Source organism: Macaca thibetana, chromosome 5 (assembly GCF_024542745.1).
Source record: "Macaca thibetana thibetana isolate TM-01 chromosome 5, ASM2454274v1, whole genome shotgun sequence".
In the NCBI taxonomy this organism is placed as follows: domain Eukaryota; kingdom Metazoa; phylum Chordata; class Mammalia; order Primates; family Cercopithecidae; genus Macaca; species Macaca thibetana.
The window spans coordinates 81265093-81409271 of NC_065582.1; the positions used below are offsets into that span (position 1 = coordinate 81265093).

The 144179-nt window shown below is 38.8% G+C and overlaps 1 protein-coding gene across 3 annotated transcripts; it reads left to right on the forward strand.

Moving 5' to 3' along the window:
• The first annotated feature begins 5034 nt into the window (after window positions 1-5034).
• Window positions 5035-107745, forward strand: PAPSS1 (3'-phosphoadenosine 5'-phosphosulfate synthase 1). 3 transcript variants are annotated; one of them, XM_050790997.1, is made up of 12 exons: window positions 5035-5324; window positions 24012-24126; window positions 31326-31561; window positions 38151-38289; window positions 42887-43005; window positions 58747-58860; window positions 61819-61930; window positions 63864-64069; window positions 65135-65270; window positions 73786-74054; window positions 90706-90935; window positions 107027-107745. In XM_050790997.1, the coding sequence occupies exons 1-12, from the start codon at window positions 5097-5099 to the stop codon at window positions 107163-107165; spliced, it is 2043 nt and encodes a 680-aa protein (XP_050646954.1). In that variant the 5' UTR covers window positions 5035-5096; the 3' UTR covers window positions 107166-107745. The 3 variants fall into 3 exon arrangements, with proteins under 3 accessions (XP_050646954.1, XP_050646955.1, XP_050646956.1); XM_050790998.1 differs by lacking the exon at window positions 107027-107745 and adding an exon at window positions 104352-106991 and having other exon boundaries at window positions 5079-5324; XM_050790999.1 differs by lacking the exon at window positions 5035-5324 and adding an exon at window positions 5415-5597.
• The last annotated feature ends 36434 nt before the right edge of the window (window positions 107746-144179 follow it).

Genomic DNA, 144179 nt, shown 5'->3' on the forward strand with positions numbered 1-144179 from the left:
AACTGCCTATCATGAACTGTGTGCTTTCTGACTCATCTAGCCATAAAGTGGGTCACGCACAGCAGCATTCCATCATTAAATGGAAGTGGTATATTTGTGATCGGGCTTGAGCAGGTCCCGAAGGCACAAGTAAATTACATGAGGAAGTGACTCAAATGCCAATGGTTCCCACTCCTGCCACCCTGCCTTCTCTCCCCCAGCCTGCACTGGTGGCCTCATGGGGCGTTCCCTATGATCAGCTGATAGAGGAAGAGAAGACCAGGGCCTGGTTCATAGATGGTTCTGCACGATATGCAGGCACCACCTGAAAGTGGACAGCTGCAGCACTACAGCTCCTTTCTAGGACATCGCTGAAGGACAGTGGTGAAGGAAAATACTCCCAGTGGGCGGGACTTCGAGCAGCGCACCTGGCTGTGCACTTTGCATGGAAGGAAAAATGGCCAGATACGTGATTATACACTAATTCACGGGCTGTAGCCAATGGTTTGGCTGGATGGTCAGGGACTTGGAAGAAGCATAATTGGAAACCTGGTGACAAAGAAATTTGGGGAAGAGGTATGTGGATGGACCTCTCTGAGTGGTCAAAAACTGTGAAGATATTTGTATCCCATGTGAGTGCTCACCAGTGGGTGACCTCAGTGCATGAGGATTTTAATAATCAAGTGGATAGGATGACCCATTCTGTAGACACCACTCAGCCTCTTTTTTCAGCCACCCCCGTCATTGCCCAATGAGCCCCAGAACAAAGTGGCTATCATGGCAGGGATGGAGGTTATGCATGGGATCAGCAACATGGACTTCCACTCACGAAGGCTGATCTGGCTACGGCCACCACTGAGTGCCCAATTTGCCAGCAGCAGAGACCAACACTGAGCCCGCGATATGGCACCATTCCTCAGGTGATCAGCCAGCTACCTGGTGGCAGGATGATTACATTGGATCTCTTGCATCATGGAAAGGGCAGAGGTTTGTCCTCACTGGAATAGACACTTCCTATGGATATGGGTTTGCCTATCCTGCACGCAATGCTTCTGCCAAGACTACCATCAGTGGACTCACGGAATGTCTTATCCACCATCATGGTATTCCACACAGCATTGCCTCTGACCAAGGCACTCACTTTACCACTAAAGAAGTGTGGCAGTGGGTTCATGCTCATGGAATTCACCGGTCTTGCCATGTTCCCTATCATCCTGAAGCAGCTGGGTTGACAGAACGGTGGAATGGCCTTTTGAAATTACAACTACAACACCAACTAGGTGACAATAGTTTGCAGGGCTGGGGCAAAGATCTCCAGAAGGCCATGTAGGCTCTGAATCAGCATCCAGTATATAGTACTGTTTCTCCCATAGCCAGGATTCACAGGTCCAGGAATCAAGGGGTGGAAGTGGAAGTGGCACCACTCACCATCACCCTAGTGATCCACTAGTAATATTTCTGCTTCCTGTTCCTATGGCATTACATTCTGCTGGCCTAGAGGTCTTAGTTCCAGAGGGAGGAATGCTGCCACCAGGAGACACAACAATTCCATTAAACTATAAGTTAAGATGGCCACCTGGACACTTTGGGCTCCTCCTACCTTTAAGTTAACAGACTAAGAAGGAAATTAGAATGTTAGCTGGGTGATTGACCCAGACTATCAATATGAAATCAGTCTACTATTCCACAGCAGAGGTAAGGAAGAGTACACATGGAACACAGGAGATCAATTAGGGTGAATCTTAGTATTACCCTGTGATTAAGGTCAATGGGAAACTACAACAGCCCAATCAAGGCAGGACTACAAATGGGCCAGACCCTTCAGGAATGAAGGTTTGGGTCACTCCACCAGGAAAAAAAAAAAAAAAAAAAAAGCCACAACCTGTTCAGGTGCCTGTGTTCAGGTGCTTGCTGAAGGCAAAGGGAATACAGAATGGGTAGTAGAAAAAGGTAGTCATCAGTATCAGCTATGACCACGTGACCAGCTACAGGAACGAGGACTGTAATTGTTATGAGTATTTCCTCCTTCTTTTTTTAAAAACATGTTTGTGCATGTCCTTTTCCTTTATCATGTGACATAAGGTTTATTGACTTCATATCAGCATTTAAGTATTGCTAGCTTTATGTAATAGTATGTGGGTTGGGGACTGCATTTCCAGTTGTACAAAGTATAGTTCAGTTATGTTAGACATAATTATGACCTTATTATTGTCTTATTTGAAGATTATGAATGATCTCAGGAGATGTGTATGGGTTCAAGTTGTCAAGGGGTGGACTTGTGATGGTTAATACTGAGTGTCAACTTGATTGAATTGAAGGATGCAATATTGATCGTGGCAGTGTCTGTCAGGTTGTTGCCCAAGGAGATTAACATTTGAGTCAGTGGGCTGGGGAAGGCAGATCCACCCTTAATCTAGTGGGCACCATCTAATCAGCTAACAGTGAATATAAAGCAGGCAGAAAAACGTGAAGAGGCAAGATAGGCCTAGCCTCCCAGCCTGCATCTTTCTCTCGTGCTGGATTCTTCCTGCCCTTGAACATCGGACTCCAGGTTTTTCAGTTTTGGGACTCGGGCTGGCTCTCCTTGCTCCTCAGCTTGCAGACAGCCTGTTGTAGGACCTTGTGATTGTGTAAGTTAATGCTTAATAAACTCCCAAACTCCCATTCGCATGTATGTATCCTATTAGTTCTGTCCCTCTAAGAGAACCCTAATACAGAGGATCATTGTCTTTATCCATTACTTCAGTAGAAGATGAAAAGTGCTGTTATTAAAATTATATCATTTCTTCATTATTTATTAGTGGTACTTCTGTAAAGAGAAACGTCTCCTTATCAACTTTTTGGGTCCCTGACAGTCCAGGGAAAGCAGAGTTAAATGCTTAATTCATCCCCTTTATTTACCAGTTTTCAAAATAATGAGTTGGTTTCTTAGCATTCTCTAAGAGTGACAAATTTTTTAAAATCATCATCATTGCAAACACCTAGGTTTAAACATATTTGATATGTTTTAATGTTTTGTAGTTCTAGTCCATTTAGTGCTTTAATTCTCCCATCTTTGACATGGAAAAATTTCTTTAAATTGGTTTCTGAGTCCTTTTGACATAATCCAAGTAGCTTTTGATAGTCTTTTGTTATGTTTCCTGTTTGACAAGATGTTTCTGGTTCATTTGCATGACCCATATCTGGAATCACGAATTTGGATGGACAGTATCAATGTAAACTTATGATATATTTTACCTTAAAAAATAGTCTTTTAACTCTTAAGAGAAATAAGGTCAAACTCACAGCAGTGATCACTCCGAGGGCCAGATCGTTATAACTAAATACCATTTCCCTCTAATAAGAACCAGAACTCACAGAAATGGCTAACTTCAGATGTGGCCCTATTTTCTCATATGAAACTCGAGATCTTCCAAGCTCATTCTTGTTATTGGTAGAATTTGGAATTATATTGAAATTCTGTTCTATATATGAACCCCAGATTAAAAATTCCCTAGAAAAAGCTGAAGGGAACCATTCACATTTCAAGTAGTCAAGTAACAAGCTCAGATTTCTGTTTCAGAAATACCACTCTGACAGCAGGCGCAAGAATGGGGTGTGTGGCGGGGGTGTGGAGAGCAGCTGCACAGGTGGGAGGATGTCCAGTGAACGGGCTTAGTGATAACTCAGATTGGATATGCGGCGGTGGGCTAATTTAAGACAGTAGCAGTGGGGTAAATAGATGGGGGGCTGATTTGCTAGTCACTAACAGGCAGCAGCCTCGGGTCTTGGTGATGGTGGTTGATTTGCTAGTCACTAACAGGCAGCAGCAGCAGCCTCAGATCTTGGTGATGGGCGGGGGCGGAGGGCAGCTGTGTCACAGAGGGGCAGAGCTGCAAGCAACTCTCTTGGTACCAGGGGCAAGCTGCGGAAAAGAGAACTCAGAGTTATGGGGGGTGGAGGGAAGACAGCTCCTGGAGGAAACTATCTCATGCGCCCAGCTCATCCTCCTACGAACTAGCCCTGGAATAATTAGGTGAATTTGAAAATGCCCTCCGTAGGCGGGCGTTCTATTCGGGGTTACCTGCGGCCTCCCCGGTCCTGGATTTCAGCCCTCTAGGGATTTCCTGAGTAGCTATTAATAATACAGAATCCCCTTTCCGGCGTAGGTCGGTAAGAAGCACTGCACAGAAATCTGATGCGAAGGGAGGTCTCCAAGTGGAGAGGGAGGTACCTTATAAATAATCACTAATCCCGTTGAGATATTAATTATTGATGTCAAGAAATCGGGCTTTTACATCTTTTTAAAAACTGTATCTTGAGGCCAGGCGCGGTGACTCACGCCTGTAATCCCAGCACTTTGGGAAGCTGAGGCGGGCGGATCACGAGGTCAGGAATTCGAGACCAGCCTGGCCAACATGGTGAAACATCGTCTCTACTAAAAATACAAAAACTAGCCGGGCGTGGTGGCGCACGCCTGTAGTCCCAGCTACTCGGGAGGCTGAGGCAGGAGAATCGCTTGAATCTGGGAGGCAGAGGTTGCAGTGAGCCGAGATCCTACCACTGCCCTCCAGCCTGGGCGACAGTGCAAGACTCCGTTTCAAACAAACAAACAAAAAACGTGTCTTGAGTATAATTTTAAAGTGAAGCGTTAAAATGTGGAGAATGAGCTGTTCAGTAAATCAATTCTTCCCTTTGCAAAGCTGTAAAACATTTAAAACATCTGGCCAGGGTGACAGGGGCACAGAACGGGCGGACAGGAGGCCGTCAGCCAGCCTGTGGAGGGGTAGCCAAAGGGGCAGGAGCCCGCGTCAGCATCCTCCCAACCAGCCTCTGCTGAGTGAGTGCCACGCGTGGCCAGCCGCGCACTCCCCATGCCGCTCTCCTGGCTGCTGGTACTCGCTCTTAGAGATCTGAGCTAGCTCAGAGATAGGTTGGGAGCCGCAGAGGTGCGTGCAGTTTCACGACTGCATCCCAGGCCCCGCCCTTTCATCGCGATCTGGAAGGAGGAGCGCCGTGCGCGCTCGCGCCGGCGCGAGCGCTGAAGCTCCGCCCCCAGCTTCTACCTCCGGTTCTATCCCGGCGCTTCGCCCTTCCCCGCAGACCTCTGCCCCGGACCCATTTCCGAGGCGCGCCGCATGCGCCGCGCAACCCAGGCCACGAGCACGGGAGCGTGCACACGTCAGCGCGCGCCCGCCCCGACGCGAGGAGGCCCCGCCCTCCAGCCCCGCCCCGCTCGCTGGCCTGCCTCCTTCTGCTACCCTCCCGGCACAGAGAACCCCGGCTGTCCAGCGCGCTCCGCGGTCATGGAGATCCCTGGGAGCCTGTGCAAGAAAGTCAAGCTGAGCAATAACGCGCAGAACTGGGTAAGTGGGGGAGGAGGGCGAGACGGCGAGGAGCGGAGAGGCTGTGGGAGCAGCTCATTATGGAGCCGCCGCCTCTCTCTCGCCTCCTCCGCATCCTTCCAGGAGCGCGGAGGTGGGTGCCGGGACCGCGGCGCCTCCGGACTGGGCCCATGAGTGGTTGTGAGGCAGAGGGGCCCGGCGCAGGGTGGGGGTCTCGCCCTGGCTTGGCGCAGCGTGCTGTTCGGGCCACCGTTCTTGGGAAGAACGCCTCCCCTCCCCAGCGCCTGCACTCAGGTAAGACCCCCAGGAAAATCCTTCACACGTGAGCTGGCGGCTGCTGAAATCTCCGGGCGCTGGAACCTGCTCCTGCAGAAAGTGGAGCTTCCTGCATCCCTTGGAGTGGCCTGAAGATCTGCAGAGGAGGCGGAGGCGGGCGCCTTCGACGCGTTCTTGGTTTTTCTTGGCTTTGCCAGTGCGGTTGGCCCAGGTTTGGGTCCATCTCCATGTCTTTCCATTTCTGAGTTTCAGTGTGAAGGGAGAGTACCCAACAATGTGGTCATTCATGGCTTGAGACTGCCCTGAACTGAGGTTCTTTGTGTCTCTGTGTTAAATCGGAATGTTTAACAAGTAGGAGTTTTAAAGACTCCATTCCTGGTGACAGTCAGGTGTGGGACCAGTCCTTTATAACGTTTAGTAACGACTGCCAGTTGACTTTGTAAAGTGCTGTGTCCTCATAACGTTGCTTACTTCCTTAATTTCTCTGTGATGAGAAACAGCCTTATCTTTCTTTGTAAGTGTGGAGCAGGGGAGGACCCATCTTTGGAGTCTGGAAAGGTTTTAGGTTTAGATGGAAATATAATTTCACAGTCCAATGAAATAATGAGGTTTAAATGCAGTGTCTCCCAAAACGTTACTTGCCCTTGATGAATCAAAGAAAAAAAAAAAAAAAAAGCAATTTCAGGCAAATGTTCTTTGGAACATTAATTTACCACATCTGTTGTTATTGTTATCAAGAATTGTCTGCTGGTTCCTCTCTCCTTTTATTTAACTCTATAGATGGTAAGGAGGGGAAGGAGATTTAAAAGATGAATTAGAACCGTGGAAAGAGCACTGGACTCCTGGCCTGGTCTCTCTTCCCAGCTTTGCCATTTACTGACTGTGTGATCTTGAAGAAAGTCACTACTTATTCGAACCTCAGTTGACTTAAGGGTATAATAGTATGTACTTCACGGGATTGTTCTGATGAACAAAGAAGACAGATCATGAATTTGAAAGTGCAGTGAAACCACTGCCTTGAAACTGAGACTCAGTTTCGCTTCTGTTACCTTAAGGTATTTCATGGTTAGGGAAATAAGGTTGACTAACTTGGGGTATTTACAGATAATTTCTGTTACATTGTCCATTTATTTACTCATTTATTTATTAACATTTGCCACATAGTGCGTATTCTATGTAGAGACTTGTGCTAGACATGTGGTGAAAAATGTGGGACTTAAACTGCTTGCCTTCTGGTAGTTCATGGTCTGTGTTGGGGTTGTGACATTTGCCAACTGGTGAATATGTCTTTGTGGTCCACAGTGAGTGGCGTAAGACAGAAGTTTTATTGCAATTTAGAGGAGAGATTAGTTTCGCCTGGGCGTTTTGGGAGGGTTTATGGAGGAGCTCAGATTTCTGAGTCAGAGGGGAACTTCGTGGAGAAGTGTTGGGAATAAAAATTACTATTTTTTTACTCCAGGAACATTGACGAAACTTGTTTGACTGCTCTGGAGAGTTTTTGTTGGGAAGTAGAGGTAAGGTTGAATAGGGAGGCTGGGGCTATGTGATGCTCTTATGTTTGGCTGCAGAGAAGACTTAATTCCATGGGAGATTTTTGATGGGGCTAGAATTTTAAATTTTCTGATCCTTGTAAATTTTTTCTCACCCTCATGAAACACCCGTCGTCTCTCCCTCTCTCATACTTAAATCAGCTTAATAGGCACAAGTGTGAAGAACCCATACACCTTTAAAATTCCTATCACAGGATAAAATTGGTAATCCAGGAAGAATGTTCTGCTGAAGAAATCTAGACCCGGTAGGACCCAGATGGGGAAGCCCTGGAGACCAGACAAGGTTATAGTAAGGTTTAAATGAATTAATAGATTTGAAGCCTGCCTGGCACATGAGCACTATTTATGTTCTTGTTAATTCATCCAGTGTGAGGGGCTGAAGGGCTGGGGTAAGGTGGCAGTGGAACTAGAGGAGTAGCTGCATTAAAAACATTTAAGGAAGAGTAGAGAGGACCGACTAGATATAGGAGATGAAAGAGGGAGAAATGTTAAAAGATGAACCTGAAGTTTTGGTCTGGGAAGTGGGGAGAAAGGTTGTTACCTGTGTGGAAATGGGGAAGTAGGTTGGGCATGGGGGTAAGGGTGATACTAGTTAAACACAAAGGACAGTTTAGTGTGTGCCAGGAACGGTTTGAAATGTTTTACCTATATTAACCCATTGAGTTTTTGTTACATTTCTGAGGGTGAATATCATGAGAGACAGTGATTAAAAGCTGGACCGTGGAGCTGACTGCCTGGGCTGACATCTGGACTCCACTATTTATTAACTATGTAACTTTTGGCTGGTCACTTAATTTCTCTGTGCCTCTGTGTGCTCATCTATAAAATGAAAATGATAGCCTCACAGAGATACTGTGACAATTAGACTTAGCTCTTACTATTATCATCCTCTCTTACAATTAGTATTTCCATTTTATAGATGACAAAACTGAGGCACAGAGATGTCATGGAGCTTGTTAGTGGTGGACCCATTTTAAACCTGTTGCATTTTAGGGACAGCCTTAGTAGAGATAGTTTTAGAGGAAATATGAGCCATGTGTATAATTCAGCATTTACTAGATACCACATTAAAAAGTGTAAAGTAACAGGTGAAATAAATTTCAGTAATATGTTTAATCTACTGTATCCCAAATACTATCATTTCAGTATGCTTTTCAATGTTAGTGTAAGTTCAACACTATCATAATTAATAAAAAGTTATAAAAGTATGGAGTTTCTTTTTTTTTTACAGTTAGTACACATTTCACTTCATACTATCCACATTTCAAATAGTAGGGACATGTGGATAACATAGTTACAGAAATTGAGTTGTGCTGAGGTTGGAAGTAAAGGTTTCATGGTTAAATTTGAGTTAAAGAGTATTAGGAAAATAAATGTGAGACCAAATATTAAGCTTTGAGTAATAGCTCCTATTAAGGATTAGGTAAAGGAAATGTACTCATGGGAGACAATAGGCAAAGAGATGGGAAAATGTAGTCTTTCAGCTCTGGGAAACGGTTAGAATTATAGAAAGTTAAAGTTGTCCATATACCTGTGGGAATAGTGAAGAAAAACTAAGAAATTGACTTACTCTTGGAGCTGCCTCTTACTTCAGTCTGATAAAGCATCAGACATAATGAATATCATTTTCTATCCAATTGAATCTTTCTCCAGTGGGACCAGTTTTCATCTGCCCTTGGGGATGTGTTAGTTGGACTGAGGGAAGTTTGGGACACTCAGTTCAGGCCCAGATGTCATTTACTCATTTTGTAGAATCATATTGGGCTGAGTCCCTTGTTGGATCTGCCTTACAGTGGAGTAGGGTGCTAAGAGAGGTTTTTGAAACCGGGCACGACATTAAGAAGCATATACAGTCTCTCTCTGGTTTGCTTTTCCATTCCCCTCTTACAACTCCCTGAATTTCCATAGCTCCAGCCCAACTTTCCATCCATATCATACATCCTCATGGTTTTACACAAGCCTTTCCTTCTCCCTGGGATGCCTGTTACCCTTTATCAGGGGCTGAAATGTTCAGAGCCTTGGACCATTTTACCTTAACTGTGTGAAATGTGTGGCCCTCATAGATACATATATTCACTTGCTCATGGGCTGAATTGTTTGTGCTCTTCTGCATTATGTTGCGTTCTCTCTGCTAATATGTATCTTGTAATCATATTTCATTATAGATGTTTTGTATCTATACCAAACTTTTCCTGATATAACAGAATTGGGGATAAGGGGCAGGATGCAAAGTAGCTCGGTAGCTCTGATATTGAAATCCTTAGATAATTCATTAGTATCTTAAAAAAGCTTAAGTAAGAGAATAAGCTCCGTATGTGGGAGGATTCAGATTACAGTTTTGTCACTTACCATCTGGGTGATCTTGGGAACATTATTTAACCCCTCCATCTCTCAATATCCTCGTCTGTAATGAGATAATAAAACATACCTCACAGTGAGGCTAATGGTGCATACCATATGGGATTATAGTGAGGTTTAAAGAAGTTAATATATTTATAAAACTATGGTTCCTGGCACATGAGTACTATTCTTGTTCTTATTATTTATTAGTTCATCAAATATTTAACATTTACTTTGTGCCTTTGTTCCAGGTCCTGAGGATGCAGTGGTAAAAAGACAGAGAAGGGTCCTGTTTTATGGATATTACGTTCTACCTGAGAGAGAGTTAATTAAACCAAATAAGTGAATGAAGTAATTCCCCCTTTTACCAATTCTATCTTTCCCAAACTGCTTGTCTCCTTATATGTGGATCTTTTTCATAGAAGGCCAGCAGCCCCTTGTGGATTTAGCTGAACACTCAGGTGATACAAAAATGAAATAAGGACACAGAAGTGGAACACACAGCCAAACAAGAGGCCAATATACTTGTCCTTCAGAGGATTTGCCTGGGTGTGGTCAGGGGCAGGCATTGGTCTTTTATTTCCCCCACCCCCAGGTTTAACAGAGAATTATCTCTCTACCCTGGCAAGATGATACTAAAAAATTGCCTGATGAAAAGGGAAACTTAAACTTCTACCAACAACAGCAACAAGACAAATGATAGTAAGGTCTAGATCTGTGTTGTCCAGTTCACGATCCACTTGTGGCAATTGAAATTTAATGAACATTAAGTAAAAAATTCCGTTTGTTAGTTGCAATAACCACATTTCAAGAGCTGCATATGTGGTTAGTGGCCACAGGAATTGGACAGCGCAGTATAGAACATTTTCATCATCTCAGGAAGCTCTGTTGGACAGTACAGATCTAGATGAAGCTTTGTGATGGCTGCCAGTTTTTTTTCCCTACTTATCTGTGTGTTTATGTATTAGGGTATTTTTACTCTGTTCCCAAGAACGGGTAATTTCTAGAGTCAGTGGCTACTTTGAAATTTTAGTTTTGGGCGGTTTTGCACCTTGGCTTCTGGTAACGTGTCCAGCAGTATTAGCCTCCCCTTAGTGTAGTTGCTTCTTCAGATTTGAAATGTCAATATACTTCCCAGCCTGGGTGTGTTACATTGAACTTTAGTGGTTCTCAATCATGTGAGATTTTACCAGCCCTAGGGGGCATTTGGCAGTTCTGGAGACATTTTTGGCTATTCTACTTGTGTATGGAGGGGGATAATTCTTCTAACATCTATTGGAAAAGATTTCTTAAAAAACCTAAATGTCTAAATTCTTAAATCTGAAATGCAAATGTAAAATCCAATTAAAAAATCCAATTGATGTGGCCTTTTTTCCCCCCATCAGCCTGGAAGTTGCCATTTCTTACTCTGAGGTGGATCGGTTACTCATAGCATACCAATAACAAGACAGGAAAACCCCAATCCTGAATTGTTTTGAAATCAGATTAAGTAATTAGTTCAAATAAAGGGAATGACTTTTCTTTTTGGTATTCATTTAAGTGATAGTAAAGAGAATGTTCTCAGGGAGACTGTTGCAGTGGCTATAGAGACATCTGCAATGGAGTTTTGCTGTAGGGGAGAAAGATTGGGCTCAGTTCCAAACACAATGAGGAAAAGTGGGAATTTATGGTGAGGGAGCGGTATGGGGGTCAGTGGATGGAAAATTACTAAGAGAGGAAACATTAAGAATTAGGGAGTATTCTGAGTAAAACGATTTAACAGGGTTCTTGCTGAAGGCAGGCAGGCCAAGGTGATCAGGCATCATCTGGGGGATGGTGCGGCTTGAGTTCGGTCAGCTATCAAGGATGGGGGATTTCTGCTAAAATTCGACTCTTGAAGACATGCCCAAGGATAGGGGCCCAGTTGAAAAAGGGTTCAGAAGGAGCCTACCTAGTTTGATCAAGGAGAGAAATCTTGCCAGTGATAATCGTTTCTGTGACATATCTTTTCCTAAAGACACAGTTAAATTTTAACTGAATAATGATGGTAGAAATACCAGACATTGTGTAGAGAAATTCAGTGTCTGTCTTTGGATGAATGCAGCCATTGCGCAGGCTGTTTTCTCTTATTGTTCTCTCTAGTTACGTTGATGCTTGCAGACCTTCCCTCTGCTTTTGTCTTTCATATTTTTTTTTTCTTTTTTTCTTTTTGTTTGAGACAGTCTTGCTCTGTTGCCAGACTAGAGTGTGGTGGTGCGACCTTGGCTCACTGTAACCTCCACCTCACTGGTTCAAGTGATTCTCCTGCCTCAGCCTCCCGAGTAGCTGGGACTACAGGTGTGTACCACCATGCCAAACTAGTTTTTGTATTTTTAGTAGAGACGAGATTTTACCATGTTGGTCAGGATGGTCTTGATCTCTTGACCTCGTGATCTGCCCGCCTCAGCCTCTGAAAGTGCTGGGATTATCACTGTGCCCGACCTGTCTTTCATATTTTTAAGTGTACAATTCAGTGGTTTTTAGTATAGCCAGAGTTGTACAGCCATCACCAGAATCTAATTTTAGAATATTTACATATCCCCAAAAAGAAACCTTATACCCATTAGTAGTCGTTCCCCAGGCTCTGTATTTTCTCCTAGCCCCTGACAACCAATAATGTACTTTCTGTCTCTATGGATTATGCTGTTGTGGGCTTTCCTAGAAATGAAATTATGTAATCTATGGCCTTTTGTATCTGGCTTTTGTCACCTCGGATAATGTTTTCGAGCTTCATCCGTGTTACAACATGTATCAACTAGCCTTACCAAGATGGTGAAACCTCGTCTCTACCAAAAATACAAAAAAAATTAGCCATGCATGGTAGCATGCACCTGTAATCCCAGCTACTCGGGAGGCTGAGGCAGGAGAATCACTTGAACTAGGAGGCGAAGGTTGGACTGAGCTAAGATCACGCCATTGCACTCCATCCTGGGCAACAGAGCAAGACTCCTATTTTTTTTTTTAAATAGTTCATTCAATATATGGTTGAAGAAAATCCCGTTGTATGGATAATAATACATCTTTTTTTTTTTCCCGCCCCGAGATGGAGTCTCGCTCTGTCGCCTGGCTGGAGTGCAGTGGCACAATCTCGGCTCACTGCAGCCTTCGCATCCCTGGTTCAAGCTCTTCTCCTGCCTCAGCCTTCCGGGTAGCTGGGATTAAAGGCACGTGCCACCATGCCCGGCTAATTTTTACATTTTGAGTAGAGACAGGGTTTCACAATGTTGGCCAGGATGGTCTCCATCTCCTGACCTCATGATCCACCTGCTTCCGCCTCCCAAAGTGCTGGGATTACAGGCGTGAGCCACCATGCCCGGCCACATCTTCTTTATTCATCAGTTGGTGGACATTTAGGTTGTTCCTACTTTTTGGCTTTCATGAATAAATGCTATGAACATTTGTGTATAAGTTTTTGTGGATACTTTTATGTGGTTTTAATAGTTAATTTCAACCTTTGAGGTGGACATTAGTGTATTTTGGTTCCCCAGTCTCTGAACCTCCCTTGTATGTGTGGTGAATGCCTCACTGTGTTTGTGGTAGGAGACACGGTCTGTTACAGATTAGTGATTTCTTTATTTACCTATGTGTATCTAGTTCCTTTTACAAAATGTTTTTGTTTTTGTTTTTGTTGTGTCCTGAGTGTCTAGAAAGGATCAAAAAACAAATAATGAATGAACAGATAGTCCCAGGCCCATTCTGACTTCTAGGAGTGTCTTAGGGCCAAAATTCCCAGCTGAAGGTAATGGAATGGAAGGCCTTTCCATTAAAGGTACGGATATAAAAACCTATTACATATTTAAAAGTTCTTTAATCTTCAACAGAATAGTTGGAGAGCCGTAATGTGTATGCAGAGTGTATGCATGACAGATGGTAGTGATGAGATAAACATGCTAGTAACTCAGTCCTGATTCAGGAGGTCTGTAGTAGGGCCTGAGATTTGCTTCCTAACAAGCAGCCAGGCCATGCCAGTGTTGCCACACAACATATTTTGTAGTAGCAAAGTTTTAAGAGTAGCCTTTTCAAGTTGTTTTCTCAACATCCTCCAGGGTTGTAGGATCTTCACTTGCTTTTTATCATTGACTTATTAATATTTACAAGATTAATTTCAGTTATCAGTTAATTCTGTGAACTAAAGGTTTTAATTATCAAGAACTCTGTGAACTAAAGATTTATTTTCATTGTATTCTACAGTCTCTTATCCATATTGTTACTATCTCTTCAGTTTTATCCATATTGTGTCTTGGGACATAAAAGAAAGGTACCTGTTGCCATTTCAGGGATTTCTCATTGGAGTAATACACTGTTTAGCAGTTAGTTTAGGGTGGGTGGTAGGATGGATGAAAGATGTTGAAGTCCAGAGTTATGCTTAGTATTTGGTATATGCTTTGTATCTTTATAAATTTCACTTAAAAATGCACAATTCTTTATAAAATCATGAAAAATTCACAAAATCTGAAATTCTCTAAATAGCATCACAGAGAAGTTGATTTTCCTTATAGGCAAGTGGATAAAATAGCAAAATGGCCATGTGGAAATTAGGATGTGTCAAAAAGGGCCACTTGTGTGGTTGACGAGGACAGAAGTTTGTAGTATGTACAGAAAATGCATACTACAAATATCAGAGGCCATGCAATGTTAGCCTAGTGACAGGACTGTTGGTCATTTAGTTCTAAATGTAGAAAGTATTAAATGGTCTTGGAAAGAATTGTTCCATTTCTGCTAGATTTAAGGTTTCCAAGTATCAGTCATCATTTCATTTGCAAGATACACAGAGAAAACAAACCATACTTTAAATGTCTTGTATCTAACATTTATGAGTACTAACTAGAAACAAAGGAGGTTGGGCATTGTGGAAAATATGGATAATTGTAACTCAATGTAAAGAACATGGCTGTGCTTTGGTCAAGGATAGGCCGAGGTAAACATCCAGAATGACTCAGCGAGTCTACAGCGCAGGTGTTTAACTCCACTTGTTATCACAGTCATGTAGCCGTGCCATAATAAGACTCATCATTTGGCTCTAAGCCACTATTGTCTGTAAAAGGTATAAGTGCCCTACTGACATTGTATGGGTGCACTTGCCCCCAGAGAAGGAGAGAGCTGGAGCTGTCCATCTTTGCAGATGGATAGGAGTGAGCCAGGACACAGCTCGGCTCGCTCACACCCAGAGAGAGAGAGAGATTTAAGATGCTGACCCTGAAGGGAGAGCTGGCCGCGTAGCTGTGTGTGGGAGCTGCTGGACTAAGCAGTCGAGACAAGGCAAACAGTGTGAGAGAGCTAATGTGAGTGGGCTGCTGATGAGAGAGCTGCTGAATAAAACTACCTTCCACCTCCCTATGCCCCTGAGTGTTCTGTCAGCTATCTGCTCATCCACTTACTCCCTTTGGACCTCAGCATGAACTGGAACCTGACCCCAAGCAGGACACTCATAGTCCTTGACCTACTTTCCTGAGGGAGTAAAAATATATAGGCACAAGAAGATACCTGAATGTATTAATGGTACATAAATAACAAAAGAATGATATGGGCAGTAAATGTTACAGGGACTTCCTAGGTACACATACTTACACCGAGCCAGATTATATATATATATATATACACACATACACACACACACACACACACATTTGTGTATATGTATATGTATGTATGTGTGTATATATACGTGTGTGTGTATATATATTTCTACAAAGCACCCAGACTATTAAGCAGTAAGCTTGGTTTCTCCTGTGTGTGGAAACTAGGGCACAGAAGACTCAGTATAGAAATACACTTTTTTAAAAAAATTCCAACCCAGAGAGCCAAGAATAGAAATTTAGAGGTGAAGGGAACTCAGTCACTCTCAACCCTTAATGAGTCATTAATGTCATGTTTCCTCAGCAGAATTATAGAAAGGATTTGGCTGAAGTGGATGCAGAAGGAAGGAAAGGGGAAGTAGAAGTAGAAGTGCCATGCAGAGTCTATAAATTCAGTCATAAGTCTACCACTTTGCAATTCTGTAACCACCCAATGTGTTCCTTTTGCCTGCTGCCCACAGGCAAATTTATCAAGACAGGGTAATTTCAGTAGAGAAAGAGTTTAATTCATGCAGAGCCAGCTGAACAGAAGACTTTTATTATTGAACAAATCAGCCTTCCTCAAAATTTGGAGGCCAGGGTTTTTTAAGGATAGTTTGGCTGGCAAGGGAATGGGTGCAGCTAATTCGTTGGGGATGTAATCATAGGGGTGTGGAAAATAGTCCTACTGTGTTAAGTCCGCTTCTGGGTGGGAGCACACAGGTGGTTGGTAGGTCCAGGTGGAGCCATTGGTAGTCAGAAATGCAAAAACCTGAAAAGACATCTCAAAAGGCCAATCTTAGATTCTACAGTAGTGATGTTATCTGCAGGAGTAACTGGGGAAGTTGAAAATCTTGTGACTTCTGAAACAGTGACTGGTAATCATTTATGTTTACACGTTAGGAGAATTCAGGCTCCTCTCATCTCCTAACCTGGTGGTCTTTTATTAGCTTTAAAAGATGGTTTACTTTTGGGGAAGTACTATTATCATTTAAACTAAAAACTAAATTTCTCCCAAAGTTAGCTTGGCCCAAACCCAGCAATACCTAAGGGCAGTTTGGAGGTTCAAGGCAAGATGGGGGTTGGTTAGATCAGGTCTTTTTCACTGTTACAATTTTCTCACAATTTTTCAAAGGCTGTTTCAATTCCGGTAGTTTTATAAAAGTGCTGTTTGATTTACTCTGAAAAACTGGAAGGTAGGACAATGAGGCAATTTTTTAAAGTTTATTTTTTAATATGAAAAATACCGTTAAAAACTTTAGCCAAATTAAATTTAAAAGAGTTTGAGCAAAGAATGATTTGTGAATTAGGCAGCCTCCTGAGTTGGTGCAGCTGCATGGTGGAAGATTTATGGACAGAAGGAGGAAAGTGGTGTACAGAAAATGGAAGTGAGGTCCAGAAACAACTGGATTGGTTATAGCTCAGCATTTGGCTTATTTGAACATGCTTTGAACAATTGGCCACATTTGATTGGCCAAAACTCAGTGATTGGCGCAAGTGTGGCTACAGTCTGTTTATTATCTCCAGCTAGGTTACAGTTTACTACATATGGAGAAACCTTTGGGCTGAACTTAAAATATGTAAAGAGGAAGCGTTAGCTTCACTTGATTTAACTTGATTTAACAATATCAAACATACATAAACAAAAAAATCTCCTTATATCCAGAGTACTACGTTTGCTGCCAGAATCTTTTTAAATGTAGGAGGCAAGAAACTGAGGGAGCATTCTTTTTAGAGATTAAAACAGACGGTCTCTACTTATCCTGTCTGTATTTTTTCTCAACCATATTCTCAGCAGTTATAGTTTGACAGATAATTTTTATACATTCTAGCTTGATTTGATAAGAAAAGCAGAAGATATTTTACAGGACCAAAATCAATTAAAATTCATTAGATACATGTTTCTTCTTGTCTAAAGAGCAAAGTAACTTGGAAAAATCCTCAAACAAAACGACCAAACCAAACAAGTTCTACCAGTATAGGCAGCAAAATGTGTATAGCACCTTCCTCAGTTCCCTTTTAGCAGAGACCTTAGCTCCCTTTTCCTCCTTAGCCAGTATTGATGGGAGCTAAAACTAAAGAGGTGCCACTGCTTCTCAAGATACACAAATGTCTACTTCTGAAGCCCTTTTTTTTAAGTTCTTGGAAGTGTAGAACTGGTAAGTTGTATTTGCTTCATCAGTTTATTGAAAAGAAATGAATCTAGAGACTCATATTACAGTTTTTTGTAAGCGATTATTAAATATGTAAAAGTATTTTATTGGAAATAAAGTATTAATAATTGTATAAATAATTATCGTTAATGAGATGAGTAGATGGAAAGGGGTGCAGCTTTTGTGGCATACCTATTGAAAGAATTGTCAAATTATCCCTTTGGTCCCAGAGGATTTTTTAGGCACTGGTAATGATAATAAGATTCAGATGTGTGGGAGATGGCATTCCTGCTGTACAGGATTGTGAAGGGGAAGATAGGAAAAGAGACCCTTAATCTCATGGAAGTTGAAGATTTGGATAGAAATTTAATTCCTTAAAAATCAAATCTGTGTTTTGGTGGAGGTCAGCAAAATGATAGAATGGGACTTCCCAGTGCTTGTATTCCCAAATAAACATTAATTGAACAACTATTCTTGCACAAAAATACCTTAATAAGAGCTAAGGAAGCAGGTGAGAGATGACAGCACCTGCATGTAGCAGAGAAATCAGAAAAAACACATCGAAGAGAGTAGAAAGAACAGTTTTACATGATCTATATCACTGCCCCCAGCCTGCCACGTCAGGCAGCACAATGTGGAGAAAGACACCCTTTGCTTAGAGGAGGGAGAGGGCAGTGAGCATAAGATTTTGTCTCGGAACCCAATACCAGGCCCACCCCAGTGAAACCCAGTGCCAGGCAGGTCCCCACAACCCCAGACTCCAGGCATCTACCCATGGATTGAGCCTCCAAGCCTAGGCTGGTACTAAGCAGGATTCTGCAGCCCCAGGTTCCAGCTCCTCCGACCCCCACCACCAGGCCAGACCCAATGGACTCAAGTTTTAGACTTGTCTTAGGGCCAGGCTGGCCCCAGTGTCCCTGGGCTCAGAGCTCCCTTTAGTACCAGGTTGGCTCCCGCAGGTAGGCACCTGTGGATACAGGCTCCAAGCTGTCCCAGCTTCAGGCCTTCTCCAGGTTTCAGACCAGCTGAGAGCCAGGTTGGCCCACACAGCCCTGGGTGTCAGGTCTGCCCCAATACAAGGCCATTCCCCGTGGCCCCACCCTCCAGGCTGGCTACTGCAACCCCATACTTGAGAGACCCAGGGTTTCAGTACCATCCCAGTACATCTCAGCACTGGACCAGCCCCCATGGACCCAGGCTGTAGGATCATTTCTGTGGACCCAGGTTCCAGGCCAGCACCCACATGCCGAGCATCTAGGCCAGCCCCCTTGGCTTCAGAGCAGGTCCTATGATTCTAGGTAGGCTTCAGACCAACCCCTGTAGACCTAGGCCTCCACATCTGCTCCAGCACCAGCCGAGCTCTGCCTACCTGCTGACCCAGATACCAGGCCAGCCTCCCAGAGGACTCCAGCAGCAAGCCTGCTTGTGCACCATGCCAGATGGCCTCCCCAAATTCTCTGGACAGGCTGACTGGTGAAGTGCTTCCCAGATGAAGCCAGCCTACAAAGACTGGAATAAGTTCCTCTCTCTTCATTGTACAGATATTGGTATAAGACAACAAGAAATGTGAAAAAACAAGGAGACTTAATACTACCAAAAGTATCACTGACCTTTCAGTGGCTGACTCAAAAGAAATGGAGATACATGAACTGCCTGAAAAAGAATTAAAAAATAATTGTTTAAGGAAGCTAGCAAACCTCAATAAAATAGAAATAATTCAATGTACTCTGGAAAACAGTAGATGAGCAACATGAGAAATTTAACAGATTGAAATTATTTAAAAAATAAAAAATTATAAAGCTGAAAAATGTAATGAATAAAATGAAAAATACAATAGAGAGCATCCATAGAAGAACTGATCAAGCAAAGTAATCTGTACTTGAAGACAGATTTCTTACATAGAGGAGGAGAAAGAAGAATGAAAAGTAATGGAGAAAGCTTACAGGATTTATAGGACAGTATCAAAAGTACAAAAAGTCGAGGTATAGGAGTTCAAGGAGAAGAGAAAACCAAAGGGTTACAAAGCTTATTTAAACAAATAACAACAGAAAACTTTCCAAATCTGGGGAAAGGTATAAATAAGTACAGGAAGATCAAAAGTTCTAATCAGATTCAATCCAAACAAGACTATATCAGGACATATAGTTAAACTGTCAAAAATAAAAGAGGACTCTGAAAGCAGCTAGAGGAAAGAAGCAAATCACATATAAGGGAGTTCCAAAAATGCTAGCAGCAGACTTTTCAGCAGAAACTTTATCGTCCAGGAGAGAGTGGGGTGACATGTTCAAAGTGTTGAAGGAAAAAAACCCGGTCATCCAAGAATACTGTATTCAACAATGCTGTAATTCACAAAGAGAAACATAAAGACTTGCCCAGACAACGCTAAGGGAGTTCATCACTACCAGACATGTCTCAAAAGAAACATTAAAGGGAGTTCTCCAAGCTGAAATAAAAGGATGCTAATTAGTAACAAGAAAGTATAAAACTCACTGTTAAAAAGAAAATCCACAGTCAAGTTCGGAATTAATACTGTAATTGTCGTGTCAATAATTTATCTCTCTAGTGTGAACATTAAAAGACTATTAACAATAGTGACAATAATTTGTTAAGGGATGTCTTCACTGTCGAGTTCTATCAAACGTTTAAAGAAGGATTAATGCCAGTCTGTGTTAGTCTGTTTTCACACTGCTATAAAGAACTCCCTGAGACTGGGTAAATTATAAAGAAAACAGGTTTAATTGACTCACAGTTCTGCATGGCTGGGGAGGCCCCAGGAAACTTACAAACATGGCAGAAGGTGAAGAGGAAGCAGGGCACATCTTACATGGTGGCAGGAGAGAGAGAACAAGGGCGGAAGTGCCACACTTTTGAACTATCAAATCTTGTGAGAACTCACTATCATGAGAGCAGCATGGGAGGAAGCGCCCCCATGATCCAATCACCACCTACAATGTTGCTCCCTCCACACATGGAGATTACAGTTTGAGATGAGATTTGTGTGGGGACACATAGCCAAACCATATCACCATTTTTTCTTAAACTCTTCCAAAAAACTGAAGAGGAAATACTTCCAAATTTATTTTATGAGGCCAACATTACCCTGATATCAAAGCCACAAAAGGACATTAGAAGAAAAGAAAATCACAGGCCAGCATCCCTGATGAACATAGATGCAGAAATCCTGAACACATAGTAGCACACTGAATTATATGGCACATTAAAGGATCGTTCCTTGTTACCAAGTGGGATTTATTTCAGGGATGCAAGGATGGTTCAACATAGGCAATTTTTTTTTTTTTTTTTTTTTTTTTTGAGATGGAGTTTTGCTTTTGTCACCCAGGCTGGAGTGCAATGGCATGATCTTGGCTCGCTACAACCTCCACCTCCTGGGTTCAAGCAATTCTCCTGCCTCAGCCTTCTGAGTAGCTGGGACTACAGGTGCATGCCACCATGCGCTAACCATGCCTGGCTAATTTTTGTATTTTTAGTAGAGATGGGGTTTCTCCACATTGACCTGGCTGGTCTCAAACTCCTGACCTCAGATGATCCACCTGCCTCAGCCTCCAAAGTGCTGGGATTAGTGGTGTGAGCCACCATGCCTGGCTAACATATGCAGATTAATAAAGGTGATGCACCACACTAACAATGTAGAGTGACAAACCTATGATCATCTCAATAGATGCAGAAAAATTATTTGAAAGAATTCATTAACCTCTTATGATAAAAACTCAACAAATTAGGAAAAGAAGGAATGTACTTCAGTGCAGTAAGGACTATATATTTCAAGCCCACAACTGACATCATACTCAATGGAAAAACAGAAAAAGTTGAAAGCTTTCCCTCTAAGATCAGGAACACAGCAAGGGTGCCCACTCTTACCACTTCTGTTCAGCATAGTACTGGAGGTCCTAGACAGAGCACTTAGACAAGAGAAATAAATCAAAGGCATCCAAATGGAAAAGTAGAAGTTAAATTGTTCCTGTTTGCAAATGACATGGTTTTAAATATGTGGAAAACCCTAAAGATTTCACCAAAAGACTGTTAGGATAAATAAATTCAGTGAAGACACAGAATACAAAGTCAACATTAGAAAACCAGTAATGTTTTTATATACTAACAATGAAGTACCTATAAAAGAAAGAAAACAAACTCATTTATAGTAGCTACCAGAAAAATAAAATACTTGGGAATACATTTAACCAAGGAAGTAAGATACCTGTATACTGAAAACTGTAAAACATTGATGAAAAAAATTGAAGACAGAAATAAATGGAAACATTATATGTGTTCATGGATTGAAAGAATTAATATTGTTAAAATGTCCATACTACTTAAAGGGATCTACAGATTCAATGCAATCCCCATAAAAAGTCCAAGGATTCTTCACAGAAATAGAAAAAGCAATTCTAAAATTTATATGGAAAGCAATTGTAAAAATCTGTATGGAACAAAAGATCCCAGATAACCAAAGCAATTGAGCAAACATAACAAAGTGGGAGGCATTATTACATTACTTGACTTTAAAACATACTCTGAAGCGGTAGTAATCAAAACAGCATGATACAGTCATAAAAACAGACATATAAACCATAGAACAGAGCAGAAAGCCCAGATACAAATATATGGATTTATATTTAATTGATTTTTGGCAAAGGTGCCAAGGATACATGATGGGGAGAGGACAGTCTCCAATAAATGGTGTTGGGAAAACTGGATATCTGCATGAAGAAGAATGAAGTTAGACCCTTATCTCACCTCATATTTAAAAAAAAAAAACTCAAAGTGAATTAAAGATTTACATGTAAGACCAGAAACTCTGAAATTGCTAGCGAAAAGTAGGGAAAAAGTTTTATGACACTAATTTAGGCAGTGATTTTTTTTTTTTTTTTTTTTTTTTTGGATATGACTCCAAAAGTACAGGCAACAAACATGAAAATAGACAGATGGGAGTACATCAAACTAAAAATCAGCTGTACAGCAAAGGAAGCAATCAACAGAGTGAAGAGACAACCTACAGAATGGGAGAATATATTTCCAAACCATACATCTGATGAGGGGTTAATATCCAGAATAGGAAGCCAAACAACTCAATGGCAAGAAAACAATGCAATTAAAAAATGGGCAAAGGATCTGAATAGACATTCCTAAAAAGAAGATAGACAAATAGCCAACATGTATATGAAAAAAGGCTCACCTTCTCTAATCATCGGCTCAACTTCTCTAATCATCAGGGAAGTGCAATTAAAACCACAATGAACTACCACCTCACACCTGTTAGAATGGCTATTATAAAAAAGACAAAAGTGTTGGTGAGGATGTGAGAAAAGAAAATCCTAGTATGCTGTTGCAGGAATATTAGTATAGCCATTATGGAAATCAATATGGAGGTTCCTAAAAAAATTAGAAGTAGAACTACCATATGATCCAGCAATCCCAGTACTAGGTATATAATGAAAGGATGTGAAATCAGTATGTGGAGTAGATATTTGCATTCTCATGTTAATTGCAAATTGCAGCACTATTTGCCATAGTCAAGATATGAAATCAGCCTAAGTGCTCATCAGTTGGTAAATGGATAAAAAAAGTGGTATATTTACACAGTGGGATACTATTCAGTCTTGATAAAAATCCTTTTTTTTATCACCACATGGATGACAAAATATTAAGTGAAATAAGCCAGGCACAGAAAGAGAAATACCATATGATCTCACTTACATGTGGAATCTGAAAAAGTTGAACCTGTAGAAGTAGAGAGTGAATGGTGTTTATCAGGGACTGTGAGGTTTGGGGTGGAGTGGGGGTCGAGGAGGATGGTTGGAGGAGATGTTGATTAGAGGGTACAAAATTTTATTTAGATACAAGGAATAAATTTGAAAGATCTATTGTATAACATGGTAATGATAATAACAATGTATTTCTGAAAATGCTGCTATGGACATGTATATACAAGTTTTATGTGGTCATATGTTTTCATTTCTTATGAGTATAATGTAGGCGTGGGATTGTTTGGTCATATGATAACTCTATATTGAGCATTTTGAGGGGCTGTCATTTTCTAAAATGACTGTACTGTTTTATATTCCCAACAACTAATGTATGAGGATTCCAATATTTCCATATCCTCACCAGTACTTGTTATTATCTGTCTTTATTACAGTTATCCTAGTGGGTGTGAAGTGGTATCTTATTGTGGTTTTGGTTTGCATTTCCCTGGTGGCTAATGATGTTGAATATTATTTAAATAATGTGGCTTATTGACCATTTGTATATCTTCTTTGGAGGAAAGCCTGTTCAGATACTTTGAGGCCTATGTAATTTTATGCTTTTTTTTTTTTTTTAAGCAGCTTTGGGAGAACATGAAGTTACAACCAGTGCATTCTACTTTATTCATGTCAGAAGTAGCTATCTCATGATACCCATAGGCATCTCTGTTTGCTTTTTTACCCTATTTTATTTTTCTGCACACTTCTTTGGGAGTATTGTTTCGTTGTTCCCCAGTGGGATTTAATTGATAATAGTGGTCTTTGTTTTGCTCTTCATACTGTGTAAACCTGAATTAGTATGTGTGAAAAGAAGAGTACTTATGTCATTGGGTTGCTAGTAGGAGAGTATTAATTGGGTTGCTGTGAGGATTAAATCAGTTGGCATGTGTAAAGCAGTAAACACCATGCCAGTACTCTAAGGAAAAAAAAAACTGTTTTATATTTTTCTTTGCTTTTGGCATGTTGCATGGAGTTTTGTGTGTTTGCAAGGAATATGTGTTTGCCTTTTAAAGGACTCATGTAAACTAGAATTTTTTTTTTCTTTTTTTTCTAGGGAATGCAGAGAGCAACCAACGTCACCTACCAAGCCCATCATGTCAGCAGGAACAAGAGAGGTCAGGTGGTGGGGACCAGAGGTGGCTTTCGTGGTTGCACAGTTTGGCTAACAGGTATGGTCAAGAGAGATGAAGCAATTTATATTAAAAATAGTGCGTATAGGTAACCTTGGACTAGGCATAGGCATATTTAAATTTTGAGCTCTGTTCTTGTATTTGGAGCATCATGACGTATAACTGACATAGTTGCTTAATAACATTTCTTGTAATTTTTTTTGTTCTTTTATAGGATTGCTGTTAAATAAAGGTAAAAACCACAATGCACCTTAAAACTACTTTTTCATAGATACTACATTACATTCTACACACTTCTGAGTGCAAATAAGATCCAGATTCTGCTCTAAGAAGCTAACAGTGAAAACCGTATACGTCTTAGTTTATTTTATGCTGTTATAACAGAATACCAGAGACTGGGTAATTTATATGAATAGAAATTTATTTCTGATAGTTCTGGAGGCTGAGAAGTCCAAGATTGAGGGACTAGCATCTGGCGAGGGCCTTCTTGCTATGTCTGTAATATGGCAGAAGGAGTCACATGGTGAGAAAGAGCAAAAGATTGAATTCACAGCCTCAATCCCTTTTATAGATGGATTATTCCATTAATGAGGGTGGAGCCCTCATGACTTAAACACCTCCATTAGACCGCATCATTCAACACTGTTGCATTGAGGATTAAGTTTCCAACATGTGAACTCTGAGAGACACATTCAAACCATAGCATGGTATAACCAGAAAAAATGAGTGGTAAGAATTTTCACAAAGTGAATTTCTATTATTCAGCTTTTGTTTGGCCTTTGATTGTTTCTATTGTGTTGGTTTCCATAGAGTCTGTCCTTTGGTCTAGTCATAGCAGGCTGGTGAGTGACTGAATTGATACAGATTTTGAAGTAGCTTTAAAAATGATGGATGCTTTCACTTCTATGAATTATATTTAAAATTTTGATACATTTTGCCACATTGCCCACTAAAATTTTATCCCAATTTACTCTCCTACCAGCAGTATGGGAGGGTGTTTATTTCCCAGTGTCTTTGTCAACAGTGGTTGTTACCAGTTCTTAAAAATTTGTGCTGATTGGCAAAAAAGTTACTGTTTTTTAAATCATGTTTCATTTTTAGACAGGTCTGTTTGTTTTTGTATGAAAGCAGATACACTCTCACATTCTTCCCATTTCTTCATTCTTCATTCCAGACAGTTGTTAAATTGTTACATTTTTATTGCCAAGGTTTATAGTACTTAATGGGTCAGTAGTTGGTAGCTCACCATCGGTTCTTTTACTATGACATGTTCACTCACAAGCTCTTTATTTGAATGGTCTTAATTGTCTGTATTTCCTTGTTAAATAATTTTTGCAAGGTGGCCTTCCATTAGGTTCTGAACTCCTGGAGGTTTTATGTTTGAGAAAGTCTGACTATCTTTTATGCCAACTTGGCTGGGTAAAATATATATTTGGTCCATACTTTCTTGGTCTTGGAATTTTAAAAACAGTACTCTGTTGTCTTCTGGCATTAAATGTTTTTGAAGAAGTGTGAGTCTAATAAGCTTTTTCTTTTTAGGAGCTTTCCTTTTTTCATCTGGATGATTAAGGAATTATTTATTTCCCTGTAAAAATACAGGGAAATAGAGGCTTTTGTCTTTCTCAATTAGGTCCTTATCTGCAGTTGATTTTTGTGTATAGTGTGAGGTACAGATTCATTTTCATTTTTTTCCATGTGACTGATCACTTGTCCCAAGAACATAGATTGATGAGGGTATCTTTTTTATCTGATCTGCAGTGTCTGCTCTGTTATCAGGTCTCCACTTACGTGTGGGCCCTCTGCTCTGTCCCACTGATATATTTGTCTGTTCCTCTGTTAATGCCACATTTCTTAGTTACTATATTTTTATAAGTCTTGAAATACAGTGGAGTAAGTCCTCTTACCTTGTTCTTCATCAGCAGTGTTGCCTTTTTTTTTCCATTGTGACTTCCTTTTTTTTTTTTTTTTTCTGGCTGTTAGTGTTGTGTGAATCTTGTAATAGATTTAACCAATTCCCCAGAACTCTGTTGTTATTTAGTTTGGGATTGCATTGTATCTAAGGTAAATTTTTGGGGAAAATTGATCTTTAGAATATTGGGTACTCTTTTTCTTAAACATAGTATTTTCCATTTATTTCATCACTAATGATACTTATAAATAAAGCTTATCTGATTTTTTGGTACTTACTCTATGGTCTACTATGTAATAAGTTTTCAGTCATCACCTTGCCCTGACCCTATGCCTTCCTCAATTGGGACAGGATGGCTACAGTTGGCTGGAGTTGGTATTTCCCTTCCCCCAGGTCAGTTAGGTTCCGGTAAAACCTCAGCAGTTTAGGCTTTGGTTAAATAGTTTCTCCTGAGTTCAGTCCTTGTTAAAAAAAATCTGGTGCTCTGGTATATTTCAGAATGGACACACTTGGGGATTTTTCTTCAGTACTTACTGTGAGAACCTGATTGAGCTCCTGGAGGTGAAACTCTCAGTGTTGTGGGGACCTCCCTGTAACTAGGTTCCTTTGAAATTTTTAACTCTCAGACTTGTCCACACTGAGCCTTAATTCATTCATCAATTATAGTTTAGGTTTTTCTGTGTGACCCTGGTTCCCACAGCACTTTTCCCCACAGTGAGTTTCTCCTCCAGTCAATCGTCACTCCCTGCATTTGCCTGTCTCCCCATTCATGGGGGCAGTGGTTTGCCCCTTGTCCTACCCTCATTGACGGATCCAAGAAGAGTTATTCTGTTCAGGTTTTTACTTGTTCGGATGTAATGGTGACTTTCAAGCTCCTTCCATGTGGACCTGGAAAACTTGTAGTTTTCATAAACGTGTATTTGAAAAGAATGTGTATTCCCCTGTTGTATGCAGTATTCTGTATAATAGATTAAACTTGTCAGTTGTGGTGTCAAATCTTCTGTAGCCTTCATATGTATATGTTTTTTGATAATGATGTTGGACATGGAAGTCAAGATTTGTTTTTTTCTTGCAATTCAGGTGCTTAACCTGGATCTGCCCAAGGTATTGAGTGATTTTTGTATACTGTTTTGCTAGACATGGTTCACTTTTTATCAGATTTTATTTTAGGGAAATTTTGTTGTTTTGTGTTTCTACATTGGTTGGTATGTTAACTTCCCAGGGCTCTCATAACAAATTAACCACAAAATGGGAGGGAGAAATTTATTCTCCCACAGTTCTAGAGGCTAGAAGTTTGAAATTAAGTTTGTGGTGAGGTTGATTCCTCTGGTAAGTGCTAAGGGAGAATCTGTTCTGTTCCCCTCTTAGCTTCTGCTGGTGGCTGGCAGTCCTTGGTGTGTGGACGGATCACTCCAATCTCTACTTTTGTCTTATAGCCTTGTAATAACACCAGCTGTTGGATTTAGGGTCCACCCTAATCCAGTATGACCTTCTCTTAATTTAACTTTGATTGTGTTTGTAAAGACTCTATTTTCAGATAAGGTCACCTTCTGAGGTTCTGGGTGGACATGAATATTTGGGGAACACTATTCAACCCAGTAGAACTGGTTTCTATTCTTCAGGTATACCAGTTATCCGTATCTTAGATTTGGATTGCTTATCTTGTATTACCAATTTCCTCTGACTGCTCTGTTGACTGTAATTATTAACTGAAACTGTTTATGTCAGTAATTCAATTTCAACAGTGCTTATTCTTTGTTTCAAATTAAATATGCACTTAAAACATATAAATAAACATGTATGTATGAACAGACACGTTTATTATAATTTAGGTTGTTTTTGTTGTATAAAAGTTTAGAGTTTCAGATTTTTTTTCCCTGATACTTGGTGCTCAATTGGTGGTTAAAAACAATTCAGAAGAAATCTAGAACAGCCTCTTTCACCCAGCCACCGTCCCTTTGTTCCACTTACTGTTACTGTGTAACAATTTGCCTAAAACCTAGTGTTGTAAAACAATCGGCATTTAACTTTGCTTACCATTTTGAAGGTAAGAGATGTAAGAGGGCTCAGATAGGCAGCTTTGCTTAGGTCTTGCTTGGTTGTTGTCATGCTGGCCTGGGCCACAGCCATCTGAAGTTTCAGCTGGGCTGGATATCCAAGATGACTTACTCAGATGCTGCTGGTTGTCAGCTGGGAGGTTAGTGGGCTGAGACTGGCTGGTATACCTGCTTGGGATCACGTTAGCATAGTGGTCTCGAGGGATTGAGTCACTGGCATCTCCCAAATTAAGTGACCAAAGAAAAGCTGCATAGCATTTTCTGACCTAGCCTTAGTAGTCACACATCGTGTCACTATTTCACTACATTCTTTTGGCTACAGGTAAGCCCTAAAGCCAGCCCACATTTCAGGGCAGGGAATTAGTACCTCTTGATGTGACAGTAGTAAAGTCACATTGTAGACACTTGTAGGATGGGATATTCAGTTGCAGCCATCTTTGGAAAATGCAGCTGGCTACAGTCATTAATATCGGTTTTTAATGTATAAAGCAACTGACACTATATTGATGCTCTCAAAATATCCTCCTCTTCTTTTTTTTTTTTTAATTTTACTTTAAGGTCTGGGATGCATGTGTAGAACGTGCAGGTTTGTTACATGCGTTGGCATGGTGGTTCGCTGCACTTTTTAACCTGTCATCTGGGTTTTAAGCCCCACATGCATAGCTGTGTATCCTGATGCTTTCCCTCCCCTCCCCTTCCCACCCCCCCGCCCTCCCGATGACAAGCCCCAGTGTATGTTGTTCCCCTCCCTGTGTCCATATGTTCAGCTCCCGCTTATGAGGGAGAACATGCGATGTTTGGTTTTCTGTTCCTGTGCTAGTTTGCTGAGGATGATGGCTTCCAGCTCCATCCGTGTCCCTGCAAAGGACATGATCTCATTCCTTTTTATGGCTGGCATAGTATTCCATGGTGTATATGTACGACATTTTCTTTATCCAGTCTATCATTGATGGGCATTTGGGTTGGGTCCATGTTTTTGCTGTTGTAAATAGTGCTGCAATAAACATACATGTGCATGTGTCTTTATAGTAGAATGATTTATATTCCTTTGGGTATATACCCAGTGATGGGATTCCTGGGTCAAATGGTATTTCTGGTACTAGGTCCTTGAGGAATCATCACACTGTCTTCCACAATGGTGGAACTAATTTACATTTCCTACCAACAGTGTAAAAGCGTTCCTGTTTCTCCACAGCCTCTCCAGCATCTGTTGTTTCTTGACATTTTAGTAATAGCCATTCTGACTGGCATGAGATGATATCTCATTGTGGTTTTGATTTGCATTTCTCTATTGATCAGTGATGCTGAGCTTTTTTTCATATGTTTGTTGGCCACATAAATGTCTTCTTTTGAGAAGTGTCTGTTCATATCCTTTGCCCACTTTTTGATGGAGTTGTTTCTTGTGTATTAAGTTCCTTATAGATTCTGGATGTTAGACCTTTGTCAGATGGTAGATTGCAAAAATTTTCTCCACATACGCAAATCAGTAAATGTTATTCCATCACATAAACAGAACCAATGACAGAAACCACATGAATATCTCAATAGACACAGGAAGGGCCTTTGATAAAATTCAACATCTATGTTAAAAACTCTCAATAAACTAGGTATTGATGGAATATATCTCAAAATGATAAGAGCTATTTTTGACAAACGTATAGCCAATATCTTACTGAATGGACAAAAGCCAGAAGCATTCCCTTTGAAAACCAGCAAAAGACAAAGATGCCCTTTCTCATCACTTCTAGTCAACATAGTATTGGAATTTCTGGCCGGGGCAATCAGGCAAGAAAAATGAATAAAGTGTATTCAGATAGGAAGAGAGGAAGTCAAATTGTCTCTGTTTGCAGATGACATGATTCTATATTTAGAAAGCCCCATAGTCTCAGTCCCAAAACTCCTTAAGCTGATAAATAATTTCAGTGAAGTCTCAGGATACAAAATCAATGTGCAAAAATCACAAGCATTCTTATACACCAACAATAGACAAGCAGAGAGCCAAATCATGAATAAACTCCCATTCACAATTGCTACAAAGAGAATAAAATACCTACGAATACAACTTGCAAGGGATGTGAAGGACAAGGAGAACTACAGACCACTGCTGAGGGAAATAATAGAGGACACAAACAAATGGAAAAACATTCCAACCTCATGGATAGGAAGAATCAGTATCGTGAAAATGGCCATACTGCCCAAAGTAATCTATGGACTCAATGCTATTCCCATCAGACTATCATTTGATATTCTTACAGAATTAGAAATAAAGTACTTTAAATTTCATATGGAACCAAAAAAGAGCCCTCTATTTTTTTTTTTTTTATTCCAGTTAGCCTTCTGTACTACCATGAATTCTTTTAAGAGCATTGGTACATTAGACTTCAGTATTTTATATCTTGCTTTAGAAGTATCTTGGTTACAACACTCGCCAAGTTGGCAAATAATTGTGCATAAATGTACTCTTTCCTTCTCCCCCTTGTTTACTGAGTAAACACTGTTAGTATAGGAAGGTGAGTTGAAATGAGGGTGTTCTATTAAGATTAATTATATTATAAATTGGACTCTCAGATAGTTGTATCAAGGTGGTTTGTGAGTGCTGATGATCTAGGAAAATGGAGGTACCTTTGTAACATTTCTTACTTTTGTCCTTTCTTTTTCTTCCCTCACCAGAAATAATTTGGGCATATGACTTTGTTTTAAAATTTGGCATGCTGCTTTAGAAAAGTGGTAACGAGAGGACAAAGTGAATTCCCAACCATGTCTGCTAATAAAGTTAGTTAAGCCTTTCTGAAGTTTATCAGTGATTTCTGATACCTTTGCTCATAGATATTTCATTAAAACAAACTCTTATTATGTTTAAACTGTAGGTGTTTTCCTAGGTAAGAGGTAAATCTTAAATAGAAATATTAGATAAGAACATTACTGAGAGATTGCTGTGCATAATGAATGTATTTAGTCCTGTGATTAAAATTTTTTATATCTCTTGAGACCAGGAGTTTGAGACCAGCTGGAGCAACATATTGAGAATTCTGTCTCTACGAATAATAAAATAAGTTGGATGTGGTGGCATGTGCCTGTTGTCCCAGCTATTCAGAAGGCTGAGGCATGATCTCTTGAGTGCAGGAGTTTGAGGCGGCAGTGAGCTATGCAGCCTCTGCACTCCAGCCTGGGTGGCAGAGCGAGACCCTGTTTCTGGAAAAAAAAAAAAGTTTTACTACATAGTTACGCTTCTAACTTTACACATGGAATCTGTTTGGACTGTTTAATTTTAGGCTTGTCTGGAGCAGGAAAGACTACTGTGAGCATGGCTTTGGAGGAGTACCTGGTTTGCCATGGTATTCCATGCTACACTCTGGATGGTGACAATATTCGTCAAGGTCTCAATAAAAATCTTGGCTTTAGTCCTGAAGACAGAGAAGAGAATGTTCGACGCATTGCAGAAGTTGCTAAACTGTTTGCAGATGCTGGCTTAGTGTGCATCACAAGTTTCATATCACCTTATACTCAGGTATGTGGTTTTTGTGCCATTGCCTTTCTGATTACATTTACTAAAAATATGATATCAGGCAAAGCACATACTTTAAACATTGGTGTGTGCTTTGAGGCTAACTGCTTCTCCCCAGCTACCATCTCTTTGTTCCTCAAACATAGGATTAAAATAACCTAAAACATTTCTATGCTGTGACATTCTAAGTAAATCCGGTTTTGATAAAACCTGCTTTTAAAAAAGCCCTGACACAGTGGTTGAATTCAAGCCAATGACCAAATTATTTCAAGCTCGACTTTTCAACTTAATAAACCTATAGTGAATGCTTCACAGATGTCATACTCCGAAGAAAATCTAAGTTTCTTAACATGTGCCCTACCATGGCTTCTTTGCTCAGAATTCGTTGTTCTTAGCTTGCATCATAGTTCCTCTTATTTTAGAGATTGCAGCAACTACAAACCATGTTTGTGTATTTCTCTGAAAAAATTATGTCATTTCTTATATCAGGATTTTTGTTTCCTCCCTGCCTGGAAAGCACTCTTCTCCCTCACATTGTCAGCTGACTTCTAGCCATACATTGAGACTTAGGTTAGGTACCTTAACACTTTATTTTATTTTCTTCAACTTTTATTTTGAGTTCAGGACTATATGTGCAGGTTTGTTAAATCAGTAAACGTGTGCTATGGTGGTTTGCTATGCAGATCATCCCGTCACCTAAGTATTAAGCCCAGCATCCATTAGCTATTCTTCCTGATGTTCTCCATCCCTACCCACAATAGTCACCAGTGTGTGTTGTTCCCCCGATGTGTCCATGTGTTCTCATTATTCAGCTCCCACTTATTAGTGAGAACATATAGTGTTTGATTTTCTGTTTCTGTGTTAGTTTGCTGAGGATAATGGCTTCCACCTCCACCAAGTCCCTGGAAAGGACATGATATCATTCCTTTTTTAGCTACATAGTATTCCATGATGTATATGTACCACATTTTCTTTATCCAGTCTATCATTGATGGGCATTTAGGTTGATTCCATGTCTTTGCTATTGTGAATAGTGCTGCAGTGAACATACTCATGCATGTATCTTTGCAATAGAGTGATTTATATTCCCTTGGGTATATACCCAGTAATGGGATTGCTGGGTCAAATGGTATTTCTGCCTCTAGGTCTTTGAGGATTCACCACACTGTCTTCCACAATGGTTGAACTAGTTTACACTCCCATCTACAATGTAAAAGCATTCCTTTTTCTCCACTAGCTCACCAAGATCTGTTGTTTCTTGACTTTCTAATAACAGCCATTCCAACTAGTGTGAGATGGTATCTCATTGTGGTTTTGATTTGCATTTGTCTAATGATCAGTGATGTTGAGCTTTTTTTCATATTGGTTGGCTGCATGTATGTCTTCTTAAGAGAAGTGTCTGTTCATATATCCTTTGCCCACTTTTTAATGTTTTTTTTTTCCTTGTAAATTTGCTTAAGTTCCTTGTTGATCCCATTCTGTAGGTTGTCTGTTCACTGTGATGATAGTTTCTCTTTCTGTGCAGAAGCTCTTTAGTTTAATTAGATCCCATTTGTCAAATTTTGCTTTTATTGCAATTACTTTTTATGTTTTTGTCATGAAATATTTTGCCTGCGCCTGTGTCCTGAGTAGTATTGCCTAGATTTTCGTCTAGGGTTTTTATAGTTTTGGGTTTCATATTTAAGCCTTTAATCCATCTTGAGTTAATTTTTGCATATGGTGTAAGGAAAGGGTCCAGTTTCAATATTCTGCATATGGCAAGCCAGTTCTCCTAGCACCATTTATTAAATAGGGAATCCTTTCCCACTACTTGTTTTTGTCAGGTTTGTCAAAGATCAGATGGTTGTAGGTATGCATATGTTATTTTTAAAAACTCAGTTCACTGGTGATACTGATAGTAGCTGTAGTGATAATAATATTAACATTTATTGAACACTTTACTGTGTTCTGGTAATTGCTAGAGTGCTTTTCTGTGAATTAACTAAAGTAATTCTTGTCTCCTAGTGGGGAGACAAGGAAACAAGGTGTGCATTGCCCAAGATCACACACTATACTTGTAGAAGAGCAAGCGTTTGCACCCAGATAGTGCATCTCCTGAGCTTAGATGCTATGCTGCCTCAAAACTCCACTGTCTCCTTGACAGCTGGGACCACGTCTTACTTGCTTTGTAATCTTGATGCCAAGCCTGGCTCTTGGACCATACTATATGATTAGCGTTTGTTGGACAATAGCATACTCCCTTGGGAAGCCCTGATATCAGTGAATAAGTGAGTTAGTATAGAGGTGAGAGGCAGAGTCTTTGGAGTTGAAACTCCAAAGAAACAAAGGGGCTGAAATCTCAGCTCTGCCAGTTATTGCTGCTGTGGCCTTGGCCAGCACGCTTAACCTCCCTCAGTTCAAGTAATGCCTGCAACATAGGGTTGCTCTGAAGATTAGGTAAGTCATGTATTTAAAGCCTTAGCACAGTGCCTGGCATGTAATAACTATTCAATAAATGTAATAAATTATATTAGCACAATTCTAGTACTGTATCATACATTTTGATGGTTACTTGGACTTTTTTTTTAAAAAAAACAAGATTTGACCTGTAAGAATTATGGGTAAGTGTTAGATTGAGTATTATTTACGCAGGTTCACTTAATTGAACCATGGCAGGGGTCCTAAAACATTCTGTAAAAACCATTTCTTGAAACGCTTGGATCATTGCCAATATGTCAGTTTAAAGTGTTTAATTAATAGAAGCATAGTATGAGTTATTTAGAGTTCCTGAATCCTTGGATATACACAGTTTTCATAAAAATATGATATTGGCATTCTTATACCTTCTGGTGGGAATCTTGCAGCTCTCGGAAAGGGGGAGGTCTATAATACCCGTTATGGAGAGCTGTCAGCAGACACCTGGGTCTCTAAGAGTGTGTGCTGATCTGCTTTGTGGCCTCCTTGATTGCATAGTATGGAGCAAAATCTTTGTTGACCTCATCTGTAAAGGCACTAATAATGAGGTTTGGACTATGTTTAGGGCATCTGAAAATCCATGAAAATATTTGGATTGAAACATGTAATATATAGGACATGTGTATTTTTCTGTACAGTCACGATTATATTTGTTCATTCAAGAGATGTTTATTGGGTATTTCCACGTCAACCACTGAACTGGGCATATTGGTTCTAAAAATAAACCTGATAGTTCCTATTCTTAAGGAGTTGGTAGTCTGGTGGGAATGCAGAGATGTGAAGAGTTACAGTATCTTGAGGCAAGTGATGAAGTAGATATATATAAAAGGTGTTATGGAAGATTCACAGAGGAGCTGCTGCTAGAAATGAGTCATGAAGGATGAATCAGAGTATACTAGTTAGACCAGAGGGAGAAAACTATTTCAGACAGAGGAGACAGTACAGTATGCTCAATGGAATGTGAACAGTTTGTTTTTTTGGGAAACTGTAGGTAAGTTGCTGTGACTGCTATGAAAGATGATTGTGAGGGGAGATGGAGCTGATCGATTTGCAGAGGCTAGGTGGTGACTTCTGGACTGTTCAGAAAGAATTTTGCCCCAAAAGGAGTTAATAGTTTGAGATTATAACAGAGGTTGGTGTCACTGGGTTTGCATTTGAGTGAGGTCATCCTTGAAGCCTGGAATGAGAATGGTCTGGAGGTAAGAGACTAACCAGGAGGCTTATGGTAGCACCAGCTCCTTCAGGGAAGAGGGTGTGAACTCGAGCAGCAGCAATGGGACTGGTAACTATGGGAGCATATTTAAGGGCTCTTGAGGCTTAAGTAGCATCAGCAAAACCTGGTTCCTGCTTGATTGCTGATTGTGGGGGGGGGGGGGGGGGTGGTGGTGCGGGGGGAGACGCAGAATGAAGTATGGTGCTTTCTGGTATGATTGAGTTATGAAGTACAGGATAGGAGGGGAGGACATGCGTATTTCATTTTTGGTGGATTATGTTTGAAGTGCTAGTGGAGTGTCTAAGTGGAGATTACTACTGGGCCATCTAGGAAATTGGTTTTAGAGTTTAGGAAAGTTGTGTAGGATTGAGATCTAGATTTAGGAATCATTAACTTTATTAGTTGAAACCTAGATGAGGATGATTAGATACAGAAGAGTATATAATAAGATGAGAGCCATGGATAGAAACTCGGTGACACTTTCCTTTAAAAGAATAGTTAGAATAGTAAGATCATAGCTTAATTGCTGTTCCAGACACTGACATTGTAAAGCTAATGAGATGATTTTAATATACTGGAATAAGATCTATGATCATATATAGTGAGTATTCTGAGAACCCCGAGAAAGCAAGGGGCCTCATCAGCCTGAGCATGCAGGGAAGGCTTCCTGGAGGAGGTCACCATGGAGATGTGCTGTGAGGAAGCACATTGGTTTATCCAGAAGAGAGGGGTTGAGTATTTGCTGGTAGGGGTGGGATTGTGGCGTGGGGAGGCCTAAGGTAGAAACAGCCTGACCAAGCAAGTATTATTAATAGAGCATCAAGTGCAAGACTGAGAATGGTGGTGCCAGGTATAGGGCTGATGCCTCACTTTAAGAAACTTGGATTTTACCCCAGTGGTGGCAGGGAGTCTCTGAAGAGTTGAGTAAGATGGTCAAATTTGCATCCTTTGCCACAGTGTAGACTGTGGCTTTGAGCATATCCAAGTTAGAAGCCAGAAGACCAGTAATACGTTGAGGTTGTTCAGACAAGAGATTTGAGGTTGAACTAGGGAATAGGGAAAGATTGCAAACTGGATTGGTGTAATATTTAGAAGTAACATCTGTAGGACTTTGTGACTGAATTAATGTATGGGAAAGGGAAGGAACCAGTATAGTATTGTGGGTGTGGAGTGTGGTCTTCCTTGATTTGGGAAGTATACGAGACAATGCAAACTTGAGAGAAAAGGGACTGGATTTAGTTTTGGACATGCTTAGTTTTTGGCACCTGTGGTATATGCAGGTGGACATAGGAAGAATTGGACATGTGTGTTTAATTTCAGGACAGAGTTCAGGGTTCAAGCTTCAGTGTTGATATATGTGTTGTAGTTTATACTGTGAAGGCACTTGAGAGAAATGCGCAAGAACTATGTAAGGTGAGCAGTGGGCTGTGGCGGGAGTGTGGGCAACTCCGGTGTTAAGGGATGGGTGAAGTAGGAGGAGCCCAGGTGGAGTCTGCCTGGGAAAGATCAGGGAATAACATTATAGGCATCCATAGGCATAACAGTGGGAAAGCAGCAAAGAGGCCTGGTATTTTAAATACTGAAAAGTACCTGTTGTTAAGGAAAAGTTTTTATATGATTTGTTAGTTCGTTATGCTAAAAAATTTTTTTGGAGACAAGATCTCACTCTGTCACTGAGACTGGAGTGTAGTGACTATTCACAGGTACAGTCGTAGTGTGTTACAGCCTGGAACCCCTGGGTTCAAGTGATCCTCCTGCCTCAGCCTCCCCAAGTGGCTGGGACTATAAGCATGCTGCACCACTTCCCTTAGTCATTCATTTGTTTTAAATGGATGAAGGTACTTGTACTTGTTTGTTACTGGGGAGCAGGGAACCCAGCAAAGGGGGAATGCTGAAGATTTCAAGTGGAGTAGAGAGATTGGGTTGAACGAGGTCCTGTAGGAGGCCATGAAAGGGAAGGGAATTCCCAATATGTGAAGGTAGAAGTGGCAGGGAGAAAAGGATCATTAGTATGTAGATAAATTTGTATGACAGAGAAGAGATTTTGTATGGCAGAGACGAGATTTTGCTTGAAAGAGAAGAGATTGAGAACTTATGCTTGGGGATTTATTTATTTATTTTTTTTGAAACATGAAGTATGGCCATCTGGTCAGAGTGGAAGTAGGTAAGGATTGTCAGAGGGACCAAGGAAGGTGGCAAATGCTAAAATGAGCTGTGTGGAAAAAGGATGGTAGAAATTGCAGGCACCAACTTTGAAAATATTGGCAACTACTCTTTGGTTAATGGAGTATAAATGTGGAACAAAGGGAGAATTAGGTTTTGAAGACCAGAAAGACGAAAAGATTGACTTAGGAAGGAAACATTGTTCCAAAGGACAGAGTGGGGAGGGTTTAGAGGGAACTACAAGGGTGGTTACTAGAGATTTGGGAGTTAGGAGCAGAAAAGTTAAGTTTTAGGAGTGTTAGAGAGGAGAAGTGGCTGCAGGGGGCTTCTATTGGCAAAGAAACTAGCCTCAGGATTCTGAATGAATCTTTCTTGTGCAGTTGTTTTCATGCCAGCTTAGGCTGGGTTTGAATGTGACATTAGAGAGAAGCCTGATGACACCTGCATTCAAGCTGGGCTTTGGCTCAGGATCCATATAGAATTTGGGTGAAAGAGTTTGTGGTGCATTCATTGTTTTCCTTCTGTAACTCCCCAGTATTCTGGGTTAGTAGAACAGTATGCCTTTTAAAATTGTCACGAGTAATAGGAATTAACCTAATAATTTCTTGGAGTTTTTTTCAGTTTATATTTAAAAACATAAATTTTGTCTATTTCCCACTAAATTAGATGAGAAGCACTTTTTACTCATTTGTAGTATTAACATAGTACCTTTTTGATTTGTGTGATCATTTTTAATTTATTTTTATTTTTTATTTTTTTAAGGATCGCAACAATGCAAGGCAGATTCATGAGGGTGCAAGTTTACCGTTTTTTGAAGTATTTGTTGATGCTCCTCTGCATGTTTGTGAACAGAGGGATGTCAAAGGACTCTACAAAAAAGCCCGGGCAGGAGAAATTAAAGGTCAGTAATACTTTCTTCCCAGTTTCACTTTGCTTAGGATATTTTCTAAGAGATTGGAAGTGTTAGAGTAACTTGGAGCTTCTTGAGGAGAGAATGTAGTCTTATTACACTATTCCATCTCTCAGGCATAGCAGCAGTGCCTGGTGCTGGGCTAAATGAGTCTTGTTGATCCTTTTGGAATCCTGTTCAGTAGCCAGAGTTGGGGCTCGGGAGTTGGTGAAAACCTACTTGAGAAAATTAGGTGCTTAATATTAAGTTGAACGTCAGTTGCCTGCTGCCACCAATTCTACTTTCTTTGTTCCAGGGAAAATGGAGGAAATCCCATAGCTATTGGAAAAAATGCCTGAATGATAAACGTCTTAATGACGAGGATAATGCCTTGTACTTTATTACAATCCTTGGAATGGTCCCTTATTCATTTCATGTACCATTGTTGAATTAGATTGAATTAATGGATCACTGATTCTATTAAAATATATACAGCTGACCCTGCACATCTGTGGGTTCCACGTGTGTAGTTTCAACCAAGCATGAATTGCAAATATTCCAGAAGAAATAATATAAAATAATACAGCAATTAAAAAATAGTATAAATAACAAATATAGTATAACATCTATTTATATAACATTTACATTGTACTAGGTATGAGTAATCTAGAGATGATTTAAAGTATATAAGAGAATGAACATAGGTTATATGCAAATAGTACACCATTTTATGTAAGGGACTTGCACATCCTCACATTTTGGTATTCACAGGAAGTCCTGGAACAAATCCACATGATTACCAAGGGACAGCTCTACACCTCGCTTTTTAGGTTTTATGGTCCTCTTCCCAGAGTTTCAACTGTGGTGGACATTTAGACATTGAGGGAGAAATTTAGAACCCAGCTCTGCTCAGGCCTTTGATATCAATCATAGTATTTATCTTGTAGACATTCCTTGACTTGTTCTGTTCTATTATTGTTAACAGAAACAAAGGACTTGCTGGATTAAAAAAAAAAAAAACAACAAACAACTAAAGATAGCATTGTTTAGGAATCAGTGAGTCCTGCAGGTAACTTTTAAGTTTGCCTTCCCAGCAGGGAATGTGATAGCCTGAGACTGTCACAGGAACTCCCAGGAACTCTCTCGATGATAGATTTTGGCATTCAGTTTTTGGCCCTGAAAAGAATAAGATAGAGTGGGAAGGAAAATGGTAGTTATTCTGGGTTCTTCTGTATTTGGACCTGGGAATGCTTTGGCAGTTGGGTCAAGTTCCATCTGCTGTGGTAACATTAGTTCCATGGGCAAGGCTGACCTCCGGTAATGTGACTATGGAGAATCAGTTCCTTGATGGGGACTCCTGCCTGTCAACCCTCTACCCCATTAAGCTGTTACTTTCTTGACCCAGAAAGAGCAGGCTGCTTGACCAGAATAATTTAGGACAATTGGAGGAAAACCTGTTTAACCCTTCAACTCCCATATTACTCTCTCAATGGCCAGTTTTCAGATCAGTCTTTGTGTAGAAATTTGGCACAGAAAAGCAAAATGGTGGATCCTAAATAAAGTCTAAACTTTTTACTTATTTTAATTGTAGTTGGTTTTGTTGTTTTTGCACGAATGGATTGGTGAGGGAAGGTTTGTCATCCTGGCTGGAGTAAGCTGCTTGTGAGCAGGGAGATCATAGTGAACATTTTTGTGTGTTTAGAATTTAGCACAGTACATCACCCAAAGCATATACCTGTGACACACACAGTTAATGCTTGTTGGATGGATAAGAAGGTGGAGTGGGAGTGGAATATTCAATACACATTTGCCAATGCTTTGGTGACGAAAAGAGTTGAATTCTTGTAAAATATTTGAAGAGATTTATTCTGAACCAAATACCATTGACTGTGGCCCATGACACAGCCCTCAGGAGGTCCTGAGAACATGTGCCCAAGGTGGTCAGGGCATAGCTTGGTTTTATACATTTTAGAGAGGCATGAGACATCAATCAAATACATAAAAGAAATACACTTGTTTGGTCCAGAAAGGTGGGACAACTCAAAGCCAGGTTGTCGGGGGGCTTCTTGGATATAGGTGAATTTAAACGTTTTCTGGTTGACAATTGATTGGGTTTGTCTAAAGACCTGGGATTGATAGAAAGAGAATGTTCAGGTTAAGATAAAGATTGTGGAGACCAAAGTTCTTTTGAAGTCTTACAGTGGCTACCCTTAGAGCCAACAGATGACAGATGTTTCCTGTTCAGATCTTAATCTCTCTTGGGAGGGTCTGGAAGAAAAAAAAATGGTTTTGTTAATAACGATTCTTTAAAGATACAAATTTCCCCCCACAAAAAACAGCTTTGCAGGGCCATTTCAAAATATGACAAAGAAACATGTTTTGGGGAAAATGTTTTGATTTTCTTCTTGTCTTGCAATGTTATGCCAGAGTCAGGTTGGAAAAGAAGTCATGATATATAGGGTTAAATAAAACCTATCTGATGAAAATTTATGGTTTGTAGGGCATGACTTCCCAGGCCCCTTAGATAGGAATTGGGGCAAGATAAAAAATGAGAGTTTAGTCCTCAGCTTTCTATTTGCAAGGTATATATTTGGTGCCAGGTATTCAAAGATGAATAAGACCTTGTCCACAATGCTCTTGAGTCTCTTACAGTTTGTACTGTATAACTGGGAGTGTGTTTGTATTAGTCCAGTTTCTTGTTTACTTTCTCAGTTATTGACTGTATTCCCCTGAGTAGAGGTTGATAAAATGTTCCTTAGGTTAATGTGTGTGTGTGTGTCTGTATGCATACACTGATATTTAGGTTTCCCATGGTGCTGGAGTTCCTGATTGTAGAGTCACTTATTTTTTTAAAAAGCTTTTACTTGTAAATGGTGCTTAACAAGTTCCCTATCAACTCTGTTTCAAAGCTGTAATGGTAAACATTCCAGGACAGACAAGATTGTGTATATTCACAGGGCCTCAGGCTGTTACAGACCTTTACATGACATTTATTGGACAGTCAGTATATCCTTGTGTCATTCATTATGTTATCTCAATTATTTTCATGATGACTACTTAAGATAGTTTTTATTACCTACTTAAATGTTTTTCCTCAGAATTTACATTTATCATTGTAATCACTTATGGATAAATTATCTAGTAGGAGAACTCCAGGGCTTCTAAAATGTTAAGCCACCTCTTCTAACCCAGTGCTTGTCAAGCTTTGCTGCATGTAAGCATTTCCTTGGGAACTTTTAAAAATCCAGTGCCAAGGCTGTACTCCAGACCAGTGAAATAAGAATCTCATGGGGTGGGACCCGGTAATTCCAGTATATCGTCGCATTTAAGAATCAGAGCTTAACAATTAGTGTTCTTAACCGGATTTTTTTTTTTTCCCCAGCCATTTTCTTGTGACCCACTGCTAAATGGGAATACTGGTCATGCAGAAATTTTTTCTTGAGTTCAGGACTGCAGGGGATGCTTAGAAATAGGAAATAGAAAAAAATGAAATAAGTGCGCTGTAGGTTTGTAGTATATATTATTGAACTCTTTTGCTAGCTGCATTTCTTAATATTAATGGTAATGATTTTAAATTCATGCATACCATTCTAACCTAAGAGTGACCTAGGCTTTCCAAGATAGACAAGCCTTGAATGACTTACGTGTGAGGTAAGGTCAGGGGTATAAGATAGGAATAGCCTATCTTTAACTCGGCTAACCCTCTCTGGGAAATTGTCATCTATTTGCTCTTTTCTTAGCAGTTATATGGTAACACATATACCATAGGAAAAATCTAAATAGTGGTTATTACTAAAACTATATTTGATTGTGTAATTTATTTTGTGATCTATTTACTATCCTTATTTATGTCTAGTTTAAGCAGATAGTAGTTGATTTGACTTAACACTTGTTATCTGATGGCAGAAGAAGCCTGCAGAGCTTCAATTTGTCCACGGATAATTCTTATGAATATACTGGACAGATTGACTTAGTGTTTGTTTTTGCACTGAGAAGAAAATAATCTTGTCAGGTTTGGTTTTATGTCCATGTCCTGTAGAGAAATTGAGATGCTTTGAATCACCTGGTATTAATTCCGTACATCTTCACAGGCAACTTGGGCATTTTTTTAAGACAAAAAAGAAAGAAAAAAGGTGACAAAAGTAGTAGAATTGATTCTTACTATTTGTGGATTCGATATTTATGAATTTGCCTACTTGACAAAATTTATTTGTAATCTCCACATCAATACTCCTGGCACTTTCACGGTCAGTGCAGCACGTCCGACACACCTGACACAGTTCCCAGCGAAAATCGACGAGGCAGCACTTTACCTTCTGGGTTTAGTTCTCAAACCATAAGCAGTTTTTCTTTGTGCAGCCTATTTGGTGCCAGATTTTTTACATTTTTATGCTATTTTGGGTAGTTTTGCAGTTTAAAATGGCCCCCAGTATAGGAAAAAAAAAAGTTTAATTAGAAATCTCCCAAGAAAGACACTTCATTACTATAATCGTGTGACTTGGAGGACAGCGCAGATACTAACTTCAGTGTAGCAGAGGTCTGCGCTGAGAAAACAAAGCAATTTTAATTTTATTTTCCACCCTACTCTGTTATCTGGTACCTTTCACAGGTTTCACTGGGATCGATTCTGAATATGAAAAGCCAGAAGCCCCTGAGTTGGTGCTGAAAACAGACTCCTGTGATGTAAATGACTGTGTCCAGCAAGTTGTGGAACTTCTACAGGAACGGGTAAGAGAAGATGAAAGAAGGAATCATCAGAGAAAAATTACATCTCTCTCATAATCTTCCCCCTCCAAAAAAAAAATGGTGGTGTTAATGTTGAGTAACGTTTATATTTTAAATGCTTTGAAATGCCAGCGGTGTTCTGTGTCTGTATGTCAGTGTGAGGTGTTGTGGGGAACACCGTGAATGTGCGGTATATGAAATATCCCCATCAGTATAAACCTCAGGAGGCTTAGGAGTCAAACAGTCTTGTACTTTACCAGTAATTTTACCACAGAAAAATACCTAACAGAAAATCCAGCCATGATTATTCAGTCCTATAACTTGATAGTGTTATATTTTTCAATTTGAGGTATACAAAGTAGTTAAGTTTTCTTAGACATTTAGAGCGCCCACATTTTCCTTGTGATAACATGCTGATCTCCTTATGGGTGGATTCTAGAGAGGGACCTGTGGAGGATGTAAGTTTCTAGGACATAAGGACCTTTGGGTGCCTGGACATATGGAGGCATGAAGAGGCTTGATGTTCTCCAGGGTACTCAGGCCCACTAACAAGTGCAGGGTTCCTTCAGACTTTAGTCTGGGTTTTTAGAAGTTTTCTTTCCCTTGTGCTTTGTCCATACTACCTTCAGTCCCCTTTCCCCTTTTCGTTAGAGGGTCACATAGTTCACTGTAGTTGGAGAGGATCTGGCCTCTGTGTGGGTAGAGGTCTTGGGTCATTGATTACCCTGTCACCTTGTCATGCATCCACCCTTTGCTGTTCAGTCCTGACCTAGGGGTACACAGAAAATGAGGTACCATCTTTCCTCATTCTGTCCTAACTGTGGGTTTTGGAGTTTGAACCTCCTCTTAGTCTACAAAATCCTGTAATAAACCTCTTTCATCTAGTGTATCTTATAAACCTCTTTCATCTAGTCTGTCTTACTGGATATATTCGACATACAACTTTAAAGAAGTTTCTTTGTCTGAATATATTATAAACATTTAGCCTTTGATTTTTTCCACATTATATCTACCAGGTAGATAATGTGGGACTTTGCTTCCTATTTTATTTTATCTAAACATTGTAGCTGAATAAATATAAATAATGTAAATCGATATATTCTGATGTTTTTCTCTGTATTTACTGTTCAGATATCATTATTTGCAGGTCACTGAGACATCCCAGGAGGTTTTATGCTTCGTCATCTCTGCCTTCTAGGTTTCTTTTTAAATGACTTCTGCACTCTTGTTCTAATCCTATTGTTCTACTTTTAGCTTCCCTCTCATCTCTCCAAAGCTGTCCCAGCGTCCATTCTTTCATCATCCATCATCAACCACACACTGATTAAAAGCCCACCACTGTAGATTTTACAGTCCTAGGCGCTAGTAATGCAAAGATTTATCAGCAGTGTCTCCATCCTTGAGGAATTTACATTATAAGTGATAGAAACAGACATAAGAGTGTTTAACTCCTCGGAAGTGTGTTAGAAATCATGATTTCAGTTATGTCCATGGCATACTGGGAGGCACAGGGGAATGAATTTGGAAAGGCTTTTTATCAGTCTTTCTCATCTGTTTGTTCATTTTTAGAAAATACTTTTACTGAGCATAGAATTCTGCATTGACAGATTTTTTTTTTCTTTTAGTGCTTTAAAGATGTTCCTTTTTTTTTGTTTGCTTCATTTCTGATGAGAAGTATAATGTAATTCTTTTCTTTGTTCCTCTGTGTGATTTTTTTTGCGTGTTTGAATTTAAGATTTTCTGTTACTCCTTGGATTTTAGTGGGTTTAATATCATGTGTCTAGGTCTTGTATTTAATTAAGTCTTTTTTCTTCCTGTTTAGAATTCCCCAACCTGCTTGGGTAGATACATATTTTTTTCATTAGTTTTTGGAAACTCTTGGCCATTATCATGTTAAGTATTTCCTTTGCCTTTTTCACTCTTCTTCTGGTACTCTAGTTACCCATATGTTAAATAATATATTGTCCCACAGTTTTTAGATGCTGTGTTTCTTTCATCCCTTTTCTGTTAACATTTTAGCTTTGATAATTTCTAATAACTGATTTTTAAGTTTGCTGATTCCTTAACTGTATCCAATCTATTCATATGCTCATAGAAGGAATTTTTAAATTCTGATAATCATTAAAAAACAATTCTCATTATTTGACTTTTTTTTTTTTTGACAGTATTCATTTTTCTGTTGAAATTCTCCATCTCTCCATGCATGCTGTCCACTTTTTCATTAGATCCTTTAACTTAATCCCAGTTAAAAAGTACTAGATTGAGGATTGCTTGAACCTGGGAGGTGGAGGTTGCAGTGAGCTGAGATTACACCACTGCAGTCCAGCCTGGGTGACAGAGTGAGACTCTGCCTCAAAGAAAAAAAAAAAAATCCTGCCTTATGGTTTGAACATGTGTGTTATTTCTGAATCTCATGTTGTTGAGATTTCTTTGTCATATCTCTCGACAGTGGGTAGTTTTTCTTGCTTTTTGGTGTATCTTGTAATGTTTTGTGAATGCTGCACATTGTGTCTAGATGTACAGTAGAGATTGAAGTAGTGTTTATGTCATGGGCATGTTTCATTTTCTGTCATACTGTTATTGTAGTAGGTTGATTTAGCCCTCAGCTGGATTTGGCAGTCCTTATTCCTTATGAAGTTATTCTTACTGCATCACAGGCTTCAAATTTCTGCAGTGGTGGGCTCTTCTACCTTGTACTTAGCGTGGGGCCTGGCCTGCTCTTGGGTTTTTCTTAGTGTTCCTCCTTCATCCTCAGTGTTCCCTGTATACCTGTACCACAGAAGGAGTCTTCTTCCTGTTCGTCTCTCAGCAGCATACTGCTGTGGCTTATCACTTGGTGGTAGGCTCATGACTGGGAAGTGGTGATGATTCTCAGTTTCCTGGCCCAACTTCAGTCTAAGGCGCGACCTGTATGCTCCTGAGTCTTGAGGTGGGTTTTTCCTCAGTGCTTCTTCCTCTCCCTGCGTAACAGCTACTCTCTGCTTTCACCCTGGGAGGCTTGGAAGGGAGTTTTCTTTTCCTCACATGCATTAGCATGTTTTGTATCTGTTTTGTACTGGCTACCTGGTTTGTATGAATGCCGGATCTTGGGCCCAAAAGGATTTCCTTCATCTCCTTCTTTTTGGCAGACCATATTTGCTTCCACCCCTCCCCCAGAAACAGAAGACCCTGGGAAGGTTTGAGGGTTTCCTTTCCTTTTTCATTAGCTTAAGGCTTTTGTGGTTATGAAAGAAGGGTCTGGTGAGTGAGCATAGGTTTTTGCCTGTGCCCCACTGAGGAAGACTCTTTTTAGTCTCTAGACCTCCTCCTGATTTATGTTCTGAGCACCTGCCATAGGCGTGCTTGTGAGTGAGTTCAGGACCCCTTGTGTCTGGTACCCCCGGTCCTCAATTGTACTAAGCCTGTCACACTAGTTCACACTCAGCCTTTAAAAGTTTTAAAGACATTTTAGCTCTTTTCCTCTTACCTGCCTTTATTGTAGCCACCTCTTCCTCCCATGTTCTGCTAAAGGTAAGCAGTTCATGTGCCTGGTCTTTTCTTGGTGGGACTTGTCACTTGGAAGCAGTTCATCTCACTGCTTTTTTTCACCTCAGTTCTGCAATGGGCTCCAGAAAGTTTATGATTGTAGATTGGCTGGCCTTTTCATTTGTTAGGTGATGCTCTCTTTTGAAATCTATTTTGTTTTCAATGCATTGTTTATCCTTTCTCTTCAGTTTTACTCCGTTGCTGTTTTCTTAGAAATTTGTATAAAATTCTATTTCTAGACATAGATATTAAATCCATTTCATTTTTATTGAAACTATAGTTCTAGTATTTTTCCTTTTCATTTTGATTGTAGTTTTGTTTGAGTTTTTTTGTATACTGAGCCTATCTTTTTTTAATTTGAAATTTGCCATATCAGTGTTACAAAGTTGACTCTCTGTATCTGGGGTTCTATATCTGTGGGTTCCACATTTGTGGATTGAAACAACCATGGATTGAGAATATTCAGGAAAATTAATACAACAATGAAAAAGAATACAAATTTTAAAAAGAATACAATGTAACAACTACTTATATAATGTTTACATTGTATTAGATATTATAAGTAATGCAGAGATGATGTAAAGTATATGGGAAGATGTGTGTAGATTGTACGTGAATGTTGTGCCATTTTATATCGCTTGAGCATCTGTGGATTTTGGTGTCCTCAAGGGGTCCTGGAACCAATTCCCCTCAGATACTGAGGGATGGCTATACAGTTTTATTATTTGTTTTGATTTTTAAAATATCTAGTGATTCGTAAGTGTTTTATAAAATCTCAGAAAAATGTACATATTTAATAGATACCATTTTATATAATTTTATGGGGCTTATTAATCGTTGACTATAAATTCCAGATAGTTCAGACATGTTTATGGGATTATTAAGCTTGATTTGTGTTGGATGCCACAGGTTTCTCCCACCTTCTTCCCATCTTTCTCACTTTAAATTCGTAATCACTTCTTTGGGGCCCTATTTAGAGTAGTATCCTTTGGGTTTGACACTTTCCCTATGTATAAGCTCTTTTTTTTTCTTCAGGGAGGAGGATAATTTTAAGTTTTTCTTGAAACAAAACAAAACAAAACTTGGTTTTGAGAAAATTTTGCAGCTCTTCACTTATTTTTTCACTAACGTTCTTCCTGTTCCAGGATTCAATCCAGGATTCCACATTGTATTCAGGGTTCAGTTGGTTTTTAACTATAATTCTGTATAATGAAAATACAGATTCCGTGGTATTTGTGATGCACAGGACTTTGCATCTTGCTTTTTTTCTCTGATGGTTTAAAAACTGAAGGTAAATTGACACTGTGTGATTTTAGGATCATACTATCCCATATTCCGCTAACTGGTTACCACACCTCCAGTTCTGTGTGCCCTTTTGTCCATCCTATGATATTCACAAAATTATCTTTCTAAAGTGTAGTCGAAGCATTTCCCTTTTTTGCTCTAAAACACTTACTGATTTTCCCATTGTTTATGGAATTGAGACAATTTGTATGCCAGGTGTGGTGGTTCACACTTGTAATCCCAGCACTTTGGGAAACTGAAGCAGGAAGATTGCTTGAGGCCAGGAGTTCCAGACCAGCCTGGGCAACATAGTGAGATCCTGTCTCTGTCTCCGAAAAATTTTTTTAAAAAGTAGTCAGGTGTGGTGGCATGTCCCAGCCGCTCAGGAGGCTGAGGCCAGAGGATCTCTTGAGCCCAGGAGTTTGAGGCTGCAGAGAGCTATGATTGTGCCACTGCCCTCCAGCCTGGATGACAGAGTGAGACCCTGTCTGAAATAAAAAAATGAAATAAAATAAAATACATCACTGAAAATAAGATAAAATAAAGAGGAGAGATGATTTGTGTTCAAAATTCTTCATAGTTTGGTGCTATTGCTTGTCTTATCTCTGTGGTCTTAGTTAATGCCTTTCTCCTAATTTATTTGTACCTAATTAATGATTATGCTAATTGTTCTTCCTTTCATATGGATACTAATCTATATTATGCCTGCTAGACAATCTGATGATTGGACAGTTTCATTGAAAAAGAAGGATAGATAAGAAATTAACATTTGCTGAGTCCTTATTATAAGGGACATATATATGTAGTATGTTGTCTTTTAAAATAACTTGTTCTGTTTATTTCAGTTGGAGAAATGGCCTTTTTTCCTAATTTAGCTTCCAACTATCTCTCACCTGAATTACTGTGGTAGTTTTCCAAATGGTCTTTGTGTTAAGCTCTTTTCATATGTTGTTTAATTTTATTCATACAGTAAACATTTGAAGTGGTTCAGAGAAATGAAGAAACTTGTTCATGGACATGTTGGATTCTGCATCTAGAATTTCAGTCATTTTCTTTCACCTCTGGCTTTTACTTTCAGGAGTGTTCTCCTTACACTTAAGTGAGATGTAATTAAATCTACATCCAGTAAGGGATTCTGATTGTGTTCATTTAGGAGAGAGAAATTTTCTTTTGAAAAACTGTTAATTTTTATCTTAAAGGTGGGTGGTGACAAAAGAAGAAATGCAAATGCCTACTTAATTTGATAGCTTTCTTTTGGTGTCACCCTCCTTTTCAATATTTGTTACATGGTTTTCTGAATAAATGACTTCACTTCCCAATGAAAGCATGCGTATTTCTCTGTTGTACTTAGTTGATTTTTTTAGTTAATTTAATCGATGGCGCTATATGTGGTAGGCACTTTTGTGAACGCTGGAGATGTGGCAGTGAATTAAGCAATAAACATTCCGGCCTCATGGACCTTAATGTTTGGTCTTCACCACTGTTATTTTGTTTATAGTGTATAGACTAGAATGACCATATATAGATTCATTTATTTCTCTTCTGTTATACTATGATGTAGAATTTTAAAATGCAATTGAAGGAAGAAATACACATATACACACAACTATATCTGGCATTTATTTTCTTTTGGTTGTTTTTCTCACTAAGTTGAATCCCAGTGGGCATTAGGGCACATGGAGAAACCAGTGAATACCTGACATTCAGCTCAAAGTTTATCCTTAGAGATGCCAGTTGTGCATTTGCCCACTGTACTTCATTGCAAAGTGACTTGCTATAATGTGTACTTTTCATATCGAACTCCCTCTATCCAGGGGTAGCAAATTCAGTTCATTCAACTTCATCGTTATCACAAAGACATTTGCTAGGTTTTCCAAAGGTGGGCTATGGGAGGACACATAGTACAATCTAAATATAGATGGGGAGGTGAAGGGGGTGAATATATCACATACCATGTTGCTTTAAAGCAAGGGATAATAACTAAATCTATGCAGCTTTAGAGTATGTGTTTGGAGTAGGGAGGTGAAGGTTAGGGGTCCTAGATTAACCAGCATTATGTAAAAGAATATATAAACGTGTGTGCTGAAAGAGAATGCCATGGGCAGTATATTAGGGTTCTCTAGAGGGACAGAACTAATGGAATATATATACACACACATATATATACATATATACACACATATATACACACACATATATATACACACACATATATATACACACACACATATATATATGAGTTTATTAAGTATTAATTTGCATGATCACAAGGTCCCACAGTAGGCCATCTGCAGGCTGAGGAGCAAGGAGAGCCAGTCTGAGTTCCAAAACCGAAGAACTTGGAGTCTGATGTTTGAGGGCAGGAAGCATCCAGCATGGGAGAAAGGTGTAGGCTGGGAGGCTAGGCCAGTCTCTTTTTTCACATTTTCCTGCCTGTTTATATTCTAGTCATGCTTGTAGCTGATTAGATGGTGCCCACTCAGATAAGAATGGGTTTGCGTTTCCTAGCCCACTGACTCAAATGTTAATCTCCTTTGGCAATGCCCTCACAGACGCACCCAGGATCAGTAGTTTGTATCCTTTCCATCCAATCAAGTTGACAGACGGTATTAACCGTCACAGGCAGAGATGGAGACCATCAACAGTAACTTATCAGTTGAACTCTTACTATGTGTTAGGCCCTGTGTTAGGTACTGCAGTGGCATTGTTGCATCCAATTTACATTGAAACTGATAAGTATTTATAATTATCTTCATTTTGCTGCTGAGGAAACAGATTCCAGAGGTGAAGTTATTTCTCCCAGATAGTTCAGTTAGAGAGAGTGAGGTTTGCACACAGTTCTGATTGATTCTGCAGCCTACACACTCATGTTTCTACTACACTGCCCTTACTAGTATCCAGATTCTTTCCATTTCTAGTTTATTTCTGAAATAGAATCTTTTCTCTGACTCTCTTTCACATTCCTTGATCAGTTGTTCCCTAACTGTAGTTGGGATTAAGAAATGGAAGCGGCATGGGCATTTTGTTGACCTTAGAAAGATTATTTCTTGAGTACTTTTAAAGTACTTGAACAGATCAAAGACAACACTATCTGGGTTGGAAAGAATGTTCATTAAAGAAATAAACTGCTCATACCTGTGCCCAGCTAGTGTGAAATGCTTGTTCTGTGTAAGTGCAATAAGAAAGGTGTTTGTGGGTTATCTAATTTTCCTTGGAAAGACGCACATTTTGCCTAGTGAATTATGATTTATGTAAGTCCTAAAACGTAAATCTAAGTGGTAAAGGGTTATACTATATATAATGACAACTTTATTTCTAAAATAAGCTAAGTACATTTTATCCCCTTTTCAAGCTTAGTTTTGTAAGACTTTTGAAGACTTTTTTCCTCACAATAACCAGTTTGTTTAATCTCTGATATAATCTGGTATCCAGTGATTCAATTTAATTTTGACTCTAGCTATCTGGAGTTAGCTCAGCCCTCACAGGTTAAGGGCTCACTCCTATACACTGCCCTGTTTTAGATCCCAGCCCAAATGGGGTGCCCAGGCTACCCACTTTCTTGCCTGGCTGATTATGAATCCAAGGTTTCCTACCTCCCTACCTTGTCCCCACACCAGGTTTGATCATTGGCTAGGACAACTCACAGAACTCAGTAAAATGCTTTATTTGCTACTCCCAGTTTCTTATAGACTCAGTAACAGCCAGATGGAAGAGATGTGCAGGGAAGGGGTGGCAGAGCTTCAATGCTTTCTCCATGATCTTCAACCCCACCCCCCACCCAGTACCTCCGTGTGCTCACCAACCGGGAAGCTCTCTGAACCCCATCATTTAGAGGTTTTTATGTAGGCTTTAAGTTGCATGTTTGATTAAATCATAGGCCATTGGTGATTGAACTCAATCTCTCTAATGCCTTTCTGCTCCCCAGAGGTCAGGGGAGAAGAGTGAGGCTGAAAGTTTCAACCCTGTGATGGTGACTTGGACTTTCTGGTCCCAGCCGCCATCATGAAGCTGTCTTCAGCCAAGAGTCCTCTCCTCAGCACTCCAGAGACACATTGATCACTTAGGGGATTTCAAGGGTTTTAGGAGCTCTGTGCCAAGAACTGAGGACAAAGACCAAACACTGTATATATTTCCCATTGTATACCACTTTTTATTAGAGAGAAGAAAGTACTATAGTCTGGGACTTCCCAGAGAATGAAAGTGTTTGAAAAGCACTGTCTTCATGGAAATAATAGTGGTAGGTAGAGTTTGCTTTTATCTGTTGCTCTGTATTCCTTTGGAGAGACTCTTCGGAAGTGAATTGTAACTGGAAGAGTTTAATGGTCTTCAGTAAGATACAGTATTTATTTCATTGTCCAAGAAAAATGTTTTTAGTATGCTGTACAATGGATAATATGGGATGATGGGTCCTTTGGTTACCATGGGTACTTTGGTTACCATGGGTACTTTACATAAAGTTAAGAATTCTCTGTCATTTTCTGGGTTGCCTTCTCTTTCACTGTGACTATGTAATATAATCGGGATAGATAAAGTGGTCATTCATATAAAGACTGCATTTCTCAGCGTTTTCTCACAGCATCTTCATTTTCTTTGTTTGGTATGTATTTATTTAAGAAAATAGAAGACACTAACAAATCAGGATTTTTTATTTTCCTAGACCCTAAATTGGTCACTAGATGGCCTGCTAGTATTGCATTTTAACTTGGCTTGTTATGACATAAGGAAGTAGACTTCTTGCTGCTGGTTTTAATCTAAAGTGATATTTTAAATACTGTTTTAAAATCTACCAGGAACTTTAGATTTACTAGTGCTATAAATTATTTAAAGGTTTGTCTTTTTAAGAAATGGTGATTTAGTGCTCTAAGTGGGTTTTATGCTGCACATAAAAGCCAGACTTTGCAGCTTAGTTTTAAAGTGTTGCCAGAATGTCGTTTGGTGTTCATGCTTTGGATGCATGTAGTTTAGATAATAGAAATTTAATAGTTACATAAAAATATGAATGTGCCCTTGCGTTCAAATCTGTTGGGCAGATTTGGCTCAAGAAAAAAGTACAGAAAGTATTTAAAGGAAAACTTAAAATGTGGAATCATTGTATTAACATGTTCAGAGTTCTTTAGGAAGATTAAAATGAGAGGCGAGAGCTACCACTTTCATGTAGTGCGGGTTGTTTGCCCTGCCTGCCAGTTTCCAGGTGAAAACAAAAACAGTTGTCTGTTTCTAGATACAACATATGTTAGATCTTAGACTGTCAAAGTCAAACAAAAAACGTTCTGAGTACCCTGTGTTACATTTTTTAAAATTAATACTTATAAATTTATAATATCTCTAGACTTAGAGGTTACAGAATTCACCTCTCATTAATAGTAGAGTGTAGGTCGTTTACTGATCCCCTGCTCAGGAGGACTCCTAGGACCTCCCTGAGCCCCCTTCAGTGCTGGGTGACTGGAGCTTTCAGATTGGAGGTGAGGTGTCCAGGTATGTGCAGACTTTTTCCTGGCCTGGCTTGGGATCTATTTGTGTTTTAAAGGACATTTCATGAAACAAAGGGTTTTATATGTACAAATTGAAGAAGAGCACGTTGTTTCTAATAGCTCTGTCTGTGGAAATCCTAATGAATCCCAAATAAAGTGGATAGCTCATGTGGCAGGGACTTCAACTTTCTGTTGTCCAGATATCTTGTCTCACTTTGAGGTGGTTTTGCTCCTTTCAGATGTTTAGTAGTGGTTTTGGAAACTGAGATTTGTCACTGGAATGTGCTAGAAGCTGGCAGCATCTGCATGTTTAAGATTCTTTTTATATTCCTGTTAGAGACTGAGTCCTTTTGTCTTTACACATAGAATCTGTGTATAACACATTTCCACAGACTGAGCAGATGCTCCCAGTTCCTCTTGATTCATGCTATTTTTGCATTAATTCCCAAAACGTTCACTCTATGTATCTTTTTTAGAAGAGAAAAACAGTAGCAACCTTTTGAATGTTTATTTTGGCATTGGTTAGGTATGAGAAGAATTTTGTATTGAAGTTGTGAGGCTAAAATCCATTTAAAAATATTGTTGGTGTGAATTTTGAAAAGGGAAGAGTTTCATGAAATGCTTCTAATGAAAACGTTATTTTGACTCAAAAACAAAATAATGAAAAAATTTCCTTTCTTGAAAAGAAAGTGGTTATAACCTTTGTTAATACATGTAAAGTAGCACATTAATAAAAAATTTATGCTCAATTATGAATAACTTTATTAGTGCACAAAACATTTCAGTAATTTGATGGGGCTTACAGTATAGATATTGTCCTTTTCGTGTTCAAAATAGTTACCTTGGAGACAGATTTGATCGCAAATTATTTGTACATTTTTTTTTTTTAACTTGGGGATGTAGTTGGAAGGTAATGGTAGACATCTAGACATCATCTATGGAAATATTCATTAGTGCAGAGTTCTTATTTGGGACATCTCTTCAGAGGAAGCAGAGACGCACCTGAGTGTGCTCTAGGTGTTGTGGGGGCTTCGGGGTGGAGGGAAGAGAATAGCCCCAGCCCTGTGCCTGGAGCATTGCGTTGGGCCATGCACACTGCTGCTGGTCTTCAGTCTTTGTGAGCTGAACTAGGGATGCTGGTTTAGGAAACCAGCTAAACATGCCTTGTTGTAGCCAGTAAAAATCAGAAGATGTGTCTGCTGCATGCTTTCCTCTGCTTCTCTAGGACTGTGACAATTTTCAGCAGTAAACCTAGGGAAGACTAGTCAAGCCCCATAGTCAGCGTACAAAAAGATATCGCATCCTTACAATAATATACATTTCAGAGATGGCAAAGAAAGTTTTATATAGAGTTTTTCTTATCATTGAAGTTGAGAATGAGATTCTTCTCTTCTCTGGAGTCCTTTGTCATTTGTTCCCAGGCTGCGTGTCCTGCTAAGGGATACTCAGTAGTGGAAATGGAGGTTCTTGATTATTCACAGTGGCAGGGTTTGGAACAGTCGGTTGCAAATTGCTTACTTGTCTTTAGTAGAACTGTTTAGGCCTAACTGGAATATTGAATATCTTTTATTTTTCTCTAGAACCTTGGCAACGCATTGAAAGATCACGTGCTGATTAAAAACTTGGGAATTATGTTTAATAAAATCATGAAAATAAGAAAAATTTGTGTGACAAAATACTTAATACCTTAGTTTTCAATATTTCTCAACTGTATGACCTTGGAAGATATAGTCTAGTTTCTTGGGCTTCAATTCACTCGTCTGTGAAATGGGAAATAATTAAAGTGCCTGTCTCAGGATTGTGCAGAGGATTCTATGAGTTGATATATGCCGAGTGCTTAAACAGTTCCTGGCATGTAGCAAATGTAGTCTAATTATTGAGTATTCTTTTTGTGTTAAGTCCATTGAAAGACAGTATTGCAGGGATTTGGGTCAAGTCGTTGACCTCTCTTGGGCCTCGATTTCCTCTGTAAAGAGGGGATAGCAGTAGTTTCTTCTGCCTTCGTAAGTAAGACTGTGTGAAGATTAATGGATTAAAATTCACATGAAGCCCTTAGAACAATGTCTGGTGGTGTAGTCAGTTCTCACTAATGTTATCCTCCACTGTTCAGGTACTTTGAGTCACTAGATTGTCACAACAGCCCTGTAACATGTATGTGTGTATCTTTCTGTATTTTTTTTTTTTAAACAACTGGGGAGACACGTTGTAAGATGCTTAAGATTGCACTCTTAGAATTGGAACTCAGATCTTAAATATAAACAGCCTCTGCCCTCTTTTTTTACTTCATATTCTTAGTGATAAGAATATTGGAAATAACTGACCTATAGACCCCTGTTGCTTTTTGTATCTTGTTGGTTTTGAAGATGTTATGCCCCTGAAGCTTTGTGATTATGTAAATATGTAAATGTCGAGTGAAACCGTGTCATACTCTTCCTCACAAAAGTCTGACTTTTTGTGTAACTTGTTATGTTTAGTGTTTTCTCCCCCTAGTATAGAGGATTTCAATTCTTTACTTTGTAGCTGCAGAGAATCTGTATGCCTCAAGGCATCTTTGGAGGCTTTACATATCCAAGAAGCTAATTGAACATACGGAATGTATGTGTAGTTCACTTAATGCGCATCATATTGTCATTCCAGGAAAAATTGACTCTAAATTATTATTTTCTACTTGAAATAATAGGCTTTGTACAGACTGCTAAACTACCATTTGTCCTGTGATGTGCCTATGGATGGAGACCAGATCAAAGGGAAGATAGAAAAATGGCAATGATAACCATATCTGGGATACAGGGTGATTTGTTTTTCTCATTCCCAAGTTCTCTTTGCTGCTATTTTATAATTTAAAATAAATGTATTAAAATAATTCTGGAGTTGGAAGATAAGCTGTATCTCATGCTGGATTTAAGGAAGAGTCCTTTTTTTCTTCTATATGTGATTTCTCCTCCTGGTATTATGTATAAACTATGTATATTTACTTGTCACTGCTTTGAACTCCTTGGCAAAATTTAAGACATGCCCTCTATAGTGTGGGTTCATTAGAAATAATCTGCCCCATTAGTACCTGGTTGTATCATTCATATTTGTATCTACAAAGAGCACACAGAAGCAGCTGGTGGAGCATTCTTCTTTCACCATTATTTTTTAATGCCCTCATGTGTTATTTACCCTCAGTAAACACAATAGTTAGCTTTCGGCTATGGGTGCCTGCTGGAAGCTTAATTGCAGAAGATTTGGCAGGTATATGAAGTGTCTAATGCTGTGCTGGGTTTGTGCCTCACACACTTTTCTGCTTTCCTCCTGTGAACAGTGAGACCCTGGAGGGACAAGGGGCCTCCAGAAAATGCCGTTCATGTCTGCACCCGAGGAGCAGCGCAGCTGGCTGAATTTGCTATTGTGTATAGCAGTGTTTATTTCTTGTCTGTCTTTTGATTTTAACATTTCTTTTTCTTTTCCTTGATGTTTGTTCTTCTTTTATTTATTTATTTTTTAATTATTAGACAGGACAGAGACTTTGAATTTACCAGTAGGAGGAGCCTGATTTTGGCACATATTTAGCCACTGCTGAACTGTCTCTTGTTCTGTCTTTGAGGAAACAGGATGTGTGAGAAACTAGGAGAAATGTAAGAGAATAGTTCTTTTTAGGTTTTCAGAACCCATAGTTGTTGATTGGTTGAGTGGTAGCACCTAGGTCTTTCATGAAGTCATGTGGCTTTGATCGACATATCTGCCTTTTTTTCCCTACTGAACATATCATGTAAGACCAAATATAAATTGAAGTTTCTTTCTAAAGAACATCTATTCCTCAGGAAAAATAGTGGAGAGTGTCCTTAAAAATCCAGTTCTTTCATCTTGAATTAATTTTTTGTTGTTTTGTATTGTTTTTTAAAAAAGCAGACTTTTTTAAAGAGAAGTTTCAGGTTCACAGCAAAATTGATGTCATGTAGTTGGAATCATATAGTCCGTACCCTTTTCAGATTGGCTGCTTTCACTTAGCAGTTCTCACTTAAGGTTCTTCCATGTTTTCGTGGAGCTCATTTCTTCTTAGTGTTGACTAATATTGCATTGTCTAGATGTTCTACAGTTTGTTTATTCACCTACTAAAGACACATTGTTGCTGTCAACTTTTGGCAATTCTGAACAGAGCTGCTTTAAACACCCTGTGCAGATTTTTGAGTGGAGGTACGATTTCATCTCATTTGGGTGAATTTCAAGGAGTGAAATTGCTGGTAAGAGTATATTTAGTTTTGTAACAAACTGGCAAAATGTTTTCCAAAGTGGCTGTACCATTTTGCATCCCCACCAGCTATGAACGAGGGTTCCTATTGCTCCATATCCTTGGCAACATTAGATGTTGTCAGTGTTTTGGATTTTGGCTATTCTGATAGGTGTATTGTGCTGTCTCGTTTTGATTTGCAATTTCCTAATGATGTTGAACATCTTTTCATATGCTTATTTATAATCTGTATCTTCTTTGGTGAGATGTCTATTCAGGTCTTTTGCCCAGTTTTAAATTTCGGTTGTTCATTTTCTTATTGGTGAGTTTTAATTGTTTATTTTATATATTTTTGGATAACAATCCTTTATCTAAAGATATGCCTTTTGAGCATATTTTTCTCCCAGTCTTTGGCTTATCTTCTCATTCTTCTGAGAATTACTTTATTTCGAATAACAAAGTGTTGGACACATCTATGAAAAGCCCTCCATCAGTGCCAGTTTTTCATGGTTGTAGAGGTTACCTGACAGATGTGTTTAAAGTGATTAGACACATTTAGTAATTATGCTTAGGGATATGTCAAGTGTTGTGAACAAACCTTGTAAAGAGCTCCTAATGAGCAGTATGTAAATGGTTATGTTGTTTTCACAAATATGTACTTGTAGTATAAATGGGGAAAAACACCATCCCAGTGTTTTATAAATGAGTACATGGAGCTTGGATAAAAATTCCAGGCTGCATTTCATGTGGGATCAAAAAGTTCTGATTTTCAAACCACAGTGGTGGAAGTAAAGCTGACATTCTAGAATACTGTGTTGTGTGGGTAAAAGGTGGCTTTCCTGACAGTGGTGATAAAGGTATATATAAAAGCTGGAATAAAATGGTATCATGATATGGTAAAGATAATAAGTGTGATGGTTCAGGTGGTTTTTGTTTGCTTGTTTCCAAATTCTTTTTGTTGTTACCTCTTACTTGAGACCACTCTCATTTGTAGTTGCCTGATTTTGACATATGTAGTCTATTTTAGGAATTTATTATTTCCCAGTAGTTAATGGGACATTGTGCTTAATTACTTCTTGTATGTGGGATACTATCTGCTTGAGAGTATTGATTGAGGGGAACATAGCACTCACAGCCTTCTTTTATACTACTTTTTGGTTTCATTTTGAGAGATTTTCTTCATTAAGATACCTTTGGTGAACTCTAAATTCTTGAACCAAACATTTAAATTGTACTCCTGTTGTTATGTAGGATATTGTACCTGTGGATGCATCTTATGAAGTAAAAGAACTATATGTGCCAGAAAATAAACTTCATTTGGCAAAAACAGATGCAGAAACATTACCAGCACTGAAAATTAACAAAGTAAGTTCTTTGTTGCTTTTCACACCAAGTGATACAGCCTTATGTACAGTAGTTTGTTAAATTTGTGACTTACAGCAGTATTTGAGGCCTGGGGTGGTATTAGCTGGGGGGCAAAGATGTTGTGGTATATATCACAATTTCTAAGGATGGGGAATGTGTTTAATTTGTGCAACCACGTTCCCAAATTACCATGATTTTGATTTGCTTTGAGTAATAATATTTATTTATTTTGAACTATCAAAGAACAAATATTATATGAGATCTTTAGGCATATCAGAAATAATGTGTCCTAAAAGGTCAAGAAATACTAATCCATAGTTATTAAGTAAACATTCTCCCCTTCAGACATATTTTCTAATCCCTTGCCAAAACTTGACTCTCTCCATCTTATATGGTTAAGAATAATTTTATTGTGTATCTTAGCTCTGATGATATCATTAGCTGTCTTTCCCAAAACAACTGCTTAGTTAAGCATGATGAGAATGGAAACTATAATTTATCATTTTCAAATCTTAGAGAATTTTAAGTTTTATAATTTATGTATACTTTAAAAAAAGGGAGATTAAAAGTATTTGGACTGGAAGCTGGATTCCCCATCCTTTCTTTTAATATAGTAAAAACCCAAAATACCCAGGGAAGTGCCACATCTGAAAGTAAGGAGAAAGGAAAACAAAACAAAACTTCTAGGCTTGAAGAAAGACTCTTTAAGTTGTTACCGAAATCCCTGATGGGAGTAAATTATATTGGTGCACTTTGTGTGTGTGATTGGGTCTCTGACCAGAAACCAGGACATCCCAGGGAATGACAAGAAGGGAGAACCACAGAGCAGAGCAGCTCAGGAAGTGAACTGTTACAAAAGAACAACAGAATTTATTGTTTACAGACTGCATGGAGTGAATACACACAGACAAAGGCAGAGAGAAGGAGAATGAATGACTATAAATTTACATGTCAGATTCTAGAATCCAGAAAGACAGTAGATTTTTCTAAATGGAATGTTTTTTTCAATTCATTGGTTCTCAAATTTCTTCAGTTGGCAGAGCATCTGGAAGGCACACTGCCATTCTTTGTACCTCCTCACATGCCCTGTTTCTAAGTATGGTAGCATTGGAGTTAGGGCTTCAATATAGGAATTTTGAGAGGACACAGACGTTCAACCCCTAACAGATACCATCTAGAATTGAATTCCAGTAGAAACAAGTAGTAGCCACCATCAAAGGTTTTGGAAAAAAAAATTTCTCCATGAATACAATTTTTTTCCTGTGAATTGAAGCAGGAGAGTACTTTACCAGTATTTGATTTTGCAGTGGAACACATTGGCAAACATACTCTGGGAGTAAAGAGTAGGCTGCATTTTACTGCACACCACTCGGCCAGGTGCTTTATCTTTCTCAATGGAGAGCCACTGCTGTATGCCCAGTTAAAAAATGAGCATATCCAGCTTACGTTAACGATAAGTACATTGTTCATTGGTCCTTTAATTTTCTGATGGGATATGCTAAAAATCTCAAAGTTCAAGAAATAATAGTCTTGCAAAATGAAGAGTACTCTGTCATGGGTAAAAGAGACTTTTCTTGGAAAATATTTTATTTAAATTTTCTCCTTTTTTTTTTTTTTTGGAGACGGAGTCTCGCTGTGTTGCCCAGACTGGAGTACAGTGGCTTCCCTTTTTTTTTTTTTTTTTCTAACAAGACCACAGAACAGAAGGTACTTAATTCTATACACCTTTTTTTAGAATACAGAGAATACAGTACTTTATGGTCACTTTTTTTGCGAGTCACTTGATGGACCAAGGCTCTTCTTATTTATTGTATGTCAAGTGACCTCAGCCAATATTTCCGTTTTGAAGTTTAAATGGTCTTAGCTGGCCAGTGGGGTGATGCCTGTGTCTTTCCAACAAGATTTTGTTAATCTTGGAAAGATTCCTTGCTTCCTGGCTCAGCAAGATGTTCCAGGCTCACTTTGTACCCTCTAGTCCTATAATTGGACTCAGCCTTTTCTCCAACCAGCCCTAGTTCCTTTTGGAGATCATAAGCCGTGTGCTTGGGTGCACTGTATAGGTACCAAACTGTCAAATAAAATGCAGCTTTATAGATAAAGTCGAAGTCTTCTCTGTGAAATGATTATGCCATCATTTTACATTTCCCTGATGATTTATGAGCACAACCATCTTTTGCATACATTTATTGGTCATTTGAGTTTCCTTGTCTCCTAAGGCCTTTTTTTTTTTTTTTTTTGAGACATAGTGTCAGTCTACTGCCCAGGCTGGAGTGCAGTGGTGTGATCTCAGCTCACTGCAACCTCTACCTACTGGGCTCAAGCGATTCCTGGCTCAAGCGATTCTCATGCCTCAGCCTCCCAAGTAGCTGGGACTACAGGCATGCACCACCACACCTGGCTAATTGTTTGTATTTTTAGTAGAGACTGGGTTTCATCATGTTGGCCAGGCTGGTCTTGAGCTCCTGATGTCAGGTGATCTGCCTGCTTTGGCCTCCAAAGTGCTGGAATTACTGGCGTGAGCCACCTCATCTGGCCATAAAGTTTCTCTTGGTTAAGGACAGTGGTTATCAAAGTGTTAGATCATCACTGTTAGCATTTTCTGGGAACATTTTAGAAATACAGATTCTTGGTCTCCACAGCAAGCTGACTGAATCAAACTCTGCAGGTGAAGCAATCATCATTTTAGCAAGCTTTCCAGGGGTTTGAGGTAAAGGTTGAGAACCACGAGTTTAGGAGAGGCTGTCCTTATTAGAAATACTTGGAGGCCTAATGTTATTTAAATTTAATAGGAAAAGGAAATGTTTTCCTAGTGCCCTTATTCTTTGTTAGTTTGGTATAATCTATACTCATCCTTACACTGTTTCCATTGCTTTCAAAATTAAATTCCTGAAGATCATCACTGCTTTTGCTCATATATACATGCAATAGAAAATTTTGCTTTACTTTCAAATTTACTAGGTGGATATGCAGTGGGTGCAGGTTTTGGCAGAAGGTTGGGCAACCCCATTGAATGGCTTTATGAGAGAGAGGGAGTACTTGCAGTGCCTTCATTTTGATTGTCTTCTGGATGGTAAGACATTTTACATTCAAAATTATATTATATATGGCAGAGAAATTGTGTAGTTGCAGAGATTTGTCACTGTTTACAAATAGTAGTAGGGAAACATCTTAGTAGAGGTAGCTTTATAAGACTAAGTTATATCAGTACCGAACACTTTATTTAAGTGAATCGTGATACCTCATTTTTGTTTTTCCCTTTCCTGACTCTTACTTATTTTAGAGAGAGAGGGAAATCTAGGGATCAGGGCTGAGGATGGATTGTAAAACACATACAGTTATTCTATGCTGTTTTTGCCTGATCACTGTGGAAAGCTGCTTCCCACCCAGGGCATGTGTGTGCTGCTTTTTGTGGTACTGAAGCTCATGCTTGAGCCTTCTAATGAGGAATTGTGGAGTCCTAGTTAAGGAATTCTGAAATATGTGGCTAAAAATGTGGTCCTTTCTATTCTTTTAAAACATTAACAAAAAATTGTCAAAGAAGTTGATGTTGGCCAGGCACGGTGGCTCATGCCTGTAATCTCAGCACTTTGAGAGGCTGAGGCGAGTGGATCACTGGAGAAGAGTGGATCACCTGAGGTGGTGGTTTGTGCCTCTAATCCCAGCTACTTGGGAGGCTGAGGCAGGAGAATCGCTTGAATCTAGGAAGTGGAGGGTGTGGTGAGCCAAGATCATGGTGCCACTGTATTCTAGCCTGGGCGAAAGGACGAGACTCTGTCTCAAAAAAAAAAAAAAAAAAAAAAGATGTCCAACGTATTATCATTATAATCCAGCAGCCTTTAATTTTGTGTTGTATACTGTTGGTAAGATTAATTTACTACCTTATGAAAATATTTTTAAATGTCACAGAACCCTACTATAATTGCTACCAAGTTTTTTTGTTTTGTGACTTCTTTTAACTGGGTGGTGAAATAGATATTAGAAAACATAATTCCTAATCATTCTTCTCAAGAAACTTTATCACAAGAACATAAAGATTAAATAATACATTTTGATTTTCTTCCTTGGAACTAATTGCAAAGTCTTGTGGACTACCTCCTTTATAATGATTTAGTCTTGGACTTGGTGCAAATCTACCTATTCATTTTCCATGTTACACTTTACCTAGTGGTAGTAATTTAAAAAGCAGCCAAGCAGTTTTCATTACTCTGGTTGACATACTTTGTTCAAAGAATGTCCAAAAATATGATTTCTTTAGTATATAAATAGTCCAGATGTGAATATGAGAGCACATTTTTTTATTTTTCTAACCTATAGATGATGAGTAGAAAAAAGATTTTTACAGCTTGCAAGGTTGCATGCTGAGACCGTGCCTTTAGTATCACTGACAACACATTTTGGTTTAAATGCAACCATTACTGTCTTTATTTTTGGTTAGTGATAGCTGATATCAGTTTGAATTTGACTGTATTAAAAAAAGACTTTTTGGATAGTTCTGTCTTCCTATCTCAAGGATACTCAAGTATACTTAATCAGCTTGTCACATAAATTATAGTTATTATGTCATCCTGTTATCAACAAGGATGTAAATTTTTCCTGAAAAGGCCCAGAATCGTAGTTCTTTGTCTGTTTCATATATTGGAAAATTGGAAGTGCACAATATATATTTAGTGATTTTAGGCTTAACCAGCTGATTCTTTCTTGTTAAACAGTTTGTTTTACTTATGTAATTCTATGCCAAAATGTACCCAAAGACAATTTGATTCTTTTAATTTTTGCTTTTTTTTTTTTTTTTTTTTTTAACTTCTGAGCTCATTGCTTATTCTCCCTGTTCCTTATAGCTTGTTCTGTCTTTCGTTTTTCTGTGCCAGGTACCAGTTGAATACTGTCACTGGACCCACAACCTTTTTTTATTTGAAAAGTGTCCCCTGAAGTGAAAGGTGGATATAAGTAAAGCCTGTTGAGTAATCCAAGCTGTGTGCTTCATGTTCTTTTGTGCTCTGCAGGAGGTGTCATTAACTTGTCAGTACCTATAGTTCTGACTGCTACTCATGAAGATAAAGAGAGGCTGGATGGCTGTACAGCATTTGCTCTGATGTATGAGGGCCGCCGTGTGGCCATTCTTCGCAATCCAGAGTTTTTTGAGCACAGGAAAGAGGAGCGCTGTGCCAGACAGTGGGGAACAACATGCAGGAACCACCCCTACATTAAGGTGCTGAAAAAACCTCGCGCATTTTATCCTGATTTGCCAGTGACGTTTGTGCTGAAATGTGGGCATTTTCTGTGTATTGACTTTTCATTGGAATTGTTAATATTTTGCAGAATAGAGAGTGGACCTTAGATTAGTGTGATGAGTGTTTATGCTCTTGTCATTTTGGTCCAGATAAATATTTATTCAGCAAACATATTTTAAATCTCTATTAAATACATGGCACTGAGCTAGGTGCTGATGCTGGGAATGCAGGGCCAGGGACACCACCGGCACAGTGTTTCAGCTCTTGGAGTATACAGTCTTGTCGTATGCTTAGGCGTGTACTTATAATGAGCATGTGAGGTAGAGGCTAAGGGAGCCCTCACCAGGGTGGTTTGTGAAAGCAGTGAAATATAATTTCTCATCAAAGTACCTCATTTATTATATGTGTATGTTGTATGTGGAATGTTATTGAAGTCAAATTTCTGTCAGTTGTTAGGTGTGTTAAGGTGGACTGAGAAAGAAGCTGGGCACGTTGTTGGCACATAAGCCAAAGCCTCATGGGGAAAAGGAGGGCTGGAGCTGCCTTGCAAAAATGAACAGGTCCTGGAGGGTAATAGCTCCTCCTTTCAGATGCAGGGAAAGAAAGTAGTAAAATTGTAAGAAATTTGAGGTGGTGTGGAGACTGGAAGGCATGAATTTTTATCTAACTCAATGATCATTAATTCTTCAAAAGGTTAGGATTGGAGAACACAGAGTGTGGGATGACCGAGGGCTACAAATTGTTCTGTTAATCAATGTACAATAATAATGAAAAGAATGTTTTTGTTACTTGAAAAGGTATAATTATTCACATTGCTTTTGTTTGCCTTTCATATGTAAAGATAGTTATTTCACAAGTTTTTTGGGAAATCACAAAATCGATTATAATTTTATAGCATTTCTAATGCCAATTTAGTTGATAAGTCAGATTTACCTCATTTAAGATGAGAGTAGCTTACAATGACTGTGTTTAGCTTATATGAGAGAAATGTTTTTACTTATTTTGATCTCCGTTTCCATTAAATTTTTTTTCCTTCCTATTAGATGGTTATGGAACAAGGAGATTGGCTGATTGGAGGAGATCTTCAAGTCTTGGATCGAGTTTATTGGAATGATGGTCTTGATCAGTATCGTCTTACTCCTACTGAGCTAAAGCAGAAATTTAAAGATATGAATGCTGGTAAGACATGGATTTAATTACCTAATAGGGGTCGGCTTGGAGAGAAAGTTCTAGAAGATTTTTTCTAGTGCTTACTAAAATGTAAAACAATGATGAGTACAGGTAAATATAGCAGTGGAATATGTAAAGAAAGGTAGTCAATCAAAACCTGTGTAGTTTCATTATAGTGGTATAACTTGATTTGACATTATTTTGAATACCCTGGAAGCTAGATGCTAATATAGAATTTACCTTTCGTTTATTATAAAACTCACATGTTAAAACTGAATGGAACTATAGAATATTATTTGAATAATTCACTCATATAAATATGCTTTTTATGTCAGAATGTTTTACGTGACATATATATATACACACACACATATATATATATATGAATGTCATGTATCTCAGAATGTTTTACGTGACATTCATATATTGGAAGTGCACAGTGTATATATGGTGATGTATCACAGCAAATAATGATATATGAGCATTGTATCATACCATTGTACCAATGAAACATGACCATGATTTAAACAATAGAGAAAGTTGTTTAAAGCAAAAATTAAAAGAAACAACACTGTGTGTAGAAATTATTCTCAAAACAATTCATCAAACTGTCTTTGGGTACAAATTTTTGGTATAGAATTACAGAAGTAAAAGAAACTTAACAAGGAAGAATCAGCTGGTTAAGCCTAACATCACCAGATATACACTGTGTACTTCCAATATATGAATGTCATGTATCGCAGCAAATAATAGAACAATGGAACTTTTACCATGTTCACTTCATTTAAAAAATGTTTGTGGATCTTTATATGCCAGTATGCCATGTGCTGAGGATCCATAAATAAGTACTCTAGGAGCTTATGGTATAGAAGAGAGAGACATTAAACAATAACAGAAAAAGTTGTTTAAGAGGAGAATAGAGAAGCTGCAGATGCTGTTCTTTATAATACTGCTTTCTATATTATAAAGCACTCCAGGACAGGATTTTTATTTCAAACTTCCTGCTATTAGGTCTTTGACACAGAGGTGGGTAAATGATGTGCTTACCTTGATGCACCCATACTCTTTCTATACCTGCAAATTGAAGATTCTGTATCAGGGAACAGCATTCACTGTAGATTTGGGGAGGCTTTTTTAAGCCTTAAAATTTGAAGCATCCTGCAGTTGTGCTCCTAATTAATTCCCACCCACTGCAGAGATGGTTTGGCCCTAAGCACTGGTGCTGCTCTCTTTCATATTTTCTGTGTAGAAATCAGATGGATGTGGCTGAGAAAGGGCAGGTGAATGTGTTTGCCTTTTTGGGGTATATAGCTGGCCACCAAGCCGTGTTTGTGAACCAGAAACCCTCATTCCAAGCAACTGCAGAACAACTGGGAAAGAGCAGGCATTTCATTTGTGTTTGTGTTAGTGTCAGTGAACTCCAGAATGCTCCTGGTAGGCATTCAGAGTTCTGTGTTCAGACTCTGCTTCACCACCTAGCAGTTATGTGTTTGTGGGGAAATTACTTTTCTCTCTAAGGCTCATGGACAATTGATGAGGATATTGATGGTACCCAAAGCATAACATTTTACTTTAAAAAGTGAAATGAGATAAGATGTGTAAGGGACTTTAAACTGTACTGTTATGTAGTAAGAGATTAAGTTGTTGATATGGTTTGGCTGTCCTCCCAAATCTCATCTTGAATTGTAGTTCCCATAATCCGCATCTGTCATGGGAGGGACCCAGTGGGAGGTAGTTGAATCATAGGGGTTGTTTCCTCCATGACAGTAAGTTCTCAAAAGGTCTGATGGTTTTATAAGGGGCTTCCCCTTTTGCTTGGTTCTCATTCTCTCTCCTGCCACCATGTGAAGAACGATGTGTTTGCTTCCCCTTCCACCATGATTGTAAGTTTCCTGAGGCCTCCCCAGCTGTGTGGAACTGTGAGTCAATTAAACCTCTTTTCTTTATAAGTTACCCGGTCTTGGGCATTTCTTCAGAGCAGCATGGTAATACAGGTGCCTTAATTTTTGTTGTGTGAACTGAAGCTAGACATTATTCATGTGAAGGTTAGAGCAAGAATATCTGTTTATACCTAAGCTCTGCTGTAGACTGCTGAAATTTGAAGTGTTATGAATTTAATAAAATGGGTTAAGAACTGGAGGCCTCAGATGGGCCACCCACTCTTCAGTGCTCCGTAGTTCATACCTAGTCTGCTTAACTCATTCACATTTCTTTCTTGGCTCCTTTAGGGTTTTTGAGTGTGGGATCCCTTTTTACCCTTTTATGCTTTACTCCTGAATTTGAAGCAAATATTTGGCTTAAATTACTCATACAGAAACTTCTTTGAGTGCTGTACTTAGTGCTGCCTGTATAACAGCTCATTTCTCTTCTTTTTGGCTAACATGTTTTAGGCCCAATATACAGGAATGAATAATGACTGATATAAGTTAATAATGATGTCTCACTCTTTTTTGTCAGTGTGTGATTTAAGGGTCAGTGCATTAAGTCATTTCTGGCCATTGAGCTCTAAGGAAGAGGGTTTTCAGGAAAGATTCTCTTTCTGACAGTTTGGCTTATGCCAAACAAATTCTGTTTTTTTCACCCTTCTCTTTCTTCCTGTTTTGGATGTTTGGAGTTCCTGCAACCATTTTATATTCATGAAAATTCCAAATATGCTAACTTTTGTCCTTATACTGTGAGTTTCTCATCCAACCAGGGAATCATTTATCTCCAGATTTCTTATTCAAAGAGATAGCATATATTCAAATTATTTAAGATACTTCTAGTTGGGTTTTCTGTGATTTGCAACCAGAAGCATCTGGTAGTTTATTATCTGTACTCTTCTGTTTTCTGCTGGTGAACAGAAACATGTTTAATGGAGGACTTGCTGTGACCATGTTATTTAAATTTTTGCCAAAAATTGAATTCATATCTGGAACTGATGTTAGTAAATTAGTTGTTGGCATTGTTGAAAGGGTCTTATCAAGGAATTGTTCATAATTAGGGACTTTCATATTACATCTGTTTCGCACTCTTCTTTGTGAGCCAACCATTTTAAGTCATTTAGAGAATGTGTTGCATAATGAATGATTGCAACTTTGTTTAAAGTAGCTGAGAGCCAGTTATTAGCCATACATCAAACAACACAAATTGGAGTGTTATTTTATTTTTCCATTTTTATACTGAGGCAAATAAGCAACAGACCAAGGAGTTTACTTTGTAGTTCTTGTTCACTCTTTTAGGAAGCCAATAACAAGTCAGTTCTGATGTGTTCAGGGGAGAGAAAGCAGGGAATTTATTTATTTATTTTCTTAATCTAGGATTTCTTTTCTTACCTCTTCCTCCTCCTCCTCCCCTCATCTTAGAAGTACTTTGATTACCACATCTGGGCTACTGTCCTGTGCACAGCACTATCAGTGTGACTGTTCTTAGACCACTCTGTAGCTGGGAAGGATTGAGAAGTCTTTAATACCCACATCGGTGATTGCAAGGTGATATATTTCCAGATGGCAAGTTCTTTGAATTACCGATGATTGACCAATGTCCTGGAGGGGAAGAATGCGTTTCACTTATGCCAAGTCAGAGCCTGTTAGTGTTTATTAAACATAGAATATTGGTGTCCTGCTGATTGCAAAGGGAAGAGTTGACATAATTTCTTTCAGACTAGTGTGTGGTAGTACAGTGTTGAATAAATCTGAGAAAGCTTTATAGAGTTGCTGAATTACAAACTACATTTTAAGTGAGTAAATGGAGACATCAGAAGGATGTTTTAAGTAAAGTTAGGGATGGTACATGAGAAAGCTGAGTCAGAAGCAGATCTATGTTTGGCTCTGAAGTGGATAGTGGATCTCAGTGATAAGTGGCAGCAAGCCAGAGAGCTGAGATTGGGTGAGGGGAACCTGTGTCAGTCAGCTCCCAGCAGGAAGCAGAAGGCACACTCAGATGAGGCTTTGAGCATAATTCAATGAAGCGAGTATTTAAAGAAGGATGGTCAGAGTTAAGGGAACCTACAAGGAGTTGCTGAGATGTCCAGGGACTAGTGGCATTAAGCAGCGTTAGCCAGTCCCAAAGGGGTGAGAGCAGGAATCTGTGTTTCTGAAGCCAGGTGGGAGCTGTAGCTGTGGGAGGGCCGCTGGGCAGAAGCTGTTTGAAGGGTCACGGGCACAGCCAGAATCACAGTGCTGAGGCAGTTGATAGTGGGGAGAAGAGCTCCCCCAAAACTTTTCTCCGTCCATCCTCTGGTTGCCTGCTAATGCCTCCACCCTCGAGGCAGGAGGACAACAGCCCCGTCTAGGAGAAGCCCTGAGGGACCCCTGCACTCCCTGCCCCAGGACACCAGAGAATAGATGGGGAGGGGAATGGCAAATAAGCAGCACAGAACTTTATATACTGACACAAAGCTTTATAGTCAACATCTTACTTTAATTTGGAAGCATTTTTAGTCATGAGAATAGAAAATAGTTCATTGCTGCCATGCTTTAGAGTATGAATTTACCAGTTTGTGAAAAATTCTAATATCTTTATATTTGTTCAAGGGGTCCATCTCTCATTCCTTTATTTCTCCCCCCTCTCTCAAGCAGTTTGAGTAAAAGAAAGACTGTGAGTTTATGATAATCCCAAGGAAGGAGGAGAGATCAGATTGCTTTGTTCTTCCAGGTCCCTTCACAAAAACTCCCACAAAAACAAACATTAAACACACACACAACTCTGGCAACCCGTTCCATTGTCTTGTTTAGCTACTGTATTGATTTAGGGAAAAACAGAAATGTCTGTTCTTGGAGCTTTGGGGTAGAGAGGCAGATAGAAACCTTGGGTGGGAGGGAAGAAAGGAATTATTAATTACTGCTCTATGCAGTGCAGTCTTACAGTGAAGTTAAGATCTTACAGTGAAGTTAAGAGGAAAGAAGCGAGAAGATTTGTAATTCTGTGTTCAGTGGTTGGGGTGGATACTGGGGCTCTGGCTGTGGGCTGGGATGTGAAGCATAGTTCTGGAAAGTCTGAGGAAGGGTGACTAGGATTTAGGAGCACTGTCTTGCTCATCATCTCATTCATTTATTTGCTGAGCTTCAGATGTCTTTGGATACTCAGCTTGGAAAGAGTAGAGTCTGGGTTGCTCTGCACCGTGCCAAAACAGTCCTTGCTGGCAATGCCTCTAGGTGAAGCAGTCTGTGGCTTGTCCTACATGTTTTCAGGGAATGCTGATATCTTCATTTCCTTCCTTGTCACACATATGTGCTCAGGAAAACCTTCTTCACTTTCTTCTTCCTCTTCTACCTGCTGGAAGGAAAGGGATCAGACTTCACTTGTTTCCTTAGTGTGTTGGCTCCTGGACTAGATGATAGGAAATCCAGAGGAAAGGGAGAGAACTTGCTCTACTGGCAAGTTCCTTCACGTAGACATGCAGTACAGGAGAAGGAATAGGCTTTGGGGACCAGACCCAAATTTGGCTTGAGATGTGACAGTAATAGGAAAGGTAGAAGAATTGAGGGAAAGGGGTAGGTAATGAGCAATGTATATTGAAATAGTTTTTGTAATGCGTCTGTCCGGTGAACCGGAAGGAAGGACTTAGAGATGTGGCTAAGAGAAGCCATCTGTATGTGTGCAGTAATTGAACCCAGGTGTGGGGGTAAGCTTCCTGAATGAGTCTGTCAAGAAGGAATTTCATAGGGCCCAGCAGTAAGCCTTGTGGCTCCAAGAGAACCACAAGATGTCAGAAACAGGTGGTTAGACCAGAATAGCCAAGCGGAATAGACGTGTCATATGTTTGATTATAGCTGTGTAAAAATGTGTGCAACAAAGAGAAAAACTAGAAGATTGCACAAAACAAAAGACCATGCTTTCAGGACAGTGTGTTTATGGATGATTTTCTCATCAAATTTTATTGGGTTTCATGGTTTTTACTTTTAAAAAAAGCATAGAGAGGCAGATGAGATATAAAAGGTTGGTGAGGTTGGTGCCACAGTTAGAAGGCCTTAAGTGGTGTAGATTTTTATGTCAGTCAGTAGAGAGGTAAGGACCACTTAAATCAGGAAAGTGCCGTTTGAATTTGGCTCACGTTTCATCCTCACTGTTGATGGAACAGCAAGGAATTGGTTGAATCAATGAATCCAGTCCAGCAGTCTCATGTATAGGTGAAGACACCCATTCTTTCCTTCCCTCACTCTCTCCTCCACACTGTGGTAGTGCCGTCACCAGTCTTGTGGTAATAGTGTGGAGGAGTAAGTGAAGGAATCTTGTCATGTCCTACTGGAGTTGAGGGAACTATATTCCTTTTAATGTGTATTTACTCTTTTAGGTAACGTCTGTGCTCCCCTGCTCTGACTAGACTGCAAGCCCCTGGAGGGCAGGCCAATTTCACTACTTCCTCAGGCTCAGCATGTCTCCAACTGCATTTGCATCCTGTCCCTGGTGGATTTCTTCCCTGTCACTGGCTGTTGTGTAAAGTTGGATAGGGGAAGAAGACCTGTTTGAAGATAGATCTTGTGAAGAGATGAGGAAGGCTGAGTGTGCTGGTAATTAGTGTGCTGCAAATGAGATGTAGGGAACAGAAGGGACTCATTACATGTGGAGGACAGGGCAAGAAAGGAAGCTGAGCCTCTAAGGTGGGTAATGGTGAATTGCTGGTGAGGTGCCTGTGGAGCACTAAGAGGCGGTTGAGGAGACAGTAGTCTGAGTTTGGGTAGAGTTCTGGTCAGAAGACACAGTTTGTAAATCACTAGTACCTAGGGCTCTGCTCAGTGACCTCAGGCACCTGAGAGCAGAGTTGGGAGGGGCTTGACGGGGAGGGCGGCGCCTGTCCTTGCTGTTGTCATAGTGTGGCTTTATTCACTAGTGTGTAGACTGTGGTCTGTCAGATGAGCCTTCATGAGATGTCCCCGTTATTCTTTGAGCACTTCCCTTCTTAGTGGTACAAAAAGGTGTTCCAGCTCATGTTGTACTTTCCTTGCCCCAGCTAAAAGCTGCCATTTGCCAAGGAGCTCTTGTTTATTTAAGTGGGGAATGGTATTTAGAACGTAAAATTTGGGCTTTTGTTTTGCTTCTTGCCACTGGGTAGTCACTGTTTGTGGGACCAAACGATGGTCCTACAAAAAAAAAGAAAAAAAAGGATAAAATGAAGAGGTGTGTGTGTGTGTATATCTGTAGTTCTAGTGGTCAAAAGGGATATTTTGGGATCTTTTATGTCCATATGTATAACAAAATTTGAAGTACATTGAAAAGGATAGAAAAATGTTAGGTCTGTATCCATTGAGAAGGATAGAAAAATGTTAGGTCCATATGTAAAACAAACTTTGAAGTACATTGAGAAGGATAGAAAAAAATGTTAGGTCTATATCCATTGAGAAGGATAGAAAAATGTTAGGTCCATATGTAAAACAAAATTTGAAGTACATTGAGAAGGATAGAAAAATGTGAGGTCTATTTCCCTCCTCCCATCCCAAAGCAAAATAATTTTAAATGCTTGTACATCAAAACTTTTCTGTCTTTTGTACCTAATGTCGTATCAGCTGTTTCCTTTGTGAAAACCAGCCCTGTTCTGTTCATGTATAAAGGTAACGTGAGGAACTTCCAAGAGTAGTGATCATGCTGTAAATCTTGGATTTTACATGATGTGGCAAAACAAAAACAAAAAATTCCAGTTAAGTAGGATGCCACAGTCTTCCTGTGATACCTTTTTGTTATGGTGATAGAAGAGGGTCAGAATTGAGAGTAAATTGGAGAAAATGTACTATTTGGCTTACAGATTGTTAGAGGAGAGAGGCTGTTCCTCTCTCTGAGTCGACCTTAGATCAGCATGGCATGATGCTTTGTCAGGTATTGTGAGGGCGGCGAAATACAGAGCTCCTCTAACCGGATTAGAAAGGTCTCCTGCTAGCAAGCACCAGGTAGGAATGAAGCCAGGGTTGTAAGCAGGAGATAAGGAGTTAACCAGTTTCATCTGTCTAGTAGTTTTCATTGTTTTACGGGATATTGTTGTTGCTAAACTATAATCTAGAATTCAGACCTTCGATCATAAAACAAAATATGGTTCTAGTCGAGCAGAGTAATCGTAAGTGAGCATGTTTGGACAGTAAGTAAATTTTTGAAACTACAAATATATGTCTCTACCTTTCTGTCTCCCTTAATAAAGCATTATCTTAGGTCCTTTGGAGGGATTGATCTGATGGGTAACTGAGGCACAGACCAAAAATTTATATCTGTGGTAAGCAGTGGATCCACGATGTTAGAATCAGAAAGTCTGATGATTGCTCTCATTTCCCATGAATGCAAGAAAGTAATTCTTATAAATCCATGATTGCTATATTACATATCCTCAGATAAGTATGATTTACTTAATATTGTATAGTAGAAGTATAGGTCATGTTATCCTAGAGTAAATGGTCAGAGCAGTACATTTTTTTTTTTTTTTTTTTACCAGTTTTCTGATTTCTGAGTTTGCATATGTTTGCTTAATCCTGAGTATCAAGTTTTAAGAAAAATTGCGTATCCTTTGGAAGGTAATCTGTTAGAAGCGTGCTATTCTTAACTCTGGAAATTCTCTTTTCAGATGCTGTCTTTGCATTTCAATTACGCAACCCAGTGCACAATGGACATGCCCTGTTAATGCAGGATACCCATAAGCAACTTCTAGAGAGGGGCTACCGGCGCCCCGTCCTCCTCCTCCACCCTCTGGGTGGCTGGACAAAGGATGATGACGTTCCTTTGATGTGGCGTATGAAGCAGCATGCTGCAGTGTTGGAAGAAGGAGTTCTGAATCCTGAGACGACAGTGGTGGCCATCTTCCCATCTCCCATGATGTATGCCGGACCAACAGAGGTAGACTGCTTGTAAGATTTTCACTGCAGCAGTGTTAAAGCCACTCTTACCAACACAGCTAGTGTCACCATCCAATTGCTTTTTCTCTGCTGTGTAGGTCTGTTCCAAACATTTAGCATACATGACATCCTCTCCTGCTCATTAGGGATGTTCCCTGGATGTTAGGGACAGCCTCGAGAAAGGAAAGGTGGGGAGAGGTTTCACTTGCTCTTGTGGGTCTTAGTGCCAGTTGTGAAGGAGGGGATGTTCCCTGCAAACAGGGCTGGGTGTGTTTGGGAAGTTATGCCACAAGCTCCTCTTGTAATTGCTGGCCACATTGCAGACACAACAACAACACTGATCTTGTCCCGTTACCAAAGTTCTAGGTCTTTGTTAAAGAGGGGAGCTGGGCAAAGCCTTTTTGTTTATATTCTTCTCTGTGTCCTTGTGTTTTCAGAGATAGGCACATTCCTTTCCTCTAGGTATAGGATGGGCACCTCTGGAATGAGGGTCTTTTGACCTACTTCAGGGGAAGATCTGCTACATTTTTATGACTGCCTTAGGGGAAGGTGAGAGTGGCTTGGTTTTTTCTGCTGTTTTCTCAAATGCCAAGGTGCCATATTTTGAAGTAGTGTGTCCTGAACCGTATCAGTATGCTAGCTGCAGCAACTCCTTCCCTGGCCTCAGATTCAACTCTGCTCACTACCTGCAAGAGCATGGTCTAGTGGAAATAATACAAGACTGTTGCCGAGCAGTCCAGGCACAGTTCTGGGCCTGGGTTGCCACCAGCTGGTTTGTAATCTCACATTAGACTTCTTGAGACCTCTCTAGACTATGTTTAAGTGCACAGTAAGTGGAATAGGTAGGACTAAGGGTTCTTTAAGATTCTGTCCCATTCTGATCAGTTCCTAATTTGTCTTATTTTCTTTTAACTTCACATTGACGTATACACACACACACACACACACACACACACACGAGAAAGTATACATGAAAAAGTATATATGATTTGAGTTGCAGACGTATTAAAAGAAAAAGCACATCTTTCATAGATGCAAGTAAATGAATTTTTCCCATTGGAACAGCGGCATACAATCAGCTTCCAGATTAAAAAAAAATTTTATCAGCACCCAGAAGTTTTTCTTCTTGCCCCTTTCTGTTCACTACTTGTCCTCACCATAGGAGTCATCAGTACCCTCACATTAACATCATAGGCCCAATTAGCTTGTCTTTAAGATTGGATACCCTGGGAGCAGACTCTGAGAGTGAGGTGAGAGTTCAGGAAGTCTCTTAGGGAGAACTCTTGGGATCAACACCTCTGGAAGGGAAGAGAAAGGAAGGGAGCAGGATTCTGTAGAGGGGGAGGTCGAGCTACAAGTCAGTCTCAGTGGAGGCTTTAGTTGAGTCCATGGGGAGCTCTGGAAAGGCCCTTCAGAGATGTCCAAAGTTGCATGGGAAATAGGCATTATACCTCAGTGTTTCCAGGGGTTGGCTGCCCATGGGAGGGGGCTTACCTTTGGGTGCTGCTTCTCCTTTCAATAGAAGCAATTTCTGAGCGGGGTGACAGCTGCTGGGTGTCTGCTGGCAGCCGAGAACCTGGAGAGCCCGCTCCCTTCCTGCAGAAGGCCTGAGTATTGCATCACAGCGTTAAGTCCAGCTGGTTTTTAGTATTTCTGTAATTCAAATCATACCACATATGCTCTTTTGTGTCTGGCTTCTTTCACTTTACATTGTGCTTGTGAAACTCACCTCTATTGTTATGTAATTAGTGGCAGATTGTTCATTCTTGGGGCTGTGTGGTGTTTCGTTGTGTGATTATACCCAATATTGTTGATGGGCATTTGGGCACTGTACAGATTTTTGCTCTTAAGAATAGTGCTGGCGTGAAGAGTTAAGTGCATGTGTTTTTGTGGACATTTCTGTTAGTTATACCAGGGAGGAGAATTGCTAGGTCCTGGGATATGTATTTGTTCAGTGTTAGTAGATTCTGCCAGTCAGTTTTTTGATGTGGTTGTACCAGTTTACACTCCCATCAGCAGTGTATTGCCTCATCAGTACTTGAGTATCCTTTTCATTTTAGCCATTTTGGTCCTTTAGTCCTGATTACTTAGCCAAGCACTCTGTAATACTTTTTCTACTTCTTAACCAGCCTCAAAAAATCTCCTCATTGAACCAGTTTCACTGAAATGGAGTCTTAGTAAATGCGTTGTAGTTATAAAGGATTGAGAAATAGAATATAATGATAGTCCATATTTTATTGATTTCTTACTATATTTTTCAGACAATATTCTGAATGCTTTACATATGTTAACTAAATCCTTATAAAGATTGCTAGTTAATGTATAACTTATAAGTTATTTGTTTTAAGTTTTATGTTAGGTTTTATAACTTATGTTATAAGGATTAATCCTTATAAGAGGGTAGGTACTGTTGTTATTCACAATTCACATCTGAGGAACCTGAAGTAGGGAGGTTAAACTATGTTCGAGATCACATAGTAGTAGTAAATGGTAGAGATAAAATCTAAACCTAAGTAATCTGGCTCCAGAGCTATGTACTATAATTTCACATAATTTTTAATATTATTATATAACATTAAGATATTTTTAAAAATGTGTAGCCACATCTTTTTTGAAAAGACTAGAAATAAATTCTTATAATATCCTATAAGAGTTCCAAAATAGTGAGTTAGGATGGCCCTAGCAACATTCGTTAGAGGTGGAATCTCCAAACAAACTTATTTTTTTTTCAGAGCCTAGAGTTGTGGGTTGTGATATTCTTTGTATAATATGTATTCTTAATCTTTGTATTCTTACAATACCTGACTCGTGATATTGGTATTATCTGCCTATATTTCTGTTGTTGAGAGGAGCAAACAGGATCAATGTAAATCATGTAACATATTGCCTGGCTCATGACAATATGTGGCAATTGGGCTTCCTTTAAAAAACTGCTTTGCTGCAAATTCTCAGCATTTCTAGGATTCTGGCCCCACATCCAAGGAACTGTCTATATCTCTAGGCTGCTTCATAAGTCTATGAAGTCCTAGAGTTTGATTATGACAGGGAGCCTGGGATGACCTACTGCCTAACAGGTTTCATGTCAGAGCGTGTGTCTTAGCCCTGATTTGGGATATCCTTTGGTGTTTAATAATGTATAAAGCTAATATAAAGAAATTGAAAATACCCATTTTATGAGTGCCTATGCATGTGTCACTCACTGAATAGCTGCTTTGCATGCATTAGGTTACCCCACAACTTGGTGAGGAAGGTTTTATTCTTGTTTTACCAGTGAGATTACTGAAGCACAGAGAGGCTAAGTGACTTAACTGTAGTCTGTCAAAGAAGACCAGAGCTGTACAGTGATTAAAGTAATAAAAACAGAACTTTATTCAGGAAGTATTGCAACAGGAGAATAAAGACCTCAGTGTAGAACTGGGCTCAACTCTGAATACAGCATAGACAGGTGGGGATTGATAGCCAAGGACAGGGTGGAGGTAAGTGGATGGAAAACTACTGAGAGGAAACATTGGAAGCAGGGGATTCTGGGATAAGTGGGATTTTTGCTGAAGGCAGGCCAGGATCATCAGGTACCTGGGAAGTGGGTGGAAGATAAGGAATTTGATCAGATAATGAGGGTGAGCAGATACTGAGAATAGAGGATTCTCAATAAACAAACTTGGCAAGATTTTTGCTACAGTTGGGCAATGCAGGCCTGATAAGGATGGACACCAAAGGTCAAGGCTTAGAGGGCTCAGAGGAGCCTGACTAGTTAGTGTCTGTCTAGGAGAGACGCAGAACTGGAACTGAAACTTGGGCCTATTTTTTTTTCTTCTAGGGCTCCTTGCTGCCAGGAAGCCTCAAAGTAACTTTGGGCTTTGGCATTTGGAGGGAAGGCCAAGAAGTTAGTTGTTCTGGGTGCCTACAGAGCTCCCAGGTTTTCTAGGGAGACTAAGAGGCACGTTAAAGCTGTGTCTGCCTCTACATCTCTGTCTGGAGTGTGAATTGTGAGCGTAAGAGATGTGGTTCTTTTCAGGAAGGCCCAGCTCTGATGCCTGAGCAAAAGGTGGTTTTTTAACTTCTGAGTTTGTGAAGAATAAGCTTTAGAAATTCTAGTAAACATCTTAATATTTCAGACCATGAAGTGTTTTAATGTTTTTGGACTGGCAGTATTTAGGCTGTTGGATTGCGCTACTTAGGAAAAGTATCTCTTTTTCTCAAGGACCTAACTTGTGTGTTTGACTTATTTGGCTTATTTGCAGCCATAAGTGAAGAATTTTTTTGTAATAAAAAAAACACCCTCATTTTTGTAGCTTTTCCAGTGACATCAGGAAAAAGTCTGTCAGTAATGCTTATTTGCCAGCTAATAATAATAAAATAAAAACAATGACTCTTCCTTTAATCGTTTTCTGTAGGTCATTTAGAAGGCATTGGTACCAGATTTGTTTCCTTAGCACAAATGCTTTTCAGAACCATGAGCAGCTGTTAAGCCTATTTGGTTATCAACAGGATGTTCCTGATTTTCCAGTCTGTAAAGATTTTATGGCTTGAATCCTAAATTCCATTTCAGGAATGGAGGAGGCGAGGATGTGGAGGGAGTGTTAACTTTCTAATGCTAAAATGGTGTTATAGATACACATTTTGTCTTTCTGAGGTATTAATTGACTATGTAGGAAATTCTGTTTGTCTCATCTCACTAAATACTAAGTCCATTTTTGTGAAGGATAAATAATACTTTCTAAGACCTGTGACATGAAAGTGTCAAAAGTAAGATGTTTTTGAGAATGTGGATATATGTTACTAACAGATATACCCTTGGTTTATGAAGTTTTAATGAGGATTACCAGTTGAATTTGGGGGAAAATGCAGTTGGAGGTAGAGATTATCCTTTGCCGTGAAAATTACCCATGCACTGTTAAATAACTCTTTAAAAGAAACTGATTCTGTGTAAGCGAGTGGATACCCTTCACCAGGGACAGTAGAACATACTATGACATGGATGCCAGTGTGCTTGTTTAATTAGTCCATGCTTTACAACAGTATTTGGAGCAATGAGTAGGGTGTCTGTTAGGATATAAACTTGTTCTTCCCTCTACACACTTCCAAGAGCTCTAGCAACTGATGTTACTTCTTGAGATCTGAGTCTAATTATATAAGCCATAGACACCTAAGTTTTACTTGTACCTTTGACTCTCTTTGGGGGTCTTTGTTAATTTTGTCTTCTCATTTATCTTGTTCCAAAGTTTCTTGAGTAGTATGATACTGTTCACAATCTCTTTTCCAAAATCTTTAGGATTATGTATTACTTATTTCTCCTGATGGGTCTGGGATGGTACCCCCATGTTAAAGCACATTAATATTCCTGTAGCAAAGTGAATGATTTTTCTCACAAATAGGGTCGGCAAAAAGGCTGATTGAAACTTCCTCAGTTTTGATCAGGTTTTGCTACCAAGTGAGTTACAAAACTAGGTTTTTAGATTTCAGAAGTTTCAATAAGCAATTGTGGGCCTGTACCACAAATACATTTAGAGTGTGTTGATTTACTATGAAAGTAATTTTGGGGATCCCTGTAGTCTTTTTTTTTTTTTTTTTTTTTTTTTTTTTTTGAGACGGAGTCTCGCTCTGCCGCCCAGGCTGGAGTGCAGTGGCCGGATCTCAGCTCACTGCAAGCTCCGCCTCCCGGGTTTACGCCATTCTCCTGCCTCAGCCTCCCGAGTAGCTGGGACTACAGGCGCCCGCCACCTCGCCCGGCTAGTTTTTTTTTTTTTTTTTTTGAGACGGAGTCTCACGCTGTTGCCCAGGCTGGAGTGCAGTGGCGCGATCTCGGCTCACTGCAAGCTCCGCCTCCCGGGTTCCCGCCATTCTCCTGCCTCAGCCTCCCGAGTAGCTGGGACTACAGGCGCCCGCCACCGCGCCCGGCTAATTTTTTGTATTTTTAGTAGAGACGGGGTTTCACTGTGGTCTCGATCTCTTGACCTTGTGATCCGCCCGCCTCGGCCTCCCAAAGTGCTGGGATTACAGGCTTGAGCCACCGCGCCTGGCCGCCCGGCTAGTTTTTTGTATTTTTTAGTAGAGACGGGGTTTCACCATGTTAGCCAGGATGGTCTTGATCTCCCGAACTCGTGATCCGCCCGTCTCGGCCTCCCAAAGTGCTGGGATTACAGGCTTGAGCCACCGTGCCCGGTCCCTGTAGTCTTTTTTTATATACTTTTGGCTTATCTATGTCTTGAGAACTGAACTTATTTCATTAGGAAACATCAGATTTTGCAGGTGTTATAGGTTGCTTTTCATAGGGGAAAAATGTCATTTTTTTTTTCTCTTAATAGAGTTTCAGTTCAGAATTTGTTCTTGCTTGTTTCTTACTAAAGCAGTATCAAATTCAGATTTGTCTGTTAGTCTGATTTTTCAGGTTTTCTGATTTCCCAGGTAGGTAATCTATACAGCTTCCTCCCTAAGTGTCCTTGACACAGTGTCAGTAGCTCAGTATGAATATGAATGTGTGGGTTTTGGGATCTCACAGACCCAGGTCCAAAGACTTGATCCTTCACTAGTTCATTTTGCAGCTAGGATATGTTATTTGAATTCTCCAAGTCCCTGTTTTCTTATTTGTAAAACAGGAATAATAACTACCTTATTGATTTGCTTTAAACGTTAAATAATATTTATAAAACATTTTGTACAGTGACTGGCATATTAGGAAGAGCTTGTTAATTGTTACCTAGTTTAATTTCCTCTTCTCACCCTAATGAAGGACCTCATGAAATATTTTCCAGTGCCTTATCACCATGGTTGCCTTCCTCTATTTTCTTAGAATAATAATCAGTGGGAGGGCAGAGAGCCTCTTGAGGGCCCCTGGGTTTGAGGGGCAGGAAGAAGAGGTGGAGACTGAGCGTTTCCGGGCTTGCTGTCTCTACTCTGAGCCCCCACTCTGGGAGGGCTGATACTGTCCTCACCTGACTGGGGGTCTGGGCTCAGCCAGGGCAAGGTCACTTCCAAGAATAAAAGTAGTTTGGTTGCTGATTGTTCTGAAAAAAATGCAGCTCTTACATTTGAGGTATATCTTTTTGGAGATTGAGACATTATTCTTAAAGATAAAGGAAATTTGGGGGAAATTCTGTATATGTTGTATTGGACCTCATATATGAAATAAATAATTCAGACTCCATAATCTAGACTCCCTTTGAGCCCTTAAAATTGTTTGAGAGTTTTTGTAAGGTATGTTTAATTCTCTCCTACAAGATGAAGAATGAAACGTCTAAGTAACTTTCATAATTTTTGCATTGCAAACTAGAAATGTGACTCTCATGAGGCAACTGTTCAGTATCAGTACAGAGTAATAGAACTTAATAGAGGCACTTAGAATATCAGTTGTATTAATACAAAGAAGATCAAAAGCCACAGTATCAGGAATCTGTATGCTGGGAGGATGAGCGTTGCCTTTCACTTGCCTGTCTAGATTCTCCCAGTCAGCTTGAAGAGTTTAAAATAATTCCAATCTCTGGAAAATCAAGAGGCAGGCCACTATGATTCGGGAATTTCAAGAAAATGTATTAATGCTAGATAATGTACAACCAAGATTAGGGATATTTTAATATCAAACTCATCAGATTAATTAAGGTATAGATTTTTTACACAGCAAAATTAGGTAATGCATTTGACTTCCTAAGGAATTTTTATACATTTTTGACAGTGTAGAAAATAATATTCAAACATTTACTAAAAAAAAGTTTCTGTGCCTGATGTTCTTTTATAAACCCTTTGAGTATATAAAGTTGGCCTTAGAGAATGTTGACTTTAATAAAATTTATTACACTTAAATAAATGCAGATTTTGGTGTGAAGATACAAAGAAATAAACTACTTAAGTGGGACTTAAAATTTAATTGTTCAATTCATTATTCTCAGTATTTTTAATTCAGAAAAATTGAAAATGTCATATATCTAATCTGCCAGATTTCTGGAACAGTGAAAGTTCTCAACCTTTAGGTGTGGGGAGAGAATGGTTTAGTGGTAGTGGTATTATATGTAAGCGGTATAGTCCATTTTATAATTTTATAATGTAACTTTAAATTTGAAAAGTATGTTTTTAATTTGTTTTTGTTTTAGAAACTACTGAAAATAAAATTTACCAAATTTTTTTTTGCCAGGTTTGGAAGTGGGGAGATAAGTGATAGACACTATTTTCAAATGGATTTGGAATGTATATAAACATCAGGTTTATAAAAAGGGGCATGGATTAAAAGGTTAAGAAACTCTTCTCAATAACGTGCCATATTGGGATGAATCTAGAACTATTCTGACTCTGAAGGATTTTATATTATAAATGTTGTGTGTGGAGATACGTAACTGAGGTTCTTATCTATCAGCAATCATTGACTTATCAGTCATGTGGTATCTTAACCTATGATGGATGGCAAGGAGAAGCCATTATAGAATTAAAATTTTCATAGATAAATTTTTTAAAGCATTGACTATAATTTGGATCAGAAACTACTTTCCTATTCTCACTATTGGATAGTAAACTTAACTAATTCTTACTGGTATGACTCACAGTATGGAAATTAAGTAAAAATTTGAGTAAACCTTAGCTCCACAAATGTCCTTGGGAAGGAAATTTTGAAACAAATATCTGTTTATTTTAATTATAGTTATTTATTTTTAGTAACCCATATTCTGCCTTCCATTTTGATAAGACAATTCTCAAACCCTATCTAAAGGTGAAATGAGATAATTGTTGAACCTAAGTATTATTTACTTGAATTTGGTCCTCCTGGCCTCCCCTGCTTTTTCATTTTCTTGAATAAGGCAGTGTGGAAATTTTGTACCACATCGTGAATCAGGTCCACACTGGGGATGTCATTATTCTGTTTCCAGAGTGTAAGCCCTGCCTTACACTCCAGAGTGTTACCCATTTGGTCTTTTCGAATTCATACTTCTCATCACTCTCATTCCTCCTTTTGCTTGAGTTGCACGCTTCTGCTGTCGTTTTACTAGTAAGCGAATTCAGCAAGTGATTTTCCAAAATCAGATTCTCTAGGGCATGATGATTGTGATAGAGATCAAGGCCTAGAATGTTTGTTTCGTTTCTCCACAACGTGTCTATTATGTATTTTGTATTGTAAAACTGCTTCTTAAACTTCCTATATTATAAATATCTTCTTATGTTAATTTAGATATTGATCTTTTTTGAAATGATGGCACAGTTCCCTGCTGTTTAGGAATTTAATTCAATAACAACACCCAATTGAAGGATCTTTGGATTAGTTTCTGTCTTTTGACAACCTGTAATGAATCCTAAAGTGAACCTTTTTGCATATTTGCCTCACAATATTTCTGGAATTGAAATTGCTTGGGGTTTTTGACATATTATCAAAATCTTGCCTTTCAGATGTCTTATACCCAGTTTTCTTTCACATAAGCAGAGCAAAGTAGTATAATACTGTTTAAAAAGGTAGTCACTGTGCACTCACACACCTGCTTTGTCACTGACTTTGAAATGCTGGAAGCTTGAAAGTTTGTGACTGACAAGATAAACAGAGAAGCACACTTACTAAGCCGGGGTCTCTGTGTACCTATGTCACCAAGTCCATGAAATACCACAGCTTCCAGAAAATGCAACTGTTGTGCTATTTTGGGCGATAAGAATATTTTAAAGTCTTTATAAAGTAATGTTTATTATGTAATTTTTTAGTTTCATGGTCCCAGCATGTAGATTATTCTTTCTGTAGGGTTATTACCAGCATATAAATTTATGTTAGTGGTTTTATTTTTAAAATGTTAACTCACTGGTCACCTCCTATTGTTTCTCCTTTTTGTTTCCTATAATTGCCTCACTTTATCATAAAAAACAGTTTGTAGGAGATTGGAAGTATGTAGAGGAAAACAGTCCTTATTTGCTCCACCTGTTTCCTTTAATTATTGGCCTGCTTTTAAATGCAGAGGTCATTGAATTGACGTGTTGGATGAGCATCTTCTTGGCTTTGTTGATAACAAAAAGAATCATATTTGTGGAGATACTTTTCTCTTTAATTCTTATGTTTATTTTAAACTGTACCCTAGTGAAAAAACATCAGCAAGTGTATACCATATTAATGCTTGGGAATAAAATACGGTATGAAAGATTAGATTTTTTTTTCCCTCAAATTTTTTCTCTCACTTTTTGTTTTTAGCAGTCATCTTTAGGGAACATGTCTTTTTCAGACAGTAGGTTTCTCTGGTCAAGGAACTGGAAATTGATGAAGTCTATCTAAGGAAGTGTATTCATGTTTTAGTCAACGCCAATAGAATATAAAAAAGAAGGAAAAATAAAACATTTTAGAAAAACTTTAAAAATACGTCTAGAATAGGCTGGGCGCATTGGCTCACGTCTGTAATCCCAGCACTTTGGGAGGCCGAGGCGGGTGAATCACGAGGTCAGGAGATCGAGACCATCCTGGCTGACACGGTGAAACCCCATCTCTACTAAAAATACAAAGAAATTAGCTGGGCGTGGTGGCGGGTTCCTTAGTTCCAGCTACTCTGGAGGCTGAGGCAGGAGAATGGTGTGAACCCGGGAGGCGGAGCTTGCAGTGAACCGAGATTATATCACTGCACTCCAGCCTGGGTGACAGAGCGAGACCCCGTCTCAAATATATACATATGTCTAAAATAGTGTAGAAATTTTGGATCTTGTGAATATTTTTCTTAAATTTAGCCATCTTTTAATTTTTTTTCCAACTTGTGTAATGTATACAAAATCTTATGGTTCATATACTTTGCAATACATTTAAGCAGTGTGAGTTAGGAACCCTATGCACCAAATTAGGTAAAATATGAACTACGTTTTAAGAAATGTATTTCTTTGTTTGCGTTTATTTTAAATGATGTGTAGATAACATATCTTGTTAATTATGTCGGTAAATTTGAAGCTTAATAAAATGTTCCCCCATTTACTTGGAAAAAGTAAAACGTGGTAGGAATGTAAATTAATATTACTTCCTAAAAATATCTTGAATGGACCGCAAATGCACAGAATTGGATTAATCGTAATCTGTGGTACGTGATGCCTTGTCATTAGCCTCTGAATTAATTACTCTTTTTAATTTTGATGATGTATGTATTTGTTATTTTTAAAAACTGTTTAATGGCCAGGCATGGTGGCTCACACCTGTAATCCCAGCACTTTGGGAGGCTGAGGTGGGAGGGTCATTTCAGCACAGGAGTTCGAGACTAGCCTGGAGAACACGGCAAGACCTTGTCTCTACAAAAAATAAAAAAATAGCCGGGCATGGTGGCTCATCCCTGTGGTCCTAGCTACTTGGGAGGCTGAGATGGGAGGATTGCTGAGCCTGGGAGACTGAACCTGCAATATACCATTTTTGTACCACTGCACTCCAGCCTGGGTGACAGAGTGAGACCCTGTCTCAAAACCAATAAACAGACTATATAATGAACAACATAGAATTGCTGCTAACCTGATAAATATGACTTATGTCTAACAGGTACTCCTACCAATCCCCTTCTCACACTGCCATTCCCATCATCCACTGCCCCCCCACCGCCCAGATAATCTCTGTCCTGAATTTTGTATTTTTTCCCTTATCTTTACACACTTACACACACAGTTTTATTTCATGTACATATGCTTAAATGATATATTGTTTCATTTTACTTGCTTCCAACTTTGTGTTTTGGGACTTGCTTTCATTGCTTATGGCACTTATGGGAACATTTATGTTACTAAGATTCATGTGCTTATGTATGACATATATGTCATATATGTGACATAGTATTTCATTCTGAAAATATGCCACAATTTATCTGTTTCCCATTGTTAAGTATTTATGTTATTTCCTTTTTTATTGGGTGTGTTCTATTTTTGTTTTATATTGTTTTTGTGCATGTGAGCAAAGTTTCTTCTAGGAATGGAATTTCTGGATCCTGTGAAATGCAAATATCCAACTTGAAATGGTAACATAAAATTATTTTTAAAAAAGATTGTATCAGTTTACACTCTCACACTCTGAGTGATAAAACTGAAATGATCTGCAAGTTATTTGACAGTTATCACCTTTTGGGGGAGGTGATTTGATAATGTGTAGCTAAAGTGTTAAAATTGAATGGTTTTTGGCTATCCTTTTTCTTAAGGAAATAATCAGATCTCTTCATGTCCTACATCTCAGTATGATGATTCTGTTCTCTGTATACTACCCTTGTGATGATCTTGTCTCATCTCCTGGCTTTAAATACTTTCTCTATTGCTTATTTTGCTTAAGTATCTATCTCTAATTCACATCTCTTTTCTAAACTTCAAACCCATAGATCCAGCCACCTGAGACTTGAATTATCAAATAGTTCAAACTTATTTAAAATGTTAACTGCCTCATTTTACCCCTTTCATATCTGGTTTATCTATAGCCCCTCCCCATCTAAATTGATTACTGTACTTTGAAAAATCTTGGAATCGTCACTGAAAAATCTTGGAATCATGATTGACTCCTCTCTTTCTGTTATACTCCATGCCTGATCTATCTACAAAAATGCTGCTGCCGCCTCTTTCAAAATATATTTGAATTCTGCCATGGTTGTGATGGAGTAACTGATACTTGGCTTTGCCCTCATACGTTGGACTTGCCTTCTTGCTGAAAATAGTAATAAAATTAAGTATGTAAAACGCCTGTTTAAAAGAATTGGAAAATAGGCAGTGCAGGAAAATGATCCCTGAGAGATGGAAAACACACAAAATAGACCCCATCTTTACCCTGGTTCTCTGCCTGGAGACAATTTCCAGAGCTCAGCATGTGCAGTTGGAACCCAAGTAGAGGACAGTGGTCCTGTTAAGCTAAGGAAGCAGAGATTTTGGAGCTGCTGAAGCAGACATGCTGAGTGTTTACAGGAGTGGAGGGGCAACAGGAGTGCACTAGTGTCTGCATTAGGAGGGCCACAGTGAAGTGGTCACTGGGCTCAGACCATGGCTTTGAGATGGGTGAAGAACTGTGTGCATTGTGCTTGCTGCTGGAACAGAGTGCCGCCAGGTATTCCCATACACAGTCGCCACTGACAGATTATACAGCAGGAACAAGAAAGCAAAATGTAGCTTATCAGGACCAGGAAGAGAACCCTCTTTCTACAGTGTCTTTCTAAAGTCCTGAACTGATAGAACTTATTGCTATGCTCACTGTAAAGGGAAAATGCTTAAAGGAGTTTAATCCATTATCGCAGAATAGGTACTGAGGGTGGATTTGGAATTGAGAGGCAAAAGATTGATGACTAACACAGAAGGCTAGACTAGACCTGCCCCACAGGGTCTAATGCCAAGCCTCAAAAACGGAAGAAGTGCCTGTAAATAACCTGCCTGCTAAAATCAAGTCTTCACACTCTGAAGGAAAACAATACAATGCAGACTCCTTAAATCGTCCACAAGTCCAGCATACAATAACAAATTACTGGAAGCATACAATAGCAAATTACTAGAAGCAGCAGCAAAATGTGATTTATAATCTAGAGTAAAAACTGTTACTAAAGACATACCTGAGATGATGCTGTTGGAATAAGAGCATTAATGCCTTTAAAAAAAATACATAGTCCTATGGATGGGGAATCTCAGAAGAATGAAAACTGTTTAACAACAACGATAACAACAACAACAAAAAACCCCAGGAAATAATACATCTTGACCTAAGTCTGTCAGGGAGATAAGCAGGAAACTCTCACTGGTTCTCAGTGCCCATTTTATAGGCAGCATGTCATCTTTTTCAGAGGGTGAATTTTCTTTAGAAACTCTGGTTAGGAAGCAATTCATTCAGCTGAGTTTCGCAGGAAATGTTTCACTGAGTAATAGTAACAGCATCAGTGTGTGTGGCTGTATTTCTTGAGGGCCAGGTGCTATCTTGAGTGCTTTCAAATCTTCTATTAACCTTTGGTGTTAAGCATTATTCTCATTTTTATAAATTAAAAGACTGCATTTATGTAAGGAACTTACTTAAGGACACTCAGTCAGTAAGGGGCAAAGCTAGGACTCAAATCTAGGATAGCCTGACTCTTAAGGTCTGTATTCTTAACCAGATACACCATTGATGAAGGCTGACTTACATTCTCTTGACTACAAAGTATAATAACTTTAAAGTAGGTTATAAGTTGACTCACAACAGGTATTCTTGGAAGAGCTTCATGTGTTCTGTTTATTCATGTTTATTCAAAATTTAAAAGTATTCTCATTGGAGAACCATTCAGTAAAATGTAAATGAAAATCATTCAAGTCACCTGCAAGAGAATGTTGACTCATGGTTTTAATTTACTCATATAACCTCTAGAGGAAATCAAAGAAGCAATTAAATTTTCTAGTAATTGTACAAGACTAGAAATTAGAACTGGCCACTGCCACCAATAATGCTCTACCCCCTGGTAAGGTGCTTAATTTTTCTGAGCTTCAGTTTCCTCTCTGATTTTAAAAGGACAAAAGGAATTGGGTTAAATTATCTGAGCTTCCTTACATATTAAAACTAAGTCAAACATTTCCAGATTATTGACCTTTGGGTACTTGAATGTGATAGACATAGATATTTAATAGGCAAATTAGGTTTACTGAAGTTCAGAGAACTTAAACTGCCCTTTTAATTTCACTCCATATAAGTAGCTTCTAATTTGCATGAGGCAGAAAAGATTTTCCATTTAAGTGGAGTTGCAGAGCAATTAATTGAAGATAAAATTCTGATTGATCCCTTGATTACAGGAGTCTGAACTGAGAGGTCGTATGTCTATCTACTGTGTAGGGACTGAGGGGAATGATCAGAATTGTTGTGAAGAGCTGAATCTGAGGGTGGGTGGAAGAAGTAGTAGCATATATATATATATGGAACAAACATCTGTCAGCATCATACTTTGCTGTATTGTTCATTCAGAACTATGATAGTTCCTTCCTAGTTCTAGGAACTAGGAAAGTGCCAGGGGGCTTTTTAATGGGCCACAATTGGAAGAACTGCATATCACTTTGGCAGTCATTCCTTTGGTCAGTACTCAGTCATATGGCCACACTGCAAGGAACATGGGAATTATGTTAAACTGTGTGCTCATGAAGAAGGTTAGAGCAAGGTACACAGAAACCTGGGAAAACTATGCAAGTGGAAAAAAATCAAGGCAATCTTTAACTCTAGGAAAAACAGTTGTACAAAAAGGGGATTAAAATAGAGATAATAGTGGCGAACATTTATTGTATGCTTACTGTGTGCCAGGTGTTATTCTAAGCCCTCACATGTTTCATTTATTTTCTTAAAACTTCTATGAGATAAATACTATTATAATCCTCACTTTACAAATGAATATTGATTTCACCAAAAATATTGATATCACTGTACCCGTTGGAGAATAAGAACCTCATTAAATACTCAAATGTGGTAGAAAATCTAAGTGAGGTGGAAATAAGGTCTATGTTATATATTATGTAAAATTAAACAGTCAAAACAAAGTGTAAGCATGCTGTTTGAAAACATGCAGGCAAACATCAGTAGAAACAACTGAAAAAGTTAAAACCCCTCAGAGTGAACAATTCAGGTGTGAGGTATGGAATTGCCCTCTTACTGTTGCACTTTCTAAACTATGTTGGTAAATAGATAAGTACCTGGTATGCAGGAAATTATCGGGAGACATAAAATGAAAACAAAACCATAAAAGATGATTTGGTTATTTATGTGTAGTGGTCATCATTTATACCTTATTTTAATATGGAACAGTGATGGTTTTATAAATTACTAAATAATAGAGCCTTACACTGAAAGGGAGCTAAGACCAAATTTCTAGGCCTGAGTTTATCCTAAACTTTATTGATCAGTCACATAACCTTCACTTTCTTCAAATCTTAAGGAGACTGTTGAACTAGAGATGATCTTTTACTGTCACTTTAAGTTCTAAGGTTTCATTATTCCAGGTGTTAGACTAATTTTGGTTTTTTAATAATAGATCTTACTAGGTCTGAAACTAGAGGCTTCAAGGCTAGTTTTGAATGCAAGCATGGCCGTTTACTCACAACCAATCTTTTTTTTTTTTTTTTTTTTTTTTTTATAGCTAGTATTGGGCATATGTTACAAGATTAGTTATATATTATATGATTTTCTCAGTACGAATTTTTGTAAGTACTTACATGTCTTTTTTTATCCAACAGGGTTTTTTTTCTTAACCTGTTAAAGTATAATATACAGAAAAGTTCATAAATTATAAGTGTGTATATATCTCAATGAACTTTTACAGTGAGCACACCCTAATTACCAGAACCTAGATACTGGATCAAGAAACAGAGCATTACCATGATTCCAGAAGCTCCTTGCAGTTGCCTCCCTCCAGGGATCAGCCATTATCCTGACTTCTAACCTCAGAGATTAGATTTTGAGCTGTGTAAATGGCATCTGGTAGTTGTGTAAAATCAAACATCTAGACACATGTACATTTACATATAAGTAATACATAAATATATATACATATATATCCATAAATATTTATGCTTTTAATCTTTTGGTTTGGGGGAGATTTGTTGTTGTTTTTTGTTAGTTTTGTTTCTGGCTTCCCATGATGATACATCTAAATTTGTTGAGATTTTATACTGATAATGATTATGTAAAAAGCATATGCATTTATTATCCACTTACTACTTCTAAGTACATAGTCATAAAAGCAAAGTTATCCAAAATGAAACTTTTATTCTAGGTCCAGTGGCATTGCAGAGCACGGATGGTTGCAGGAGCCAACTTTTACATTGTTGGACGAGACCCTGCTGGCATGCCTCATCCAGAAACAGGGAAAGATCTTTATGAGCCAAGTCATGGTGCCAAAGTGCTGACGATGGCCCCTGGTTTAATCACTTTGGAAATAGTTCCCTTTCGAGTGGCGGCTTACAACAAGAAAAAGAAGCGTATGGACTACTATGACTCTGAACAGTAAGTCTTACATTCTTTATACAAATCTTTGAAGTACTTTGTGGTCTAGCTGCACCCAGGGATTTAGCTTGTTGTCTAATCTTTACAACTGTACTGATGACAGGCTTTGTTGTACCCATGTCAGAGAAAGGTAAACCCAGAAAACTAATTTCCCAATATTCTGGAAATTAGAAGTAGAAATAAAACTTGAATCTAGTTTCATGGTTTCAGGAATTTTGTTTTGAAGTCTGTAAGGACAGTATTGTTATTTCTCTGCGTACTGTGTCTGCTGTAGCTTACTGAGCATAAGTAGTTTGAGGACTTAGTGATGATTACTCTGGTAAGCCCAGGGAATCTATGTATAGAGAGAGAGTTTAGCTAATATTTGTGCAATCACTATGTGACAGGCAATGTCCTAATTATTTACGAGTATTAAATTGTTTACAAGTTGTGTATCTCTTGTATGAAATGCTTGGGGCCAGAAGTGGTTTTGATTTTGGATTCCTTCAGATTTTGAAATATTTGAATATTTGAATGAGGTACCTTGGGGATGGGACTCAATTCTAAACATGAAATTCATTTATGTTTCAAATATACCCTTATATGTATAGCCTGGAGGTAATTTTATACAGTATTTTACATAATTTTGTGTGTGAAACAATTTGTGTACATTGAGCCATCAGAAAGCAAAGGTGTCAGAGATGGAATTTTCCACTTTTGTCCTGTTGGTGCTCATAAATTTTCAGATTTTGGAGTATTTTGGATTGTAGATTGGAGTGCTCAACTTGTATTTTCTGTAACAATCTCTAAAGTAGGTGCTGTTACCTCCATTTTATAGGTGAGTATCCTGAGGCATACAAAGGCCAAATAGCTTGTATAAGGTCACAGGACTAGTAAATGGTAGCTCAGCATATGAAGCCAGGCAGTCTGGTTGTAGAGTCTGTGCTCTTAATCATTAACAGCACAACTTCTGTCTTCAAAGATCTTAGGAAGAGCAAAAAACCCCAAGCTTTTAGTACAAATTATTGGTAGTATTGAACATTGTATTTGTCCATTTTCACAGTATTATAAAAAACTACATGAGACTGGATAATTTATAAAGAAAAGAGGTTTAATTGAGTCACAGTTCTGCATGGCTGGGGAGGTAAAGGGGAAGCAAAGCACAATTTACATGGCCCCAGGAAAGAGAACAAAGCGGGGAGGTGCCACACTTCTAAACCATCAGATCCATGAGAACTCACTATCATGAGAACAGCATGGGGGAAACTGCCCCCATAATCTAATCACCTTCCACCAGGTTCCTCCCCTGACGTGGGGATTACAATTCAAGATGGAATTTGGTTGGGGACACAGAGCCAAACTATATCAAACATACGTGAGGGGACTTCAAAAAGTTTATGGAAAATGAAATTAAAACATACAACTAAAAAATGTAAACCTTATTTCTCAACATAAGCTCCATCAAGATCAGGACACTTTTGTGAGTGATGATACCAGTCATTTCATCCATTCCTGAAGGAGGAGGGTATCTGGAGATCTGGAGACTAGGGATAAAAAAGAACCAAGCGTCCTGGGAATTTAACCATGTCAATGTAGTCTTTTTTGACTGAAGAAAAATGGATGCCCCTTAAAGATTTTTTAAGATTAGGAAATGAAGCCAGAAAGAGCCAAATTAGGACCTTAGAGATGGATGCCTAATAGTGTCCCGTTGAAATTCCTGTAAAATTGCCCTTGTTTGATGAGAGGAATGAGCAGGAGCATTGCCATGGTGGAGAAGGACTCTCTGGTGAAGCTTTCCTGGGCATTTTTCCGCTAAAGCTTTGGCTAACTTTCTCAAAACATTCTCATAATAAGTAGATGTTATTGTTCTTTGGCCCTCCAGAAAGTCAACAAGCAAAATGCCTTGAGCATCCCAAAAAACTGTTTCCACGACCTGTGCTCTTGACTGGTTCACTTTTGCTTCGACTGGACCACTTCTGCCTCTTGGTAGTCATTGCTTGGTTGTGCTTTATTTTCAGGATTGTACTCGTAAAGCCACGTTTGGTCTCCTCCCTCAATTCTTACCAGGATCTTCATCCCACTTGTTTAAAATGTCCATTGACAGCTTTGCTCTTGTCTGCAGCTGATCTGGGTTTGGCACCAGTCAAGTGGAAAGTTTGCTTAACTTTAATTTTAATTTTAACTTTAACTTTAATTTAACTTTAATTTTACAGTCAGAATAGTGTAAGCCACACCAATCGAGATGTCTATGGTGTTGGCTTTTGTTTCTACTGTTAATTGTTGGTCTTGCGTATGGACAAGATTAACTTCTTCCTGGAAAATTTATGTGGTCTGCCACTATGGGCATCATCTCCAACATCATTTTGTCTCTTCTTAAATGTAAACTGCTGATTTCTTTGGGACATTATCCCCATAAACTTTTCCTGAAGCATGATTTCACCATTCTTTTACCCAAGCTTCACCATAAAGTTGATGTTTGTTCTTGCTTCAGTTTTAGCAGAATTCATATTGCCCTGATAGGGGCTCTTTTCAAACTGATGTCTTATCCTTCCTAGTGCCTCAAACTGGATCCCGTTCAGACATGTTATAATCAGTTAGTGTGAGTTTATTTTGGTGAAAAATTGAAATCCATGCATAGCTTTTTTTCATAATGAACATTTTCCATGAACCTTTTGGAGACCCGTTGTATCTGTCTCTCTTTGACAGAATTGTATTAACTTTCATCTATAGGTAGTACACTCTGTAAGTTTAAAGTGGTAGTGTGACAGGTAGGTAGCTCTGTCCTTGCTATGTGACTTGAGAGTCCTGTCTTCTCTGCCCTGTTTCCATGTCTCTGGAATAAAGGCAGCGGACAGGGTGATTCACTCTTAGCCCAAAAGGTATAGCTCTTTGCATTATCTAGAGCACCTAGTCATTTTTATACCTTAGTAGGTACTTGTACATATGAATTGTTTAGTGCTTGACCTTTATTTAGTATACCTGCTCTTTTAGTACAAATCACAATCCACATTCAGCAAGCAAACAGATAATTCAGCAAGCAAAACAGGTAATTTTTTTAATTTACATTTTTATCAGTGTCAGCTCTACTGATATGAACTAATTGGAAATTGACTATGGCCTAGTAACCATTAATCTGAAAGCTGCCATCCTTTGCCGTGATACTTCATAGTTGGTTCCCCATTTAGGAATAATGCAGCCCAGACCCTGTGCCCTCATTTGTGTGGCTCATTTTGTAATAGTGGAGACAGAAGAGAAAAAGAAACCTTTAAAAAATTAAAACAACATTCTCTTGTTTCTAAAATGGATGTAAAGTTTGTTGTCATTTGATTTATTTGAAATAAATGATAAGTTGTCTGGAGAAAGAAGTACTATTATTACCAGTGGAAATTGGGGAATGTTAGGTTTCTCATTAATGACAGAAATAATTCTGGAGACAATGCATACTTTTAGATAATAGCAGACTTTTCTGAGAGGTGAACTGTAGCTAAAATACAGGAAAGTCTTATGAGAGTGAATGAACAGAAAAGGCTTTCATAACTGGGGCAGACAAGTATAAAAGGACTCCTGACTGTTCCCTATATAATTCAAGACAGGAGATATTCTAGTTTATATTTTCTGAAGATCTGAAATGTGGCCCAGATTCTAGTATACTTCTGAACCACACCAAGAGAAAAATTTGCAACAAACTAGAACATTTTTACCCTTGTACAAAATTAGGTTTGTAAACATTTAGAAATAGTTCTAAATCATGTGGAGTTTTTTTGCCTTTAAAAGAAATATGTATATGTATGGCATATATACTATATATGTACACCTAGTATGATTTCACTGTCTAAAAAGTGCAACTGTAAAAGTGGTGTGCTGAGAGTTGTAAAAGGATTTTTTCTACCAATGGGCCTTTTCTACCAAAGGATGCCTTAAAATTTTTTTAAGAAAAAAAAAAAAAGAATAAAAATAAATTATAATAAACTTTGAACTGTTTTACCACAAAAGGGATTAAAACTTTAAAATATAAATTGATTATTAAGGGAAGTAAAAAAGTTTTGGGTACAGTTCTGCCCTTTTATGGTAGGCCATTGTCAAAAGTGCTGATTTACTTAGTCTGGGGAGAGGCCTTATAATTTGTAGTTCTTTTAAAAGCTCCCTACCCTAAAACCACTAAAAAAGGGTAGAAGTGCCTTCCTACAGATCTATAAAACATACAATGTCAGGTGAAATGCTGGGCCCAGAAACCTTTTGCTTCTCACCTAGCATAAAATTTATTTAGTTTTTGTATAAGGGATTATGAACACAATCTTTTCTGAGAGTTAGGATTAACTTCCTTAAGTTGCTAATATAGTGGCAAGGGAGAGAAAGGAGAGAGAAATAAAATTATTCTGCTAGTGGCTAAATGCTTAAAACTTAGATGAATATCCATTTTGATGAGTTATGAAAACAAAACCAAACTAAAAAGAGTAGAGCTTTTTTTTACACTTACTTGTGCCGAAATGTTTCATTACTGTGGTCTCTGCATGATCAGTTGGTTTAATCATACGCAGGACCCTAAACCCCATCTGTATGTAGTTGACTGATGTGCTGGTAAGCCTTTGATAACTTTGATATTTGGTTAAATAACTGTGTAGTATTGCTTTAAGTTTCTCTTTTAATCATTCAGAAGCTAAATAATTACATCAGTCTCATAAGATTTTCCAAAGATGAATTCTATATTAGTTGCATGAGTGGCTCATTTTCTTGGAATTTTTGGGGAGTTACCAAATCTTAATAGGTAATAACTGGCGAAGCTTTAAAACTGCCTTAGTTTTCTAACTTTTTGTGTTTGTGTTCAAAAGTAATTAAGTTGATGGTAATACGTTGGAAAGTGATTAAAATTTTGTGGAAAGGCGATAGCCTTTGATGTAGTGAGAAAAGAGTTATTAATTATGCACAGATGAGGTTGTCTTTTGTTTGATTAATGGATGTTACTTAGCGCCAGCTTTTATGTAATTAATGAATTTGTTTTGTTTTTTATTTGATTCAATACCAATGTAAGACAAGTCATAGGAGAAAAGAAACAAACTTCATGAAGATTTCAGGCAAAACATTGTTAATAGGAATTATGACAAAAATCATCTGTTTATATTTAGAAACTTAAGGAGGTTCAAATTAGTTGTAATAGGGACTAAAGGAAATTTAGTTTTAGGACTACAAGATTAAAGTCCAATCTTTCAGATATTGCAAATAAACTTTTAGAGGTAATTCAATTATTTATATTTTTTTCCTCTATTATAAAGTAAGTCTTTGTATTAGGGTAGATAGATACAGAATTATTCAGATTAGTGAAATAGTAAACTCAAAAAGCAGAGTACACACAAGTGAGAGTGCCTTGTGGAAATTTGTAAATGACTGGGTAGGTGGACATAAATGCCTGTTGTCTGGTTATTTCCACATTTTCAATACAGTATTTCTTTCGTGTTTGATGCCAGAGTATACTTTAAATCATGTACTATTAGTGTCATTTTTAAAAAACACTGACTGTAGGCATCCTTCGAGGCTTTTTCAGATATACTTTCCATGGGAGAGCTCATCTGTTCCTGTGGTTTCTGTGGGGGTGATTTTTAAACTTGTACATCAGTGTTTCCCAGTCATACTAGTTTTTTGTTGTATAACAAAGCACCACTGAAAATAACACCCATTTATTACCTCATGCATGGTTCTTTAGGGCAGAAGACTGGGTGTGCTTGACAGGGTTCTCTGACCAGCTTGGGTTCTTATCTGAAGGCTCTGAAAAGAATCCACTGTCAAGTTGAACCTTGATATTAGCAGAGTTCAGTTCCTTCTAGTTACGGAACTGAAGTCCTTATCTTCTTACTGGCTATTGGCTGAGGATTGCTGTCTGCTCCTAGAGGCTACTTTTGGTCTTTTTTTGTGGACCCCTCCCTCTCAGCAGTAGATCCTCCCTCATGTTGCATCCCTGTCATGCCTCATGTCTCTCTGACTTCCCTTCTGCTACAAGACAGGAAAATTTGAGTGATTAGCTTAGGGCCACCCAGATAATTTTGCTATCTTAAGGTCAACTGATGAGTAACTTTAATTGTATATGCAAAATCTCTTTTGCCATGCGATAACATAGGATGGTAATAACACTGGGGGCAAAGATCATTGGGGCCATGTTAGAATTCTGCCTGCCACACTAGTGAACATTTCTACTTAAATTTCTTGCTTCTTTGATTTCTTTATAAATTTATTTCTTCTTTGGCCATTCCTTAAAATGACCAAAACCAGCTTTACCTTTACCCTCATAATATCCCCAAATCCTACATTTCTTTAGTTACTTCTTATTCGCACTATATAGAACCTTCAAGTCCTTTATCCTTTTCCCTCACTCTTCATAGCCAAGTCTTATCAGGTTGACCACTGAAATATTTCTTGTGTGAATGCTTTCCTTTCCCTTTCTTGCCACAGTCTTTGCAATACACAAGTATTTCTGTTAGAGTATTGGGAAACGATCATAAAATGCTTTGTTTTTATTAATTTTGATGTTTCTTCTGAATACATGTAGAGTCCGACTATAACTGCATGAATTTACCAATGAGTCTCATCCTGTATTTGTCAATTTTGCACATACTTTATTGTAGGGAGTTGCTTCATGATCATTAATAGATAAGACCTAATTTAAACTCTATCATGTTGTCTTCTAGTTTGCATTTGAATTATAATTAGGTATAGTATAACTATGTATATTTTTGAAAAGCAAATTATATATTTTACATATACTAGATCTTGTATTGAGGTCAATATATTCTATTGAAATTAGTAAAAACTTTGACTTCACTTTGCATTATTCATTTATTAACTTCTTCTGGAGCCTTTACTATTTGCAAGCCATTGCTAGGTTGTAGGCACTATAGTTGAAAACAGGCAGATATTGTCATCGCCCTTATGGAACTTAAATTCTAGGAAAGAAGACAGATAGTAAACCACTGACCACACAGTTAAGGATGGTAAGTACTTGGCAGAGGACTTTGGAAAACTCAGCACTTGTTTGAGTAAGTCTGAGGTACCGGGGATAGGTTCCTGGAGTAAGTGATGTTTGTGCTGAGCTCCAGAAGATGAGTCGGCACTCCTTTGATGAAGAAGGGAATAATAGTATTCTGGACAAAAGGATCTGTGCATGTCAAGGTCTGGGTGAGAAGGATCATAGAGGGTTGAACTGAGTGAGGTAGAACAGAGTCAAAGGAGGATGATGAGATATTCGGGGCCCAGATAAGGCAGTTCTTGAAAGGTAGGAGCTGGAGTTGATAAGAATTTTTTTTTTAATTATTTTTTATTATTATACTTTAAGTTCTAGGGTACATGTGCATAACGTGCAGGTTTGTTACATATGTATACTTGTGCCATGTTGCTGTGCTGCACCCATCAACTCGTCAGCACCCATCAACTCGTCATTTACATCAGGTATAACTCCCAATGCAATCCCTCCCCGCTCCCCCCTCCCCATGATAGGCCCCGGTGTGTGATGTTCCCCTTCCCGAGTCCAAGTGATCTCATTGTTCAGTTCCCACCTATGAGTGAGAACATGCGGTGTTTGGTTTTCTGTTCTTGTGATAGTTTGCTAAGAATGATGGTTTCCAGCTGCATCCATGTCCCTACAAAGGACACAAACTCATCCTTTTTTATGGCTGCATAGTATTCCATGGTGTATATGTGCCACATTTTCTTAATCCAGTCTGTCACTGATGGACGTTTGGGTTGATTCCAAGTCTTTGCTATTGTGAATAGTGCCGCAATAAACATACGTGTGCATGTGTCTTTATAGCAGCATGATTTATAATCCTTTGGGTATATACCCAGTAATGGGATGGCTGGGTCATATGGTACATCTAGTTCTAGATCCTTGAGGAATTGCCATTCTGTTTTCCATAATGGTTGAACTAGTTTACAATCCCACCAACAGTGTAAAAGTGTTCCTATTTCTCCACATCGTCTCCAGCACCTGTTGTTTCCTGACTTTTTAATGATTGCCATTCTAACTGGTGTGAGATGGTATCTCATTGTGGTTTTGATTTGCATTTCTCTGATGGCCAGTGATGATGAGCATTTTTTCATGTGTCTGTTGGCTGTGGTGTGACTGTGGATTGGTTATTAAAAATTCAGGTTTGTGGTAAAGAGGTAGGTTAGATTTACAGATTGCCTTTCTGAAGAAATTAAAAATGCTGAATTAAATAAAACATTTTCATAAAAGTATTGTGGATCTGACAAGATGATGATAAGAACTGTGAGGCCAAAACCAGTAAGTGAATGCTGAAAAGTCAGATAAGCTCAGTGCTGAAGCTGCTTTTGCCCTGTTAAACCTAGCAAACTTGAGAGTATTGATTTTCAATGCCTCGTAGTATGGATGGGGACAGAAAATACAACTCTGGTCATGATCAAGGTGGAGAGCCCAACAGGAGACACTCCCATTCAGTTGAGACTCCCTCCTACCTTAATTAAGTGTAAGGGAGAGCCTGAAGTGAACCCGATTCCTTCCCCTGTTCTAGGAGACTGTGAGCAGGACATTCTGCTTTAAGCTCGAAAGCTGGAATCTCTCCTCATATGGGCCAAACTTACATTACCTGGGTGATATTAAAACAAACAAAAAACCCTCAAGTCATGAAGTTAGTTTTTTGTGGTTCTTGACTAGGCAGGCCTGTAAGCATTCAGCAGAAGCAAACATAAACTCTTCTTAGAGCAGCACATCAGCGTCCTAGGTCTCGACTTCCTCCTATTAATGTTTATATATACTTAATGAACAGTTTTAGTCAAAAATGACAAAGGATTCAAGGAAACAAAGTACCATAAGCAAGAAAAAAATGGAAACTATAGTCAGCAGAAGCAGACCTGCAGAGACTTCACGTTAGAATTACCAGATATAGGTTATAAAATCACCATACTTGTAGTGTTTGTAAAACCAAGGACAAGTGTGAAAGTATCCACATGGAACATAAAAGTTATAAAAGTGACCTAGGAGTTTAGAAAAGAGAAAGAAAGACAGGGAGGTGAGTGTGTAGGCATGTATCAGTATCATATGGGTGGGTTGCAGTGGGCAAATTGAAGGAAGTGGCTTGACTTCGAAGCATCTTCAGGAGGCACAGTCAGTAGGACTTGTAGTGTAACTGTTATATTAAATGAAGGCTGTTTTGTTTTTTCTTATCAAATACATAAATCTACTCACCTCCCCCCTTTCAAAACAGACAAGCAATTTAGTTCAGTGTCCTCCTTTGTAATTCCACAGGTAATGGGCAGAGTTTTAACAGAAAGAACTGTAGGTATGAAAGTGTGATGGAATTAGTGAAGAGTTCGTGTTTCACACACCATTGTTATTGTGTACAATTTTAAGTTTTCTGTATAGCAAATCTTTTGATTCCAAATGTGTTCGGATGGCAAGAGTCTGCTTCTACATTTCGTAAAGCAGTTAATAAAAGATTTTTTGTATTTTGCTCTCTTTAGAATATTTTATCTAACAATAGAAGATGGCAAACTTTCTTTAATCAGTAATGAAACAGATGACATGGAAATATGCATTATTTGTTTTATCCTTTCAATAGCCCCTCTCTTGAAACCATTCTAGAGAGGTGAGAAGCTTACATTTTCTGGAAACAAAATAGAAGTGATTTTTTTTTCCCTTAGTGGTTAATACTAGGAATGACAGATGACACCATTAAAGAGATGTTATTATGATATTTTTGGTATAAAACCCAGCAATACCCATATGCTGCTTTTAATCAACCATAGTATCTGGGAGAAAGAAGGGAGGGAGAAGGGGAGATATGCATGGAGCAGTAAACAGCAATTGAAACAGAGCAGTACTCTTGGGCTTTGCCCCCAGTGTAGAATTCTAATGAGCTGGAATCGACTACGTTGAAGACATTTTTTTAAATGCCAGGAAGCCAAAGTAGCTTTGAACCCAAAGCAGGACAAAGGTCATTTTCTCTCTCTCTAAAGCCCTGAGCAGGTTTGACCACTCTTGTAAAGTATCAGTACCAAAGAAAAGTAAAAAGAGCAAATGAGACAGTTCCCGAAGGAGTATTTTCCCTAGTGCTTATGTAGAGCAGTCCAGGTCTCCCCATACAGGTACCCTTGTCCTCCAGTGGAAGGAAAATAGGTCCCAGTCATTTGTGCTCACTCTGAAAAACCTCTCTTCCTAGAAAGTTTCTTCTTTGTGGCTAAGTGGGGTGCCCTGATTTCAGTGCATTCTTGGGTGAATAAGCGGTAAATGGAATAAGTGCTCCCTAAGAGGTCAACCAGTTGAAAATATGTTTGAGAAAAATTATGAGAGCATTTAAAAAGAGAAAAATAACACCTATGTCACCAATACTTTTTGTGTGGTTTGCTTTTATTCTCTTTATACATTCATCTAACACAGTTGTGCATAGTTGAGTTTATAATATAATAGAGTTTTGTGTCCTGCTTTTTAATTTACTTTTCATGAGCATTGTTCCATGCTACTAGAAGTTCTTTGTAATCATTTTAATGGCTCTTTGTCAGTATCTGGTACCATACTATGCCGTAAGTCTCACTGGTTGTAGTTGAATAAAGAAGTTTATGAAGGCTCCCCCCTACTCTGGAAAAGGCTTCCTCATCACACACTCATGTCCTTAGGTATCACTGTGGGCAGGTAGCATCCATCTCCTTGTCCCATTTCTTCCCACTCCTCTTAAAAACACAGAGTATAGTTTTTCTGTGTCTGTACCATCAGATGCCACTGAGATCCGGACATGATGTTGCCTTAGGCTGTAGACCTGAGCTGTGTCCAGTCATTGACCTTCTTTCTTACCGTAAAGAGGTCTAGGAGGAAATAACTATAAAGCTCTATGTCTTATATAGTGATGTTTTGTTCTGTTACCTGCTTTTCTTTTTTCCTGTGGCTTTGAGATTTCATTTTTCTTTTCTGCCCCTTTAGGGCGAGGGTGTAATTTATATTTTATAAAACTATCAACCCAAGCTTGCTTTCTTATTATACCCATTAGCAGGGTTTCTCAATCTCAGGAGTATTGGCCTTTTGGGCCAGATAATGCTTTGTTCTGGAGAGGCTGTCCTATGCATTGTGGGATGTTTGCCCTGGGGAAGGGGAAGAGGATGGCAAAAATCATCTTTGTTGAGAAATTGAGTTGATTTTGCAGTACACTTTAGGACAGCCCTGGAAGTCCATTTGGCTGAATATTTAATAGGTGCTGCACTCTGGCCTTTATGTAGAAGACTGGAGTGTGGGGAGGAAAACATGACAAATGAGTGGCTTTTATTAATTAGATTTTAGATAATTCAATTTTTCATGTCTTTCAGTTGGTCTTTGGTTTGAAAATGAAAATTGTTAAATTTGTCATGTATGATATCAAACAGTGCTTTTTAGTCCCTAAAAAGAAAGCTGTAAATGTTTATCTGATTTTGAAGAGAATTTTTAACCCCAGTCTTAAAAATGCTTAGTGTTTTGATGTATACTGTGTTTGATGTAACCCACTTTCAAGTTAGATTAAAAAGTTAATTAGACTCAAAATAGATTCACTTATAAGTTACCACTATTATTTTTCATCCTATCAAAGAAGAAATTCCCTTTTGCTTCTCTGAATTGCTTGTTGCCTAGTTAGCACTTTTAAAAAGCTGGTCTAATTGAATATGAACCTTGAAAAGATACGCATGAAGGGCCATCTGCTGACCCTAGCTCTTGTCCATGTGAGCAACTTGTAATGGTGGCTGTGATGGCCATGTATGTGGAGTAAGAAACAGCAGATGGTTGTAAAGATTTAAAGGCATGCAGGGCAGATGGAGTGTGAAATAGCTTCAGGACAAGAGGTACCCAGGGACCTTGCTTTCAAATTGCAATTTCAGAAGGAATGCAAGCAGACTTCTGGATTTCAGACAGTTTGGCATTCTGGGGAAAGAAAGGACTTTAATTTGTCTGGTTTTTTTCCAAACAGTTAGGCAGAGCCATCCAGCAAGCTGCTGTCTTCTTTTTCTTTGCCTTCAAGAACAAGCACTTTATGCAAGTGATAAGTTTTTCTTTTTTGAAACCAGAGTTTAAAATGTACATGACCGGAAAGCTCTAGCATCATAATTTTTCAAAATGAAGTTTATTTAGGGAGCCGGTAAGTGAACCTCCTATGAAAAATCACATTTTAACTCCATTGTGTATCTCTGCCATTTCACCGCTCCATCTCTTTCTTTCATCATCTATTAAAACTCCTCTATTAAGGAAGATTTAAATTCTGATTTGTAAATTCAGTATTTTGTTCCCTAATGTGGTCATCTTCCTAAGCCCTCTGTGACCTTACCATTTTTAAGTTTCCCTTCTTCTATGACTACATATAATCATCTTGGTTCTCTTTCTACCTTTTTGACAAATGCTTTGCCTTTTGGTGAGTTTTCTTTCTTTGGAGAGCTTCCCCATTTTCTCAAACTCAGTTTTTATTTTAGTTTTGATACACTTACAAATTGTTTCTAACTCCAGCTCTCCTGATTGTTTTTGAAATCTCTTCTCTCATAGCCTTGCTTATTTTCCTAGGCTCATTTCACATGCAGTAACTTTGTTTTTCTCCCCTTAAGTCATAGTCCTTTATGTAATATAAAGATGATAGTTTACTTTATTTTGAACTATAGTAACTAGCCCATCTGCATGGGCCCGTATATCATGGTCCACTTGACATTTCTTGCACATTGAATATGATAGAGGTGGGAGATACTCCCTACGTTTACAAACTCTCTGAATCAAACCATCTTGTTTTGAAGCAGTATCTGTTAATCTTTTATCTGTTAATGTTTATCCATCATCTTTAATAATTTGGTGTAGACATGTAAAATGTGTTTTACCTAAGAAGATGAGAGTTGAAATACTGAGTTGAATGTCTACTTCTTGTTATGTCTACTTCCTGGTAATGCAGAGAATAGGGAGAATAGACAGGATGACTAGGGGAGGATGTCACATATCTGAATTAAAGTAGTAGTACCTTTCTGCTTAATAGGAAGGAGATTATAAAACACTGACAATGATTTTTCTTGTGACTGATTAAATGAGCCACACTAGTTTATATTCATATTATATATGTATAGCATTCCAGAATAAAACTCTTAGACATGTTTCAAAGGGGAATGGAGCATTTGTTAAAATCCTGGTTCCTCACTGGCAAGTTGGAAAGGCCAGAATTGGAGCCAGTAGTGAAGCTAAGAGGTAGAACTAGACCAGGAACCAAGTGTCAAGTTGATTGTACGAACTGACAGCAGTGGTCAGACAGAGGGGTAGGTCAGGTACAGGAGATGCTTGGAGACTGGTGTTAAAAAAAAAAACAAAACAAGCCCAAGACTCTCATAAACCCTATGAGCGGTTGAGTCATTGAGCACACAGATAACAAACATCAAACAGAAGAAACCAGAAGCTTGATATACCACCTAGATCACTAAGGAAATAATAATACTTCTTTCTTGTTCTAGAGCCCACCTTAGTGAGTGGATAGCCCACAAGCTCATAGCTAGATTCAGTGAACTGTGATAAGGAAGATGGTGGAAAGCTGACTAGTGTGGAGGTAAGTGAGGTCAGAGAGAAGACAGATCTGAAGAGGATTATTGATGAGATCGTTATGAAGGGCGTGCTGAAACTTCTAATATGAATAGTCCAGATTTAGATAAAAGGGAATGAAGAAGTAGCCCAAACTTCAGTAACTGACATTTCTTATATTATGTATTTATGTGTTCACTTATTTATATCAGCACTCCTATCCCATCTTAATGCATGTTAGTTTTTTGTCTTAAGACCCTCTGCCACCCACTTCTAGGACCCATTCTTAATTTGTTACATTTGAATAAAACATTAATGTCTTTCAAAAAACAAAGGAGTGGCACAAATTGACCACAGTATTCAGTAAAGCTAAATTCCCCTTTTTGCCACAGTATAAAGATTAGTCACTGAGGGCTATGAATGGTGCTATATTGAACCAATACATTTTCCTATACATGTACCTATTTATCCCTTCATATTTCACCACATATTTACTGAGCTCCTACTTAGATAATAAACCACCTTATCACTGGTTAGTTAATACTTATTGAATATGAATATATTTGATGTCCTTAGCACCATTCAGATATTTTTTTACTGCTAATGTCTGTCATTTACAGGTGTGTTAATAGCCATTATAATTGTTGTGGGGCCAGAATGATCACTTTGGATAGAGATTTTTAAAATAAGTTTTTACTCAGTATAAGATTATTGGTAATAATTGATATTTTTGTTTGATTTTGATAATATTAATAATTGATAAAATGATCATTGTAGAAAACTGCAGAAAACATGAACAAAATAAAAAGCACTTGTAAGACCACTTCCCAGAGATAAACACTGTTAACATTTGGGCCTATTTCTTCTTTTTTTTAAACCCCCACAATGAGTACATAGGGTATATTTCTTTATGTGCTCATTCATTCTCTCTCTCCTCTCTCTCTCTGTATTTTCTCAAAATAGCAGTGATATTTGTCTGAGTTCAGGCTGCTATAAAAAAATACCATAACCTGGAAGGCTTAGATGATAAACATTTATTTCTCACAGTTCTAGAGGTTGGGAAGTCCAAGATCAAGGTGCCAGCAGATGCAGTGTCTGGTGAGGACCCTTTTTCCTGGTTGTGGATGGCTGCCTTCTTGCTGTGTCCTCACGTAGAGGAAAGAGCAAGAATCTCCTGTCTCTTTCTTTTCTTATAAGGGGATTAATCCCATCTTGGGGGGCCTACCCTTTTGGCCTCATTTAATTCTAATTACTTCCCTAAGGTTCCACCTATGAGTTCATAGCAATGTTTGTATATAGTTTTGTGTCCTGGTTATTTTATTTATCATTAATCACGTCATGAGCATCTTATCCCATCCTTACTTTAATGACTATGTAATATTCTACTTAGGACTGTACTGTAACTTATTTAGGATCTTTTGGCCTTTAGGTTATTTATAGTATTTTGCTATTGTAAAATGACTTTCACATAGCTGTCTTAGGCATAATATTTGTCTGCCTCTAATTATTTCCTTTTAGGTTTGTAGAAGTGTGATTATTAGTTAAAACATACTTGGCATACCTCCAGAAGCCAGGGCCACTTGGTAGTTTATGATTGCACTGGGTTCTCAGGTTAAGTCTATAAATAATGAAGAGAGGAAGGAACATAGAATTACCAACTAGAAGTAAACAGGCTCATGATCTGGTGACCTGAGCAATTCTGAATGCTTGCTGAGTCATAGTTGGCCATCTAGGTTGATTCCCATGTTTGAAAGAAGAGGATGAATTTAAGGTAAGCAATATATGCCATACCTATATGTGCTCTGTGCTTAGTGATTTGAGGGCTTTTGTGTGTTTTTGTATGTGTGAAGATGAGAAAAACTTATCAACGCTACCTCTGTTGTGTCTTGTCAATTAAATAGTATTGATTATTGCTATTTACTTGCTGTTCCAGAAAAAAAAAATTCAATTTTAATATTTCAGCATTAATTTAGCCTTTCAGGTTGTAACTTCCTTAAAAGTTTTCAATTTGTGCTAGCTAAATTAGATTTAGTGTTTTCTTGAAAAAAAAAAACAGAAATCTAATTCTAGATTAGTGACTGCCAGGAGCTGGGGAGGAGAGGGCAGAGGGGCGAGGCAGGTATGACTATAAAAGGGCAACCCGTGGGATGGGCGTGGTTTTGGAAGTGTTCTGTAACTTCACTGTGGTGGCTACATGAACCTACACATGTGATAAAGTATAGTATTAAGTGTATAAGAAAAATGAGTACAAGTAAAATTAGGAAAGTCTGAGTAAGATTGGTGGATTGTTTCCACACTGATACCCTGGCTGTGATATGCTATAATTTTGCAAGATGTTACCTTTGGGAGGAAACTGGATGAAGGGTACAATGGTGACTGGCTATATTATTTCTTAAAATTTCGTGTGACTCTACAATGGTCTTAATAAAAATTTCCATACTGTTTTTTTTTTCTGGTTCTGACAAATTTGAAATCAGATTTATATTCACAAGTACTATGTTCAGTATTTTTTTCATTAAGCTTATCTAGTATGAACAGAAGGAACAAATGCTTTTTAAAAATATAAGTTTCTAAAATTATGAAATAATTTTCTTTTTTTCCTCTCCTTTAGCCATGAAGACTTTGAATTTATTTCAGGAACACGAATGCGCAAACTTGCTCGAGAAGGCCAGAAACCACCTGAAGGTTTCATGGCTCCCAAGGCTTGGACTGTGCTGATGGAATACTACAAATCCTTGGAGAAAGCTTAGGCTGTTAACCCAGTCACTCCACCTTTCACACGTTACTAGTAACAAGAGGGGACCACAGTCTCTGTTGGCATTTCTTTGTGGTGTCTGTCTGGACATGCTTCCTAAAAACAGACCATTTTCCTTAACTTGCATCAGTTTTCGTCTGCCTTGTGAGTTCTGTTTTGAACAAGTGTAACACACTGATGGTTTTAATGTATCTTTTCCACTTATTATAGTTATATTCCTACAATACAATTTTAAAATTTTGTCGTTTTATATTATATTTATGCTTTTGTCTCATGATTTTTTCAAGCTGTTGTATTAGTTGTAACCAGTAGTACACACATTGAATCTTGCTTTTTTTCCCCTTGAAAAAAAAAAAATTACCAAACAATAAACTTGGCTAGACCTTGTTTTGAGGATTTTACAAGACATCTGTAGCAATTAGATTTTTTTTTTCTACATTGAAAGTAGAAACTGCCTCCTTTCTTCTTTCCAGTCAGCTATTGATCTTTTCAGCTGTTACAATCTAAAGTATTCTTATGATCTGTGTAAGCTCTGAATGAACTTTACTCAATAAAATTAACTTTTTGGCTTCTTACTTATGTGATACATTTTATATTGCTTTGTTTCCACATACCCTTTCCTCCTTGTGAAAAAGTTTCTGATGGAAGAGGGAAAATGCAGGCATCTTTTATTACTGGAATCCAATACTTAGTTTCGAATATTGTATTACGGTGAAATTTTTGACAGCAGGAGCTTATGTTCCATTATTTAAGTGGGAAAATAATGAGGCAGTCTTAGTCCATCCAGAAAAAAGTTTCTTTGAATATTTCTCTAATATTCTTAAAACACCTGTATAACAGTTTCCAAGGATTTGGAACATAGATGGGTACATACTGCTTTAGTTAGGAAAAACTATGCTGTAGAAACACATCTCTAAATTTGTGCCATTTGATCATACAGGTTGACATTCTGTTCACCTTAGTCATTCAGGGTGAAATTCTTCCACCTTATGTTCCTATGTCAAAGGGAGGTTTTAGAGGGAAAGAGCATAAAAATTACACACCAACTCTTCAGTGTTTTGAATCAGAAGTGACACACATCACCTGCTAGTTCATCGGGCAAAACAGTTCACACGGCCCCACTCACGTGTAAGGAGGGTTAGGAAATGCAGACTTCTGTGGGTATAGGAAGACAAGTAGACTGGGAATATTGGTGACCATGAGTTGTGAGTAAGTACCAAAGTTGCCATTCTGTTCTCTATATTTGGAATTGGGGAGTAGGGATACGTTTCTTGTATTAGTCCGTTTTCACGCTGCTGATTAAAGACATACCTGAGACTGGGAAGGAAAAAAGGTGTGATTGGGCTTACAGTTCCACATGACTGGGGAAGCCTCAGAATCATGGTGGGAGGTGAAAGGCACTTCTTACATGGTTGGCAGCAAGAGAAAATGGGGAAGACGCAAAAGTGGAAACCCCTGATAAAACCATCAGATCTCGTGAGACTTATTCACTACCATGAGAACAGTATGGGGGAAACCGCCCCCATGATTTAAATTATCTCCCACCAGGTCCCTCCCACAACACGTGGGAATTATGGGAGTACAATTCAAGATGAGATTTGGGTGGGGACACAGAGCCAAACCATATCACTCTGCCCCTGGCCCCTCCAAATCTCATGTCCTCACATTTCAAAACCAATCATGCCTTCTCAACAGTCCCCCAAGTCTTTACTCATTGCAGCATTAATCCAAAAGTCCACAGTCCAAAGTCTCATCTGAGACAAGGCAAGTTCCTTACACCTGTGAGCCTGTAAAATCAAAAGCAACCTAGTTATTCCTAGATACAATGGGGGTACAGGTATTGGGTAAATACAGCCATCCCAAATGGGAGACATTGGCCAAAACAAAGGGGTTACAGGGCCCATGTAAGTCCGAAATCCAGCGGGGCAGTCAATTTTAAAGCTCCAAAATGATCTTCTTTGACTCCAGGTCATGCTGATGCAAGAAGTAGTTTCCCAGAGTCTTGGGCAGATCTGCCCCTGTGACTTTGTGGGGTATAGCCACCACCTGGCTTCTTTAACTGACTGGCTTTAAGACCGTCTGTGGCTTTTCCAGGTGCACAGTGCAAGCTTTGTCCTCAAAAAATGCACTTTTCTTTTCTACTGCATCGTCAGGCTGCAATTTTTCTGAACTTTTATGCTCTGTTTTCCTTTTAAAATGGAATGCTCTTAACAGCACCCACGTCACCTCTTGAATGCTTTGCTGCTTAGAAATTTCTCCCTCCGGATACCCTAAATCCTCTCTCTCACCCTAAATCATCTCTCTCAAGTCCAAAGTTCCACAAATCTCTTAGGGTAGGGGCAAAATGCCACCATTCTCTTTGCTAAAACATAACAAGAGTCACCTTTGCTCCAGTTCCCAACAAGTTCCTCATCTCCATCTGAGACCACCTCAGCCTGGACCTTATCAGTATCAGCATTTTTGTCAAAGCCATTCAACAATCTTGTAAGAGATTCTAAACTTTCCCACATTTTGGTGTCTTCTTCTAAGCCATCCAAACTGTTCCAACCTCTGCCTGTTACCCAGTTCCAAAGTCGCATCCACATTTTTGGATATCTTTTCAGCAACACCCACTTGATAGCAGTATCAAGAATTTTATGAAAAGTACACTTCTTTTTTTTTTTTCACGTGCCACCTGTTATGATCAGGGTTCTTGGTAGCAAATGATAGAAACTTACTCCAGATAATTTAGGCAGCAAGAGAAATCATGGGAAGGCTACTAGGTATTTTACAGAATTGATGAAAAATGCAAAAGAATTTTGCATTTTAAAATGGAATGCTCTTAACAGCACCCAAGTCACCTCTTGAATGCTTTGCTGCTTAGAAATTTCTCCCTTCAGATACCCTAAATCATCTCTGTGGCTTTTCCAGGTGCACAGTGCAAGCTTTGTCCTCAAAAAAATGCGCTTTTCTTTTCTACTACATCGTAGCAATAAAGAATTTTGAGTAAGAAATCGGTTAAAAGTTTAGTTACTTAGGAGAAAATGTTTTGGCAAAACAGAAGACAAAAGTTTAAGAGAGTATAGTTTTGTGATTAAGAATTCAGATTCTGAAGTCAAACCACTAATTCCTCCTTGGCTTTTGACTTTCAGCTTTATTGGGCCTCAGTTTCCTTGTTTGTGAAGCAAAAGTTATAGTCAGGAATTAAATGAAATACTGCATTCAAAAACTGTTGCTTTTATTAATATTTATTTACTTTTAAAATACAGTCTTTTGGCCAAGAAATACAGTGATACCAAAATTGACAAGACTAGACCTTGGAATCTTTGCTTCGTAGTACCACTCAGCCAAGTGGTACATAGCCCACTGAGCCAAGTGACTAAATATAATGACAGGGATACATTCTGAGAAATGTGCCCTTAGGTGATTTTGTCATTGTGCAAACATCATAAAGTTGACTTAATCCTAGATGATACAGCCTGCTACACACCTAGGCTATATGGTATAGTCTGTTGCTCCTAGGCTACAAACCTGAACAGCATGTTACTGTGCTGAATACTATAGGCAGTTGTAGTACAATGGTAAATATTTGTATATGTAAACATAGAAATGGTACAGTAAAAATACAGCATTATGATCTTATGGGACTACCCTCTGTAGGTATGTAGTCGGTCTAGGAATGTAGTCTGTTGTTTACTGAAACATCCTTATGGTGCACATGACTGTAGTGATACATGGTAGATACAAATCCAAAGGCAGTCAAAACACAGTATTCTTGGTTCAGCCGCACTTCTTTTTCCTTGTGTCCAACTTCTCTTGTGTTTCTTAGATTTTTTTAAAAAAGTGTATTTTTACAAGGGGAAAAAGCAGAAAAGTGGAAACATTTGTCTAAAGCAAGCATAGATAAATTCAAATGTAGTAGAAAAAAATTTAAAAAATAGCACTTTGGGAAAGCAGAATCAAGTGTCTTTCAATATAGGTAGTGGAATATCAGAATTAGAAACATAGATTATTCTCAACATTATATTTAATTAGGAAGGTCTGCTTTAATTGTGTTCATTGGTTATATTAAAGCTGCATTTCATAAGCATTATAATTTTCATATAAAAAATTCAATTTGATACTTCTCATTAAAGCATAAAATCTTACATTTAATCTTTAGAACTGAATTAACTAAAATGGTATTTCATGTGTTAGCTCATTATTTATATAGTCTGGATATTAACAGGTATTAGGAATATGGGAATATGAAATAGAATTGTATACTGTTTCCCAGAGTTTTCCACACATATATTTTTTCCCACTTCATGTAGTCAAAAGATCTCATGACTATGACTAGGATGATGACCAAAGTATAGCATAAGGTTTAAATTCATCTTGAATAAACAGCAAATTCTTAATAATGGCTAACATTTACTGAGTGCTTACTGCTCTTTTCACCAGCCATTGTGCAAAGTGCTTTGCATATGCTATTTTATTTAATGCTTGTAACAACACTGGGCACATAGTAAGGAATAGTAAGAAAGGAGTAAGAAGAAACAAGAGTTCTAAATCGAGAATTGAAAGAAAAATGAAAAGTACAATATAATTTTGTAGAAAGGGAAATTTAAAACAAATTTGACTTTAGTAAAGAGGGTCGGCATAAGATAAATGTATAAAAATCAAAATTCTCTGTATTAACAGTAATTGACTACAAATGAAAATGCCCCAATGATAGCCATGCAACTTGTAAAATGCTTATGAGCAAAATTAAGAAAAAAAACCAGGGCCTGTTTGAATACAACTGGAAAATTTTAGGAAAAGACCGAAAACAAGGTCTGAAAAAATGGAAGGGTATATCATGGTTTTAGGTGAAAAAAACATATCATAAAAACGTCAATCTTTCTAAAATAAAGAAATGGGGAAATTGCAATTAAAATCTCCATGATTTATTTTGGAAATTAGAGGATATTATTTTATTAGTTCATTTGGAATAATACATACCAAGAACTGCTGAGAACGTTATGATGAAAAAGTGAGGAGAGACTTAAACCATCTGACCCAACGACTCACGAAAAGATACTACATAGTTGCCTTAAGACACTGAGTTTTGGGTTGCTTTGTTATACGGCAATAGCTTTTGTAGGGGACAAAAAATATGCTCCATCTACTCATGTTCTCTGGCAAGGGCCCTATAAATTAGACTAAAAAAAGGTTAACAAGAGAAAACCAGTTTATTAATGGATGCAGTGCACAGCAAGGCAGAAACCTCTTGAAGAGTAGTTGAAATGAAAGAAAGGCTAGAATTTGGTTTAAGTAGCATCTTTTGTTTTATTTGTATTTATTTATTTTTGAGATGGGGCCGATCTCAGCTCATTGTAACTTCAACCTCCCAGGTTCAAGCGGTTTTCCTGCCTCAGCCTCCCCAGTAGCTGGGACTACAGGTGCATGCCACCCAGATAAATTTTTTTATTTTCAGTAGAGACTGAGTTTCACTATGTTGGCCAGGCTGGTCTCAAACTCCTGACCTCAGGTGATCCATCCACCTCAGACTCCCAAAGTGCTGGGATTACAGATGTGAGACACTGTGCCCGGCCAATAACATTTTAAAGAAAAAAAAAAAAAAAAAAATACAAAACAAAACAAAAATTGGTAAAGAAACAAGACAAAGAAAAACGGTTTCAGGCTTTCAAAGGTGGTGCTGTGGTTTGAATTTGCCTCCCAAAGTTCATGTGTTGGAAACTTAATCTCCAAGGCAACAGTGTTTAGGGGTAGCATCCTACTAGGTGATTAGGACATGAGGGCTCTGCTCTCAGACATGGATTAATGCTGCTGCATGCAGGAGTGTGTTATCTTGAAAGTAGGTACCTGATAAAAGATTGAGTTCAGCCCCCTTCTCTTTCTCACGAAAGTGCCTGCTTGTGTTTCTACCTTCTGTGATGGGATAATGCCACAAGAAGACCCTCTTCAGATGTCAGTCCTTCAATCTTGGACTTTCTAGCCTCTAGAACCATAAGAAACAGATCTCTGTTCATTATAAATTGCCTACCCTCAGGTATTCTGTTATAGCAGCACGAAATGGACTAAGACAAGTGGCAAATGGAGGATGAATATGTGGGAGAAACAAATGGAGTAAGGTTTGTTTGTTCAGGTCCCCCTTGGTGCAGACTTTCCATCTCCTTGGCCATCAAGGAGAGGACATTCATGGCAGTTCTCGCTTCTGAGAATTGTCTGCTTTTAGTTGGATGTGGAAAGCTCCAGGATGACTTCTTTCTACATCTATTGATTCTCATATGCCTCCAACTCAAAATAATTTTTATGCCAAAGTGGCATATTTTGGGATGCCATATTCTGATACCTTACACTAATTAAAGCAAGTAATAAGGCTAATGTGTTCTAACTCAGCTGTGATTGTACTCATCAGCAGATGAAGGCTGGGGAAATTTGGGTTGTGATAAAGGTAAAGAAAATTAAAGGAATCTGAAATTGGAGCTAGAAGTTTTACAATTAGAAGAATGCCTGATAGATTAATTAGAATAGTAGTATCAAGAAATAAACTGGAATCAGGCAACAGTGTATATTTTTAAAAAATAGCATTGAATTACTGAACTCTAAAATAGAATATATCCTTAATACAATGAGAAAAAACAAACTAGCTAGACTTCTGTAGACCAGCAGTCGGCAAATGACCTGGCTCACTGCCTGGTTCTGTAAATAAAGTTTTATTGCAACGTAGCTATGCCAATTTGTTTATGTTTTATCTGTGGCTACTTTCATGATCCAACAGAAGAGGTGAGGAGTTTAGGACAGAGATCTTACAGCCTGAAAAGCTGAAAATATTTACTCTTTAACCCTTTACAGAAAAAGTTTGCCAACCCCTGCTCCAAACCAAGAATTAGTTCTACATCATGGGGTTCGCACATCAGAGTTTCCACCTAAAAGAAGGGGACAGACTTGGGGAACATAGCATTACATATAATGTTTAGTTTGTATATTGTGCCTTTCTATTCCCTTCTCTGACTTGGAGGGAAGAAGGAGGGTAGGGGGAGATGACAAAGGGAAGAGACCAAAACTCTCCAGCAGATTTAACCTCTCAAAGTCAAAGAAATCTGTGTGGTGCTTGTTCAATTGCCTCCTATTCTAGGAGTGAGATTGGATGTCTACGACTATAAAATGTCTAAACAATTCAATTAAGTGTCACACATTCAGTCTGACTCATTTTGGGGCCTTGTGGACTGATCTGTTTACTGAATAGATTAGAATTTTTATATTTATTTATTTATTTGAGATGGAGTCTTGCTCTGTCACCCAGGCTGGAGTGCTCACTGTAACCTTCGCCTCCCGGGTTCAAGCGATTCTCCTACCCCAACCTCCCAAGTAGATGGGATTACAGACATGTGCACCACGCTCAGCTAATTTTTGTATTTTCAGTAGAGACAGGGTTTCACTATGTTGGCCAGGCTGGTCTTGAACTCCTGACCTCGTGATCCACCTGCCTTGGCCTCCTAAAGTGTTGGCATTACAGGTGTGAGCCTCTGCGCCCAGCCTAGATCAGTTTTTTAGCACTGTGTCGATCCATCAACCCAATTCTGGTAATGGAAACTAAAGACTTGTAAATACAGATAAATATATTGTTTTAAGATACAGTGCAGAGAAAAAAAAATACAGATAATTATATTGTTTGTAGATACAATGCAGAGAATAAAAATAAATACAAAATTTAATAAGCAATTATTCTAGTAGTTGTTTTCACTTCTAAACATATGATGACTGTCCAGGCAGTTACAGATTTACAAGGGTTCATGACCAGAATGTCAGGTTAGGCAGGGCACGGTGACTCATGCCTGTAATCCCTGCACTTTGGGAGGCCGAGATGGGTGGGTCACCTGAGGTCAGGGGTTCGAGACCAGCCTGGCCAACATGATAAAACTCCATCTCTACTAAAAATACAAAAAATTAGCTGGGCATGGTGGTGGGTGCCTGCAATCCCAGCTACTTGGGCGACTGAGGTAGGAGAATTACTCGAACCCAGGAGGCAGAGGTTGCAGTGAGCCGAGATCATGCCACTGCTCGTCAGCCTGGGTAACAAGAACGAAACTCTATCTTAAAAAACAAAACAAACAAACAAACAAACAAAATGTCAGGTTTATCAGCAGAAACACCCAGATCATGCATAGAAACAGGATACATGATCTGAGGTTCCTATGAGAACATTCACCTTTGTGCTTCTTGATTCCCATGTTTTAACTGGTGTCTTGTGCATTGTATTAGTATTTTTTTTTTTTTTTTTTTGCATTTAGTTTCCTTTTAAAAATTGAGAACAAAAGAAAAATTTTAATGTCCCAATCTCTCAGGGAAATCACCATATACCACATAATAGCTATATTTGAGGTCTTAGGGTTTTAAAAATATTTTTGTCTTTGGGAAAGTAGGGAAGGGATTTGGTTCCTTTTATTAATATCTCAAATGAATTAAACATATTATGCCCAAAGTTTGCATAAAAATTTTTCTCTTGCTGCCTGAAACAACTAAAACAGAACAAAGGACCTCAATACAGAAAACTATAGTATAATATAGCTTAGAGATACACTTGAAAACTCAGTTTTTTTTTTTTTTTTTTTTTTTTTTTTTTGAGACGGAGTCTCGCTCTGTCACCCAGGCTGGAGTGCAGTGGCCGGATCTCAGCTCACTGCAAGCTCCGCCTCCCGGGTTTACGCCATTCTCCAGCCTCAGCCTCCCAAGTAGCTGGGACTACAGGCGTCCGCCACCTCGCCCGGCTAGTTTTTTGTATTTCTTAATAGAGACGGGGTTTCACCATGTTAGCCAGGATGGTCTCGATCTCCTGACCTCGTGATCCGCCCGTCTCGGCCTCCCAAAGTGCTGGGATTACAGGCTTGAGCCACCGCGCCCGGCCAGAAAACTCAGTTTTGAGTGATTAAAATTACATTAAATAGAAACTTTTAAAGGTAATCTTTTTAGAAAATCATCAGACAAGATATGACAAAAGCAAAGGGCTCCGTTTACAGGCACTGTATCTATAGTATCTATAATGTTATGTTAAATGAGATTTTTTAAACTGTGAAAGTACCTGTTCCAGAATTTTCTTTGTATAATAGTAGGAGTTCAACATTTATTTGCTTTCTTCCCTTTTCAGGTAGACACGAGGAGTTACCTAGTGTTTATTCCACGTTCTTTATAGACAGGATCCTGATTCTGTTGAGGTTGGCAACATACTAAGCCCTAGTGTTGGGTCATGATCACTGGGACTAATCATGACAGCTTTGTTCCCAGCGTTCTCAGGCCCTGTGGTGGCTATCAGAGGCCATGGGACAGGTTTGGGCCAAGAGACCTAAACGGAATTTTGTTTGGGTGGAGGCTTTTATTTTCCTCATAAAAGAGAGTGGACACTGCTAACCATAAAAGAATTCCTTTTTTTTTTTTTTTTTTTTCTGTCTGGTAGGCAGACTCAAGAATGCTTCCTCAGCAAGCTGTGCAACAAGACATGATGGATGTCATTTAGCAATTTCTGTTTGGTTGTATTTAACTGAGAAAAGTCTAAAGACATGTTTTTCAAATTGTGGCCTTGGCCCATTTGTATTAAATTCACCTGGGTTGGTATTTCTGAATTGAAGCCAGGAATATGCATTTTAAATATGTGCTTTGTGTCATTCTTATGCACCCTAAAATTTAATATTTGGTGGCATAAAATCTGAGATGAATTTTTTAAAAGTTATCATATGTTTTTATTTGGATATGCATTCCGAATGAAGACTTTAATGAAAGATTTGGACTTGACTATCAGCTCCAGAAGTGAGGATTTTATGGAGAAGTTATTATTTAGAATCAAAGAATAAAGCCCTGATCCCTTGGACATTTTGAGAATATTTAAGTTGAGAGTAAACACGGTCTTTTCAGCTAAAGCCAGGGGTAGAACAGAGATGGTCCCCTCCTGAACTAGGGCTCTGATAAACTGTTTCTCCTTTGTTAGTGAGGCTTAAAAATGTTTGCTTTCCCACAAATAATTCTCAGGAATTCCTGAAGTGCCTAAGAGCCCGCATAATCTTAGAACAGAATAAGACCACCACTAACAATAGCAGTAAGAACATTTTTAATGTTATTTTTGCTTCCATGTTACCTCTAAGGATTTATAGTTTGCTCGATGCAAGGCTTTTGCAGGAATTGACAGAACACTTTCCAGAGAGCTCAGGCTCCTTAGCTGAAAGCCTCACAATCAATTAAACAGGCCTTTAAGTTAGCAGACATCATGAAGTTTCTATAGACAGCTCCAGATTCCCCCAAAGTTGATCCTACCTTACAAGCGCCTCCGACACTAAGGGGAAGGCCCATGTAGTCTCACATGTTGTAGGCTTCCTTTTGTACTCTCGGCTGAACTGGAAAACGTGGGAAAACAAGGAACACTGCGGGCATTTTCTCTTCAGGGCCAATTTAAGCCAATCTCCCATTCTCCATGCTTCCATCTCTCTTCCTCCATGGCTCTCCTGCTGCAACGGCAAGGTTATAAAATATGAAAGACAGGAACACTTCAGTCTCAGAAACATGCTCCTTATCAGAGGCCTTGAGGTAAGCTTTTAAATGTTAGCATTTTTTTTTCTCAACTTTTCTTCAAGCTCTGAGGAATGCAAGGCAACCCTGCCTCACTTCACAGGGCTGGCATCCCTCTGCCACTAGACACAGTTCATTCCCTCTTTGGTTGCCAAAAATCATTTGTGGAAGATTCCAATATTGAAGTGAGCCACAGGCATGACTATGGGAGGTTGGAAGTCAGAATCCTAGCTCTACCCAAGCAAGTGACCGTTTAAGAGAACCAAGACTTCTGGTTCTGAGAACGTATTTAAAAATGAAATAGATTTTAAAAGGTTAGAGAAAATCTTATTATAAAAAATCAGAATATGGGAAATGATTTGTAAGTCATAAAAGAAAAATATTTTTAAAAAGAATAAAATACAACCAGTGAAAAAGCCAACATGGGAAAATGTTCAGCTATAGCAGATTTATTCTGAATGCAAAATTAAAACAACCTAAAGAATCTTGTTTAACATTGGCTAGAATGCAATTAAATCAGACCTAACATGTGAAAGTCTGGGGAATTTTGCTACATTTGTCTTCTAACTTGGACTACAAGAATGTTCAGGAGAGTATCACCCCCCCTGCTTCTGGCAGTTGGAAGGCTACAGGAATCCCTCCTTATCCATAGTTTTGTTTTCCACATTTTCAGTTACCCATGGTCTGAAAATATTAAACTGAAAATTCCAGAAATGAATAATTCATCTGTTTTAAATTGCACACTGTTCCAAGTATTGGGATGAAATCTCACGCCATCCTGCTTCATCCTGCCTGGGACATGCATCATCCCTTTGGCCAGTGTGTTGATCCTGCATACCCTACCTGCCCTTTTGCAGTCCTCTCAGTTATCAGATCTACTGTCGTGGTAGTATAGTGCTAGTTTTGTTGTGGCACCTCAAACAGCAAGCAATAAGTGCTTAGTTAAAATGGAAAAGGCCTTAAATTTGTGGATGGAAAACGTAAACAGAAATGTGTTCTGATAGACAGCAATGTGTTGTGTCAGATTAACTTAATCTTAATTAAACCTTATAGGTATGTATGTGTAGGGGAAAAAACATAGTATATGTAGGGTTTGGTACTACCTAAGGTTTCGGGAATCCACTGTGGGGGTGCTGGAATGTATCTCTCTTGGATAAAGGGGGACTACTGTATTATGACTGTAATGAGAAGAATTTCATGGACAAGCAGCAGGGTGAAGCCTACTATGTGAGAATGAAGTATTAATGTCAGACCCAATAGGAGTGGCCTCTGTAGGGTTTTTTGTTTGTTTGTTTGTTTGTTTTTTAAGATGGAGTTTGGTTTCGCTATTGTTGCCCAGGCTGGAGTGCAATGGCGTGATCTCAGTTTACTGTGGCCTCTGCCTCTCAGGTTCAAGTGATCCTCCTGCCTCAGTCTCCCAAGTAGCTGGGATTACAGGCGCTTGCCCCCACACCCAGCTAATTTTTGTATTTTTAGTAGAGACGGGGTTTCACCATGTTGGCCAGGCTGGTATTGAACCCCTGACATCAAGTGATCCACCTTCCTCAGCCTCCCAAAGTGCAGGGATTACAGGCATGAACCACCACACCCAGCCCTCTGTAGGTTTTTTCCCAGGAGTATGGTGTGAGGCAAGTGGGGTTTTCAGTAAATAATTTGGGCTTTGGTGTGCTGAGTGGAGGGAAGGAACAGAAGAGCACGATGCAGAGGGACCAGTTGAAAGTCCTGCACTTTTGCAGGCCAGGGGTTAGGAGGGTCTGGTTTAGGTAGTAAAAGAGGTAATAGAGATGGGAGGATGCCTTTATTATCTTCCTAAATTACTTCCTGGGCCTCAAAGCCCTGACCTGTTCTTTTTGTGTGTGTTTGTTTGTCTGTTTTTGGTGACCACATACATCTCAACTTCATTATTCACTCACAGATGAGCTTTTGGCAACATGAGTCCCACAAAAGCAAATTTATTCTTCTTGCTGCAGCTCCAAACACCAGATAGTTCTGTTTTTAGGGTCTGTGCCTCAGGAAAACTCCAGGGATTCTTCTTTCCTCCTTCTCTGGAGGCCCACTTTCTAATTGTTCCATCAATCTTGTCACACTGAGGGATTCTCCCTACCTGTGCTAGGAGCATACAGTGATGTGACCTTACCATTGAATTTCTGGGTTGCTTCTTGTAAACCTGCAAGTTTGGATTTCAGAATTTATGAAGAATAGCCCTGAGGAAATAATGCTAATCACTAATATTTGCTGTGGGTTGCAGTGTGTGAGGTATTGAACATTAACTCTTCTAATCTTCACAACCCTGTAAGGTAATATTGTTGTCCCTGTTTTACAGATGAAAACACTGAGATTTATAAGTGACTTGCTTGAAATCACATGTGGTGGAGTTGAGGACAGGAACCAAGATGTGGCTGATTCCAGAGTCTGACTATATGTGAGACAGGCTTCCATTGAGGGATTTGGAGATGTCCAGAAATGCAAATTAGCCCTTTGAGAGGAGTAGACTTTTTTTTACATTAATGGGAAATTAATGGGAAAACCTCAACTTTCCTTTTTAATATACTTTAAGTTCTAGGGTACATGTGCACAACGTGCAGGTTTGATACATAGGTATACATGAACCATGTTGGTTTGCTGCACCCATCAACTCATCATTTACATTAGGTGTTTCTCCTAATGCTATCCCTCCCCCAGCCCCCTGACAGGCCCCGGTGTGTGATGTTCCCTGCCCTGTGTCCAAGTGATCTCATTGTACAATTCCCACCTATGAGTGAGAACATGTGGTGTTTGGTTTTCTGTTCTTGCGATAGTTTGCTGAGAATGATGGTTTCCAGCTTCATCCATGTCCCTGCAAAGGACATTAACTCATCCCTTTTTATGGCTGCATAGTATTCCATGGTGTATATATGCCACATTTTCTTAATCCAGTCTATCATTGATGGACATTTGGGTTGGTTCCAAGTCTTTGCTATTGTGAATAGTGCCGCAATAAACATACGTGTGCCTGTGTCTTTATAGCAGCATGATTTATAATCCTTTGGGCATATACCCAGTAATGGGATTGCCAGGTCAGATGGTAATTCTAATTCTAGATCCTTGAGAAATCCCCACACTGTCTTCCACAATGGTTGAACTAATTTACACTCCCACCAACAGTGCAAAAGCGTTCCTATTTCTTCACATCCTAAGAGGAGTAGGTTTTTAAGGATAACAATATCATAATGAAACACGAATAATAAATAGTTACCATCTTCTGTATGCCAGGTTCTGTATTAAGTGCTTTCTGTAACTTACCTCATTTTCTTCTTGCAATAAACTTATGACACAGTTAGAATTCCCACTTTATAGATAGGAAGGCTAAAGCTTAGAGAGGTTAGGGGAATTATCCAAGATCACGAAGTTAGTAAAAGACAAAATCAGAACTGAAGTCAAGCTCAGGAATCCTGCAAAGTTGACACACAGGAAAACCTCCAGGGATCCTTCTTTTCCTCTTCTCTGGAGGTCCTCCTTCTAATTGTTGCATCAATATTGTCACAGTGTGGGATACTCCCTACATGCACCAGGAGCATACACTGATGCAACCTTACCACTGAGTTTAGGCTGCTCTGAATGAACCCTAGTTCATATGTGTTTTCTGATTCTGATAATATGCTTGGAGTTGAGTCCACTCCATAATCCAGGTTTGCAGTGTTTTCTGAGGTGTTATCTGAAGACCTCCTGAATCAGAATTACTTCTGGTGCTTGATAAAAGTATAAATCCCTGGACCCAATGAATCAGAATCTCTGGAGGAGTGCTGTGGGGATTCATATTTCTAAGAAGCCCATGCTTGATCACCTGGTGGTAGAGTTCCACAATCTAGAGCAGAAGCAGGAAAAGAGTCTAGTGGCCCACATTTGAAACGGACTCTGTGGTGCTTCTGCCATGCTCCATTGGCCAAAGCAAGGCGCAAGGCTACCCCAGATTCAAGGGAAGGGGAAGTAATTTCTCTCTTTGAAAGGAGCTGCAAAGTCACATTGCAAAGGATGGAAGGAAGGAGATATTTTGTGGTCGTTTATTTGCTTTTTACAAGTGAGAATCACACCAAGCAGTGGGCTTGACAGTGCCCCGCCCCACTCATTCATTTACGACAATCCTATCCTGATATATTGCCCTCTTTGTGATACAGACTGTGCGGATGCACTTAGTTTTAGGAAAACGAAATAAAACAGTAGATGTTGCAATGAGACGGGAAGTGATCATGAAAATCTTTATTACCATAAAAGTTTCTCTGCATTTATCATGGCAAAGTACTGAATAATTAACTTAGAGATGTATAATTTGCATTTTTTTAAATGAAAAGACAAGTGTTCCAGATTTTCTGTTCTTTTCTGTGATGACAAGTGTCTGTCAGTAGTATGCTATCCACCAGACGTTTTTTGAAAATATAAACACACTTAATCCATCCCCTAAGTTTAAAGTAATGTTTTAACAATGAATGTAAAAGTAATTGCTTTTCAAAAGAAACTCCTGCTATGAACAAAGCATTTTAAAATTGGATGTTTGGAAATGTTTCCATTGTTCCGTGATTTTACTGCCAAACAATGCGTCTGTGTCCCATACCACTTTTCTCATACCTAAACTTAAAAAATTGACAAGTGGCTGGGCGCGGTGGCTCAAGCCTGTAATCCCAGCACTTTGGGAGGCCGAGACGGGCGGATCACGAGGTCAGGAGATCGAGACCATCCTGGCTAACACGGTGAAACCCCGTCTCTACTAAAAAATACAAAAAACTAGCCGGGTGAGGTGGCGGGCGTCTGTAGTCCCAGCTACTTGGGAGGCTGAGGCAGGAGAATGGCGTGAACCCGGGAGGCGGAGCTTGCAGTGAGCTGAGATCCGGCCACTGCACTCCAGCCTGGGCGACAGAGCGAGACTCCGTCTCAAAAAAAAAAAAAAAAAAAAAAAAATTGACAAGTAATTTTTTGTCTATTTAAAAACATATTTCAAATAAAGAGTTATAATGGGTTTTCAAACTATTTGATAATACAAGTTTAGTAACCCTTATGTAAAATGCATAATTTTCTGGATTTTGGATTTTGGAATATTTGCATACACTTAATGAGATATCTTGGAGATGGGACTCAAGTCTAAACACGAAATTCATTTATGATTTATACACATCTACACACATAGCCTGAAGGTAATTTTATCCAATATTTTACATACTTTTTTGCATAAACCAAGTTTGCATACATTGTACTATCAGAAAGCAAAAGTGTCACAATCTCAGCCACCTATGTAAATAATCTATGCTGTTTGGCATCACCATCATTCCTGACTCTGAATTTATGTGCTACTAAAAAGCAATCATTTTCTTACACTTGTTCACACGCAAGTACTTAACAGTAAAAAATATGAGATACCATGAATGCAGTGAAAAAATAATGTGTTCAGGGTAATTAAGCAGCACGGTAGCATTACCAGAAAACCTGTTTGGGCTGTTAAACATCAGAAACCACAAACAGCAGCAGGCTTTCGGTCTCCACCAATGATGTTGTGTTTTGACTAAAAGCTTACTGCACCCTGTATTTTATTTTTTTTATCAGAAGCAATTAAGGGACCAGGAAGTGGTAGGTTGTCTAGGGATAAGGAGTCATTCTGCTGGATGGCTTTTTTTCTTTTTGAGACAGAGTCTCGCTCTGTCACCCAGGCTGGAGTGCAATGGTGCAATCTCGGCTCACGGCAACCTCTGTCTCCTGGGTTCAAGATACACTCCTACCTCAGCCTCCCAAGTAGCCGAAACTCCAGGCACCTGCCACCACACCCGAGTAATTTTTGCATTTTCAGTAGAGACAGGGTTTCACCATGTTGTCCAGGCTGGTCTCGAACTCCTGGCCTCAGGTGATACAATTGCCTTGGCTTCCCAAAATGCTGGGATTACAGGTGTGAGCTACCATGCCTGGCCTGGTGGATGGCTTTTTAAAATGTTTCCTCCAGAGTCTTCTGATTCATTAACAATGATATTTGTCTTCAAAGTCTCTCTTTGATTTTATAAATAGACATGACTCTTGTTCTGTTATTAATGCACACTGCTCTAGTCTTTCAATAACCCCATTACATTTTCACCACATTGTCCACAGGCACTTTTTCTTCAGTGTTAACAACTTCATCTTCATTGTCACTTTTATCCTGCTCATCTTGATTTGGAACAATTTCAGCTATTTTACCATTGATCAATGAATGAACAACTGGAGACTCATTATCAATGTTAAAAACTTCTTCAATATCCACTTCTTCTAGCATACTGATGAAGACTGAAGGTATGTTTTTTTGAATAGGTAAGGAGGTCAGACATCATTTTTTCTCACTTGATATATAGAATCCTTCAAAGTCACCAACTTCTTAATTATCCTCACTGAATAGAGTCACAGACCAGAGGTTGTGCCAGGCATGCACAATTGTGTATTAGTCACTGTGTTCCCAGGGTTGGTAACAACATATCCAGCAGCCTTCATGCTAAACTCCTTTTGAAATCTTCCATATCCACGCCTCTTTTCACTCTTTTCACATGCTATTCAATAGAGTATTTTTATATTTACTGTTCATTGATCTAAGGATACCCTGGTCACAATTAATGGAGTCATGTTTGGGGGAAAGTACAGGCCATAAGCATTTTTTATGAGAACTTTAGCTGGAGGATGAGCAGAACAGTTGTCAAGGAATAACAAAATCTTACAGTCATCACCCTGTCTAGCTTCCCTACTCTGAACATAAGATGCTGGTACAAAATGTTTGTGAAAGCAAACACAAAAGAGTCCCTGGTGATATATGCCTTTTTGTTAGCATAATAATGGACTGGTAAGAAATTCATTCCTGGGGGGTGGAGCAAGATGGCCGAATAGGAACAGCTTCAGCCTCCAGCTCCCAGAGCGAGCGACAGAGAAGATGGGAGATTTCTGCATTTTCAACTGAGGTACCGGGTTCTTCTCACTAGGGAGTGCCGGACAATCGGTGCTGGTCAGCTGCTGCAGCCCAACCAGCCAGAGCTGAAGCAGGGTGAGGCATCGCCTCACCTGGGAAGTGCAAGGGGGAAGGGAATCCCTTTTCCTAGCAAGGGGAACTGAGACACACAACACCTGGAAAATCAGGTAACTCCCACCTCAATACTGCGCTTTACCAAGGGTCTTAGCAAATGGCACATCAGGAGATTATATCCCACACCTGGCCGGGAGGGTCCCATGCCCGTGGAGCCTCCCTCATTGTTAGCACAGCAGTCTGAGATCTAACTGCAAGGCAGCAGTGAGGCTGGGGGAGGGGCGCCCGCCATTGCTGAGGCTTAAGTAGGTAAACAAAGCCGCTGGGAAGCTCGAACTGGGTGGAGCCCACAGCAGTTCAAGGAGGCCTGCCTGTCTCTGTAGACTCCACCTCTGGGGAAAGGGCACAGCTAAACAAACAAACAAAAAAAGCAGATGCAAACGACCCTGTCTGACAGCCCGTTCTCCCAGCACCATTTATTAAAAAGGGGATCATTTCCCATTGGTTGTTTTTTTCAGGTTTGTCAAAGATCAGATGGTTGCAGATGTGTGGTTTTATTTCTGAGTTCTTTATTCTGTTCCACTGGTCTACATGTCTGTTTTTGTATGAATACTCTGCTGTTTTGGTTACTGCAGCCTTGTAGTATATTTTGAAGTCAGGTAGCATGATGCTTCCAGCTTTGTTCTTTTTGCTTAGGATTGTCTTGGCTGCACAGGCTCTTTTTTCATTCCATATGAATTTTATAGTTTTTTTCTAAATCTCTGAAGAATGTCAATGATTTTTTAATAAGAATAGCATCAAATGTATAAAATACTTTGGGAAGTATGGCCATTTTCATGATATTGATTCTTCCTGTCCAGGAGCATGGAATGTTTTTCCATTTGTTTGTGTCCTCTCTGATTTCTTTAAGCAGTGGTTTGTAGGTCTCTTTGAAAAGGTCCTTCACTTCCCTTCTTAGCTGTATTCCTAGGTACTTAATTCTCTTTGTAGCAATTGTGAATGGGAGTTCATTCATGATTTAGCTCTCTCCTTGTCTATGCTTATGCATAGGAATGCTTATGATTTTGCACAATGACTTTGTATCCTGAGACTTTGCTGAAGTTTCTCATCAGAAACTTTCTCATCAGAAACTTAGCCCAAGAACCACTTGGGCTAAGATGATGGGGTTTTTTAAATATACGATAATGTCATCTGCAAACAGAGACAATTTGACTTCCTCTCTTCCTATTTGAATACCGTTTATTTCTTTCTCTTGCCTGACTGCACTAGCCAGAACTTCCCAATACTTTGTTGAATAGAAGTGCTGAGAGAGGGTATCGTTGTCTTTTGCCAGTTTTCAAAGGAAATGCTTCCAGCTTTTGCCCATTCAGTATAATTTTGGCTGTGGATTTATCATAAATGCTCTTATTATTTTGAGGCTTGTTCCATCAATACCTAATTTATTCAGAGTTTTTAACATGAAGGCATGTTGAATTTTAGCAAAGGCCTTTTCTGCATTTATTGAGATAATCATGTGGTTTGTGTCTTTAGTTCTGTTTATGTGACGGATTACGTTTATTGATTTGTGTATGTAGAACCAGCCTTGCATCCCAGGGATGAAGCTGACTTGATTGTGGTGGATAAGCTTTTTGATTTACTCTCTGGATTTGGGTTGCTTGCATTTTATTGAGAATTCTTGCATCAATGTTCAATAAGGATATTGGCCTGACGTTTTCTTTTTTTGTTGTATCTCTGCTAGGTTTTGGTATCAGCATAATGTTCGCCTCATAAAGTGAGTTAGGGAGGAGTCCCTCCTTTTCAATTGTTTGGAATAGTTTCAGAAGAAATGGTACCAGCTCCTCTTTGTGCCTCTGATATAATTCACCTGTAAATCTGCCTAGTCCTGGACTTTTTTTGGTTGGCAGGCTATTTATTACTGCTTAAATTTCAGAACTTGTTTTTGTTATATTCAGGGACTCAACTTCTTGCTGGTTCAGTCTTGAGAGGGTGTATGTGTGCAGGAATATCCATTTCTTCTAGATTTTCTAGTATATTTGCATAGAGATTTTATATTATCCTCTGATGTTTGTTTGTATTCCTGTGGGGTCAGTGGTGATATCCCTTCTATCATTTTTTATTGTGTCAATTTGATTCTTCTCTCTTTTCTTCTTTATTAGTTTAACTAGCAGTCTAACTATTTTATTAATATTTTCAAAAAACCAGCTGCTGGATTCATTGATTTTTTTTTGAAGGGTTTTTGTGTATCTATCTCCTTCAGTTCTGCTCTGATATTGGTTATTTTTTGTCTTCTGCTAGCTTTGGGGCTTGTTTGCTCTTGGTTCTCTAGTTCTTTGAATTGTGATGTTAGGGTGTCGATTTGAGATCTTTCTAGCTTTTCGATGTGGGCATTTAGTGCTATAAATTCCCCTTTAACACTGCTTTACCTGCATCCCAGAGATTATGGCATGTTGTCTCTTTGTTCTCATTAGTTTCAAAGAACTTCTTGATTTCTGCCTTAATTTCATTGTTTACTCCTGAAGAGTCTTTCAGGAGCAGGTTGTTCAATTTCATGTAGTTGTGTGGTTTTGAGTGAGTTTCTTAATCTTGAGTTCTAATTTGACTGTGCTGTGGTCTGAGAGACTGGCATTATTTCAGTCTTTTGCATTTGCTGAGGAGTGTTTTACTTCCAATTATGTGATAGATTTTAGAGTAAGTGCCATGTAGTGCCAAGAATGTATATTCTGTTGTTTTTGTGTGGAGAATTCTGTAGCTATCTATCAGGTTCACTTGATCCATAACTGAGTTCAAGTCCTGAATATCTTTCTTAATTTTCTGTCTCAATGATCTAATATTGACAGTGAGGTGTTAAAGTCTCCCACTATTAATGTGTGGGAGTCTAAGTCTCTTGGTAGGTCTCTAACAACTTGTTTTATGAATCTATGTGCTCTGGTATTGGGTGCATATATATTTAGGATAGTTGAATTCTAGATCAATTCTTGTTGAATTGATCCATTTACCATGATGTAATGCCTTTCTTTGTCTTTTTTTTAAAAATTTTTTTGTTGGTTTAAAGTCTGTTTTGTCAGAAACTAGGATTGCAAACTCTGCTTTTTTTCTGCTTTCCATTTGCTTGGTGAATTTCTTTTCATCCTTGTATTTTGAGTCTATGTGTGTCTTTGCATGTGAGATGGGTCTCTTGAATACAGTACGCTGATGGGTATTGACTCTTTATTGAGCTTGCCATTCTGTGTCTTTTAATTGGGGCATTTAGACCATTTACATTTAAGGTTATTATTGTTTTTTGTGAAGTTGATCCTGTCATCATGATGCTAGCTGGTTATTTCGCAGACTTGTTGGTGTAGTTGTTTCATAGTGTCATTGGTGTTTGTATTTCAGTGTGTTTTTGTAGCAGCTGGTAATGGTTTTTCCTTTCCATATTTAGTGCTTCCTTTAAGAGCTCTTGCAAGGCAGGGCTGGTGGTGACAAATTCCCTCAGCAATCGCTTGACTGAAAAGAATTATATTTCTTCTTTGCTAATAAAGCTTAGTTTGGCTGGATATGAAATTCTGGGTTAGAAATTTTTTTCTTTAGGAATGTTAAATATTGAATATTGGCCCCAAATCTCTTTTGGCTTATAGACTTTCTGCTGGGAGGCCCACTATTAGTCTGATGGGGTTACCTTTGTATGTAACCTGGCCTTTCTCTCTGGTTGCCCTTAACAATTTTTCCTGCATTTCAACCTTGAGAAATCTGAAGATTATGTGTCTTGGGGTTGACCTTTCATGGAGTATCTTACTGGAGTTCTCTGGATTTTCTGAATTTGAATATTGGCCTGGCTTGCTAGGTTAAGGAAGTTCTCCTGGATGACATTCTAAAGTATGTTTCCCAACTTGGTTCTCTTCTCCATGTTTCTTTCAGGTACCCCAAACAGTCATAGGTTCAGTCTTTTTACCTAATCCCATAGTTCTCAGAGGTTTTGTTCATTCTTTTTCCTTTAATCTTGTCTGTCTGTTTTATTTCAGCAAGGTAGTCTTCAAGCTCTGAAATTCTTTCCTCTGCTTGCTCTATTTAGCTATTGATACTTGTGGTTGCATTGTGAAGTTCTCGTGTTGTGTTTTTTGGCTCCATTAGGTCATGTATGTTCCTCTCTAAACTTCTTATTCTGGTTAATGGCTCCTATAATGTTTTATCATGTTCTTAGCTTCTCTGCTTTGGGTTAGAACATGCTCTTTTAGCTCAGTGAATTTCATTAACTACCTTCTGAAGCCTATTTCTGTCAGTTCATCTCAGCCTCAGCCTAGTTCTGTGCCTTTGCTAGAGAGGTGTTGCAGTCATTTGGAGGAGAAGAGGCACTCTGGCTTTTTGAGTTTTCAGCATTTTTTCATTGATTCTTTCTCATCTTCATGAGTTAATCTAGCTTCAATCTTTGAGGCTGCTGACCTATGGATGGGGATTTTGTGGAGACTTTTTTGTTGGTGCTGTTTTTGTTGCTGCTTTCTGTTTGTTTGTTTTTCTTTTAACAGTAAGGCCCCTCTTCTGTAGGGTTGCTGCAGCTTGCTGGGGGTCCACTCCAAACCTTATTCACCTGGGTCCATGCTGCACCTAGAGGTGTCTGGAAGCTACAGAACAGCAAAGATGACTGCTCCTTCCTCTGGCAGCTCTGTCCCAGAGGGGCACCAACCTGATGCTAGCAGGAATACCTCTGTATAATGTGTCTGGTGACTTCTGTTGGTGGGGTCTCACCCAGTCAAGAGGCATGGGATCAGGGACTCACTTCATGAAGCACTCTGGCTGCCCTTTGGCAGAGGGGGTGCGCTGCACTAGGTTGGCATCTCACTAGTCGGGGACAGCCCAGACCCCTCAGAGCCAGCAGAGGGAAAGATTTAAGTCTGTTGATTAATGGAGATGGCGGCTGCCCCTTCCCACAGGGGCTTCATCCCAGGGAGATCAGAGTTCTGTCTATAAACCCCTGGCTGGAGTTGCTGAAATTCCCATAGGGAGGCCCCACCCAGTGAGGAGGGATGGATCAGGGTCTGGCCTAAAAAGGTAGTTTAGCCATGATATACCACAGCTGCTGTGCTGTGGAGAATTCCTCCTGGGTCCAAACCACCCAATCTCCCTGGCACCGGCAGGGAAAATGGCAGACTGGAGCTGCAGTGATGGCTGCCGCACCTCCCCGGGGAGCTCAGTCGTCTTAAGCAGCTGTCAGCCGCAGTGATGATGGCCGCCCCTCCCCGCAGGCTCGGTAATCTTAGGCAGTTTCCAGCAAAGTGGCGGCTAAGAATCTGCACAGCTGTGGGCTTGGGATCCAAGGCCCTGGTGGCATGGGCTCACAAGGGGATCTCCTGATCCACAGGTTGCACAGATCCATGGAAAAAGCATAGTTTCCCGGGTGGAGTAACACACTCACTGCCTACCTTGACTGGGGATGGGAGCTCCTCTTGTCCCATGCTGCTCCCTGGTGAGCCATAACTCGCTCTGCTTTTTCTCGCTGTCCATGTGTTGAGCCAAGTGTCTAGTAAGTCCCAATGAGAGAACCTGGATACCTCAGTTGCCGGTTTAGGATTCACTAGTCGTTTTCTTTCTTCTCAGTGGGAGCCTCCAACTGCAGGTGTTTCTAGTCAGCCATCTTGCCCCCACCCCGCCTCGAGGGATAAGACTTTTTTTTTTTTTTTGAGACGGAGTCTCGCTCTGTAGCCCAGGCTGGAGTGCAGTGGCCGGATCTCAGCTCACTGCAAGCTCCGCCTCCCGGGTTCACGCCATTCTCCTGCCTCAGCCTCCCGAGTAGCTGGGACTACAGGCGCTGCCACCTCGCCCGGCTATTTTTTGTATTTCTTAGTAGAGACGGGGTTTCACCGTGTTAGCCAGGATGGTCTCGATCTCCTGACCTCGTGATCCGCCCGTCTCGGCCTCCCAAAGTGCTGGGATTACAGGCTTGAGCCACCGCGCCCGGCCAAGACTTTTTTTTTAGAGATTATGTCTATAAGGTAGATTCGTAAAGGTGGAATTAGTGCATCAGAGAATTAGCCTTCTTAAAACAGACTCTTGACATCTAACTATATCCACAAATTATTTTTCCCAACATTTACATTATGCAATAAAGAACATAAACAGAAAACTGTATACACACAAGCATAGTTCATTTCTCATTTATTACAAAACAAATACCAATTTACATACATTACCATTGCTCCAGACGTGCTCTTAATGCACCCTCCCAATCACTATTTCATTCTTTCCTTGCAAAGGAAACCACAATCTTGTTTTTTTGGAATTTGCTTCCTTGCTTTTATTTATAGTTTTACCATTGAAGCATATATCCCTAAATACTAGAGTTTGGTTTTGTCTGCTTTTAAAACTTTATATAAATGCAGTCATACCATATGTGTTCTTTTGTCTGAGTTCTCATGTTTGATTTTCCATTTGTAAGATTCATTTTTGTTGCACGTAGCTGGCAAATTGCTCATCAGTATTTTGTTTCTGAGTCGCACATGTTCTGTGAAACAAATGCTAACTTGTAACTCATTCCCCATTACTTTAAATAGAAAATAAAAGTATGCGGTAGCACTCCCATTCCACCCGTTTTCTTAAATGGAACTAAAGCAGTAATTATGCATATTACTTATATACGCAAGCAATAGATGCTAAAGTACTTACAGTATGACTTTCTGATCACCAAACAATAAGAGTAGTGGTTAATAAGCAATTGCTTTGCATGCAGTAATATATTGCATTTTCCCTCTTTTGGCACTCTTCAGCTTTTAAAAAAGTCCGTGTAAGGTCTGACATTTTAACAGTTGTATTTGGACTCACTGAATTTGACTACATTATTTAATATGTTGTAGTAAGATTTAGAGATATAAATATAAAGTCTTCCTAGGTAAACATCAGCCAAAATAATTTGTGCTGAAAGATACATGTATTTTATGAAAGCTGCATACTAAATATCAAAAGACATTCCACCATAAAACATTAGCCAGTGAGATGTTCTGAGGGCTATGATTATAGATGACTCATTTTAATTGTATAGTCATTAATTGATTAAATTCCAGTATTGGTATGTTTACAGTCATTAGGTGGTTTGTAGGAGCAGTCATTTTTACATTGCAGACATGCAGGTGCTATTTCATAATGGAGTTAGTTCTTCCTCTACTTCCATTTTCCTTAATTCCCAGAGTCCTTCAGCCTACTCACAAAATAGGAACAGTGTGTCTTGAGATTTTAGTATTTTTGTTCATCTTTGGGTATCTGAGGAGAATTAGATACATAACTCTGAGGAGGAAAGATGGAACCAGGAACTGTTGCTGTATGGCATTTTACATAGGTTTTCAGGGACAAACCTCTATTTGACTGATGGTAGCGTACAAACATCAACAAATCACATTTCCCAGTGTTGGTAGATTGAAATAAAGCACAAACATGTCCTGTTGGTTCTGTTTCTCTGGGGAACCCTGACTAATACATCGATCCATGAAGACTAAAGGTTCAAACACAGGAGTTACCTGAGGTTAGTATCTGCATGTCCATGGCAAAAAAGCCTCCAACCAATGTCAACAACCACCCAGTAGTTTGATAGGATGAAATATCATTATACATGAATAAATTTCCCCAATTCATAAATTATTACAATAACACCAAGATGATTTAAAATAGTTTTCCCTTCCACTTAATGCAATTTTTTAAAGATTATAATAGATAGTGATGCTTCCTGTAAGGCCAGAGATCTAAGTTACTCTATGGTTTTAAACAGTGGATTATTTTAATATAGAAGGAATAGTATTTTTGACAGACTCTCCTAAACTACTTAAGGCTGAAGACTGTCATATCAGGTAACTTCAATAGATGATCACAATGCCTGACACATAGAATCCATGTGTTAAATCTTCCTAAAATGAATAAAAAAAGATTATGGAGATCTAGGGGGAGTGGAGGTTATGAGGCCAATGTTGCTTGATGAACCTTATCTCTAGTAGATGAAGCTACTTCCCAAGCTTGGCTGTCCACAATGTCAAAAATATGGCCCCTAGGAATGTAAAATTTTACATATTTGGAAGGAATGGGGTGGATCTTGGGTTCTCAGTTGCAAACAAGTTGATATTACATATTTTAAAGAAACTTTCAAGAGTGACTTGGGTTAGGACTATCTCATATGGAGTTTCCTGCTAATAGATTATGGGGGCCGGTGGGGGCGGTGTAACTCAGGGAATTTAATCTGTGTCTGTGGTCCCTTTGCTATGGTTAATGACCAGTGAAAACCTCTCCAACAACTGTCTTCAATCTCCATCAGAGTCTCCCAGAATGGGGTCATTACCTTTCTATTACCAATACTTTCTAACTTCCCCATATCAAACATCTAACAATCTATAAGGCGGATGTGAAAAGTTATTTACTAAAAGGTCAGATGTACCTCAAAAAGAGCAGCTCAGTGAAGAGGGAACCATGCCTATAACATTGCGTTCCCCTGTGCTACATAATGCCTTACTGATTTAGGCATTTGAAAGCAGAGTAACCTAAATGGGCTTTCTTTCTCTTTCATCCCTGCTCCTCTTTCTGGGGACTTCTACTTCCAGTCCCCAAATCCTGATATGTTTTCTTTCCTCTGAGAAACTTCTCCCATTGTTACAGGAGTTTGCAAACTCCAATGGCTTTGGCTTTGGCCAGGTACTCACGAATACTCTCCTTTGGTCAAACTTGGCTGGTTTTGAAAGAGAAGAGGAAGATCCCAATGGTATGAGCAAGAGGGGACCCTGCATCAAGCCGTATGCTTTGGGGGACCCTGTTTATCACAAATATATACACAAAATGTAAAATTTTTAAAGAGTGCATGGGTACCTCCATCCCTTGATTTCTGGAGCTCAATGCAATTGCAGCATGACCTATGGCCATAAACAACTGCCCTCCTGACTAACACTCTTCAGGCCCCAGAGAAATGCTTCTCACATTGCTTTCCCACTGTCCTTGAACAAAAGGTGAATATGCCATGTGTGATGTTGATTGTACTGCTGCCAATATTGAAGATGTAAAGTACCTCAGGAAGCAAAAAGGATTTGAATGGCAAAAGTGCATAAGTAAGAGAAAAAGACAAATTAATTAACTCATCAAACTCTTCCTCTCAGAGAGCCTAAGTGCAATAGCTTCTTGCATCATGAAATATCATTTCCCAGTAGTGCTGAGAGTCTGTGTTATTCTCTTCATGTTTCAATTTGTGGATCTAGAGATACTTATGAAAAAAGCAAAGTATTTTCCACAGTTTGTACATGGTTGCTGAGGTGTGTTTTTCAATATTACATTTCCTATCACTTACATTTTAGATATGTAGGTCTAGATGTAATACTGGTGAAGGGTGATAGCAATTCTTTGCATTGGCAACTCGGTGGACAGCGAATGCCAGAATCATGCGTGGTTTTGACATGGCAAAAGTTCCCTTGTCCCCCTCACAGAGCATGTGATGGGGGTGTGGCTTGCTTCTTCAGTGCCCTGCTGCTCAAAACCCCTAGTGGGAGCAGGCAGACAGGCAGGTTGTGGGGAGCATGAACTTTGCCCCCACGGCAGCATCTAGGGGTGAAAATTGACAGCTCCTGAAGCCCCAGTGGGCATGTTATAGTGTGCTCTTTTAGTTTTGCCATCTGTAGGCAGCTTGTGTCCTTACCGCAAAGACAGAGGGCTTTCTGTATTCTGGGGTTCTTGCCTTGGTGTACCGGAAAAATAGGATCACACGTGGGCTTAGAGAATGAGTGCAAGGCTTTCTTGAGTGGTGGAAGTAGCTCTCAGCAGATGGATGGGGGACCAGAAGATGTGTGGAGTAAGATGTGTGGACCAGCCCCTGGAGTTGGGCTGCTCAGAGGCTGAAGTCCTCCGACTACTCCAGCCAAATTCCCCTCGGCGTCTGTGTGGTTCCGCTGATCAATGGCCTGACGGCGTCTGCCGGTGCCTGTTGGTGTGTTCTTCCACTCCTCTGCTCCTCTCCAGCCACGACGTCCAGCCACCTGTGTGCCCTTCTGCTGGTGTGTTCCTCTCGACGTCCAGCTGCTTGTGTGCGTGCCCAGTACAGTCTCGGGGTTTTTATAGGCACAGGATGGGGGGCGTGGCGGGCCAGGGTGGTCTTGGAAAATGCAACACTTGGGCAGGAAAACAGGTGTGGCTGTCCTCACCTAGGTCTGTGGGAACAGGCCCAAGGCTGGAGCCCTCACCAGGGACACCACTCTTCTCCTCCCAGCACTTCCCTGTCCCTGGCCCTTTCCTGTATCAGTTTGACTTTCATAAATATATTTAATAGATTTACACGTTTTTAAAATATTAAATTAGATTTTAGTTTTCTTTACATAATTTTACTTGATATTTTGATATTTAATGGTAATATTTATTTTGCCCTTTCATTTTTATAATATGGAATATATTAGAGGAAAATCATTGTTTTTGGAAATATATATAATTTTAATTTTCTTTTTTCTTTTCGGTGAAAATATATCCGTATTTTATATATAGTGAATACCATATATTTTATTTTAAATGTATTAGATCACTATTGTCAGTAGAACAAAATTATGTAGAAATTTTCACTCTAACAACATAATTAGTGATTTTTCTGAGTTGTAGGCAAAAAAATTATGAAAAATACACAATTTCTTTTATTAGTCATACAAACATCACGGACTCATCAACAGAATATCCAAATGTGCAAAATAGTAATTAAATTGTCTTTTAAAATATTTTGCCAACTTTCATTCATTTAAAAACCGTAGCTTTACATAGCCTCTTCAGTCTTGCTGTTATGAACATATTTGTAAAAGTAAGAGGATAAAACATACTTCATTTAACAGTTAGGTTGATTTTTAACTTGAAATATTTAGATACATGGCCTTACACACCTGAGAGCTGGCCTCCTCTCAGCTAAGCCTTCCCGTGGTGAGGAGCTGGCTTAGTACTTACAGCCAGATTGTGGAATTCTCCTGTGGAGCATGGACAGTGTCACAGAACACCAATGCCAGATAAAGCTGCTCTGGGACCATGAGGGAGCAAGACAAAAACAGGACCGCTCTGGAATCATGCTTTGAGAACAAGAACATCTTTCAAAATGAGAAGTGACCAAATGTCCTCCTCTCCTTGTTATTATGAGGGACTGCTACTTCGTTATCAGTGCAACTTTGCCTCTACTTTCTTCCAATTTTTCCAGCTAAGAATCATTAAGATTCTCAAATATAAAATTCCACTCGCTTCCTGAAAGCACCCTCAGCAAAGTCTCACATCCTTAAACTCTCTTCAAAACTACTTACCCTGAGCCCAAATCCTGTAAGTACTTTCAAGTGCCCTCTTAATCAGAAGACCCATGTCCTTCGTGATAAACATGCTTTCTCCTTGCAACAAATCAATAATTCCATCATGCTACAAGGATGTTCTTGGTGGTCTTTGGCTGAAGGGAATTGCCAATATCCTTGTACAAGAGGAAAGGAAATGCTTTCTGTTAAAATAACTTTAACTCTGCTCCTTTCCTAGTGAAATGATAATGTTGGTATTACTTAATTATTCCTGGGAGAATGTAATAAATAATGCACCAATAAGATGTTAGCCACTATTATAGTTGTTGAGGATATAGCAATAAATAAATGTACAAAAATCCCTATGTTCATGGTGCTTATATGCTTTGGAGTGTTAGGACCCTTTCCTGTGTCTGGCTTATATTAAGAGTCTCTACATTAGATGCAAAGGGCTCTGCCTTAGTCATTTGGGATGGTAACGCCGAGTGAAAAGTATTTTGATGACCAGCCCTCACTGTCCCATCATCCTCCTCTTAGTGCTCCCCCTTATTGAAGATCAGGGAGATGAGTTTAAGTTTCAGACACACAAAGTAGAAGGCTACATTCTCTAAATGTAGATGGATACTTTGTCTTTTATAGTAGTTTGCTATCAACAACATGTATTTGTACATAAATAATTTATTAAATTAAAATATTGCTTTCAAATTAAATATGCCCACTTTAATCTCCAGGATTTTGCTGGCACTATCTAAGGAAATCAATTTTTCTTTGTAGTTAGAAAAGGTAACTTTAGTATTAGCACCGGTAAGGCTATCCCAAAATCTAATATAATAAAATCTAAATTTAATTCAATGTGCCAAATTCGTATTGAATATCTTCTACAGGGAAGAATAGTGTCTTTCTTTTATGAACGTTAAAATGCTTTGCGAACATTACTGAACATTTTCAAAATATTGTCTAGATCTCATCTCAATAAACTTGTAGCATACCATATGTTGCAGGAACTAGTCCTCTGCATAGAAACAGAAAATAGAAAGATCCTTAGAGATTAGATTCCCATGGCATTGAAAGATGTGTGTTTAACTAATTATTGTGAGGAATTGGACACAATGACCTGTTTCTGAGGCTCTTGAGATAGGAGTTCAGGCCTTCATCATGGTCTTTTCCTCCATTCCCTGCCCATGGAGCAAATGTAATATTATTTTAGAAAATTAAAGGTGGCTTTCCTTGGAAAATATGGATAATTATAGCCTTTTAAGGTGTTTATGTCGGAAAAGATATCTCTCTGGATTTAGTTCTGATAGTCACATTGTCCAACGGGTCTCAGAGGTGTCCTACAGATAATTATGTTTTTCATAGAAAATCTAGAAATGTAGTTGTAAGTGTACCCTTCCCTTCTTATCAAAAAATAAAGAGTGAGAAAGCTGCCCTCATAGAGGTCTTTGGTGGCTGAGGTTTGTTGTTATATGAGCATAAATGGCATTCTTGAGGACAAAAAATACTAGGGGGAGGCAGAAACAGGAATTTTTTTTGGACCATGCAAGAGAAAATGAAATACCTTTTATCTTATATTCTCGTGTGTCATAAATCTTCACCTCACACTTAAACTTGATTCCCATCTTAAGTGTCATTAGAAAGCTATCACTTTGGAAATTCTGTTGTTTGGTCTTTACCTAAAAACAAAAACAAAAAACCCATCAAGGTGTCTAGAAGGCCTTTAAAACGATGACATCTTAAGTATATCCTCTTTCTAAAGGTATACCCATATATGTGCAGATTCTTAACTGGTTTGTGTATTCTCTTTCTGTAGCTCTCCTGTGTGGACATATACATATACACCCATGCAGATTCACAATTCCCACAAGAAACAAAGGGAATCTCATAATGAAAAGCAACATTTTTTATGGATCCATGCCAAGGTATCAGACCTCGTTCTTTTCCAGTTGATTTATCTTAATGATTCTCTGTCAGGCAAAAGCCTTTATGAATTCTGCATAATGTCCTATTCAATTACAGCAGCATGCTTGCCCCTGGTTTGCAAGGTTAAGCTTGAGATGAGTTTTTCTTCTAAGAATCTTTCCCATATTCAGTGACAAAATGAGATCGGTTACTGCTGGAGGAATATAATTATCAAAAAGGTTTTACTTTTTAGGACTTGTGCTTAAAAAAAATCTGCCTGGACAAGTTTTACCAGCTTTGTTTAAATTCCACACCTACTTTCTCATTTCTTTCCTCAGTTCAGTTACATATATGTCTTAGAACTCTGCTTTGAATTAGTTTTATGCTTAAGAAGACAGAATACATTGTCCAAATGTTCCCTCTCAGCCTCATTCTTTTACAGAGAAGCATGGACAGAGCTCTGGGTTGGTCTATAAAAGCACTATCTGATAAAGCTTTCTGTGATAAAATATTCTATAATCTGTTTTGCATGATATGGTGATCTTTAGCCACTGTGGCTGCTGGGCACTGAAAATGTGGCCAGTGTGACTGAGAAATTGAATTTTGAATATAATTTAAATTTAATTCATTCAAATTTATATAGCTGCATGTGGCTAGGGGCTACTCTATTTCACACTGAGTTCTGTAGAATTAAACCCATTATTATTTATTTAAAATTTTTAATTTATATATAATAATTGTACATCTTTATGGGGTATATGTGCTATTTTGATACATGCATACAATGTGTAATGATCAAATCGGGGTAAATGGGATATCCATCATCTCAAATATTTACCATTTATTTGCATTGTGAACATTCAAAATCCTTTCTTCTAGCTATGTTGAAATATACGATACATTATTGTTAACTGTAGTCACCCTAAAAACCTATAGAACGTGAAAACTTATTCCTCTTATCTAACTAAAAGTTTATATCCATTAACCAGTCTCTCTCTAGCTCTACCCTCCCAGGCTCTGGTAACTATTATATTACTCTACTCTCTGTTTCTATGTGATCAACTCTTTTAGCTTCCACATATGAGTGAGAACATGTGGCATTTGTCTTTCTGTGCTTGACATATTTCCCTACATAATGTCCTCCAGTTTCACCCATGTTCCTGTGAATGACAGAATTTGCTTCTGTTTTAGGGCTAAATTGTATTTCATTGTGTATATATTCCACATTTTCTTTATCCATTCATTTGTTGATGGCCACTTAGGATGATTCCATATCTTGGTTATTGTGAATAGAGCTGCAATACACATGGGCGTGCAGAGATCTCTTTGACGTACTGATTTCCTTTACTTTTGATATATGCCAGTAGTGGGATTGCTGGGTCATGTGGTAGTTCTCTTTGTAGTTTTTTGAGGAACCTCCATACAGTCTTACATAGTTGCTGCACTAATATACATTAGCAATGTAGGAGTGTTTCCCTTTATCCACATCTTCATTGTTTTTTTGTTGTCTTTTTGATAATAGCTATTTTAACTTGGGTGAGATTATATCTCATTGTGGTTTTTATTTTCATTTTCCTGATAATTAGTTATGTTGAGCATGTTTTCGTATACGTGCTGCCCATTTGTGTGTCTTCTTTAGAGAAATTTGTATTCAGATCATTGTCCCATTTAAAAAATCAGATTTTTTTTTTTTTTCTGTTGAAAGTTGTTTGAGTTTCTTATGTAGTTTGATCATCACATCTCCCCTGCTAGGTAAGGATGATTTCTTCATATTAATATATTCTGGATATTAATCCTTTGTTGGATGTATAGTTTGCAAATATTTTCTCCCATTATGTAGATTGTCTCTTTCCTCTATTGATAGTTTCCTTTGCTGTCCAGAAGCATTCAAATTCAATATACTCCAATCTGTCTCTTTTTCCTTTTGTTGTGTGTCCTTTTGAGGTCATACTAAAAAAAAAAAAAATCTCTTCCCAGACCAATTGTGAAGCATTTTCCATTTTCTTCTAGCAGTTTTATAGTTCCAGATCCATTTTGAGTTGATTTTTGTATATGGTGAAAGATAGGGGTCTAGTTCCATTCTTCTGCATATGGATATCCAGTTTTCCCAGCACTGCTGATTGAAGAGACTGTTCTTTCTCCAACATATGTTCTTGACTCCTGTGTTGAAAATCAGTTAGCTGTAAATGCGTGGATTTATTTCTGCATTTTCTATTCTGTTCCATTGGTCTGTGTGTCTACTTTTATACCAGCACCATGCTGATTTGGTTATTATAGCTTTGTAGTACATTTTGAAGTCATGTAGTGTGATGCCTCCAGCTTTATTCTTTTTGCTTAGGATTGCTTGGCTATTCAAGTTCTATACAAATTTTAGGATTTGTTTCTATTTCTGTTAAGAGAATCATTGGTGTTTTAATAGTAATTGCATTGAATCTGTGGATTGCTTTGGGCGTTATGGATATTTTAGCAATATTAGTTGTTGCAATCTATGAACATAGGATTTAAAAAAAAATTTGGTGGCCTCTTCAATCTGTTTCATCAATGTTTTACAGTTTTCATTGTAGAAATCTTTCACCTCTTTGGTTACATTTATTCCTAGGCACTTTATTTATTTTATAGCTATCATAAATGGGATTGCTTTCTTGATTTCTTTTTCAGATTGTTCACTACTGGCATATAAAAATGCTACTGATTTTTGTATGCTGATTTTGTATCCTGCAACTTTGCTGAATTCATTTATAAGTTCTAGCAGTTTTTTGGTGGACTCTTTGGGTTTTTCTAAATATAAGATTATGTCATCTGCAAACAGCAGCAATTTGACTTCCTTTCCAGTTTGGATGCCCTTTATTTTATTCTCTTGCCTAATTGCTCTGACTAGGACTTCAAGAACTGTACTGAATACAAGTGGTGAAAGTGGGCAGCCTTTTTTGTTCCAAATCTTAGCAGAAGGGCTTTCAACTTTTCACCATTTAGTATCATGTTAGTTGTGAGTCTGTCATATATAGCCTTTATTGTTTTGAAGTATGTTCCTTCTATGCCTAATTTGTTGATAGTTTTTGTCATGAAGAGATGTTGAATTTTTAACAAATACATTTCTCCATCTACTATGATTCTCATATGGTTTTTGTCCTTTATTCTGTTGATGTGATCTATGTTTATTAATTTGTATATGTTAAACCATCCCCACATTCCTAGGATAAATCCTCCTTGACCTGATCATGGTTTATCATCCTTTTGATGGGCTGTTCGATCCACTTTGCTAGTATTTTGTTAAGGATTTTTGCATCTACGTTTATCAAGAATATTGGCCTGTAATTTTCTTTTTTTGTTGTGTTTTTGTCTAATTTTGATATTAGGGTAATGTTGGCCTTGTAGTACAAGTTAGAATAAATTCTCTCCCCTTCAATTTTTTTTTTTGGAATAGTTTGAGAAGGATTGGTACTAGTTCTTCATTAAAGGAAGTTTGGCAGAATTCAGCAGTGAAACCAGCTGTTCCTGGGCTTTTCATCATTGTGAGATTTTTTTTTATTCCTGATTCAATCTTGTTACTTCTTATTGATCTGGTCAGGTTTTCTATTTTTTTACAATTCAGACGTGGTATGTTGTATGTGTCCGGGAATTTATCTCTTTCTTTTAGGTTTTTCAATTTGTTGGCTATAGTTGTTTATAATGGTCTCTAGTGATCTTTTGTATTTCTGTGGTATCAGCTGTAATATCTCCTTTTTCGTCTCTGATTTTACTTATTCTTCTCTCTTTTTTCTTTAGATAAAGGCTTCTTGATTTTACTTATATTTTCAAGAAACTAACTTTTCATTTTGTTGACTTTTTTTTATTCTTTGCCTCCATTTTATTTATTTCTACTCTAATCTTTGTTATTTTTTTCCTTCTACTAATTTTGGATTTGATTTATTCTTGCTTTTCTAGTTCCTTGAGTTACATTATTAGATTTTTTATTTAAAATCTTTCTACTTTTTTGACATAGATGTTTATTGCTATAAACATTCCTCTTAGTACTGCTTTTGCTGTATCCCATACGTTGTGGTATCTTCTGTTTACATTTTTCTTTGCTTCAAAGCATTTTTAAATTTACATCTTAATTTTTCCGTTGACCCAGTGGTCATTGAGGAGCATGTTGTCTGTGTGTCCTTACAGGTGATGTGAGTCTCTTATAGGCAGAATATAGTTAGGTCATGGTCTTAAAAAATCAATTCAGCCATTTTATATCTTTTAATTAGATAATTTAATCCATTTATATTCAAGGTTGTTTTTGATAGGTGTAGACTTACTCCTACCATTTTGTTAATTGTTGTCTAGTTGTTCTGTAGATCTTTCATTTTCTTCTTCCTGTCTTGTTTTCTTCCTTTCTGGTTTGATGGTCTTTCTGTAGTAGTAGTAGGCTTTGATTTTTTTCTTTCTATATTTTGTATATCTTTCATAGGCTTTTGCTTTATGGCTACCCTGAAGCTGACATAAAACAGCTTACACTTATAACACATCAACTTAAGGTGAAAACAGTTTAGAATTTAACTCTGAAAATTGCCCTGAGATTTTGGAAAAATGCTATCATTCTTAAAATTTATTTATTTATTTTTGGGACAGAGTTTTGCTCTTTTTGCCCAGGCTGGAGTGCAATGGCATGATCTCGGCTCACCACAACCTTTGCCTCCTGGGTTCAAGTGATTCTCCTGCCACAGCCTCACGAGCAGCTGGGATTACAGGCAGCGCCACCACGTCTGGCTAATTTTTTTGTATTTTTAGTAGACACGGGGTTTCTCCATGTTGGTCAGGCTGGCCTCGAACTCCTGACCTCACGTGATCCACTCGCCATGGCCTCCCAAAGTGCTGGGATTACAGATGTGAACCACCGTGCTTGACCCATTCTTGCCATTTATTACTATAACAAATTGTCCCAAACTTAATGGCTTAAAATAGCAATTTATTGTTATTATTCATGATTCTGTGGGTTGAGTGTACTTCTCTAGCTGAGCAATTCTCACCTAGGCTCCCTCATGTGGTTGCAGTCACATGTCAAATGAGGATGGCATCATCTGATAGGTCAATTGAACTAATGTCCAAATAGTTTTTTATTCCATGTCATGTGCATGGGCTGGTTTGACTGGAATAGCTAGGGATTAGCCAGGTACCTCTCTCTTCAGTGAGCATCTACACATGACTAGCTTGAGGTTTCTCACAGCATGGCAATCTCAGGAAGTTTCCATATCCTTTAGACATAAAGACTAGCCCAGTGTCACTCCTTCTATGATCTATTGATTCATGCAATTAGCCTGCATAGATTTAAAAGGAAGTGGAATGGATGGGAAGAAAGTCAGAACATTTGTGGCTATTTTTTGTTTTCCACAGCTACTCTGTAGAGTGACACATTTGCTAATTGCAATCAGTGAAAATGTAAAAACACATGCCTATACCTGACCAATAATTTTAATTTCCTGTCTTGAGACCAAGAAATGACAAGAAAATATAATGCTTTTGGTATTGTCTAAACTGTACTGGGGAATTTCAATTTGAGGAGGAACTTAACCTAGGATTGACTTTCATTAGAAAAGCAAATACCGTTTGATGTGGTTATTTTCATGGTTCTTAAATGACTGAGAACATTAAATTCTAGCTAGAAGTTCTCTCCATACTGCATGCATATAGGTGCTGCTTTATTTCTGAATATGTAATGATTGTTTAGATTTCTTGTTTAGTTAGGGAAGCTTAAGTGATTGGGTTTGTTTTTTAATTAAACTTTTTTTGATACTGTAACATTCAGCATCATTCTGATTTTTTTCTTACAAAAATAATTAATAATCCCATGTTAACAAAAACTCATCAGTTTCTATAAGCAGTGCATAAGCTGGGTGTATCTGCATTTTTCATGTTGCTGTACAGATAGGTGTGCTCATCTGATTTGTGCTTCATTATACTAAAATATTTTTTCAGTTTAACATCAACGTGTTTTAACTTTCAAGCATCTGTATAGATTTCCTGTTGTCAGCCAGCTTCCACCTGTCTTGTCCAAGAGAATTATGTACAGGTGAACATTGCTTCTACCCTTAAAGGTTGACTGAATTACAGGACTGCTGTTCATAATTTTGTCTTGCCATTCAATGTTAATCAATAATGTTCACAGAATACCATGAGATGGCCTGAGTCTAGGTCTCTGCATGATATGCAGGGTTAGCTCTTTCATCAAATGGAAAGTCTTCACTTAGTCTTGGGATTGGTCCTATATCCAGCTGCCACACTTAAATGGCTTCCCAAAGAAGCTTTTTGGATTGTTTTGATTGTTGATTTTTTTTTTTTTTTGTACTTTGTTTCTTAGATCTTTATAACAGAGAGTGTTTTTCAGATA

Excerpts from the sequence above, each read along its gene's own strand:
- PAPSS1 (XM_050790997.1), top strand. The coding sequence starts at position 5,097 with ATGCGCCGCGCAACCCAGGCCACGAGCACGGGAGCGTGCACACGTCAG. Across the intron at positions 24,127-31,325 it reads TTGCACAGTTTGGCTAACAG|GCTTGTCTGGAGCAGGAAAG; the intron begins GTATGGTCAAGA and ends GTTTAATTTTAG. Across the intron at positions 64,070-65,134 it reads GGAACCACCCCTACATTAAG|ATGGTTATGGAACAAGGAGA; the intron begins GTGCTGAAAAAA and ends CCTTCCTATTAG.